At 34.4% G+C, this 144179-nt stretch overlaps 4 protein-coding genes and 1 pseudogene across 11 annotated transcripts; 2 read left to right on the top strand and 3 right to left on the bottom strand.

Annotated features, from left to right (window-relative positions):
* The first annotated feature begins 62832 nt into the window (after window positions 1–62832).
* On the top strand, window positions 62833–67111 carry LOC7475959 (mitochondrial thiamine diphosphate carrier 2). Its single transcript, XM_002314416.4, has 7 exons — window positions 62833–63344; window positions 63859–63975; window positions 64581–64692; window positions 65204–65331; window positions 65573–65725; window positions 66335–66484; window positions 66648–67111. Exons 1-7 carry the CDS (start codon window positions 63198–63200, stop codon window positions 66864–66866), a joined length of 1026 nt encoding a protein of 341 aa, XP_002314452.2. The 5' UTR covers window positions 62833–63197; the 3' UTR covers window positions 66867–67111.
* A 597-nt stretch (window positions 67112–67708) lies between these two features.
* Window positions 67709–73992, bottom strand: LOC18102302 (uncharacterized; annotated as a pseudogene).
* A 55-nt stretch (window positions 73993–74047) lies between these two features.
* Window positions 74048–79274, bottom strand: LOC7475960 (uncharacterized). 2 transcript variants are annotated; one of them, XM_024609353.2, is made up of 3 exons: window positions 79150–79274; window positions 77069–77905; window positions 74048–76360 (listed from the first exon to the last, which is right to left on the bottom strand). In XM_024609353.2, the coding sequence occupies exons 2-3, from the start codon at window positions 77903–77905 to the stop codon at window positions 74594–74596; spliced, it is 2604 nt and encodes an 867-aa protein (XP_024465121.2). In that variant the 5' UTR covers window positions 79150–79274; the 3' UTR covers window positions 74048–74593. The 2 variants fall into 2 exon arrangements, with proteins under 2 accessions (XP_024465121.2, XP_024465120.2); XM_024609352.2 differs by lacking the exon at window positions 79150–79274 and adding an exon at window positions 78893–79079.
* Window positions 79275–90861: 11587 nt separating this feature from the next.
* Window positions 90862–98696, top strand: LOC7475961 (cullin-1). Of its 3 annotated transcripts, none has more exons than XM_052456201.1 (20): window positions 90862–91119; window positions 91653–91840; window positions 91963–92062; window positions 93157–93342; window positions 93547–93594; window positions 93681–93884; window positions 93987–94064; window positions 94289–94378; window positions 94474–94554; window positions 94688–94750; window positions 96035–96070; window positions 96145–96231; window positions 96313–96462; window positions 96543–96598; window positions 96703–96823; window positions 96932–97093; window positions 97219–97362; window positions 97482–97700; window positions 97780–97947; window positions 98050–98696. In XM_052456201.1, exons 2-20 carry the CDS (start codon window positions 91701–91703, stop codon window positions 98149–98151), a joined length of 2235 nt encoding a protein of 744 aa, XP_052312161.1. In that variant the 5' UTR covers window positions 90862–91119; window positions 91653–91700; the 3' UTR covers window positions 98152–98696. The 3 variants fall into 3 exon arrangements, with proteins under 3 accessions (XP_052312161.1, XP_002314453.2, XP_024466201.1); XM_002314417.4 differs by having other exon boundaries at window positions 90863–91119; window positions 91662–91840; XM_024610433.2 differs by lacking the exons at window positions 90862–91119; window positions 91653–91840 and adding an exon at window positions 92564–92686.
* A 3513-nt stretch (window positions 98697–102209) lies between these two features.
* Window positions 102210–107908, bottom strand: LOC7475370 (protein SRG1). Of its 5 annotated transcripts, none has more exons than XM_052456205.1 (5): window positions 107863–107908; window positions 103497–103699; window positions 103151–103398; window positions 102731–103058; window positions 102210–102650 (listed from the first exon to the last, which is right to left on the bottom strand). In XM_052456205.1, exons 1-5 carry the CDS (start codon window positions 107891–107893, stop codon window positions 102390–102392), a joined length of 1071 nt encoding a protein of 356 aa, XP_052312165.1. In that variant the 5' UTR covers window positions 107894–107908; the 3' UTR covers window positions 102210–102389. The 5 variants fall into 5 exon arrangements, with proteins under 5 accessions (XP_052312165.1, XP_052312164.1, XP_052312162.1 ...); XM_052456204.1 differs by lacking the exon at window positions 107863–107908 and adding an exon at window positions 103814–103952; XM_052456202.1 differs by lacking the exons at window positions 103151–103398; window positions 103497–103699 and adding an exon at window positions 107201–107448 and having other exon boundaries at window positions 107547–107878.
* Between the last annotated feature and the right edge of the window lie 36271 nt (window positions 107909–144179).

The following is a 144179-nucleotide window of genomic DNA, read 5'->3' as shown; positions in this document are numbered from 1 at the left end:
ACAATACAGGAACCATAATGGAACCAGTTGACCGGTTTTTGGAACTCCAGAACCAGTCAAACAATTCTGCAATAATAATAAACATGTTATGCAAAACCCGAGCAATAGCTAAAGCAAAGAACCTCATGACCATGGAAGACGCCAAATGGACTTGAGATCAACTAGAATTTAATACCTGGGTTCTAAATTTACCATGAAAAATCGGACAAGCTCAAAAATCTCCTCACTAACATCTTGGGGAGGTCAATAAATTTGATGAAAGACTCGGTTATTACTTTCATACTAGATAAAATAAATCATGGATGAAAGGACAAACCAGACAAGCAGATGTAAGAACACATTCTTCTTTTTGAGGTGCAAGGATGCCAATTGAAGCAAAGGGAAGGGTCATGCTCGTAATAACACCTCATACCAAAATTGAGAAAGGACAATAGAAGAATAGATGGTCACGTGTCTCAACATGTGACCCGCAAAGGATACATACCAAGCAAGTGATGATTTGATAAGCATGAAGTCTATATATGGTATGAAGACGACCCAAAGTAGCAAGCCATAAAATAAATAAGTGTCTCTGGAAGTGACTTGGAAACTAGAGGTGATGATGCATAGAGTTTGTGGGTCTCAAATTTCTAATAACCTCTTAAACCGAGTCACTAGTAAATCTCCCTAATGAATGACCCTTCTAAACATAGTAATATAATAAGGCAATATTAGGGTGAAAAAGAATAGAGTCCCAAATAAGTTGAAGGTCTTGATTACCTAAAGGAAAAGCCTAAATACCCTCCTCAATGATGTTTGAGACCTTTGCATCCCAATGCAACCTCGTGGAAAAAAGAACCTTGAAAGGTCACAGATCCACTAGCCATCTGGCAGCCAATAATCCAACCAAAGAGAAGTAGTTGTCCCATCACCAATGCAAGAGACAAACATTCACTTGCATTGATCCCGACTAAGAAGAATCTTCCTTTGAGACCATAAACGAGATGGAGGAAGTAGCACTTGCTAGAAAGATCTACCTCTGAGTAAGACATTGTGCACCCATCCTGAACATACTAAAGATCTATCAAAAAGGAGTCTCCACACTTGTTTTATAATAGTCGCTTTATTCCATGTTTTGATCTGTTTAATCCCTAGACCAACCTTTTTAAAAGGATAACAACCTAAAGCCCAAGCTACCTTTGTCTTTGAGTGGGACAGGGATAAATCCTTCCAAAGGAATGTAGCTAAAATACCCTCAATCCTCCTGATGACTGAGCATGGTAGAATAAATATAGTAAACTAGTATACCTTAATGGATGCAAGAACACATTTGATTAACTAGAGATGCATGCTGTAACCCAATTCTCGACCCCTATTTTTATATATATTTTGAAAAAAATCAGAAAATTTTCAAAAAAATGTCTTTTCAATAATTTTAGCTATTTTAGTCATTTTGTTATTTTTCTTTAATTTTGGTGTTAAAAAAGCTTGAAAAATCATAAAACACATAAAATGCAAAAATTATAAAAAATACAAAAATAGTTGGGGTTTGAAATTAGACCAATGATTGAATATCACATACAAAAATTAAGTTTGAGAATTTTTTGGTCACAATTGAGGGTTTTAAATTGAAGAAGAAATTTATAAATGGGCTTAATTGGATTTAATTTGGCTGGGAGTGAAATAAATTTGAAGTTTAAGGATGATTTTGAAACAAATAGCCATGTTATAAATTAATAAAGGGTTTAATTGAAGAAAAAAAAATCAGAATTGGAAGATAGGCTGGTCAAAATTACACAATTTTTGGAACTAATGATGAATTTGCATTAAGGATTAAATTTAGACAAATAAATTGATTTTAATTAAGGACACAATCGAAAAGAAAGATGTGATTTAGGAATTTTGAAAAACTAAGGACTAAATTGAAATTGGAAGGATCAATTAATTCAATTTAGTATTTAAACGGAAAGAAATTTCAAGATTAAACCTCTTAATTGAATAATATTGAAAAGCTTAAAAACCAAGGGCTGTAATGAAAGGAATTAAAAATTAAAGGGACCAATCAACTATTCTTATAATTTCATTTTAGTCCCATTTGTTTTAGTCCAACCAATTTAATCCAATTAATCAATCCTAGCAAATTAATCCTAGATTTCAAATCTCCCAATTAAAGATTTTAACCCAAATTCTAATCCACCATTCCAGCCTTAAATCTCAAAATTCCAACAATCACAATTAAGACCCCAATTTCTAGCCTTCAAATCGCCAAAATTTCAACATTTCCTCTCAATAAAAAATAGAAAGAGCCTACAACAAAAAAAGAGGAGATCAACACAAAAAAAAAAAGACAGAAAGGGCATTCATCATACATAACAACCTCTCATTGAAACGTAAGGGGAACTTACAATCACCATAGCCATCAATATTGTATTTCCCAAACCAGTCTCTCATACACATCTCCCCTCTTCTTCACTCGTCTTTCTTTCATACAAATCATAGCTCAAAAATCAAAGCAATTACCATCCTCAACCTCCTCTCAACCCAGATACCACTCACCATAACCACCCTTCAAACCAACCCTATTAAAAACCAAATCAAACTGCTCATCTCTCATCCCTCATTGTTTCTCTCAAGATCATGACCTATAATCTCTCCAGTTCACCTTCTTCACCACAATCCCAACCAACCAACACTAGTAACCCACAACAACCACACTTCCTTCCTCATCACAGACCCATAAGTTCAAGACCAACCTTCATCAGCATTTTTTTCCCTTCCATTCTTAGTACAGAAATCGTCCATTCACCCTCAATCATTAAGCTAAACCCTTTACACACCAATTCACCACACATTGATAACCTCTTTTCCTTTTTTTTCTTCAGAATCAAACCATACACAATTTGTGACCTATAAACTAGATCTTTCTCCAACCTAAAAACTAAAAAGGAATTAGACCTCTCCTCCCAAAACACTACCGGCCATTACTGACCCCCCTGTACCCATTACCATAACCATCACCGTTGTCAACCCCACCTTTCCTCCATAAAATCCCATCACAACACCATCACCAGACCTCTAGAACAACTAAAATAAAAAAGGAAGGAGTTTCTAGAGAAGGACATCGAAAGTCACTTGCATAATAGATCAACCACTCACCGTTGTGCTCATTCCTTGTGTCGCACGTGAGAGTGTGGTATGGTGGGATGTCGAGATCAAGGAGTCACCACCTAGTTGTTTGGTTCAAGGTCACTAGGATACCCAAGTAAAATGGTCTTATATGAAATTCTAGGGTAAGGTACTACTTGTAGCTAGGGAAGATATTAGCACCCCTACGCACCTTACTTTAGGTAAGCTGCATTGTGTGGTCTAGATGTGGCTTAAATGTATTGATGGATTCTTAACCGATGGTACATTTATGGCTTAGAATAAAGATTTATTCTCATGAATAAATCTGGCATTTTGAATTTATTATGGGCTTGTATGCCCAAATAAATTCTTGTGAGAAGAATCCATGTAGGTGTCCTGACAAGGTTCACCTATCCTGAAAGGTGAAAGAATTTTTCATAACCCGTATGTTGTGGTGAAAAATACTCTTAATTAAAATTAGTGAATACCCAAAATAATTTTAGGAATTTTCAAGTCAACTTTTAGTATTTAGATGCCAGCCTACTTGTAGATTCAAAATTTTTACCAGAATATTGACTATTAATTCTTATGAATTAAAATTTTTAAGGGTTATTGAATAAACTGGTTATTAAATCCAAAAATACATGCAAAGATATTTTTTGTATATATAAAAAATGTTAAATCGTACCATATGTTTATATTTTTTTAAAAGCAAAATATGATTTTTATCTTTTGAGAGACTTGGCTGAATACACACCAAATAAAATACATTTTTATATTTTTTGACGTGAGAAAATATTTTCAAAATTTTTGGAAATTTTAGAGATTTTGATGAAAAGCGAGTATTTTAATATCAAGTCAACATCTTACAGTGTAAGTCTATAACCTCGATATTAAATAAATTTGCTAGAGTAAAATGGTCTTATATGAAATTCTAGGGTAAGGTACTACTTGTAGCTAGGGAAGGTATTAGCACCCCTACGCACATTACTTTAGGTAAGCTGCATTGTGTGGTCTAGATGTGGCTTAAATGTATTGATGGATTCTTAACCGATGGTACATTTATGGCTTAGAATAAAGATTTATTCTCATGAATAAATCTGGCATTTTGAATTTATTATGGGCTTGTATGCCCAAATAAATTCTTGTGAGAAGAATCCATGTAGGTGTCCTGACAAGGTTCACCTATCCTGAAAGGTGAAAGAATTTTTCATAACCCGTATGTTGTGGTGAAAAATACTCTTAATTAAAATTAGTGAATACCCAAAATAATTTTAGGAATTTTCAAGTCAACTTTTAGTATTTAGATGCCAGCCTACTTATAGATTCAAAATTTTTACCAGAATATTGACTATTAATTCTTATGAATTAAAATTTTTAAGGGTTATTGAATAAACTGGTTATTAAATCCAAAAATACATGCAAAGATATTTTTTGTATATATAAAAAATGTTAAATCGTACCATATGTTTATATTTTTTTAAAAGCAAAATATGATTTTTATCTTTTGAGAGACTTGGCTGAATACACACCAAATAAAATACATTTTTATATTTTTTGACGTGAGAAAATATTTTCAAAATTTTTGGAAATTTTAGAGATTTTGATGAAAAGCGAGTATTTTGATATCAAGTCAACATCTTACAGTGTAAGTCTATAACCTTGATATTAAATAAATTTGCTAGAAAAATATGTGAATGACCCACAGATAATGTTAAATTGGTCCTTGAAAGTTTCTAGAATTTTTAGGAATTTATTTGGGGTCTGTTTGGCAAAAAACTATTTTTATTCAAAATAAAACTGTCAAAATAGACCTAAGGGTGTGTTTGCCAAAAAATCCCCTTTAAACTGAAAATTCCTCAACAAAAATAGTAACCAACCAAACAAAGCCATAGCATTTGACTTAAAAAAAACCAATCAGGTTGACTCAAAAATATTAGTTCAACCCTAAACCGAACCGAAAACCATGGTTTGACCTGAAACTAAAGTAAAACAAACAATTAAAACAAAAACATATCAAAACTAAAAACGAATACAAAAACATAAAATACTTTTGACAAAAACAAATCAAATACCAAAAACATAAGAACATGATGAACATTCAAACCGAAACCTAGCAAATAGAAATTCCAAACCAGACAAGTTTTTATAAAATCAAGGGCAAGGTTTTGTTCGTAATCATGCATAGATCAAGAATCAAGCATTCATTTTCTTGAATTAACACTCAAAAGCCACGGTTTGATTAAAATGTGTTTGGCTATCGTAAGAAACCTAGTTATTGATCCGTTTTAACCCTAGATTGTTTGCTAAAGATGACAAGCTAACATGTTTGAGCCAAGAATTAACCTAAAACAACTACAAAACAAGAGGCTAATGCAAAGTTCATGCAAAAAACATGAACCCAGAATCAGGAAAATTTCTATAAATTAAAGAACTACTGCCAAAACCTGGATTTAGCCTTCTAGGCCTTTAACACACAACTTTTGGTCCTAACAAATCACATTACCAATACCAAGCATAGTTGAATCCAAAGAACTAACAAATAACATCAAATCATAAATAACATGCATGAAATCTCAATTCTTAAAACTGCCAAATCTGACCTAGCCTATATATCTATACAATTTGGATTAAAAAATAATTTCTTAAATATATTTTGGTCATGAACAAGCCTCGTAAATCCAAGATCAACAATATTGCTTCACAATGCATTAATCAAACAAAACAAAACAAAACAAAACAAACATTGTTTTTTTTTTTTATTATTATTAAAACTAGCCTAACTAGAAAGCTTTTGTCACATTAAAAACATCAAACACACCCTAAAAATAAACATCAAACCGTAGAATCAAAATCACAAAAAAAAAAAAACACAACCCTTACTCTTTAAGCATCACCTTATTTGCAAACATAAATGCAAACCAAATTACAAAAAAATCCCCTCAAACAACCCACATGGACTCCACTTTTAGATTAGAAAATATACTTTCAAAACCCTATAACAACTACTTTATTTGCTCTCCTTTGTAAAGGTTTGCTTCCACAAGCTTAGTGCCCTTTCAAAATTGAATAAACCTTTATGCTAGGCTCGTAAACCCTCACAACTAGAGTATTTTCTTAATATTTTTCTTCTTTTTCCTCCTTCTCAGCTTTGATTTTCAAGAGTTATTTATAGGGTTTTATTATGCCTTTTTCATTTGATTCAATAAAAGATTGACCATGATTAATCAATCTTGGCCCTTTGATTAAAATGGAAGGGTTTTGGACAAAAAAACAACAGTTGAAAGCTTTGTACTAGTGATGCGATCCAACCATCAAAGGATTCATTGGAGGTTCCAGTTGGTCCAGTTACTAGGTTTAGGGCTAAAAAGTTCAAAGAAGCCTTCAATAGACTTCTTCAAGATACATGGGTTAAGGTGGACTTCAAGAGGATTTGTAATAATAAAGAGCAAACCTTGATTAATCTGATTCATGTTCAAGAGGGGTTTGTTGGTGGAACCAAGACCATTACACAAGGATTGGGAGAAGAAGACTAGATTTAGACAGTTTGACCTTTCGTTACTCTTTTTGTCATAACTGAAGCTACATATCGAATTTTAATGTGATTCCAGTTGGGCTGGAAACTACACTTCCATACCTTTCCAACGATATATGAATCATCTGTTTTAAGTTGGGCTTTTGCTGCTACCAAATAGAATGCGGAAACAACAAACTTGTTTTATTTAATTAGTTGGGCTATCAAACTTTATTTATTTTGAGAGGAGACATTTTATTTGGGTCTCAGACTTGTTTATTTTGTTTGTTTTAATTAGTTTGGACTAGTTTTATCTTGGGTTGATTATTATTTAAATTGGGCTTATGTGAGACCCATTAGGGAAACTAGGGTTTTGACTTGGAGTTTAAAAACTCTTTAGGAATAATTTTAGTGCAAACTTTTGATGATATTTTCAGCATTGTAGCCAACTTTTTGGTTGCTCAATCTTGGTTCTTGATTGAACTTTCAACTCTTTAAAGAACTGACCATTCTTTGTTGTGAATTTATACTTTCTTTCCTCATCTCTGGGTGTAAGCGTTGTGATCGAGTTGGTTTATAGTCTTGTTGCCTTGGAGCAAGTCTTCCATTGTGATAAGCTCATTCAAATCTCAACAAACTTGGATTAGATTGATCTTGGGGTCGTGAATTTCATTAAATTTTGCTAGGTTCGCATCAACTAGGCTTGTTTTGCAGAGGTTTTGGTTTTGGGGATTTTAATGGTTTTGCCAAACTTAGAGACCAAAGAGTTGTTTTGCGGTCTTCTGATTTTGAGAGAAATGCGGCTAACCCTCGATAAAAACCTATTAAGAAAGTTTTTAATGTGAACACATGAAAAAATCAGTGGTTTTGCCAATGGGTGTCACAATCATGGTTGACTGGGTTGACCACTTTTGAGGCCTCATCGGAACAACTCTGGCGCCAACATTTCCTAAGAGCACCTAAAGTTGGTGGAAGAGGTGCACACCTTTTGCTTGGATCTAATCTTACTCAATTTGGAGGTCTGTAGCTTCATATTTACGCATCCAAAGGTACCAACTCGATCAGCCTATAATTTGAAAATTCAAGGAAAGCTGATCAGAGACAAGATGTTGAAGACTTTTATGGAAGAATTGAGGTGTAAACATCCAATTTCATGGGGATGGGGTTGTAGGTGGGGTGTTTCTTAGTTGAATAATGGTGGTTACAGCTCTCATGGTGGTCAAATGTCACCTTCATTCACCTGAAAATGCCTACTCAACTAGCCAAAATTGTCAAGGAAAGAGATGAGCAGTGGGTGAACGACATGTCGTCTAGGATAAACCCTAAAAATTAAGGTTTTTTAATTTGGGATTTGGCCAATTTCAATTTGGTCCCTGCTCTTCCAATTCATTTTAATTGCACTCATAATTGTCACTCACCTTTTAATTGCATGTAATTGCACCCCTGCCAAATTCAAATATCAGCTCCAAAGTTTAGCGCCTTTTATAAACAAGTCCTTACTTTTTAATTTGTTCAATTCCATCCTTAATTAACCACCAGAATTTCAATTCCTTTCAATTTGGCCCATGATTTCACCAATTTTTACCTCCAAAATTGCACGCTAATTACAGGTTGGTCCTTGGTCTTAGGAATTTGTAATTAAATCCTTAAATGGCCTTCAAACTTTAATCTTTTCACAATTATGACCCTGATTTAACCAATTAAACATTTTAAAGTCTAATTTAAATCTCCAAACCTCAGTTTCTTCCAATTAACACCCAAATTGACTCCAAAAACTTATTTTCATTGCAATTAAGTCCTTGATAAAATTAATTAAGCCTTCTAAAATTCTCATTTTGTCCTTACCCATCCAAATTTGTGTTCCTTTACCCCAAACAAAAATATTTTCACCAGTAGAGTCTTTTGTCAGTCAAAATTGGGCTGCTAATTTTATCAATCTTATACATTTTAGTCCTCTAACTTTTCCACTTGTCATCTTGTGGTCCTCCACCACTAATCATAGGCAATCTTCTAGGCTTTCATCATTTTTTTCCTCTTGTATTTTTTTATTTTTTATTTTTTTTATGTGTGGTAAAAAATGGATAACAACACCTTGTTCCACCACAAAGCCTCTTAAAGAGAAAAGAAGAAAATTAAGTTTGTATCTATTTTTTTTTTTTTGCAAGATTATAGCTAGTTCGTGAAAGACACGTGCACATAATTCCAAGTCAATCAACTGAAAAGCGTAATAATTGCATGTGTGACATGTGGTTATGTGGTATTTTCCAGTGATTCCTGGTGTTTTTCCACCTCGAAAGTCAATTCGAACCTATAATAAATATTTATGTCATTTTGTGTATATTGTTTAGTACCTTTTTTCATATTATAGAAAATCCAATTATTTTGTTTGGTATTAGCATTCTCATAAAAAATGAATAAAACAAGAAATATTTAAAAAATTAAAATAAAGTGATTCATTTATCATTTTGTAATATTTTTCAAGCATACGATTTAATAATTTGGCTGGATCGATGTGATCCCATAAAAAACCCATAGAATAATAATGGCGACCTTCAAGTTCATTTTCAAAACTTACCTAAATAAATGGGTCAAAACTCTATCTATTTTTATCATCCTTATGGTTCCAATGCCATTTTAGAAATAATTTAGATAACAAGTCTCACTACCAGAAATTCGCTAAATACCAACGGATTTACAGACGAAATATTTCTGTCGGTAATTTGAGGTCGAAATTACCGACGGAAACTTTTCGTCTGTAATTCAGTCGGTAACTACCGACGGACCATTTTCCGTCCGTAATTCAGTCGGTAACTACCGACGGAAATGTTCCGTCGGTAGTTACCGACTGAATTACGGACGGAAAATGGTCCGAATTAAAAAAAAAGGCGGGTCGCTGACGTGGAGGTTTTGGCGGGTTATTTTGTTCCGACGGAATCACCGACGGATTCAAAACGACAGCCCATACAGTGACGTGACCGGTTTGCCGTTTAAATTGCCGATGGACTCACCGAGGGATTTGAAATGGCAGATTCGTAGGGTGACGTGTCTATGTGTCCGTCAGAATCACCGACGGACTGTCCGTCGGTGAAACCGTCGAAAAAAGTTAATATATGTACATGTCAGCTCTGCTGACCCTCTCCTCCCCTATTTCTCCTTCTTCTTCCTAATCCCAACTCTCCCCATCTGCAAACAACCAGCCCCCCCTCCCCCCAAAAAAAAAAAAATCTTCCTCATATCAGCACAACAAATTATATTTCTTGAAGTTTTGTGGTTACAGCATCCGTGTTCTGATTTACCGACGGATTTTATCAATTTTTGTAAATAATTCTATCTTTTTAAATTTTAACATTTAATTAAATGTCAATTTTATTGTTTTTTTAGTATATGAATTACATGTGCTATTTTGAAATAATTAATAGCTTGCTTAATGGGTCCGTTTAAAGTTTTATCAATGGTATTGCGGAGTGGTAATTTCTGTAAATTTATATATTTTAATTCGTATGGACGTTGATAAATAATAATGAATATTTAATATTTATGAGAAGTTGTGATTGGTTTGTTGGATAATCTCGAGGTAAAGTAATATTTTTGCAAGTTTATTTACCTAACTTAGTTAATTAATACATGATGTCATCATAATTTTATAGAGGTTCGATATAAGTCATGGATGATCGTTCATGGATGTATCGAGATTCACCCCAAGGATTGCGGAGGATGGATTATTGTAACGGGGTTCAGAGTTTTATTAATTTCGCAACATCTATTCTCATAAATTTTACTAGAGGCGGTATTAGGTGTCCATGCAGGAAGTGTGAAAATAAAAAGTATATGCATCTAGATGTTGTAATGATGCATCTTCTACACAAAGGGTTTATGGAGAATTACCAGTGTTGGTATGCACATGGAGAAGTATTTGGTAGTAAGAGGAGAATGGAAAAAACGGTGGTTGGGTCTACTTCTAGTGCTAGCAACGTGCATGAAGCGGCAAATGACAACACTAATCCTTACAGAAATATGGTTATGGATGCAATGAGAATGAATCAAGGTAATGGCAGTCAATGTCCAATCATAGAAGAAGAACCTAATGCAGATGCAACTAGGTTTTTTGATTTGTTGAAAGATTCTGACGAACCATTATGGGATGGCTGCACGAACCACAGTAAATTATCGGCCGTAGCACAAGTGTTCACCATCAAGTCAGATCACGGGTTGAGTGAGGCCGGGTATGACAAGATTATTGAATGGGCGAGAAGCATTTTACCTGAATGGAACAGGCTGAAAGAGAACTTCTATGCTGCGAAGTCCATGATGAAACCCCTCGGTTTAGGATACCAAAAAATTGACATGTGCCCTAACTTCTGCATGTTATACTACCTTGAAAATGTTGAGATGACCGAGTGCATGACATGCGGGCATTCCCGTTACAAACCTAGAACTGGCAGGGGAAAGACTCTAGTGGCATATAAAAAACTTAGATACTTCCCGATCACACCTAGACTGCAGAGGTTATTCATGTCACCAAGGACTGCTGAGCACATGACATGGCACCAAGCACACCATGCGGTTGATGGAGTGATGGTTCATCGTTCTGACGGCGAAGCGTGGAAACGCTTTAACAATGTTCATCCTCACTTTTCAGTTGAATCAAGGAATGTGCGTCTTGGGTTGTGTACAGACGAATTCAACCTATTTGGGTCATTTGCTGCTCCTTATTCTTGTTGGTCGGTCATACTCACAGTTTATAACTTGCCACCGGGAATGTGTATGAGGCTGGAGTTCATGTTTTTATCTACTGTCATACCCGGTCCAAGAAGCCCGGGGCGGAATATAGATGTTTGTCTTCGACCGTTGATTGATGAGTTGGCGCAGTTGTGGTCCTCCGGAGCTCTGACTTATGATATATCGAGGAAACAAAATTTCCTTATGAGGGCGGCATTGATGTGGACTATCAATGATTTTCCAGCTTATGGAATGCTTTCTGGTTGGAGCACGCATGGGAAACTCGCATGTCCATACTGCATGGAAAACAACAAGGCATTCACGCTAGCAAATGGAGGTAAAGCTTCTTTTTTTGACTGTCACCGTCGTTTCTTGCCACTTCATCACAGGTACAGAATGAACAAAAAAGATTTCTTTGTTGGCAGAGTTGAAAAAGATATTGCATCCCCGCGTCTTTCTGGTGAAGAATTGCATGATGTTGTCTCAGAGTACGGTGACATTGTGTTTGGCCTTCAATCAGGTAAGCAAAAGTTTTCTGGTTTTGGTTTGACCCATAATTGGGTAAAGTGAAGTATCTTTTTGGAGCTTCCTTATTGGAAGACCAATCTGCTCTGCCATAACCTTGACGTCATGCACATCGAAAAGAACATGTTTGAGAACATTTTCAACACCGTCATGGATGTGAAGGGGAAGACAAAGGACAACATCAAGGCTAGATTGGATATAGCTTTATACTGTAACCGTAAAAATATGGAGTTGGTTTATGATGAGTCACGGGTCGCAAAACCAAGAGCAAGCTTCGTGTTAGAGAAAAACGCACAACTACTAGTCTACAAATGGCTTAAGAGTCTGCAGTTTTCCGGATGGACATGCATCGAACATATCAAGGCTGGTTAATATAGAGGACTGCAGATTGTATGGAATGAAGAATTATGACTGCCACGTGTTTATGCAAACACTCATCCCATTAGCTTTTCGTGATTTGTTGCCAAAGGGAATATGGGATACACTCACGGAGATCAGTCATTTCTTCAGAGATATATGCTCCAGCAAGTTGAATGTTGATCACATTGAGAGGCTTCAAACGAATATCGTCGAGACACTATGCAAACTTGAGATGATATTCCCTCCATCATTTTTTGACTCAATGGAGCATCTCCCTATACATCTACCATTCGAGGCAAAAGCTGGAGGACCGGTCCAATATAGATGGATGTACCCATTCGAACGGTTAGATATTACCGTTGCAATGTAATTCATATATAAAAGTATTTTATATGTTTTTCTTAATTGAAAATACTTGATTAATATTTCAATGCAGGTACTTATTTAATCTTAAGAAAAAGGTTAAGAACAAGGCGCATGTTGAGGCTTCGATATGTGAGGCCTATATTGTTGAGGAGATCTCAACATTTATCTCGTACTATTTCGAACCTAATCTGAGAACGAGAATCAATTGCGTTCCACGGTATGATGATGGCGGTGAAGTGCCTTCCAGTGGGAACTTGTCAATATTCTCCAATACTGGACAACCCACACCTAAAAATGCCGTAAGAGGAAGATATTTGACGGAAATAGAGTTCAAACAAGCACACAACTATGTTCTATTTAACTGTGATGAGCTGAGACCTTTTATTGAGTAAGTTTATACTAATTAAACTTTGTTAGTAATATACTGTTAATTATATATTGTAATATCATACACTCATTATCACTTGTAGACAACATCGTCAATATTTGCTCTCCAATAACTCACAGCTGACCGAATCCCAGATCTTTCAATTACAAGATGAGCAGTTTGCCACGTGGTTCAGAACACATGTAAACACTATCACAAACTCATTGTAACTTGCAAAATTACTGTACGTATGCATGTCATTAAGAGATTCTCGTTCATTTACTGTTTATTGATGTACATTACATACAAGGTTTATCAAATGGGAAGGAGTGCACCTAAGTCATTGTCTTCACTAAGCCTGGGGCCTGAAAGAAAATGTAAGTGCTACAACAGGGTATTTTGTCAATGGATATGTTTTCCATACTGAAGAATATGGGCAAGGAAGAAAGACATACAACAGCGGTGTTTGTGTTAAGGGATCCACTAGTAGTGAGTTAGAAGTTGACTACTATGGTAGATTAGAAGAGGTCGTCGAACTGCAATATCATAACGAGCAGAATATAGTGTTTTTATTCAAATGCTATTGGTATGACACGACTGACAGAGGAATCAGAGTTGATCCGCACTATGGTCTGGTCGAAATCAACTCAAAAGCTAGACTCCGCAACATAAACGATGTCTTTGTTTTCGCAAAGCAATGTCAACAAGTTTATTACACATACACCCCTTCATTTAGAAAGGATCGATCAAGAGTGGATTGGTTGTCCGTTTTAAAAACGAAACCCCGGGGTCGTGTCGAGGTTGTTCAGGATGAGAACGAAGACACAAGTCTGCGAGATGAAGTCTTTCAAGTTAGTGAGGTGGTTGAACCATATCGAGTTGCTCCTTCGATTGAATTGGAAGAAAATTCAAATTTTCGTGTTTTCAATGATAGTCTTGTTGATGTTGACGCAGAGGAGTTGAATTTTGTTTTGAGCTCTAGCGGACAAGCAAATGTCGATGAAGAATATGATATTCATATTGAAGATTGCGATGAAAGTGATGATAATTCAATTGATGACGAAGAAGAAGAAAAGTCTGACTAACTACCAAAATAAAGCCCTATGTAAAAACCTTTTTTTTCATGTAATTTAGATTATGGATGATATATTTTGAAACACAAAATATTTATTACTTGAAATAATTAGTTGAAATGCCACAATTATGAAATAATTACTTGAAATAATTATTGATCATGGATGATATATTTTGTGATTCGAAAATAATTACTGAAAATGCCACCAGGTCACCGACGGCCACACCGACGGACTTAAGTCCGTCGGCATTTCACAGAGAGTTCAAAAATAATTACTGGAAATGCCACCAGGTCACCGACGGCCTTAAGCCCGTCAGCATTTCACAGAGAGTTTGAAAATAATTACTGGAAATGCCACCATGGCACCGACGGCCTTAAGTCCGTCGGCATTTCACAGAGAGTTCGAAAATAATTACTGGAAATGCCACCAGGTCACCGACGGCCTTAAGTCTGTCTGCATTTCACAGAGAGTTTGAAAATAATTACTGGAAATGCCACCAGGTCACCGACAGCCACACCGACGGCCTTAAGTCCGTCAGCATTTCATAGAGAGTTCGAAAATAATTACTGGAAATGCCACCAGGTCACCGACGGCCACACCGACGGACTTAAGTCCGTCGGTACGTTGTCAATTGTACCGACAAAATTCCCGACGGACCGCGCGAATATCAAAGGGTTGTGCATTAAATGCATCTCTGACCGCGTCAGTTTACCGACGGACTGCGAAAAATATGGAGGGCAATTAAAAATTTTGGTGCGAAATTCAAAATTTACCGACGGATTTTTAACACCTCACCGATGGAATAAATTAAAATAATAATTAATTTTATATCCGTCGGTGAATCTGTCGGTAAAATTGGCTTTTAACCTCCCCCGACCGCCTCGCCAGTTCATTTTCTCTTCTCCTCAGTTTTTCACCATTCTTTTCCTCTCCGTTCTTCACTCCGTTCTTCAGGTGATCTCAAGCTTTTTTTTATCGTGAATCTCCATCAGTTTAAAAGGTTAGTGTTTCCTCTATTTCATTTTACTTTAATGGTTTTTTTTTGCTATTTTTTTGGTTTTTTTTTGGTGTATTTTTTGTAATTTAGATAAAGTCTATAGTTTTTTTTTTTGCATAATTCATTGCTAAAGTCTATAGTTTTTTTTTTTGAATTTATTGAATATTTTTTATTGTTGTATTGGCATAATTATTATTAGTTAATTTGTTGAATATTTATTGTTAATGTTTAATTTACCATAGAATTAGTAATTGAATATGTTGGAATAATTATTAATTTTACTTTATTATTGCATGATTTGTGTTTAATTTTTTCCATTTATTTTGATTGTTATTCTAGAGTTTTTTTTTAATTTATTGTTTTGTTGTATTGGCATAATTATTGAATAATTTGTTGAATTGTAATTCTTAATGTTGAATTTACTTTAGAATTAGTAATTGAATATGTTGGAATAATTATTAGTTTTACTCTATTATTGCATGCTTTGTGTTTAATTTTTTCCATTTATTTTGATTGTTATTCTAGAGTTTTTTTTTTAATTTATTGTTTTGTTGTATTGGCATAATTATTGAATAATTACTTGAATTGTAATTCTTAATGTTGAATTTACCTTAGGATTAGTAATTGAATATGTTGGAATAATTAGTATAGATTGGGTAAATTGGTTGTGGCTATTGTTAATATGTGCAGGTTTGTGGATTTGGGTAATATCCGGTATAGAGGAGGTGCTGTCGATTTTTTTTTTTACATTTGAATTTAATTATATAATTATTTGTATCAAATTGTGTAGATGCGTAGAATGAAAACCAGAGCTGGTCGCTCAAGTACGGTCGCAGCTAGTTCATCTAGCAGCGATGATGATATTTCCTTAGGTGCCTCTCAAGAAGAGGCACCTACACCACCTGCGCCGTCAACCGATGCTGCCTCTTCCAGCGGTACTTCACAGCGCAGAGGCGGCGTGCCTTCGCAGCGGAATCAATTTACCCGCAATGTACAAGGCACAGTGGAAGGACGACCTTTCAATGTAAGTTTGTTAAGGTTTTAGTTTTTTTTTTAAAAAATTACAACATAATTTATGAAGTAATCACTATTGAATTTATTTCATTTATTTTCAGGTTCACAAACATTGAAGCCACCCGAGTAATATCATCAGCGTTTAAATCATCGATGGAGATTTCATTGTTTCAATGGAGTCAGATATCCAAGCATCCTGAATGGATGCCTCAAATCAATGCATGGTTTAACAGGTTTGAGGTTGGTATTAATTTATAATTTTCAGCTTATTAATATAATTGTAAATAAATTATTATTTTTATTTAAGCTTGTTTATTTATACACAGCACAAACTCTGCTGGGACAGTGAGCATAACACTATTGTGAGGAGGGTGTGGGAAAATCACGCGGCAACTAGGTAAGATCGAAAACAATACAGGATTTTTTTTAGACAAAAATTTATGTTTCGAAATGTAATTTTTGGTTGCGTGAAGTAGGTTGTGTGATTTTTGGTATGAAGCACAAAAAAGGCAAAAAAAACCGCGAGGGATAGGGGATTCCAAGGCTGGAACGATGTTGCGGTTTGGAGGGATTTCAAACCGATATACATCCCGGAAGATATATGGCCGCACTATCTTGAGCACGTGACGTCTGAGCGGTTCACACGACGCTCACAGTCCGGTGCTGGCAACCGGAATCGGCCAATTCATGGCGGGGTGACAACGCACACTGGCGGCTCCGTTCCATTTGCTGCACATGCGAAACGGATGGTAAGATTAATTTAAATGAAATATATCGTTAAATTCAGTTGTTGTTAATATGTCTTTTTTCATTATAGGCTGCGTCTCTTGGACGTGAGCCGAGCCCGATGGAGCTGTTTGTGGAGACGCACGTGCGGAGTCAAGACCGCTAGAAGGGGGCGCAACAGTTCGTTAATAACCGTGCTTAGCATTTCGTGGTAAGTTTGTTCAACCATTTTATTTTGTAAGTTATTATATAAGTTATTATGTTTATTGTATTGAATATGATGATAATTTTTATTTTTATTTTCAGGAGACCTATAATAATCGGTTGAGGGAGAGATACGGGGACAATATTTTGACCCATCCGAAATTCGATCCGGATTTGTGGATGGAGGTTGGCTCGTCAGGTGGACCCGATAAAAATCGGGTTTACGGGCTCTCCAACACTACGGCCGACAACTTGCGGTCGACCCATAGTGTTTCAACCATTGGGAGCTCCCAATCAATATCGAGCTCCCAATCTAAGGAGTTCGTGGCCTTGCAGCAACACACGGCTCAGCTCACCGAGAAATACGATCACCAAAAAGCGGAGTACGCACAACTCAAAGCGTCTCATGCACAACAAGAGCGGAACAAAGAGCGGAGTCTGAGCAACTCAAAGCGTCTCAAGCACAACAAAAAGCGGAGTATGAAGCGGCTCATGAACAACAAAAAGCGGCTTATGAATAGCTTCGCGAAATGCTAATGAACATGACAAATAGTGGAACATGTGCACCTAATCTTTTTTGGCCGTATAACCACCAGCCTTGTAACAACCTCAAAAAATTTCAATCAATATATATTTGTTTAACTCTTACATAAAGGGCAAATGGAGTAATTTTTATTTTTTTTGTTAAATTCACCAAAATTTCTAACGAAATTTCGGCAGAGTCTCCCCTATACCGGGAGATCCCAAGTTATCGACAATTTATCCTGCACACAATTATAATCACATCCCACCCATAATCACATCCATGATTGGTACATTCAATCATTTTATTCATTCGAGAATATACTTAGGACAAATCTTCATTCTCAATCTCCATCTCATATCACATGCATAAATTATTAATTACGAGGACCATCCAAGCACTGAAATTTCATATATATAAGCACAACACAATTTAGCGTTCTGAACATAAGCTATTACGCTATAATTTTTCCAAGTATAGATTAATACATTAATATTCCAAAACATAATAATATAAGGAGTATACTATTCTATTCAGGTTACATGTTTGCTGCATAACAAAATTACATGAAAATCTCTAAGTTCCTAACTTATACAAAAGGGATAAGGAACCTAAATTCTACTCCTGACGTGAATGGGAGGGACCTGCAAAACATAAATTTTCCATATAATTAAAAATAACTAAAATACAAACAATTCACGGAAGAAATTTATACAACACATCTACCTACTTAAGTCATATGCAATTTCAATACACCACCACCATCCCTTTTGAGGATTATCCAGTTTATTTCCTTTAACTACTTCTCCCCACATTAGGAAGACTATACCGGCACTAACGACCTCCATTAGTGTCTTTAGTTTTCCATCCTGGGGTCAACTAATCAGATTCATGAAAATGCCGACGCTAACACGACCGTTGGTGTCATTAAATATATATATTAATCACTGTTCTATGCTACTTTGGGAGGTCCTCGGGTATGTCGATGTCAAGGATTCTTGACATCATTAGCTTTCACCTCGGAAAGCTAATCAAGTCTATAAGTTTTGCCGATATCGACGACACCCGCCGATATCATTAACTATTCTGAATTCGAATAGTTAATCAAGTTTACAAATTTTGCCGATATCGACGTCACCCACCGATATCATTAACTATTCTGAATTCGAATAGTTAATCAAGTTTATAAATTTTACCGATATCGACGTCACCCGCCGATATCATTAACTATTCTGAACCTGAATAGTTAATCAAGTTTTTATATTTCTCCTCCCACGTACCGGTAATGCCGATGTTAACCAGCTTGGTTAACATCATTAGCCTCCCATATCAGGGACACGCTAATCAAATTCGAGAAACAATCATTATTAAAATTCGTTGTTACTGTTCATCTCCTCTAAAAGGACCTATAATTTAAATTTAGTCCTCATTTCTATTTTCCCACCATTTCACCTTTCCTTTTCCCCTTTCTTTTCCTCATCAATATGCACCAAATTTTTATAGTTCAATAGTTAGTTAAAATAATTATTAACAAGAGGAGATATAGGTACCGAGTACCTACCTGCTGTAGACGCTCGACTTGCGTTCCCCTGTTGTTGTTGTACTCCTCCCGCGGTTCCTCCTGAAACCAAAAACACCCATCATTATTCCATATTAGTCCACATATCACAACACAACAACAACAATGGGAAATAATATTCACTTCTCTTTTACCAATCTTTTCTTTCTCAGCTTACATTCCTCATTATTATCCTTTCACATTTTCGGCTCATTTGTAGTCCAAGTGGACATCATAAATTCAATTTTGATTACCGTTTATTCTTTTTGAAGATCAAGACACACTTTGTGAAGGGCGAGAAAACAAATTCTACCCTTAATACGGCTAAATTTTGCCGTTTTATCGACTTGGCCGAAACTGCCAACAGGGGTGGCAGCTTGACCTCTCCTCAGATTTTCATTTGTATCCAGAGTTCTAGGACTCCAAATTAGGCGGGGTCAGATTCGTTGGAAAGCTAACACTTCCGGCTACAACTTCTATGAATGGACCCTCCCTAGATTCTATCATCTTCAGGTCCAAATTCTCTCAGGAACCAGGGCAACAAATCTGCCCTGTTTTGTCAATGGAGAAGGTACCTACAATTTTTATTTCCAATCCTTTTTTCCCCATCAATTTCAGCCAATTTCAGCCATGTTTTCACCTTACCTGGAACGTAGGTTCCTCTCCCTTATAAGTTACAATTTGTAACTACACTATAACAACACACCTAATTAATTAACAGGGGAGTCATACGTTCTCCTCTGTTTTTTTTTTTCTTCCCCTCCAGTGGCCGGTCCTTTAAAATCAGTTCCTTCTCTTTTTTTTTCTTTTTTTTTATATATATATACACACACTCAATCACCACATTTCCTTATCATTCACCTCCTAAAACCTGTTTCAATTTTGCAATAAGGAAAACAACGCAACTATCACAATTTCCTTTCTTTCCTAACAATCTCATGGCTGGCCACTATTTCCCCATGGTCTTTGGTTTTTGTTGAAATCTTCTTTGCATAATTCCATCCTTTTTAGGCAACCTATGCTGCTCAACTCATTTAGTTCCAATTAATTCCACATTTCCCCAAATTTTACTCAAAGACCCTAATTTTTCAAACTTCAAATTAATGCACAATTCTTGCATGAATTTAATTTGGCTTTCCCAATTGGTTTAGAACTTCATACCTGGAGGAAATTTAGGTTTGATTTCTGATTTGATTAAAGTTTCCTAACCCCTTTCTTCTCTACAAGCAGCCGGCCTCCCACTCCCTCTTCTCTTAGAAATTCTATGACTTTTTCTTCTTGCAAATCTCCTGCCCCGGTTTGTCTCCCCACGTAGAAAATCTAAGGTTTGTGTAGGTATAGAAATTTAGGTGTTTTCTCTTAAGCTTGGTGAAGGAAAATCTGAAAAATTTCCCTCCCCTTTTCTTTTTGTTACCTCCCCCGGTCATGAATGAGAGAAGGGATGGGTATTTATAGTCCCATCTCTTCTTAATTCATTTTGGTCCCATCTTTCTCCCTTTTTCTTATTTTAGCCCCTTCTATTTATATATATATATATATATATATATATATATAACAACATTTTTTTTTAATTATTATAAACTCCCCCCCCCCACTTTTTTTTTTTTTGCATACTTTATTCTCAGGCTTCACAAGCCTCCTCCAGGATCTCCTCCTCCTCCTCTAGCTCCACCTTTATATTAATTTGTAATCAACATTATTTACCTTTAAAACTTCATTTAATATTTTTCTTGAAACATATTCAGTTTGTAATGAATATTATTTAACTTTGTTTTTTTTTTTAATGTTTAATATAAATTGTATTTGCATAATTGGTTTGTATTACAATTAATTTAAATAGTTTTATATTATATATCCTAAATAATTTTTTAAAAACAAATTCAGAAAAAAGTATTACCAAGGATTTTACCGACGGATTAATTCGGTCGGTATTTTAAACATTCACCGACAGCCTTACCGACGGAATTAATCCGTTGGAATTTAACAGTAGCTTCCACCAGTACCGATGAATTTACAGACGGACATATTCGGTCGATATTTCATGCACTCACCGACGTATTTACCTACGGATATTTTCCGTCGGTCAATTACAATATCACCGACGGAATAAAAATCCGTCGGTATATTTCAAGCGGGAATCTTTTTTTTTTGGCGCGCAAATTCCGTCTGGAAAACCATCGGCAAATGGTTTTTTTGTTTTTCCGACCGATATAGCGACGGAAGGGGGAATCACCGACGAAGGTAAAGCCGATGGACTTAATCCGTCGGTGAGGACGTCGGTAAAAAAATCACCGACGAACTTCTAATCACACACCGACGGAATTGGTCCGTCGGTAAAACTGTGAAATCTTGTAGTGTCTCTTTTTCAAAGAGATCGTGGTCAATGTTTTTGTGAATAACCAAATCGACGAGTCTCCTATTTCTAGGGACTGAAATCAACCTTTACAAAAATGATTGGGAATTAAATAAAAAAGCACAAAAAGATAAGGATAATTAATCGCAATAAAAAAGATAAATTTAGAAGAAAACACATAGTAAAGGTAACCTTTCGTAAGAAAAGATACTGTAAAGGTGACATCATTCTTTCTTTAAGCATAACTAACCCCTTTCCTAAATCTTTAAAATCAGTGCACGTTTTAGGATCCCAAGTTTCATTTAATTACTAGGTGACGACACCTAATTTTTCATGATAAAATACATTTTTTAGCCCTCGTCATGATGTCCACCGAGATGCGACACAACCAATGATGTTGAGGTTCATAGCTTGATCTTGAACCAAAAGCAAACAGTCATTATGTTTCAAGTGAGTGGTGATCAAAGGAATGCCAAGATACCTGACTAGAAGGGACCCTAGTCTAAAACCCAAAAGAGTCTGTAGAGAAGTTTGCATCTCATCATCAACACCCAATAGGATAACATGGCTCTTTTTTTGAATTAGTGACCAATCCCAAGAATCTTGAAAAATCATCCAAGGCCCCTCTCAAAATAAATACTAAGTCCATATCCATCTAACAAAAAATCATAAGGTCATCAGTAAAGCAGATGTGAGTGATGGTGTTTTGCTAACACCTCTAGTGAAACTGAAATCTAGAATCCTGTGAGGCCTCCCTATGAATGCCATCAAGACCCTCCATAGCTAGGATAAAATGATAAGTGGATAATGGGTCACCCTACCAAATACCTTGGTAAGATAGGAAAAAACCATGTAATTCTTTATTCATCGCCACTGAGAAATACATTATAGATATATAGACCTCAATCCATTTAATCATGGAACTAGGAACCCCAATGGCTCTCAAACCCAAGAGGATATACTCCCAACTAATAGTATCAAAATCTTTCTTTATATATATCTTCAAGGCACATCTACGTATAGAACCCACTAAATGATAATTGTGTATAAGCTTTTGGGTTAAAAAATGGCATCTAATATCTCGTTAAAATGGGTCAGTAAATATTTTCTATTTGTTAAAAATACTTTATTGGAAGGGACCCTAGTCTAAAACCCAAAAGAGCCTGAAGAGAAGTCCTTATCTTATCATCAACACCAGATAGGAAAACATGGTTCTTTTCTAAATTAGGGACTAATCCTGACAATCTTGAAAAATCACCCAAGGCCCTTCTCATAATACAAGCTGAGTCCATATCCATCTAGCAGAAAATCATAAGGTCATCAGGAAAGCAATATGAGTGATGGTGTTTTGCTGACACCTCTAGTGGAACTGAAATCTAGAATTATGTAAGGCCTGCTTAAGAATGCCACCAAGAACCCCCATAGCCAAGATAAAAAGATAAAGGCATAAGGATTTAGTCTTTTTTCTTTTTTTTTCCTCTAAATAAACATGCATTGGACCCAAACAGCCACGAAATAGGCTTTAGTCTAACTCCTTTACCTTGTCAATGGCCTAGCCTAGTAAAAAGGTTTTGCTGGTAAAAAAGCTAGCAAACATGGTTGTCGTACCATATTGAAGCCATGAAAAATAAAATGTAATGAACCAGGAAGAGGATGTAGAAGAAGCTTAACTTTGCAAGAGGTGGTTGTTGATTGTCTAGTGGTGGCGTATTCGGGGCTATTGGTGGCTCAAAGTGGTCGCTAGAGGAGGAGAGTGGTAGCTGGTTGGGTAGCTAGAAAAAAACAATGGTTTTCAGCTGCTTTTTGCCTCCTTTCTCCTAATTCTCTTCTCTTTTTTGCATGAAATTCACTCCTATTTATAGGGGATAGAAAAGGAACATCTGGTCTTTATTAGGTATGAATCTTGACCCTTAATTCAAATGGGAAGGATCCCAACTGTTGGCTAAAAGTCACAATCACGGGTTGCGAAGGCTGGCCGGGTCAGCCTCTTTGGGTCAACTTTGCAATAGGTTTAGGGCTTTCAAAGAACAACTTTTTTCTTAGGTTTGGGTGCAATAACAGGTCACGAGGGTGGTATCTTTCTTTTTCCTTATATGGTGAAGATATGAAAGAGAATGAAGGCTTGAAACGTGGCATTAGAGCTGCCATTTTTCTTTTATTATTTTTTTGACTTGGTGTTGACCAAAACAATGCCGATTTGAACTAAAACATGTCGTTTTGATCAAGACATAGCCAAAACACACTGTTTCATTTAAATGAAACAGTGTTATTATGGTGTTTTAGCTTGAATTAGGTCATTAATCCCTTTTTTTTTTAATTTTAGACCCTAGTCTTCTAATTTATTTAATTAGGTTCTTCATTGCATTTTGATTTCAAAAATCAATTCAATTTCACCCCTACAAAGCTTTAAAAACACCCCCTGATTTAAGCGTGTTTTTCAACTTGGTCATTGATCTTAGGTATTTTCAATTTCATCCCTAATTGATCTCCAAACTTCTAATTTGTTCAATTTCACACATGTTTTCAATTGAATTGATTCCTTGAATTTGCGCGTTTTTGGTAGAAAGGTCCTTGGTTCCTAATTTCATTAATTTGGCCCTTAATTGACTCTTAAACTTTGATTTTCTTTTAATCTTATCCTTGATTTCACCCAATTGAGTTTGGAAAAATTAAATCTAGTCCTCTAAATTTGCATTCTTCTTAATTAAACCCAAATTAAGCTTTTAAACTTAATTTTCACCAATTAAGTCCCTAATAAAATTAACTTGACCTATTAAAAATATAATTAAGTCCTTGCACCTAATTAAATCTTTTAATTTGATCCAAATTAATTCTTAAACTTAATTAAACCTTTAATTGGGTCGATAATTAAGTCAATTGGTCTGTTAAAAATCTAATTAATTCCTTGGACGTAATTTTTATACAGATTCGCCCAATAATCATTTAATTTGACCTTGGATCTACATTATCTTTTCAGTCTTCGGTACAATGGGGTACAATTGAGCTCTCAATTTCATCAAAAACTCCAGCTTAGTTCCTTCATGCATTTGAAACCTTTCTCAGCCTGCTCTTACCAAGTTGTCAGTCTTTTTTATTTTTTATTAAATTTTAAAGAAAAGGATAATTTTGGGCAAAACTCAAAATTAGGTTATGAAAGTTGTCCCATCTTTACAATACCTACGACATAAAGTCTCGTAAAGGCCTTTAGATAGCAAGCTTGTAAAGAAAAAAGTTAAGATTGTGGATTTACCAGATCATGAAATGATCAATCCTTCTAGAAACATTAAAAGGGAGGGCTTAAAAGCGTACTCAAAAAGAAAATTGATAGGGCTAGAAAGTGCATTATCTAGTACGCGAGGGCTAGAAAACACATTCGAAAGAAAGAGATTGGGCTAGAAAACGCATTATCTAGTATTTGAGGGCTAGAAAGCGCACTTGAAACAAAAATTAATAGGGTTAGAAAGCGTTTTATCTTGTATGCGAGGGCTAGAAAACGCACTCAGAAGAAAAATTGATAGGGTTAGAAATCATATTATCCGGTATGTGAGGGCCAGAAAGCGCACTCGAAAAAAAAGAGATAGGGCTAGAAAATGCATTATCTAATGGATGAGGACTAGAAAGCGCACTCAAAATAAAAATAGATAGGGCTAGAAAGCGCACTATTTGGTTGTAAGGGCTAGAAAGTGCACTAAAAAAGTGTCAAAGATGTCTCTAAAAACTTTACTGTTTTTTAAATAACGGGAGCCTTGTTGGGCTCAACATCTTGTTGGGTCTTTTTTGTTGGAAAAGTTTGAGTCCATCAAGGATTCTTTCCTAGGATTTCCTACCAAGCTTAAATTACAATGCGTTGTGATCAATAAGCATGTATTATTCAATAAGCATGGACTTTTGTTTTTCAAAACTTTGATCCTCATAGCAAGCTTTCATAGCTTTTTTGCTTTCACTTACCCGAGCCACAACTTCTAATCTTAACCTCTGCGAGGGATGCTCATTTGATGATCTCAAATGATATCAGCATGCCCCATTGTCTGAAAACATTTATCCCAAAGATTGTTAGCTTTGTTTCCCATTCTTTGTTTTCCTAGAAGAGTAATCATGAAGCTAACTATATTGTGTTTCTTGAGTTACCCCTAGTCTGATCATGCCTCTAAGTATTTTATCTCATCCTTTTTTCTTTGATTTTCACAGGGATGGTGTCATATAAAAGAGTGTTTGGCTTTTTATAAAAGGTTGCTATAACAGGAAATCTTTGGAATTTCAAAGTCGTTTCCAAGCGCAAAATCCATTTTAATGTTATTTTAAAAAAAAATTGTTTCAAAAAAAATTCAAGCAATTCCCGTGAACAGGGTTTCATTGAGAATGTGAAATGACCTTCTATTTTCTATCTTTTTGGTTAGAAAGGTTCAATTTTTTACTTGAGAGTTTCAGAGGAAAGATATATTTTTTAAGTGTTCATTTTAATTGAGAGTTTCAGAGTTTCAGAGCATAATTGAAGTTTCTTGAAAAGCTTGTTTTGCATAGGAAAGCATTACTTACCAATTTAGATTGCTTACCTTTGATTAGAAAAGGCTTTATGAGCACGTAACGTAGGCTTTGGCTCTTAGCCATGAAAAAAACGATATTTGTAAGCTCAAAAGGTTTTTAAGAGATCTCAGGACCAAGGATCACTAGAGCTCGTCCTCAAACATTCTTTTGATCAAAGGATTCCTAAACCTTATGATTGATTTTGCAAAATGGTCTGGTCAGTCTCCCGATGTTGAGCTTGAATTTCTTGTCTTTGTTTTCTTCATTTTTCTTATAACATGCTCGACCTTTTTGAATTCTTTGAATTTCTTCATGCCCTTAGCTTTGTTTGGGCACTTTTATCATTAATGATTATTTTTTATATTTTTGCGGTCAAATTACTTTCCTAACCCTCGTTTTTGCCCCTAGTAGGGTGTGATCCTAATCAAGGTTGATTTTCAAGAAAAACTTACTAGACTCAAAGGGGACTACAAATGATATTTTTGAGTGTTGTGAAAGGATTATCAAATATGGTCTTTTCTCATTTCAAACGCATGCACTTAGATCGATAAGCTTTTCTTTCCTTGATTTTGACCATGCAAAATTATTTTTCATTGTGATTATGAATCATTATTCATTCAATTAAAACACAACTTTATTGTCATTTTGTGGTGTTTGCTTTATTTTATTTTTTATGGGTTTGTAAGCGTTTGATCACCTCATTAGGAGATCACTTGAATTCCCAAAACTGACTTGTTAAAACAAAACACTAATTTGACTTCTGCATTTGTACTAATAACTTTGATTTTCCAAACATTTTTGTGAAAACACAAAAAAGATGTATTTTTAAGTTTATGAGATCATGTAGAGTTTTTTTTAAAAAAAGAAAGATGCAATACACTAAAGAATTCTTGGCCAAACTTTGATTTTTATTAATTTAATAGGCAAAACACATCAGGCATAGTACTTCTTTACAATGTCAAAATTTCCAGCTTTAAGCAGATCTTCTTCATCCATCATAGTTAAAATTAGAGCTCCACTAGAAAAAGCCTTCTTCACCATGTAAAGTCCTTCATAGTTTGGTGCTCATTTACGTTGATCTTCTCCTAATGTTGACAAGATCTTTTTTAATATCAGGTCTCCTTCTTTAAATACTCTTGGCCTGATCTTTTTATTGTATGCTTTAGCCACTCTACTTTGGTACAACTAGTGGTGACAGATGGTTGTCAGTCTATTTTCAATAATTAGATCCAACTACCTAAATTTCAGTTTTGTCCATTCTTATTCTCTAACTCTACATCCATTAGAACCCTTAATGATGGAATCTGCACTTCTAAATATACCAGAGAGTAAGAGCTTTCACCTGTAGCGGTTCTGACTATAGTACGATACACTTGAAGTACGCATAGAAGCATCTCATGACAATTCTTATAGGTGACCCATCATTTTTTAAATGATCTTCTTGAGATTTTTGTTTGCTGCCTCAACTGCCCCATTCATCTTGGAATTGTAGGGAGAAGAGTTAAGATGCTTAATTTTTCACTCAGTATAGGCTCAGCAATTAGCTTCTTATTGAAATTCTAAGTATTATCAATTATCAATCTCCTTGGCAGGCCGTAATGACAAATCAGATCTTTCTTAATGAAACTCTTAACCATTTTTTATGTCTCATGTGCATAAGAGTTAGCCTCTACCTATTTTGTAAAGTAATTGATGGCCACTAAGATGAATTTATGCTCATTTTTTGCCTTCAGATTGATTGGTCCTATAACATTCAATCCCCACATATCAAAAGGCTAATGCGAGGTTATATTGAACAACAATATCGTAAGTGCATTTATCTTGTCTCCATGTATCTAACATTTATGGAATTTTTTGACATTGTCTATATAGTCCCTCTCTATAGTCAACCAGAAGTACCCAGATCTTTGCATTTGTCTTACCTCTTAGATTTCTTAGTGACACAAATCCCCTCCTAGATTTCTTGTAATGCTTGCATAACCTCTTTCTCATTCAGACACCTGAGTAAAGTTTTGTCAAATGACCTTTTATATAGGACATCTACATCCAAGTAATGATTCATGACCATTCTCCTTAAAGTCTTTTCATCTGTCTTGAAGGCTCATAAAGGATATTCTCGGTGCTGGATAAACCTCTTGATGTCATTTGGTGACTCATCTAGTGAACAGTAGTGAGCTTGAAGATTTCTGATTTCAATGCTTATTGGTTGGATCTTGCTTCCAATATTGATTTGTGTCATCGAAGCTACGGTTGCTAAAGCATCAACAAACTGATTCTTATCTCTGCTTATATGAGTGAATTTTATCTCCTCGAACTCATTAGCTAACTTTGAGAGATAATCCTTATAAAACTTCAACTTCTCATCTTTGGTTTGTCATTCTCCCTTCACTTGGTAGATAATTAGCTCTATAAGTGGCTCGTAATCTTCCACGGCATAATTTGTCAGATTGTCAGCAATCTCACTTTCTTTTACAACATTTCTTGTCATATAAACAATGTCGTATTCTGCTAACAACACTTTCCATCTTGCTATTCGGCTTGACAAGTAAAGATTTTCACAGATGTATTTAAATGGATCCAGTTTTGAGATCAATCAGGTTGTGCAGAACAACATATATTGCCTAAGCCTTTTCGTGCTCCAAACCAAGGCACAACATAGTCTTTTGATGGCACCATACTAGGATTCATAATAATTGAACTTCTTGCTCAAGTAGTTGATAGCTTGTTCATTCTCCCCAACTCATCGTGTTGGCCCAACATACATCCCATGGCTATTTTTGTCACCGTCAAATATAGGATTAGGGGCAAGGTTGTCAAAAATGCTTTTTTGACACGACGAAGAATATACAATATAAACTCGGATCGTAAACTCAAATCGTAAAATCGCAAGTAAAATATCTTAACTAATTATATATTGACAATTCCAATCAAGTAGTAAATAATAATATAACACAATTAAAATAAAAGTGAAATAAATAATACAAATGTCCAAACACCTTAAAATACATAATTGAAATAAAAATTCATACATGATTTAAATAACTTAAAAATACAATATAATACAATTATGTCCATAGAATTTTATTAACTAAAAATTAACAAACCTAAAACAAACAATCTGTTGGTGTGTCATGTAAACTAAACACAGCCTCAATGCTAGTTTTCTGAACTACGCATAAGTTGTTGCCTCTATACAATATAATTCAATTATCATTGTCTTGTTTTCTTCCTGAACTCGTCCACTAAACAAGATTTAAGTTGTTGCCTCTAGACAACTGCACATAGTTGGTATAAAGTGAAGCTACAGAACTCTGCCCCTTCTACAAGGTCCTTAGAGTACAATGTCCATAAACCTAAATTATAGGTAATATTCAGAAGTTATGTCACTGTGATAAAAAAATAAAAAAAAATCTGAAATAAAAGGCACAGACCTTAAACTTCATCTCAGCAGAGATCCCTAAAGCTTCTGGTTGTCTAAGTTGTCTTGATTTAACATGTACAACACAACTGATGCAACAACCTGCAAGTACATAGCATTTCATCTAGATCAACTCTAACCAGAAAAATAAAAAGGGCCATAGACAGCAGAGTAAACACTTAGGAAATCCTGTTTTCAGAAGAAAAAAAATTCATATAGAAATTATCATCAAATGGCCTACCAGAAAATAGTGGAGTGATTTTTTCTATTGATTTGGTAGTGTCAATAACACAGATGAAAGAGATCTAATAAAATTAGCACTTTCTTTCTTATAAAGTTAAGTTCTGGGTTTAATGCACATTAAAAATGCCATGACTGCAATGAGCTATAAGTTGCATAATACATTAAAAGGAAGCCACTCGAGCGGGTGGAAAAATTGATAGATTAACAAATAAATAAAAGAGAGCGAAAGAGGAAGTATTTATTGGGTTTCCTTTTCTTGTCTTCCCTCCCTACTCCCACTCCTTTTTAGCCTCATTGCAGCGTCATGGAAAGTGGAGACAATCATATTAGAGGCAAACAAAGTAAAGAAAAAAATGAAGATTAATCTTTGCGTTGCTGGTGAGTGGAGAGTGGAAGTGGGGTTGTTGGGCAAGAATTAAACCATTGTGGAGAGTGGAGAATGAAGATTAAACAAATGTGGAACCAGCTGCGCTACTGCCTGCTGGTGTTAGTCGTTAGGGTTGAGAATTGAGATTTGGGCAAAGGGAAAAGGGGATACTGGGGGTGGGGACTGTGGGTGGAGTGTCGGGGGCATCAGGGTCTAGGGACAAAGACTCAAGAAGTCAGCAATTTTTTTTTACTTTGGTCAAACTTGTGAAATGGGTCCGGTTTTACCGAGTTTGACCGATTTAGAACGAGTTTACCGATTTTGAGCAAGTTTGACCGATTTCGAGTTTTTAACTCGATTTCACACGTTATATACATGTTGACTCGTAAAATCATACGATTTTACGAGTCAACTCATGATTTTGACAACAATGATCAGGGGTATTCCTAGTATAAGAGGCACTATCAATGACAAGTCTTGCAAATACCTTTTGATCTTGTCAAGGTTTATTAGCAATCAATGTCCCATACCTTGAGATTGTTCTTTCTAAGTAAACGAAAAATCAACTCGCACATTACCGTGAGCTAAGATATAAACAGGGCTATGTAGGTCAAACGCCCAAGAAAACTTCTTTCTTCTTTCTCCATCTTAGGCGCCGGCATATCCCAAAACCCAACAGTTTTGTGGTCCTTACCCCGAATGAGCACTTTACAGGATTCAATCTTAATCGTAATTTCCGCAACCTTGCAAACAATTTCCTCAATAATTGCTCGTGTTCTTTTTTTAATCTGGCAAGTATATCATCCACATAGACTTTCATTTCTCGGTGCATTATGTCATGGAACAAAATGACCATTGCTCTTTGATACGTGGCGTCGGCATTCCTCAATCTTGATGACATCACTTTATAGCAAAAGGTTCCCCAAGGCATGACAAATGTAGTTTTCTCCTTGTCTTTCTTTGCCATTTTAATCTGGTTATATCCCAAGAACCCATCCATGAATGAGTATATGCACTCTTCGCAGCATTGTCAATTAAGATCTTTATGTGGGGTAGAGGAAAGTCATCCTTCGGACTTGCCCTGTCAAGTCTCTATAATCCACACACACCCTGATCCTGTCATCCTTCTTGGTAACGGCAACTACATTAGCCACCTATTGAGGATAATGGACCATATCCAGGAATCTTGCATCCCACTATTTCTGTATTTCCACCTTCACCTTAAGAAGCATATCTAGGCGTATTTGTCTAGTTTTCTGTTTAACTGGCGTACTTCTTTCTACTAAGGGAATTCTTTGTACCGCTATGTCGGTGTCTAAACCAGGCATATTTGTATATGTCCAGGCAACGATATTCGCATATTCATGTAACAGAGAGATTAGGGAGGAGTTTGTTTGATGGAAAGTGGTTTCCTGAAAACTACTTTCCAAACTTTCCTATGCTTGTTAGTCATTAGGAAAGTTGGTCAACAGAAAACACTTTCTAGTCAAAGGAAAATTTGGCTTAGTTTCCTGGAAAGTGTTTTCCTTTTATTTTGGGCGGAAAACACTTTCCGAAAATTGTGAAAAATTTAGAAATGTCATATTATTTGCTTATTATATCAAATTTGGTCCTCAAACTTTTGATTGCTATATATATTTTGTTTCGAATATTTTTTTTTCAATTTCATCTCTTAGAATTTAATTTTTATATAAACTTTAGTCCTTATTTTTATAATTGTTATTTGTTTTTTTCTTATAATTTTTTAATTGAAATTTTTTATCTGTCAAATTCAGTTTTCATTCTTTTAGTTGTTACTTATTTTATTTGAAATAATTTATGAAATGGTAATTATTATAATTGTAATTTCTTCATCTTTCAAATTTTTTATTTGTTAGATTTGATCTCTATTATTTTGATTATTATTTATTTTATTTGAGATAATTTATGAAATTATATTTTTTTCAATTTCATTCTCATTCAACTTTTTAATTTCTAAGATTTGTTCCTCATTATTTTAATAAACTTGAAAAAATAAAACATTAATAAGTTATTTTCCAGCTCATTTTCCATGATAAAACCAAACACTGGAAAGTGTTTTCCAACTTATTTTCCATTACACTACCAAACATCGAAAAATAATTCACTTTCTCGGAATTCACTTTCCAAAAAGAAACTATTTTCCAACAAATAAACGGGGCCTAGGTCATCTTTTTCCTCAGCTATAATAAGGGCACCAAATTTTCATTTCTTTCTTTTCTTGTTCAATACCCAAATTTATAGCTTATAACTCTTCACTAACAAGTTTTCAGGTTTTCTCATAATTTTTCACCAACCTAGTAAAATCTTTTATTTCCTTTTATTCTCATTCTTTGTCACCCATTGCAATTATATTATCAAAGTTTAGCCAATTATTCTTAATATAGTGGATTCATGAATTGATAAAACTTTCACGGTTCTTTTTTGACACAATAAGAGTAGGCTCCATCTTCCAATTCTAGAATGCCTCTCCCTTAGCCAACTTCTTCACAAAGGCTTTTGCAAAGACATCACTCTTCAAGCTCGTGTCCTTTAATCTTCACCATTCTAGCTTCCCTTTTGCGATTAACGACCCACTTATAGTCATCTCTCTTAGGCTTATACTTGAGACCAAATCTCTGGTCCACACATTCAAATTTCATCAAATTGACTCCCTCAGGCATCCTAGTTATAAGATCATACTAGAAAGAAACCTCATGCTTCAAAAAAAATGGAAGCCATCCTTGTAGCTTCCGAAACTTTTGGTTTTCTCAACACCGTACCCTTAAGAACCCATTCAATATTCATGATTTCAAAAGCATGAATGTTCCCTTATCTATAATCTTTCGCCTCAATGAACGGTATAATCACATTCTTGATCATGAAAACTATCTCCTCAACCTTAATAATTATTAGCATCTCATTCATAATATATTTCAAGCATTGGTATAATGAGGAGGCTATTATTCCAGCCGTATGGATCCATGGTCTTTCTAATAATATGTTGTAAGATGGATAGATATTCATCACCTGCAATGTTACTAGGAACATTTATGGCCCCACGTATAATTTCATTTTCAGGGTCCCAATTATCTATCTCGATGAGCCATCATATGCTCTCGTCATCATGGTATTGGGTCTCACGTGTGACTCATTGATGGGCATTCCTTTTAACATGTGTATGGGCAACACATTCAATGTGGAACCTTATCGACTAGTACTTTCTTGACAAGGATGTCTTTACATCTTATTATGATATATAGTGATTTATTATATCAATATCATCAGGATCCAACCCATCCTCGGTGAAGTATAGATAATTTAAAGCCTGGATCCTCCCCTATTAGGTGCTCTATAGTTTCTTGGTTGATATTCTTAAGACATATATGTTTCATTTAGCACCTTTTACAGAGCCTTTCTATGTGGTTCGGAGATCAAAATCAATTACAACAATAATATTCTGACAATTGACAGTAATGATATTCTAATAAGAGTCTTCTTAAGCTACTTGACAGCAATGATATTCTAACAAGAGTCTTCTTAAGCTACTTGACAACACTGTATTTGATATGTTTCATCAATTTTAGGAAATCATTGGTCTCTTCTTTAGAGATGGGTTTGTTCACCTCCTCGATTAGGTTAACTACCTATTTCCTCTTTGCTTTCTTTTATTTCTCAAGTTCTTATGGACTGAAGCATCTTTCGCTATGAGTTAGGCCTTTAACTTGATGTGATGCTCTTGATTATGTGGTCAAGTGACCCCCTAATAAAGTAAATAACAACCTGGAAAGCCAAAAATCAGGTTTGATAGAACATTGACCTAGAGGTAACCCTGTACCTAAGAACCAATGGTATTTAAAAAGTACTTGGACCCAAAGATAACCTTTTATCTAAGAAATCTAAGTATGCGAATGATACCACGAAGTCAGTTAATCTTTGATATGTCAGTGTACGATCTATACCCCTGTAAATAGAGGTTGTTTTGCCATAAACAAATAAAAGGAAAAATCATGTTCATCCTCCAACTTACTGCTGGAATTTATAGCTAAAAAAACATAATATAGTCTCATCTAACTTACCTTAATGGATCCCTTTTGGGTTGCAAGCTAATGGGCCTAAACTAGTAATCAACTAACATAAGTTCAATAATGAAATAAACCTTTAAACAATGTTTGGTAGGCCAGAAAAAACCCAAATTAAGAAATAAATACTCAATATTAAATCAATAAATAAAATAGGATAATAAAAAAAAATCTTCATGCCAAAATTCCTTTATCCAGCCTGAGTCTCTAATTTTCACACATTCTTGGCTGATTTTTAGTGCTGAATTCAAACATGTTGTTCTCTCTTGTCTGAATGAATTAATGGGTCTACTACATATCGTTGGAAACCTTAAGATGTCTAGTTTCCATAACAACTAGAATCAAAGCAAAATTCCACTTGTAGCTCCAGATATGTCGCAAACAATGCACAAAGGTCTAATATGATAAATTTGACAAGATTTGCTAATAACTTTGACCCTCTGAAATAATATGTTCTTGAACTTCATTTCACCTTAATAATTAAAAAAATATATTTACATGTGTCCAGTATCTTCTTGTAAAATTTCAGCTTGTTTTGATGTGCGACTTAAGAGATATGTCTGGTCTTGCAAAACTGGTCAGTTAACCTTTTAAAACCAAATTCGAACCTAACTTGTTGCATATCACAACTTCAACTTGGAAAATAGGCACTTGTTATATTTTTTTGAAAGGAGTACCTATAGTTATATGGTAAGGTATTGTAGTTTCCCTTACCTTCCATTGTAGGTTTTGACAAAATTAGTTTGGGTAATCCTTCTGCAGTGAATTGTACCTGACAGACCTCCTTTCATATACCATGGACACTTCTCTGTTTATTTCCCCCTCAAATCTAAAAGTTCAATGACTTAGCATTTATATCACCTCATTGCAAAAACCTTCGCATTGATTAATCGTATGGCTTTTTTCATAATGATACTTATAAAAATTCTTTCTTGTTAGTCCTTTTTCATAACTATCCTTCTTGTACCCGGTTTTCACCAACATCTTATAAACTCTACCCAATGACACCTTTAAGCTCATTAGGTCTTCTACCTCTAGTGCATTTATTAACCCACTACTCGATGCATGATTGGGTATAGGGTTTTTATTTACATTCGGGGTCTCCTCAAATATTATCCATCTGACTTTAATTAATTACAAGAGATTTTTCTTGAAGACATTGCAAGTATAAATGTTATGTCCTGTAACACCAGCATGGTACTCACAGGTAAGGTCTGACTTATACCAGTTATGAAATGGTAGCTGCAGAGGCGCAAGCGATACTGGAGCTACCTGTCTGATGCGTAGTAGCTTTTAGTGTAACAAGGTTAACTGTTCTTGGATTCTTTAGTATGTTTTTGGTTTGGTTATTGACTTGGTTGGTTTGAATCTCAGGTTTTTTGGTGGGAAATGAAGAGTTAAAATTGATGTTGGCAATCTAAGATGAAAAGGATGGGGGGGGTTGTAGTTTAGGAAGTGGTTTTTCTTATCCCTTACTCTATACACTTAGCCATGGTCACAACGTTAGTGAATTGATGTGTCAAACTACTCATCATATGATCACAGTATAGCACTTTAAGTGTATTTGCAAATAAGGTAACCAACTTCTAATCTAAAAGTGGAGGATGTACATGTGCAGACAAATCCCTCTATTTTTTAGCATACTCTCTCATACTTTCTTTGTCACCCTTCTCTAGATGAGACAAACTAGTTTTATCTTAGGTAAAAGTGTCCATTAGATCTTTTTATCTTTGAATCTTCATGTTATCTAGTCTCATATATCAGCTTAGCACTACTCCGCTCAAACTGTCCTGAAAAAAATACGTTAGAAATTTTTCATTATGCACTACTTCTGCTATTTTGTTAGAATAAGACTTGAGATAAGTGATAGGGCATTGGGTTTCGGTTTACTTGATGAAATTAGGAACACAAAACTTCTTTAGTACACCACGTTCAGGACTAGACATATTTATGTAGCCTGCACAGGATCATACAAATCTACTCCCTCATTAGCCCTTATTTTGGCTTCCAATATTACCATCTTATCCTTATCAATATCATTAGATAATTTTATTTTATGATATTAATTGGTGAATGCATCTACAATTGCAGGGGCTAGTGTCGGTATTGTCGTCTACATAAATGTTGCATTATATTAGGGTTCCTGACCTTGTTCGCCCATCCTTTCTTCAGGCTAAATTATTGCTTGAGTTTGAGCAAAAGTGACAGGCCGATTGGACGGGCCTTCACCAAAGGTATTCTAAGCATTTCCTCAAGCAAGCTAGCAATACGGACCATGCTAACCTTTAGGGAATTTAACGCTTCTTGGAAGTGGGCATCATAGTGAGTGTGTTCTTCATCTTCCATATTTATTTGTCAAACTCGGGTGCTGTAAACTCTACAGATTTGAGCTTTTTGGGGATATATATTTCAACCTATAATGCACTCATGATATTTAAACTCTAAGATATGAATATATGCATGCTTATGAATGCAAGTGTATGTATACGTGCATCAGATATGTATTAACTTGTTTGAAGAGCTAATCCATGACTTTCTTATTAGGCATGAGCGGAATCCGTAGTCTGATAGATTTGAAAAGATCTTTCTCGAGTCCTCGAATTGGTTGAATTTCATACATATTAGAAAGTACAATAAATTAGTGGGTATAAGCCTTTTTCATTCATTAAGAGCAAGTAGTTCATACAAAGAGTTTACATTATGGAATAAGACTTATATACATATCTACTCATTCTTAAATGCCACCTCTATATTGGCTACATTTCTGATAAAAGCTAAAACCTCACTTAAATACAATTCATACTTGCTAACATTATTGCATATCATAGAGGCCTTCACTCGCAACTCATTTGTCTTTCGGTCCATCATATCAATCAACTTGTTTATCTGTTCATTCTTGTAATGGAACAAAGTGTTGTCTTGAAGTGGCATACTATTGCTTGCAACCAACGACTCATTGTTCTTATTCAATATTTGAATTGTCCTCTCTAACTATTGAATCTAGTTCCTAGCCCTATAAAGTTCTTCTCATTTAGTGTTGATCTTAGTTATCTTCATTTTTAGTTGTATATTGAAGTGACGAATGTGATCATGTCACTCCTTGAATTTATATCTCAACTCCCTCATCTTTCCTTTAGACTCTAGCTTCTTCAATTCCTCCTCTCAGAACTCTAGCTTATACTAGACTATAGAGACTTGATCTCTCAAGGCATTTGCTCTATTTTGATACTCCCTCATATTTGACTTGGCTGTCTTTCTTGCTTCTCTTTCATAATCAGTTAGGCCTTGTATTGAGCTCTTAAGCTTCTTTCTTCCTCAATATTGAGATTGGTCAATCTATTTTTTATTTTTAGTCTCCAACCTCATTCTATTGTGATCCCTTTTTTTTTCTTCAAAGAAGCTATCAATCCCTTATCAACACGTCTCTTGTCCTCAAAACCCTTTTTCACAGTTACCAATTCTTTTTCCAACATCACATGCTTGTTTATTAGGTCATTATGCTTGGCCACTCTTTCCTTCAACTGTTCTTAGATCCCATGCACAATTTTCTTAGACTTCGTAGCCATCTTTTGATCATTCGTTTCCCGTTCTAAGTTTTTTATTAATGCAGCCACTCGTTCATCCTTCTCTATCAACTGCTGGTTTAGGAAGGACTTCATCTTTTCTTCTTTAAATAGATGGTTTTCTAAAAATTTATATTGATTGTTGCTATTACTTAGCTCAATTCTCAGCTTATCCAACTCATCTTGCAACTTTTATTCATTGTTGACCCTTTTTCTCAAGGGTTCTCTAGTGAAAAATGATCTTGCTTTTATAACTACCATTTAGCCTTACATTCCCATGCTTTAAATACCTCAGATGAACCACCTTTTCTCTATACTAAGTAATTAAGACTGACTTAGAATTCCCCTTCTCGTTCACCTTTATGGACTAATACAAGTTGCCCCTAATCATGTCTTATGGCTTTTAACTCAACTAAAAAAATTACAATCCTTAAACAACCCAGTATACTCTGCTAAACATAAGTCCTCAACACCTGTTGAATGCATCTCAATTGTCTGACAACTAGTGAAGGTAAGTAAATGGTGTAACTAATTAAACCAATCAGTGAGACCCATGCTTTATCTCCACAACTCATAAAATAAGATGAATTATCTACGCAAGGGGCTTTCCACCTAAAGTTACTCTAAAGGATTGCTTGGTATTTTTCTACCCATGCCTTCTCATTTAGGCTTTTCCAATCTTCACTCAAAATCAGCTTCAAGGGCCTCATGTTGAAGCACTATAAATTATTGAAAACCTTTCTCAGGGTTTTCAAGTAACTAACTATCCATATGAATAATAGAGGAATACAACATCACAATGCTCCCTTTCCATGCATCCTACAGTGATTTAGCGATAAGAAAGTTTCAGCTAAGACAACTGAAGAATGGTTACTCCTTATCCGTTCATATTCAACAAAGGCATTGGCAGCTTCGACACTAATGATCATAAAAGATTTCAAAGGAAACAATCTAACCCAAAGATAGAAAAAACAACCTCCCGATATCTCTCTTCTCCCAGCTTTCCTTTATTTTTATTTGCATTTAGCTTAGTCTCAATGATTTTCCACTTAAACACCCCTTTAGGTTGTCCTGTACTGATCGACTTGGTCTATGCGTAGCAATTTGACAACCTTGGCAATTGTGTCTTCGATCCTTTGTCTAAAGTACACCTTATCAGGGTCATTTGGAAAGTTCAGGATCTGAGCATACTCCTCAATGGTGGGGGTCATGTCAACATCCCCAATAGTGAAACATCTTTAACCTGGATCATAAAAATGCATCAAAACCTTGACTATAGAAATTTGTACTGAGAGCTTTACCAAATGGACAATTCTCTCAATATTTTCTCTTGAACAGGGTTTCATCCACATAACCCAAAACTAACACATACTTCTCTATTTTATCCACAAAGTAATGTACTTTGGTCATGCGCGGTAATTCCCCAACCTTGGTCCCTAGGCAATCCCCTTCAATTAATTGCATCATCTCATATTTTTATCAGTACTTAGAAAGAGTCATTAATGTTATGGTTTCAGCATAGAAAATCATGTAGAGTTCAAGATTTTTATTAGGTCTGTCTTTATGCAAAATGAATTATTAAAGAGTCCATATTCTAATGGCAAGTTCTAAGCCATTACATAAAGGATAGGTTTACTGTCTGGTCTCAAAAGGGTCCATGATCTGCCTAGTGACCACATTTTCTAAAGTCAATATGGGGGTTTATAAGGAATGGTTGGGGCACAGTGTGACCGCCATTACTGAGTAAATGCTCAGCTCATAGTTAGATGTTTTACAAATCTAAACTCTGACTGAAAGTCATGAGTTAGACCACTACTCTCCACCTAACCTAGAAACAGGGTTAATTGAAAATTAAAATGCATGAAAGCATTTATCCATACCTGATGTACTTATACATGAGCAGTATGTAAAACAAATACATGAACAATATGTAAAAATACATGCTAAAATTAAATTGCATAGACCAATAAAAATAAACAAGTAAACAAACAAAGCTCAATCCGACCAGACAAATCCCAAGTAGAGTCGCCATCCTGTTATAAAGTGCACGACATCGAATGGCAGAGCTACCTCATGGAATTGAAGGGTGTTTAGGTTTAATCATAAAGTTATGATTAGAGGGTTCAAGAGTTGTTACCAAATATTATGGTCACTAAAAAACCTAATGGTCTACGAGAGTCTAGGTAAAAGAACTAGTTGTGCAAGGAGAACGCATCACCACCATTACACTTTACCTATATTAAACTGCATCATTGATTGATATTTAATCTAAAGTGTGTTTTTATTTGTTGGTTTCATCTAAGGTTCAAGGCAGATTTCCCTTCATGAGAAAGTCTATACCTTATCGGGTTAAATTCGAACCATTCTAAAGCCTAATTTTTAGCAATGCATTTATTTTCTATTTTGTATCTTTAATACCTAGAGGTATACTTTATAGTATAATTTTATACCTCCGAATATTAAAGGCTATAGCTAAATCTTAATACTCTGAATATTAATGAAACAAATTAATTGTTGTGTGATTTTTGGTATTTTGATCAAATCCTAATTGATAATTATAAATTGGATACGATATCCATTTTGCATGATAAAATGCGATTTTGTTTTTAAAAAAATATGCATGAAAAACCTTTAGAATTTGGTCGTATGCACGAATACAAAACATATTTTTTGTGTTTTTGAAATGATGAAATTTTTTTAAAAAAAAATTGGATTTTGTTTTTTGAAATTTCAGAGAAAACAAAGTATTTTTCATATTGGGTCCATATCTTACGGTGTAATTCTAAAATATGATATTAAATGAAGTTCTAAAAATATATATTTTTATGTTTTCTGAAATAAAGAAATTAGTTTTTGAATTTTTTCTGAAATTCCGGAGAAAAATCAAGTATTTTTAATACTAAATTTGTATCTTACAGTGTAAGTTTATAGTTCGATATTAGGCAAAAACTGTTGGAAAAACACTCAAGGGACTTATAAATAATTTCAAAATGATCCCTGAATTTTTTCAGAATTTTTTGAATTTCTTAAGGATCGTTTGGCTAGACCCCAAAATAAAAACAAATTAATACTAAAGGAAAGGGTTGAGGGCGTGTTTGTCAAACACACCATTAGCCTAAAATTAGAGGTATAAAAAAATGCCTTAAAAGCGTGTTTGGCAAACTCACTCTAAGTAGCCAAACACACCCTTAAATCTGGGTTGGGCTTTGCCCAACCACATGGATTGGGCCTATTAGGCTAGAGGCCCAAACCCATGTGTATGGGTTAGGCTTAAGCCGAACCTAACCCGGTTTGTTGGGCCGACATAAGGCCCAATATGCTTTTTTTCTCTAAATAAACCTGGGCTGGACCCAGCCTAGACATGGGGTAGGCTTAAGTCCAGCTCATTTACCTTGTCGCTAGCCCAGCCATGTGACAAGGTTTTGTTGGAAAAAATGCCAGTAAACATGGTTGTCATACCTTGTTAAAGCCATGAAAAATACAAATATAATGGGCCAGGAGGAGGAAGAAGATTTTTTCTTGATTTTTTTAGGCATTTTTTTTTTTTTTGTAGTTTGAGTTGTCTTTGAACCTGCAAAGTCGACTACATCACATCGAGTCAACCGTCATATAGTTTAATTTTCTTTTGCTAGAAAACACGTTAACAACACCTGGATATTTTTTTACATTCAACAAAAATTTGATTCGACCCGCAAAATAGCACGATCAATTATCTAGTTTACAACTAATTATTATGATAAAAATCCAAACAAGTAGTGCAGTTCTCCTATAAAGAAGAAAGCATAAGCTTAAAATGCAAATTTTCATAGAGAAGTAATCAAACACTTTGAAAATGAGAGTGACAAAAAAAAAGATTACTTTCTAATATAACCTTTACAGCTTCCATAAATCATGTTTTAGTTCCCCTCACTCAATCATGAGAGAGATGCCTTTCCAAAGTCCTCATATTGGAGGAGAATCCAACAATAGAGCAAATAGATGAAATAAATTACATTACATTATAACATATACTAAAACATATAGGTAAAATGTTGTAGTAATTCACGATAACCTAATTTTTCATTTTCATACTCAATTATTTTTCAATTGCGGTCATCCATGTCCAAATTAATTACCAATTTCTTTTAATCTATTGAGAAAATAAAAAAAATTCACAAAAGACTATCAACGTATGAAATAAGAATAAATCCCTTGGCAATCTCACATTCACTGGAAAATGTACTTTTTAGTCCATTTAGCTTCCTTTCTCTTACACTAGAGTCCATTTGGTTTTTACAATTTTAATTGTAATTCCAAAGTTTATTTTTTTTACATTTCAGTCCTTCAGATTGAGAGAAAAGAAAAAAGAAAGTCACTTGAAAACGACAAACGAGAGAGAAAGTTGTTGATTTGACCATATTCCAAAGATAAAAAAAAAAAAAAAGATCTATCTTGGTGTCAATAGGTTTCATTCAACAAGGAGGGCATTAAGATTTTTCTAACCTTCATATTACCTAAAAAAGTAGATTGGGCAGAGAGAAAAAAGAAATCGGTTTGATTTAGTTTTTTGGACAATTTTGGGGGTCTTTTGGGTGGATATTTTTTCTAGGTTCCAAGGGTGTTTATTGTGTATTATTAGGTGAGAATTTGTTGAAAAATGAATTTTTAGGTTAAAAGAGCACTCCCCTAATTTTCAGCCACCTTTATGGTTGTTGTTACCCAATTTTTGACCCATGTTTTGATAAATTTTCAGAAAAAATCCAAAAATAGCGAAAAACAACAAAAATCCAAAAAAAATAAATTTTTTAATATATTTGCATTATTTTTAGCATTTTCAGCATCGTCTCAAAAGAATTTAAATTTTCAAAGATCTTTGGAACGCGTTCGACCTTTAACGCGTTATTTTTAAAAATCACCGATTTTCCTCATTCGAGGCAATGTTGATAAGAGAAATCCAAAAAAATAAGAAAATCAAATTTTACAAAAAAAAAATAAAGAAAGAAGTTGAGGGACCAAGTTTGGAAACCTAGCAATATTTTTACTTATAAATATAAGTCTCTACAACACACACAAGGGGGGGCAATTTTGCACATTTAGAGAAAAACACAAAAAAACCTAACCCTAAAAACTCATCTCCTTCAAACCAGCCGGCGGCGCCCCCCACTTGGCCAAACAAAAGAGCAGTCGCACCCCACTGATTTTTTATTTTTCTTCTTCCCTGGCCGCTCCCTTTCTCAAGCCGCAACCCCTCCTTTTGGGATTTTTGGCCTTCATCCCCTGCACCCGAAAACCCCTGACTCCTTTTCGTTTTCCCTTCAGCCCTCCACCAGACCTCCACTCCCATCGCCAGTTTCCTTCACTTGGCTTCTCCATAACCGACAAACAGCCTCTTTGCACACAAACAGCCCCTCTTTTTTTTGCAAAAAAATCGAAGACTAAAAAAAAAAACCAAAATCGGCCGCCGCTACCCATCTTCTTCTCGGCTGCTCCCGTCTCCCCTAAGCATTTCCCTCTACAAACAGCTAACCTCATCTTCAACCTACAACAAAGCAGCCCCATTTCCCTTCACAACCGCCCCATCTTCTTCTTCACCAGAGCCACCACCCATTGGACCTTCCATCTTTGTAAACCAGCCTCCACAGACCCACTCCCTTCTCCTCCAAAACCGAACAAGTTCCCCTCTCCATCGTCCATCTCCTCTCTCAGTTTTCCCTCAACCCTTCCACTGACGGTAATAGAGAAGCAACACCAGAACCACAAACCGGCCTTCCCCGGTGACATCTCCACAACAGCTCCAGCGATCGCGGGCGACAGCAAATCTCTTCTCCATCTCCGCCGGCCAGACCCGTCAAAAGCCTAGCAGCCGACGGCCCCCTTTGTCTTGCCACCACCTGAAACAGAGAAGAATGGGAAAGAAAAAGAAAAGAACTGATCTGTAGAGAGAAGAAGATCCGAAATGGAGAAGAAGAGAAAGAGAATCATATCTGAAAACAAAGGAAAGAAAAACTAAAATCAACTGCTTGTTGTGTTTTTGGGTGTTTTGCAGGTCACACCGGCGAGGACAGGAAGAGGGGAGGAAGTTGTGACTGACCCCTGCTTGCCTGGGTTTTCTGGTGGCGGCACGTGGAGAAGACGCGTTCCTGCTGTCCCTAAGGCTTCACTGAACCATTCCCGGCAATTCCAAGATTTTTTAGGGGCTGTTTTGTAATTTTTAAATTATTTAAAGTAATTTTTGTTTAGTTTTTGAATTTTTATAATTTGTAGTGTGTGTGTATATATATATATAATGTGAATGTGTGTGTTTGTATTTGTTTTATGGATGTTTTTATTTATTTATTTTATTTTATGATAAAATCACAAAGGCAAAAGAAGAATTTAATATTTTGATTTGCTCACGATAAAGGATTACAAACTTATACGTAAGTCGTATTTCTAATATTCGATGAAAAGACAAAAATTTTAAAACTTCTTTAACACATCAAAGCCACGAAGCAGCGTACCTCAGGTAGGGTGCGTTAGGGGTGTTAATACCTTTCCTAATTACAACCAGTCCCTTACCCGTGAATCTCTGACAAGACCAGTACATTTGGGTTTCCTAGTAACCCTCAATTAAATACTAGGTGGCGACTCCCAAGAACTCAAAGAACAATCAAACGAAAACAAAAATCGCCAAACGGACGCCGTACAGGTGACATGCGACAGAATGGCGACTCCACTAGAGAAGGTACTGTTTCTAACAATATTACTAAGCTTTGTGTATTTGTTTGTTTTATCCATGCATTTTGTAGAATTGTCTCATGCATCACATGTATTTATTTTTGAAAGCACACACAAGCTTCAAAGTTAGGTGGGGAATTAACGATCTGCCCTATGACTATTGGTCAGGGTTCAGATGCGTGAAACACCCAACTCATATCTGAATGTCTGCTTGGTAATGGTGGGTATACGTACTTAATCATTTCTTGCAACGCCCCTATACTGTCTTTACGAAGATCGTCACTGGACATATATGAGACCCTTTTGAGACCAGATAGAAAACCTACCCATGTTCACATAATGAATAGAACCTGTCCTTAGGTTGTATGTGCTATCGTTATTTGTATCAGGGCAAACCCTTCTTGAAGCATCTTGAACTCAAGACTTGTGGATGACACAATGGTCGTCACTCAGAAAATTTTCATTGTAGAGTTTGGGCAAGTATCAAGATTCTTGTTTCATCATACAAGAGTTATGACCATTGTCAAAACCCAATTCTAGGTTATTCCCAAAATTCACTTTTTCAAAATATAAATCAAAAATATAAAATAAAGGCTAACAACGTGGAGAAAGCAGGTCCGGAAATCAAGCTGCAATTTTAGAGGAAATTCAAGGCCTAATTGTACCCCATTATGGCCAAAAATGGAGAAACAAATGCAAATTCAAGGTCAAATTAAATGATTATCGAATGAATTTGCATAAAAATTAAGTCCAATGATATAATTAAATTTTTAATAGGCCAATTTGATTTAATCATGGGCCAAATTAAATTTTAATTATGTTTAAGAATTAATTTGGGTCCAATTGAAGGATTTAATTAAGTGCAAGGATTTAATTATACTTTAAATGGGTCAAATTAATTTTATTTAGGCTTCATTGGTGAAAAATTAAGTTTGAGAGCCTAATTTGGGCTTAATTGAGAAGATTGGAATTTTAGGAGACGAAATTTAATTTTTACCAAGTTAATTGATTGAAATTAGGGGCCAAATCGCAAGAAAATTGAAGTTTTGGGGTCAATTAGGGGTTAAATTGAAGAAATTGACAGCCAAGGACCAATTTGCAAAAGGCACCAAAATTTAGGGGCTTAATTGACAAAAAACGGGGGTGAAATTGAAGAAATTAAAAGTTTAAAGGTTAATTAGGGGTTAAATTGCATAAATCTGAGACTAAGGACCATATTGCAAAAGGCACATAAATACAGAACTGAAGTTGAAGTTCCGCAGGGGCCTAATTGCATTAAATCAAAAGTTTATGGTCAATTAGGGGGTTCAATTGAAGCAATTGAAAACTGGAGGACTAAATTGAAAATCAGTTAAAATCCCTAATTCAATCCAAAACGGCGTCGTTTTACATTAAAAAAAAAAAGGACCAGACGACGCGTTGTCTGGTCACTGTTCATTGTCTTCCCCGTTTTGCCCAAAAGAAACAGCGTGGGAGCCTTATTTGCAGGTGCATTTAATGCTTGATTTCTCCATCAAATCGAACAAAACTTGCACGAAACGGATCCCCTGCAGTTCCTCTACAACCCCATGTGAACATTTCAGGATGAATGACAGCACGGCGACACCAGCAATGGCGTGAAGAGGTCAACTCAGGCAGTCTTTTCCTGCAGATTTGACAACTCAGGGAGGCTAATTTGAACCAATAGTTGGGAACCTTACCAACCAAATCAAGGGCCGAAATTTTACCCCGGTGTAGACGAGATTATCCTCTTCCACCGCCTATAAATAGAGGCTCCATTGATGACCTGAGGCAGGAGAAAATTGTTGTGATGTCGCGGTCGCACAAATTAATTACCCTAGCTTAAAACACACAAGATAGTATAGAGCAAACAAGCGGTCGATCCCACAAGGAAGGTTTAGTTCAAATTTTTATGCTATACGTTATGCAATTGGGGAGGGTTTGATTTGTAATGATCTAAACTATGGCAGAAAGTAAACTTGCAAACAAAATCAATTAAAACTGAAATTTATCAAGAAAACAAACTTTGGTCGCAAGCACACATTCACCTACAGAAATCAGAACCAATCCTTGAAACGAAACTCCAGTTTATATTCTGAATTTTTATCTTTTCTTAACGTTGGTTAATTAATGGATCCGTCGTATAACTAACCCTAACCAACAAACAATCACAGTATCAGCACTAATGATTTAATCCAATTGCAGCCTTAAGATCTAGATAAATTCATTAATCTTAACAACCAAGCTGTCTGCAGCTTATGTTGCTTTGATCGAATGTTCTCCCTAAGTTTAATAATGTAGTTCCACCACAATTATCAAGCTTAGTTGCTTCACAAGTTTATATACCACAACTTCGGTTTTGATATCAAACTTAGCAATAGATTGTTCACAATAATAACTTAGAGTCCGCTCTAGCAATTAAGATAAACAATCATAGAAATATGCATAGGAAAACAAGCATACTCATTCATAATACAAACTGAAAATAAATGGAAGAATAAATCTCACAGTTCTTGAAATCTGAAGGTTTTTGCGTCCTTGCAACCAAGAAAACAAGTTTAGCTTTGCATATCTATTAAACAACTACTTCTAAAGATGGAAGAAAGCATGATTTCTGGTTTGTAGAGGGGAGAGTTTGTGTTTCTTCTCTTATGGCTGCCACCCCTCTTTCTTTTATTCTATTGGACTCTATTTCCTTCCCTCTTTGCTCTATTAATAGCATAAACTTAGCTGCCTATTTATATATAAATTGTAAGTAAGAAAAATCAAAGTTCAAGTGTGAAGGCGGTTGGCGGCTGGTGGCTTGCAGCTGGTTTGTGGTTGGTGGTTTGAGGTTGGTAATTTCCTTCCTTGACCTCCTGGATTGATTTACTAGAGGAGCTAAATTGTTGAAATAAAAACTTGGATGTCGGTTTGGATGCTTTGGGATGTAATTTGGATTCGTTTCTTCACGAAACCTATTTGCTGGCAGAATTCAGTTGTCATTTTTGAAAACTCATATCTCCCTCGTTTTTAGCTGAACTTTGGAGCATTTATAGACCTTTGAGTCAGGAATCCAACAAAATTGAGTTTGCATCAATTGGACTTCTGCAGCTCCAGATATTGAATTTTGAATGACCAAAGGTCAACACTAGCACAATGCGAGATTTGATTTTGAAGGATGTGATTTCCATGCTCTTTCTTATTTTATTTTTCTTGACTTAGATTTCCAGAAAGGTATGGATGTTAGCTTTCTAATGCCACTAGAATCACTTCTTTTTTACCATTAGAGCTCATGCTCTGCACAAAACATCGACTGAACGTCAAATCTGCTAATTATCTCCAATTTACTCCTTTTTGCGTCTTTCATCCAAAAGTGCCTTCAAAACATAAAACAAAGAATATCAAGGCACTTTATACATAAAACATAGGCAAAACACTAGTTAAATGTAGGTGAAACTATCAAATAATATGGTTGCATCAAAAATCAGGTCCAAAAATCTCAAAAAACCAGTCTTCCCCCTGTTTCCATTTTCCTTCTTTCCCCGTCCACCTCTTCCACAGCTGCCGTTCCAGCCTCCAACCAGAGCCACCACTAGCTTCACCACGGTAAGCCACCAATCGACCACCGAGAGCCACCGTGAACCTTTCTCTCTCCTCTGCAAACCGGTTTCTTCTTTCTCCCACAGCGACTCCGACGGCCAAAACTCTCCACCAATGCCGCCATCAGCCTCTCGTATTCTATGACCAGACCACCTCCAGCCTCACTTCAGGCCAGTGACAGCAGCTTCTTCTCCTTCGCAAGGTCGCCTCCCATTTCACTCCGTTGGCTGCAACTGCAAAGTTGCATGCCGAACGTGAATTTACTGTTCACATTCTGCAAATAATTCATTTCTTACTTAGGTCGGGCCAGTTCTGGCCCATACCAAATGTTTGGGTCGGGTCTGGCCTGGCCCCTAAAAAAGAGAGAAAGAAAATATGTTGGGCCGATATCGGCCCACTGTTTTCTGGGTTTATGCCTGGCCCAGTTATCTGGGCCGACCCGGCCCACGTGTTTTAATAATATTTAATTAATATATAATATTATATTATATATTTAATTAAAAAAAATTCCAAAAAAAATTCAAAAATCCTTTGAAAAAAATTGTGATTTTCTCACATATTTTTCTACCAATTTTGCATAATATCGGGTTGTATATTTACACTGTAAAATACAAATTCAGTATTAAAATACCTGGTTTTCTCTGAAACATTTCAAAAAATAAAATAAAAAAAAATTTCAAAACATTTTCAAAAAGAACAAATATTTTGTTGCATACGGCCAAATCTTAAAATTTTTCCAAGCATATTTTTCATAAAAAAAAAATTGCATCTTTTTCATGTTTAAAAAATCCAAAAATGGATATCGTAACCAGTTTATGATTATCCATTAGGATTTGACCAACATGTCAAAAATCTTTTTCCAATTTTATTTTTAGGATCCAGATATAGACTTTAATATTTGTGGGGTGTAAAACTACATGATAAAATACACCCTCAGGTATTCAAGATACAAGGTGTAGAAATGCGATGCTAAACTTCAGACTTTAGAACGGTTAGGATTTAACCCGATAAGGTAGAGACTCTCTCATGAAGAGAAATCTGCCTTAAGCCTTAGAAAAGACCAACGAATAGAAACCCGACTTAGAAAAAAAACAATCAAACAACAATGCAGCTTACCTTAGCTAGGGTGCACTGGGGGTGATGTGTCTTCCCCTTGCACAACCAGTCCCTTACCCAGACTCTCGCAGACCATAGGTTCCTAGTGACCACAATACTAGGTGGCGACTCCTAAACATTAATCATAATTTTATGATTAAATCCAAAACCCTTTTCCAACACACAACACCTCACACAGGAGGCACGACAAAAGCCTCCGTTGTCGTCAGACGACGTCGCGTCGACTTGCCACACCCATGACAACCATATGTCACCCCTCGAATGGCGAGTTCATCATATAGATTACATGCTCATATATTTTTCATGCATGCACCGGGATGAAAAGTTGGTTCCCTCACTCGAGGTCTACTATACTGGACTGAGAAAAGTTGGAAAATAAAGAATGGGGTTCGATAAGAGGGTTATTGTCTAAAGGAAATTGAGAGCATCAAATGTGAAGTAGCTAGACTCTTTGATCTGCTTGAACAAGTGTTGAACTTCAAGAGGGGAAAGAGAACGTCTGCATAGCCTCCTGTGGAAGCACTATCAGTCCATGTCCCACACAAGGAATACATCATTGACTTTTCTCCTCAGCACTCCACTAGTAGGGGCCATAAACACTGAAGTGGCACCACATCTCCTTCATTTCAGTCATAAACGGCAGCAACGCCTTCAATAATCAACAAAAGACAATCTCCTTTTTGGTTCACCTGCACTATTAATTGTTCACCGACTCCACATCTTTCAATGGCACCCAATAGCTGTCAACCTTTCACGCCATGAGCAGAGGCCTTCTTTCTAGCCACATCTGCTGTGAACTCCATTCCAGTCCAGCAACACAGGATGTTAGTATGAAAAACATGACTTTACATTGAACTTCAACGTAGCAGAACTCTCTCAACAGAGATCTGTTTGTGGCTCTGCCAGTGGGGAATACAAGAGGGGATATAGTAGTTCAGAAGCTATGAAAATGTACCCCACCAGTTTGAGCACCAAAACACAGTGGTAAGCAGAAGAACCAAACCTGGTCTGAAAAATAGAGCAGGCATTGAATTTTGATGTGGCAGAGCTCTCTCTACAGAGATCTATTTGTGGAGCTACCGATGGGGAATCCAAGAAGGAATGCAGTAGTTTCAGATCATCTACAATTTTCTCCTACCAGTTGTCGCACGTGTACGGCGTCGCGGCGAAAACATCCACCCTTATAATTTTCTTATTATCTAATGTGGCAAATGTGTGGAGACAAGGAATTCTTGTCTTTTATTAGTGGAAAAATGGAACGGGAGTCGCCACCTAATATTTTGGTCACTAGGAACCCTAACTGGTCTCAGAGATCGGGTACGGGGACTAGTTGTGTAAAGGAAAAGTATTAACACCCCAAATACGCCCTACCTAAGGTAAGCTGCATTGTTTTATTGTCTCATAAAATCTAAGGTCTTATCATGTTTTTCTAGTTGTTGGTCCGTCTATGGTTTAAGAAAAGTCCTCCTTGGTAAGGAGATCCTTATCTTATCGGGTAAAACCTAACTGTTCTAACGTCAACAAAAGAATTTAACATCCGGAATACGTATTACGTATAAGGTCGTAACCCCAGATATTAAAAGAAAACAAAATATTTTTTTTTAGAATTTTTGAAATATTGGCCCAGTTCTCGTGACTTTAATAAACTGGTTATTAAAGCCAAAATGCATGCTAATATAAATTTTTGAATCTTTGTTGTATGAAAATATGATATGATTTTTTTATTTTTGAAAGACTAGGCCGTATGCATGAAAATAAAATATTTTTTTATTTTTTTATTTTTTTAAATGTCTTGACGAAAACCAGGTATTTTAATACCGGATTTGTATCTTTACAGTATAAAAATACAAACCAGTATTGATTAAAATGCAGTAAAAAAATTTGCGGAAAATCACACATTTTTTTGAAATAATTTTTGAAGAATTTATTTATTTTTTTCTTTTTTTTTTGTGGATGGGTCGGACCCAACCCAAAAGGAAACTGGGCCAAAATCAGCCAAAAATGAAATCAGACCTACTTTCTACAAGGCAGGGCTATACAGCCCGAAGGAACAATTGGCTGGTTACTGTGCTCAGGTAATTATAATTAGCTGGTTACTGTGCGCAGCACAGTAACCAGCTAATTATATTTCCTTTGCTGCAGAACGTGAATTGTTCACGTTCTGCATGCAAAGGAAAACAACAGGGAAGAGGGGACAGAGAAGGGGAGAGGTACCTGGAATGAGTGATCATGGCTGCTGTCTCCGGTTATTGCTCACGGTGGCGCTGGGTGGCGACAGGCGGTGGCGTTGCGGTGGCTGTTTTTCTTTTTCTCCTCAGCTTCTCCCTGCTTCTTCTTCCTCTGGCTTTTCGCTTATTCTACTGCTCCTCTAGTTTCTTTCCTTTCTCTCCTCTGGTACTGGGGAAGGAGAAGCCGATGGTGATGCTGAGTTTCGTCTGCTGGTTTCTTGCTTCCTTGACCTTCTCTTCGTCTCTTTTCTTGTTACCGATTCCTTGTTCTGCTGCCTCTGGTTCTTGCGGATGGTGTTGTAGAAAGGTGAAGTTGATGGTGATGTTTTTTCTTCTTATTTTTCTCTGTTGGGTGGACGTTCTCACGCCGGGTTCTTCTTGCTTAGTTTGGCTCCTATGTGATTTTCCAGACTTTATTCCCTTATGTTGCCCATGTTCCTCCTTTTTCTTGTTTGTTCTTCCTCTGTTTTTTTTTTTTGTGTTTTCCTTTCCCTTCTGCCTCCTGTCTCTATCGTCTCCCCCTCTGTTTTTTTTTTTCGTTCGTTTGTCTCTCCCCTCTTCTATCTGTCTCTCCTCCTGTGTTTCCTCATTTTCACCTCTCCTCTCTCGTTTCTTTTCTCTCCCCCTGTTTCCTCCTGTTCTTTTTCTTTCCCTCTCTATCTCGTCTTTTCTCCTTTCTTCCCCCCACTGTTTTCTTTTTCTGTTGTCTCCTTCCTCCTTCTCGTTCTTTTTTTTCTGTGTTTCTCTCCCCTCTTTTCATCGTCTTTCTCTGGCTTTTATAAGCCAAAGAAATACCTTGCGGTGCAACGTTCGGCTTGGTAACGGCATGTAGAGGAATAGTAGCCGTGAAACATTCCCCATAATTAAAGCAATCTGCTGTTTTTGTTGCTGAAATGGCTCCACTGTCTACTGAAATGACTGTGAAGAAAAGTGATGAAATAGTGCTCTGAAACGGCGCCGTCTTCCTATCAAAATGGATATTTCTGATTTAGTCCTTGGATGTTCTTACAATTTTGTAATCAAGCCCTCCGGATAAATTGTAATTGGATCCCTTGATTTTAGTGCCTTTTCCGGTTTGGTCCTTCGTTTCAGATTGTTTCAATCAAGTCCCTAATTGACCACCAAACTTCAATAATTATGCATTTAAGCCCCTGATTTGACCAAATCAACTCTTTAAAATTATAATTACATACCAGAACTTTAATTTCTTCCAATAAAAGCCTAAATTGACTTAAAAATCAATTTTTTCTTGTAATCAAACCCTCTATAAATTCAATTAAACCTTACATAAAATTTAATTGAATCCATAAACATCTGATTTTAGACTTTTCTTTCTCAACTTGAATTTTCTTTGTCAACAGGGCTCTCACCAGTCAAAAATATACTGTCAAATTTCAATATTTTGCATTTTTTAACCTTCTCAACCAATTTTGTCCTTTTTTCAGCATTTCAGCATCCTTTTCTCGCTCCTATTATTTTTTGAATTTTTTTCGAATATTTTTTTGATATATTTTTTGTATTTTCTCATTTTCACTTTTTTTTTGTTTTGTGGGAACCCAAAAATGGGTAACAACACCAGTATCAGAATTAAAACGCAAAAATAGAGAGAAGATACATGCCTAGATTGAAAAACATGAAGAAGACTGAAACTTCAACAGAGCAGAACTCCCTCTATTGGTGCTTGTTTGTTGCACCACCAGTGAGGAATCGAAGAGGAGACATAAGAGTTTCAAATTCATCAGTTTCTCTTCTAGTAGAGACAATGCATGATTCCACGCATCGGCAGCAGCGGTGCTGCACCCTATCAAGATTACCTAGTTGTTGGGAGGTTCCAACAATCCTCAAACAACAATAACAACATTGGATGATTGATATAATGTTGTTGTGAGGATTGCTGAAGGAATTGAGCAAGCTATGAAGATGGGAAAGATTGAAGGTTATACCATGAGTGCTAGAACAATGATGAGAGATGAATCAGAAGATGATCATGAAGGTGAGAAACCTTAGTTATTTGGCCTAGTCAGAACTTGCTATGCTATTGCTCAAATGTCTTTGCCAGGATTGATATACCTTATCCACTCAAGTTTGTCTACTAGCATCTGTTACACTCCAGATTTGTCACCTCGACTCCGTTAAATCCCATACAACCACTGTTTCTAGGTGGTATAATCCTGACAAGAGATGTGAATATTATGGTGGGGTCTTGGGCCATTCAGTTGAATAGTTGCAAATTTTTCAAGAATCGAGACCGGATGATGGTGAGCAAGAAGCGAGTTGAGTTTGTGAAAGATGATGTCATCAACCATATTGTCACTAGAACATCCTCAGATTAAAAAAAGATCGAAAATGCTTGGAAAAGCATAAATATTGCCAGAAAAGCTAATCCAAGAATGGTGCTGAATTGTCAATCATTTTGTTGTGGATTTTTGCCATTTTGCATTTTGTTTTGGGGTCACATCTCATCCTTGAACGAAACATGTCTTTCTTTTGTCTTCCTGTTATTTTGAAATCAAGAGATGCTTCTTTCAAAGGGTATTTTGAAAAAATATTTTGATCAAACTCCAACATGCAAAATTAAGGCTAGTCAATACTAAAAGATTAAAAGTGTTTTGATTGCAGAAATGACTCGATATTTGTTAAAATGGCAAGATAAACAATATGGGGTGACCAAACAAATTTTGAGCTCACACATGAAACTGAATCACCCACCATGTAGCTAAGTTTTAGCAGTATGCATAATTACATGTAGTGGATTCAGTAGTTATGGACTTGCGAATCATGATTCTTACAAGTCCAAATCATTACACTGGATAAGGTCTAAATTTATTGGTTCTAACGACCTTGCTTGAAATGAGAAACGGCCATTTTTGTTATCCCTTCACTTTCTAAAGATTATATCCCTTGTGGTCCCCATTTGAGCCTGATAGAATATTTCTTTCAAGAAACCCTGACCAGGATCGCACCCCACACTGGGGGCAAATAAGATATTTTTGTTTGCAAAGATAAGACAATGTTAGAATCAATGGATAAGGGGAAGGCTAAGAACAAAAGTCCAACAATTAAGAGAGGGCTAAAAGAAAGAAACCATAGACTGGGGGCATGTGAGAAAACTTTGAGGAAGGCTATGAAAAAAAAAGAGTGGAAATTGCCAACACTTAAAGGCAAGTCAAAGATTAAGGAAGGAGAACGCCTATCAAGTCTAGAAAGAGCAAAAGAGGTTTTAATTAAGAAAAGACAAAGCATACGCCAAAAGTCAAAACCATAAAAAAAAATATTGAGTTACAAACATTGTCTTTTGGTATCAATGATAAAGCCTCTAATGATTAGATTGGTTATTCATCAAGGAAGAAGTTGGATTTGATTTATGATCTATGTTAAGAGAATTCTGATCTTTGAGGTTAACAAGGTTATATGTCACTTTCTCTACAAAGACAACAAGAGAAAGAGAATTGATGAATAGTTGATGTTGATCCTAATTCTTTGAAACCCTCAAACACCTTTTTGAGCTTGTGAATTTCCCTTTCTTTCATAGCCATGAACCATAGCCTGCATTACGTGTTTTTAAAATCCATTTTCGATCAAGTAAGCAATCTGAACTGATAAATGGCGCTCTCAAAACTGAAAGAGCTTTTCTATAAGGGTCGTGACTTCATGAATTAAGCTACTGGTTATTATGCATGTTGATAAAATTGGTACTAAAAAAAAGAAACAATCTTTCTTGATAAAGCCTCAAGTTTTGACTTGAACATCTTGTTTCTTGAAATCCACAGAAGGTCACCTCACCACATACCATCAAAAAGATATACCCAAAATCAGAGTTTAAAATGGATACAAAAAACCATGAAAAAAAAAGTCATTTTAATCTTGCAACGGGTCAATTTCAGTTTTCAAAATACAAGACAATCAAAGGATTATATATTTTGAATGACGTGTGTTGGATTTTTTATCAAAGAAGCTTGATTTTCAAAATCTTTTTCAAAATAGATATCTCTCTGATTTCATTTCAACAATTAGACTTAATAGACATGATCTTTGAAATATGAGATTTCATTCCAGAACAAGAAGGATTGTCAAATAAAAAAAAAACATTGATCGAGTTTGCGAAATCCGTGACAAAAATGACATCAACTCTTCTCAACACTCCTTGAAAAGTTGAGACAGCCATGGGCAATACAGTGGACCCTGAAAAGGAAAAACGAGCACATTCAGCTCAGCTGGGGGGCAAAGAAAGATGATTAAATGAAGAATCGGTGACGGGGGACAATGTGTTTTAAAGAAAGATAATCAATGAATGAGCACATTCAGATCACACCAGGGACACTATTATTCAAAGACAGTCCATGATCTAGTGAACTCCAATAGCAATTGAAAACAACACTGCACTTGAGGGACAACTTTTTATCTTCATCTTGGGGTTACCCTTTGAAACATGGCTATGATAGATGTTATCGCATAGTTGCATTTGAATGAATGTCAGAAAGATGTACACCACCAAGACTGACTGTGGGACCATCTGTTTTGGAGCTCAAAGGCGCACTTCATCGCATGAATACGGGTGATAAAATGAACATCATTGATGATGCCAATGCATTTCTTTTCACAATCTGATTCGACAAGATGAAAGAAATCAATGGAGAAGAACATTAAGCTTACAACGATGAGCCTTGTACTGCAAGCTATGAGATGCATATCTAGACAACTAGATAGTTTCCAAGAAGACTGGTGATAACATATACTTGAAGAGTATTATTTTAGCTTGAGGCAAGTTTATGACTGATTGACAGTCTTGATAGGTGTTGGCACGATGCGCACAATCAATGAGAGAACAATTCTCAAGATAATCCAGGAGATGAAGGATCGGTTAAGCTCATTCATGATGAATCAAACAACACCACACTTGGGGGCACACTCATGCTTGATAAACAATGAGAAGAGTAATCATCGCGGACAGCGCATTATAGGCACGACACTTACAGCTGAGTGGATGGCTAGCGCACGAATAAGCTGGAAAATCAGAAGGACAAAGAAGGCTTCGGAATGCAAACAAAGGCACCTTATGACGATGGAAGATCAAAGAAGGGGGACCTATATTCCAAATCAGGTAAGAATGCATGCATGTCATCTAACCTCAAAACATTGCACAATTGTTTTTGAATTGTTACAGGAAAAATCCTCAATGAGGTCCAGCAAGATTGTGGAAAAAGAAAGAAGCATTGCGTTGATGATAATAAAGAATCAGTTTTGATCATGGAATAAAAAGAAGATGAGATGAACCCTACCATTAGGAAAATCTCAAAGAAATGACAAGATCAACCTTGCAATCGAGAAGACCCGAGTTTTCAAACCCTGCGATCGGGAATTATCAAGAAGCACCAAGTTTTCCAGCCCTTCTCCTGTCATCCCTTCAAGACTTCGCCAAGTAAGTCCTATTTTTTTCACTTGACACTTCACATTCTTTCCATCTGGGTAGGTCACCCATTACAATGAGATCACACTTCATATTTTTTTCCATCTGGGTAGGTCACCCATTACAATGAGACCACACTTCACATTCTTCCATCTAGGTAAGTCACCCATTACAATGAGACCACACTTCATATTATTTTCACCTGTGTAGGTCACCCATTACAATGAGACCACTTTTTACATATTGTCTTTTATTTTGGTTAAAGGAGGTCGCCAGAAGGGATCTTAGGTAGCTTTGGTTAAAGGGAATCGCCAGATGGGATTTCAGGTTGATCGAGCTACACATATTCTTTGGTTTTGGTTAAAGGAGGTTGCCAGAAGGGATCTCATGCAGCTTTGGTTAAAGGGAATCGCTAGATGAGATTTCAGGTTGACCGAGCTACACACATTCTTTGGTTTTGGTTAAAGGAAATCACCAAAAGGGATCTCAGGTAGCTTTGGTTAAAGAAAATCGCCAGATGGGATTTTAGGTTGATCAAGCTACGCACATTCTTTGGTGTTGGTTAAAAGAGGTCGTCAGAAGGGATCTCAGGTAGCTTGGATTAAAGGGAATTACCAGATAGGATTTCAGGTTGACCGACCTACACATTTTCTTTGGTTTTGGTTAAAAGAGGTCCCTAGAAGGGATCTTAGGTAGCTTTGGTTAAAGGAAATCGCCAGATGGGATTTCAGGTTGACCAAGCTACACACATTCTTTGGTTTTGGTTAAAAGAGGTCGCTAGAAGGGATCTCAGGTGGCTTTGGTTAAATGGAATCGTCAAATGGGATTTCAGGTTGACCGAGCTACACACATTCTTTGGTTTTGGTTAAAAGAGGTCGCCAGATGGGATCTCAGGTGGCTTTGGTTAAAGGAAATCGCCAGATAGGATTTCAGGTTGACCGAGCTACACACATTCTTTGGTTTTGGTTAAAGGAGGTCGTTAGATGGGATCTCAAGTTAACAAAAAAGAAAAGGAGAGAGAAAGAAGAGAAAGAAAAGAGAAGGAAAAGAGAAAGAGTAAGGTCTTTAGATGAGTGGATATTCAGCAAGTTAGGAAGACAAGTTTTCTTTATAAAGCTTACTATGCAAAACATTGAGGAGTTTTGCTTCGTAAGCATGGTAAAGAGAGGGCATCTGTTGTTACCCAATTTTGACCCATGTTTTGATAATTTTTCAGAAAAAATCCAAAAATAGCGAAAAACAACAAAAATCCAAAAAAATACATTTTTTAATATATTTGCATTATTTTTAGCATTTTTAGCATCGTCTCAAAAGAATTTAAATTTTCAAAGATCTTTGGAACGCGTTCGACTTTTAACGCGTTATTTTTAAAAATCACCGATTTTCTTCATTCGAGGCGATGTTGATAAGACAATCCAAAATAATAAGAAATCAAATTTTACACAAAAGAAAAGAAAGAAGTTGAGGGACCAAGTTTGGAAACCTAGCAATATTTTTACCTATAAATACAAGTCTCTACAACACACACAAGGGGGGGCAATGTTGCACATTTAGAGAAAAACACAAAAAAAACCTAACCCTAAAAACCCATCTCCTTCAAACCAGCCAACAACGCCCCCCACTTAGCCAAACAAAAGAGCAGTCGTACCCCACTGATTTTTTATTTTTCTTCTTCCCTTGTCGCTCCCTTTCTCAAGCCGCAGCCTCCTTCTGGGATTTTTTGCCTTTATCCCCTGCACCCAAAAACCCCTGACTCCTTTTCGTTTTCCCCTCAGCTGACCGAAACCTTCAGCCCTCCACCAGACCTCCATTCCCATCGCCAGTTTCCTTCACTTGGCTTCTCCATAACTGACAAACAGCCTCTCTGCACACAAACAGCCCCTCTTTTTTTTGCAAAAAAACCGGAGACTAAAAAAAAAACCAAAGCCGGCCGCCGCTGCCCATCTTCTTCTCAACTGCTCTCATCTCCCCTCAGCATTTCCCTCTACAAACAGCCAACCTCATCTTCAACCTACAACAAAGCAGCCCCATTTCCCTCCACAACCGCCCCATCTTCTTCTTCACCAGAGCCAACAACCAGTGGACCTTCCATCTTTGTAAACCAGCCTCCACAGACCCACTCCCTTCTCCTCCAAAACTGAACAAGTTCCCCTCTCCATCGTCCATCTCCTCTCTCAGTTTTCCCTCAACCCTTCCACTGACGGTAATAGAGAAGCAACACCAGAACCACAAACCGGCCTTCCCCGGTGATATCTCCACAACAGCTCCAGCAGTCGCAGGCGACAGCAGATCTCTTCTCCATCTCCGCCGGCCAGACCCGTCAAAAGCCTAGCAGCCGGCGGCCCCCTTTGTCTTGCCGCCACCTGAAACAGAGAAGAATGGGAAAGAAAAAGAAAAGAACCGATTTGTAGAGAGAAGCAGATTCGAAGCGAAGAAGAAGAGAAAGAGAAGCAGATCTGAAAACAAAGGAAAGAAAAACTAAAATCAACTGCCTATTGTGTTTTTGGGTGTTTTGCAGGTCACACCGGCGAGGACAGGAAGAGGGGAGGAAGCTGTGACTGACCCCTACTTGCCTGGGTTTTCTAGCGGCGGCGCATAGAGAAGACGCGCCGCCACTATTCCTGCTGTTCTTGAGGCTTCACATAACCGTTCCCGGCAATTCCAGGATTTTTTAGGGGCTGTTTTGTAATTTTTAAATTGTTTAATGTAATTTTTGTTTAGTTTTTGAATTTTTATAATTTGTAGTGTGTGTGTGTAATATATATATAGTAAAAGTGAATGTGTGTGTTTGTATTTGTTTAATGGATGTTTTTATTTTTTTATTTATTTTATGATAAAATCGCAAAGGCAAAAGAAGAATTTAATATTTTGATTTGCTCACGATAAAGGATTACGAATTTATATGTAAGTCGTATTTTTAATATTCGATGAAAAGATAATTTTTTAAACTTCTTTAACACATCAAAGTCACGAAGCAGCTTACCTCAAGTAGGGTGCGTTAGGGGTGCTAATACCTTCCCTAACTACAACCAGTCCCTTACCCGTGAATCTCTTACAAGACTAGTACATTTGGGTTTCCTAGTAACCCTCAATTAAATACTAGGTGGCGACTCCCAAGAACTCAAAGAACAATCAAACGAAAACAAAAATCATCAAACGGACGCCGCGCAGGTGACGTGCGACAATGATGGTCAGATTTTGGGGAATATATAACGTGTCATCTGCCACAACAGACAACATGTCATTTTTTTTTCCAAACAAATACCCTTCAAAAATAAAATATTAAAGATGGGCCAAGAGCGTGGGCTTGCCTTAGACCCACACACTCGAGCTTTTTAAGGCCCAAACATGCTAGGGCACCTAGGCTTGTGCGTCTGGCCTAGCTTGCTTTTTTTCATCTTTTATTTCTTTCTTTTATCAATTTAGTCCTTCGACATTAGATTTTTGTTGACTTCTTATAAATTTTATCCTTCAGAATTTAGTTGATTTTGAATTAGAGTTCATAATTTATTTTGGTTTTTTTTATATAAATTTATTGTGGTTTCAGAAAATGTCTAGACATTTAATTATTGCTTAATTTTACGAACATCTATTTTTTTATTGTATAGTTAAATAAAAAATAGTTTCAGAAAAAAAATAACTATTAAACCCAGTGGAGTACATGACCCGAGTCACGAGTTCGGCTAGTTAACTTCGGTTGATTGAAAATTGAACTTCATAATTTATTTTAATTTGTTTTATATGGGGTCATCATGATTTCAAATAAATATCTTGATATTGGTTGATGTTCAATTTTACAAGTGTTTATTTTTTTTATCATATGATTAAGTAAAAAATAGTTTACAAAAAAAAGTTATTAAACACAGTAGAGTCAAATGTGTCACCGTCTCAATATATTTTTTTAAAATATCATCTTGGATTTTTTTAGGTCAAACCATGTCTTTACTAGTAGTCCTTATTGCTTTTAAACCCACCAAGTCAATTGAATCAACTCGAAGCAACTTTTACATAGTTTAGTTTAAAATCAAAAATAAAGTTTATATCGAGTCAACCATCATATGGTTTAATTTTCTTTTGTTAGAAAACACTTTAACAACACCTAGATATATTTTTACGTTCAACAAAAATTGCACAATCAATTATCTAATTTACAACTAATTATTATGATAAAAATCCAAACAAGTAGTGCAATTCTCTTATAAAGAGAAAAGCATAAGCTTAAAATGCAAATTTTCATAGAGGAGTAATCATACACTTTGAAAATGAGAGTGACAAAAGAAAGATTACTTTCAAGTATAACCCTCACCACTTTCATAAATCATGTTTGAGTTACCCCACTTAACCATATAAGAGATGCCCTTCCAAAGTCCTCATGTTGGAGGAGAATCCAATAATAGAGGAAATAAATTACATTACATCATAACATATACTAAGAACGTATTTGGAAGTGTGGTTGCAGTTGTTTTTCAAAATATTTTTCACTCGAAAATATATCAAAATAATATTTTTTTTATTTTTTAAAAATTATTTTTGACATCAGCGCATCAAAATAATATAAAAACATCAAAAAAATATTAATTTAAAATAAAAAAATAAAATAAAAAAATTAATTTTTTTATAAAGCTCTTTAAAACATAAAAACAAACAAATACTGGTAAAATGTTGTAGTATGACCGCAATATAGCCGAGCCAGTTAGAAAACTATATAAATTACAATGTTATCTTCGTTAATATTTTTTTTGTTAAACTCTTTTTTTTTTTAATATACTTGTGAATGGGCTCCCGTGTTGTTGTGAATCTGCTCACAAATCATGTTTTGATATTTGCACAACATAAATTTGACTAGGTTTTTTTTTTTTAGCAAAACATGAAATAATGATATTTTCAATAATAGCTTAAAAAAATTATATGTTATCTATTATATATTTCCTTTCAATATTTATACAAAATTAATATATTTTTTGAGTTACGAGTATTGTATTGATAAATCATCATCAACCAAACTATTATATTTTTTATATTATCACATTTAATTTAAGAGAACTAAATATTTCTTAAATTATAGATATCAAACCTTTTAAACAGAGAAGTGTTACTTCATAACCTAATAAAACTTGATTATTTATGTTTAAGATATTGTTAGACGTTTTTCTTTTAAATTTAACTTATTTTTTGTTTTTGTGTTTTAAAAGCATTTTAAAAAAAATTTGAATTTTTTTATTTTTTTATTTATTTTAAATTAATATTTTTTAATGTTTTCAAATTATTTTGATATGCTAATATCAAAAATAATTTTTAAAAAATAAAAAAAAATATTATTTTGATGTTTTTCTGAGTAGAAAGCACTTTAAAAAGCAACCGCAACCATATTTCTAAATAGGTTAGAAAATGCCTTCTCCTAAAGTTTAAATATGGGCTAGTTACAAATTAATTAATTCTATTGATGCATATTGCTATAAATATTTTGAGGTTTTTAAAGTAACACATATGAGGAAAATTCTATTGTGTTAGTTGAGTTTGATTTTAGTGTTTCAAGATATAAAAAATAGATATATAGAGGGAAAAATATATATTTTATTGAAAGAATAAAAATTAAGATATATATTAAAAAAATTGGTATTTAAAAAACATTTCTCAATAAATTCATAACATTTCAAAATAAAAATAAAATAAAATATTTTATGTTTCAACTATCTTCACCCCTCTGTTTTTTAGATGGAAATAAAAAGAATTAAGTAATGCATTTGATTCAGATCAGTGTATATTTGATAATATGATGCATTGTATTTTTTAAAATATTTTCTAATTAAAATAAATTTTTTATATTTTTTTATATTAATACATTAAAATCATTTAAAAACATTTAAAAAACTTTAATTTGATACATTTTGAAGTGAAAAACCATTTAAAATCGCTTTGACGTATTTGATATTATAATGTATGATATTTTTTAAAAGTATTTTTATCTAAAAAATATAAAAAAAAATTAAATTTTTTTTATTTTTAACATCAAGAAGTTAAAATTATAAAATAAAATATTAAAAAATATATTTTTTAATATTTTTAAAAAATAAATATACTTTTAAAAATAGATTTTACCGCCCTTTGAAAAGGATTTTTAAAAATAAGTGTTCTTGTAATAGACTTGACAGGACAAAAGTAAAGTAGAATGACTGTTGTAATTGTAACAAAAAAGAACCACGAAAGATTTTAGTCTCCTCCTCCTCTCTAACAACCACCCAGCAAAATCTCTCTCTCTCTCCCTCTCTGTCTCATCTAGCCGCTCAAAAATCCTCTAATAAGGTGGCATGCGTTTACCATTTAACTAAACCCCAAAAAAAGAAAAAAACAGAAATGGCTTCGCCTCTACCTCTCTTTCTTTCTCTTTCCAAGTATCACGAGATTCTTTTGAAAACCCTAACTAAATCTTTGCAGCATTTTCAGTTTTTTCTCCTCTTTTCCTTAAACTGACTGGTCTTTCTTTTTTGGGTTTATGTTATTGTTGGTATTGCTTGAGAAAGGGAAAGGGGGCGTTCGGTTCGGTTCAGGGATATTTAATCAGTGATAATGAGAATGGAGGGGGAGGAGCCAGCAACAGCAGATGGAGGAGGGCAGATAAAAAGGGCGTTAATAGATGCAACAGCAGGTGCTATTGCTGGTGGCATTTCACGTACTGTTACATCTCCTCTTGATGTCATCAAGATCAGATTCCAGGTCCTTTTTTTATTTTTATTTTTATTATTATTAATTGTTGAATTATGTGGGTTTGAAATTTGATTGTTTTGCTATGATGGGTTTTTGTTTTTCTCAATGAAACAATGCGATTTTTGTACTTCCTTGTTTGGGGTTTTCACTGTCTTGATAAATTGGTCTGTAAGGTTCTGTTTGTTTGATAAAAAGAAGTTGTCAATGTTTGTTTCTCTAATGGACACTTTTCAATAGAGTATATCTGTAAAGTTCTGTTGCTCATGTGAATGGAATTAATATGCAACTTGAATAAGAATTTAAAGTTCATGATGGAGGCCTGGAAATGGGGAGTATAGATCTTTAGTTGAAAAGGGGTTTCTGCTATTGTACACTAAGGAGATCTCCATGTTAATTTATATATTGTTGTTAGTTATTGTGTGTTTGTCTTTCAAATGCATGGTTGTATATAGGTTATTTTATGAGTCAAAAAGTGTCGAGAGGTGACACTAAGAAAAATATTGGGGTGTGTATTTGTTGACAGGTTCAACTGGAGCCAACGTCTTTGTGGGCTTTGGTTCGCAGTAATGTGACTGCACCATCAAAGTACACAGGAATGTTGCAAGCAACAAAGGATATATTTAGAGAGGAAGGTTTACCGGTATGATGCATTCTTTCTGTTTATTATTTTTGGATGGATGATTTATTTGAATAGTGTAAATCAAAATTGGTACACTGTTGCTGATTTAATGATACTTGTTGTAGATGAGTATTTAGAAATCTAAGCCAATGATTTGAACTTTACAGAAGCAGGGTTGCTGAACCCCAGGCGGTTTACTCCCAATTTACCAACTTTATGTTTTAGCTTCAGTCGAGGTGTGGTATAAATATTAAAGTGATGGAATGTCTTTCAAATGTAGGTTCCTTTTCTATTTTTCTGAGGATTGGATTTTTTTTTTTTTGGATAACTAGAGGGATCCGAGCCCAGAATTTGAGAATGTGATTTTTTAACTTATCTATCCATGCTCTTCAGGTAGTAAAGGTAAATGAAACTTGCTTTTCTTTTAGCTACTAATCTCAGCGGTAGATATTCTACACATTGCTACATACCACAGTTCCTTCACTCCATGCCATTGTGTATAGTGGATGGTTTATGATTTCCAAATATTGTTCTTGGGAGTTCCTTCTAGATATTTTCAAACACTAATTTTGTGAAGGCTATCTACCATTTTCCTGCTTTTTATCCAAGATGATTGCATGCTGTAGGGTTTTTGGCGTGGAAATGTCCCAGCTTTACTTATGGTTATGCCATACACTGCCATACAATTTGCGGTGTTGCACAAATTGAAAACATTTGCTGCCGGTTCTTCTAAGACAGGTATAATTATAAACAGATTAATATCATCTCTAAATTTGATTCTGGCAATGAATGTTCTATTACGTAGTTTAGCTGTTGTCAGTAAAGGTTTCTTTTGAACATAATGAAAATATTTTTGACTAGTGAATGGATGACATAGACATGTACAAATCAAATATGACCTCATTTTTTATTTTGTTTTCCCTTGCTTATAGATTGATTCAACATTCAGATTAACATAAAACTGATTCAAATTTTGTAATACATTAGCATGAAGTTATGTATGGTGACAGGTTTGGCACAATTTTACTGGAAAATCTACTTGTATTATGCTCTACTGTATGTTTAGAAACATATGGTCCAGATTCTGACTGTCAATTTATTATATTTTATACCTAATGCTGGTGAAGGTCATTGTATCAATGTTATTTGAAAATATGATGGCACTGGAGGTGATGAAATGTTTAATATCTGTCCTGTATACGTATCCTGAAGGTCTCTTTTATTGGCCTGTTTGCTTAATATGATGCAGAGGATCATATTCAGTTGAGTCCTTACCTCTCCTATGCCAGCGGAGCATTAGCAGGGTGTGCAGCTACAGTTGGGTCGTACCCATTTGATCTTCTAAGAACCATACTAGCTTCACAGGGTGAACCTAAGGTATAGAATATGATTATTTGTGTCATTCTTATGCTCTCTAAGAGACATGGGCGACTCTCTTGAATTTTCCCTGTGATGATTTTGATTAGTGGAAGTACTATGCAGAAATAAGTTGACTGCATAAAGGAGTGTATATAATTCACTTCACCCTATTCAGTTCATTTGTCTCTCAGACACTATTTCCAGACACCTTAGAATGATTTTATTACATTTTACTGCTTGACTGATTAGTGCCTTATAGGTGTATCCAACAATGAGGTCAGCATTTGTTGATATTGTCAGAACTCGTGGCTTCAGAGGCTTATATGCTGGATTATCCCCAACACTGGTTGAGATTGTTCCTTATGCTGGACTTCAGTTTGGCACCTACGATACATTTAAGCGCTGGACCATGGTAAGAATTCAGATCTCTTTTTGTAGTCAAGTGTCTAAGCACTGGACCACGGTAAGATTTTAAAGGGATAATAACTTTTATCTGGAATTGGAAGAACAAGAATGGTATTTGGTCAAAAAGTCAATCTAGTGTGCTGGTAAAACATTTGAAAAAAATAGCGTTCTTGGTCTTTTGGGATTATCCACCCGTTACACACTGAAATTTTAACCAACACTATTCAAATTATAGGTGGAAATATATTGAGAGTGAGACAATTGGAATTATCTGCTCTGCTGTATGAATAATTTTTCATTTTAAATAAAACATCACCTTGTTAAAGCTGGAGAGACACCTTGTCATTTCTATCAAAGCAGTCGCTAACTTAATGGCAATGGAGAAGCTATTCTGTCATGGATTTTGTTGGCCAGTCATCAAGGTCTAAATTTAGTTCTTTACAGCTGGTCAATTGGTTAAGAATTGCAATTTAGTTTTAAATTTTAACCAACACTATTCAAGAATTGAAAGAAGGTTATGTGTGTTGCATGCACTTGGTGGATATTTCATCCTGCTTTCTACACATACATACCAAGCTGTTTTGGACGGTAATACATTTTACAGGATTCATTGTAGGCCTGGAACCATCACAAATCGTCATCCACAAGCTCCATAAGCACAGATGATAACCTTTCAAGCTTTCAGCTTTTTATCTGCGGGTTAGCAGCTGGCACGTGTGCCAAACTTGTCTGTCATCCTCTTGATGTGGTCAAGAAAAGGTTTCAGGTAGATTATGCATTTTTAATGTTGATTGCTAAAAGCTTATCTTTGTTCCAAATCAATTTGCTAGTCAAAAAACTTGAGTTTTAACAAGTGCTGTTGCCATCTATTTCTGTCTTACAGCACTGTCAATGATATTTGATTTTTCTTTGTTTTTTGGCTGCTACAGATTGAAGGACTACAGAGGCACCCAAAGTATGGTGGTCGAGTCGAGCATCGTGCTTACAGAAACATGTTTGATGCTCTTCGCCGAATTTTGCAGACGGAGGGCTGGGCTGGTCTTTATAAAGGCATCGTCCCATCAACTGTCAAGGCTGCACCAGCTGGTGCTGTAACATTTGTGGCGTATGAATTCACATCAGACTGGCTGGAGTCTATTTTGACTTGAATCTAACAAAATATTTTCTGTTCTCTTTTTATGCATTTTGGTCGTCCCATTCTTCTTGCCCCCACAGAAGGAAGTGGGGGTGGTTATATTTTGATTAGTCATTTTTAGAGGCTGGATTTTATGCTTGTAGAGTAAACGAGGTAAAAATTAAAATTTAGAGGGTATGGTCATTTTTTGTAGGTAAACGTTTCAGGAGACAATGCTATTATTTATATGCCACTGGAGATCATGGACTGTTCATTAAATCTCTAAATTTGTTCACACATGGTGGAAGCTCTGTTGTTGCTGGTTTAGTTATATGTATTTTGATTGTTTAGTAGAAGCGGGATTTCAACGTTGAGATCTTCTTGGGAATCAAGGGGATTGGAGCACAATGGTTTGGCTATGGAGCATGAATTCTCGTCTTAATGTTACAGGGGACCTTGTTCGGGAATTTAATCCTCAAGTTTCTGGGTTTGCTCTTTTGTTACACTTTGGTCGCCAATTGCTGTTTTATTGATTTGGGCATCTGACCATTGTTTGATGAATTTGCAGCGGTTATAAACGTTGGGGATCTTAGCAATGTAATCCATGGAACCACTACCCGTCTAAGACCACCCTTCATGTATCACCGGAGAATAAGTTTGTGACCAGAAACATACTAGTTACGGGCAACAGGCCACAGGGTGGCAACGGCCAACTACTGCAGTGGCAAGTCCTGACCGTGCAGTCCATTGCGAAACCTCAACATCATTGAATGTAAATTGTCACCTTGCTATTTCTCTTTTTGGGAAAGGTTTAATTGTATTGAAGAAGAAGGAACTTACAAAGTGAATGAGAGGCATACTTCTCGGAGAACCAGGAAACAAGAAGAAAAACCAACTGAAATAACAGGCACAGGAACAGTACAAAAAGGGCAAAAAAAAAGAAGAAGAGAGGGAAGTCTAAAATAAAAATAGGCTAGGAGACTGGAATGTGCAACATTCCAAAACTACCTAGCCAATTCTAAAAAGAGAACAGAAAAAAGAAAACTACAAACTAGAAAACTAAAAAAGAAATGCAGCCATTGGAGCATTACTCTAAGGATCCAGGAGGCTCCAAACATCTCAGATCAGGGCTGGGATGGTGCATTTGTGCTCCATATTTGTTATGTGAGTTATGATAAGCTAGTAGATTTCCTCACTAGTTGTCTGAGAGGGCTGGTAGCAGTTGCTGAAGATTCTGTTGTTCCTTTCCTGCCATATGAAGTAGACCATGGTTGATAGAAGGAGGCGAGCAATCATGTGGGTGATGTTCTTCTTTTGGTAAGTTGTGGAAGCTCAGAGAAGCAGATGATTCCAAGAGCTAGCAGGCCATGGAAGAATCACTAGTTGCATGTTAGCTTTGTTGTTGATGGTTCCCCATACTGAGGAGCTAGAGTAGTGGCCATGGAAGAATAAGTGATCATGAGTCTCCGTATGCAGACCGCATTCTATTTGAGCCATGTGCAGCCTATTCATGGTGCACAGACGACCTAGAGAAGCAAGCCAGAGTATGAAAGAGTGGCGGGAAGTTCCCATGCAGAATCAATTGTAAAAGCACCTGAGGGGTGGCCTTTCCAGACGCAATGGTCATCCATGGAAGGGTTTGGATGGAAGTTTATGGAGTCCCAAGTTGCACGTAGGTCCTGGATGTCTTCCGGGAAGTTCCATTGCCACCTTGCTGTTTGCTAAAGCCTTGCATAACTCGGAGTTGATAAAACATACAAGACTGGCATTTTACATATCAGCACAAGAAACAAGGAGGGGAATAGTTCCCCAACTCTATGTACAAGCAAATAGTGTCAATTAGTGGTCAGAATCAGATTACCAACAAAATTTGCTGATGACATACTCAACAGGACAAATTGTTGTCCAAAATTCTGTTCGCAAGAACGGCAACTAAGAGTATATTTGTATCTTGCTGATTTGCTCTATAATGAAGGACATGGAATTCTGGCATTGACTGCTTTCTTATTCAACAGCATATCCTAAAAGCCCACAATCTTTCACCGATTGCTTCTCTGTTTATTGTTATCCTCTGGCGGCAGTGATAAGAACTGCAGGACCCCCTGAACTTGTGCAACTTCAAGTCAAAACTTCTCAGCGACTTGCTGGGCATTCATGGGTCCTTCATGATCATCAGCCTTCCCTTGATACAGGAGCATTATTTGGCGCAGCTGTGCTACATTCAGAGTTCCTGGAGAACCAGGCCTTTCTTCATATCTGCCAGAATCAGGTTTTGTGTTTCTCAGCTTTGGCATGGGCCTATCGTACCTTTCAACCACAGGTGCCTGTCAAGAAATCCAACTGGATTTTCAAATGACGATCTGAAGAGAGAGAAACATGTTGCAGCATATAATTTTCAGGTTGCCATTATCTCTAATTAATAAAGTTATATGATCTTTCTAAAAGAAATGGGAAGGAAAACAGTAAAAGGTGTTTAAGTGACAAGCAATAAATAATAGCATCTATGAATCAACAGTTGATTGAAAAATGTAAACAGCAAGAGTGAATCCCAATAACCCACCTCACCCGTTTCAAGCTTTCCTCCGGGCTTAGATTTAATTCTGCCCACCATTTGACTAAGCAACGCATCATAACGAGAATCTCGTTCTTCAAGGACATTGTCAGAACTAATTCTCCGAGCATCTTCTTCCGCGAGGAGTGGTAAGAAAAAAAAAGTGAAAGTAATATTAAGTTAGCAAGTTCCAGTCCTAAGAGTAGCATCCCACAAGCATGTAGAGAGTCACGAAAAAGAACATCCAAAAGACCTTATCAAATACTAGCTCAATATCTGAAGCACAAACATAGATCAATTATCAATACCAACCAATTAATACTATCAAACTACGGTCAAGGATATAGATGAATTGCAATCTGCTTGAGCACATTAAAGAGGGCCACATAATTGGTCAGTTCTAATACATTTCTTACAGAACATACATTGCACATATGCATGCATCCCTACTCTCATGTGAGGGAGCATAAGTAACCGCGGGGGGTATGCACTGAATTCGATCAAATTGACGAAATAGTTCAAGCAAATAGTGTCTAGCAAGCCACTATTAATAATTGGAAAGACAAAACCAAGAAGACACTACTCACATCACATCGCATACCCAGTTCATTCTCAGTTATTTCAATCGCAAAATCACAGACTGGTTTTTCTCTCACATTGTTCCGTGTTCTACAGCATAAAAAATACAAAAATTAAACATAAGAAAAGGACCAAAATGGAAACACTCCAAGAAAATGAATGCCAATACCGGGTTTTCATTTTCAACTTCAATTATGTTACGAACCAGAGGATATGATGAAGGCTAGGAGTGCAACAAGAAGCAACAGCAGCAAGTGCATTGATGGAATCACACTTGGAATGTTAGTTAGGAGGTTATAGTAACTGTTAGTTAATAGTTTTATCAGTTAGGATTAGTTAGTTGACGTAAAGAATGGGAATTCATTGTATATAAAGAGAGTTGTAAGAGACTTGGAAGGTAACAATGAGAATTGATAAATTTTGCAAACTATCTGCTATTCTCTCTCTCTCTCTATTCTCTCTTCCTCTTTGTTCTTTCTTAATCTACTATTCTTCTTTTCTCTCTGTTCTTTCTATTCTCTCTTCAGATTCTTCTTAATCAACAGTTTGTGCCTTACAAAATTATCCCAGAAACCAAACAGACCCTTCAAATCATACCAGGGTATTGGCATTTGCAAACTATCTGCTATTCTCTTCAAATTCTTCTTCTTAATCAACAGTTTGTTAAGGCAAGCCTTAACATTTGGTATCAGAGCCACAAATGATCCACTGTCATTTGATTGATTGTAACAATTATCTAGCAACTATGGTGGAGAGTAACAAGGTTAGAGCACTGGAGAAACAAGGCAAGAAGTTGGAAGAGCAAATGCAACAGATGCACGAGGAGTTCTTGCAGTGGAAAGCAGCAAATCACAGACATTGAGAAAAACAAAACAAGAAGAATGATCAATTCAATTCAAAATTGGATTCAATAAGGGCCTATATTGCAAACGATAGTGAACAATCAGGAAGTTGTAAAAAAAGGAAGAAATGGTCTACTAACAGGTGAAAAGAATGACCCAACAACTGATGGAACTGTACCACATCCAAGGATCAACACAAAAATGGAAGAAAGTTGCAAGTTTGTTCTTGGGGGTGAAAATAAAGTTGAAGACTAATGGTGGTCGTGTTCTTTTGAGTTCATCAATGAAAATAGAGGAACAACAAGATGAGATGACGGAGAAGGAGATTAGTGATGATGAATCCAATACAACATCTTCTTTCTCAACAAGGCCTAGAGGATACTTGGATCTTGTTTATTCTTCTAAGTTGACCAAGAACAAGTTTGTGAGTAGTGAGTTTGACACCAGGCTTGATGCCCATTTCAAAGATCCAAATGATCACCATTTTTTTTTAGATATCGATAGCCTTAATTCAATCAAAATTGTTGAACCAATCTTACAGGGTATTGAATTAAAGAGTGGAGATTTTGATCACTGCTGGGATTGATTACAAGAATGATTTGAGTGTCTTGAAAGTTTATATGAGTTGTTCAAGTTCTACAGAAGGAAGCACCGAGCTTCACTTGATTGCGAATTGGAACTTTAGTAGAACCTTTGGCTTCCTTCCTTTGAATCCAAATCCAAATCCTACTGTTATTCCTATATCAAATACTGCAAATAAACATCACAAGATCCTTGTTTTCGATCCAGGAATCGTTGGTCCCGTTATCTTGTGTGCGTTCCTAATGTTTTTGGTCATATTTCTTTCAAGAAATGACAGAAGATTCTCAAACCTACAATGTTGGTGCAAGTTTTTGAAAAACCTATGTGGCAAGAGGAATCCAATAATGTCATGGTCAAGAAGAATTATCAAGGCAGTTTCCAGATTTCAATATAAATTCTCGAGGACAAGAATCTCTTGATGGGGAGGGTGTTGTTATGAACCAGAGGATATGATGAAGGCGAAGGAGTGCAACAAGAAGCAGCAGCAGCAAGTGCATTGATGGAATCACACTTGGAATGTTAGTTAGGAGGTTATAATAACTGTTAGTTAATAGTTTTATCAGTTAGGATTAGTTAGTTGACGTAAAGAATGGGAATCCATTGTATATAAAGAGAATTGTAAGAGACTTGGAAGGTAACAATGAGAATTGATAAATTTTGCAGACTATCTGCTATTCTCTCTCCCTCTCTATTTTCTCTTCCTCTCTGTTCTTTCTTAATCTGCTATTCTTCTTTTATCTCTATTCTTTCTATTCTCTCTTCAGATTCTTCTTAATCAACAGTTTGTGCCTTACAAAATTATCCCAGAAACCAAACAGCCCTTCAAATCATACCAGGGTAACAGGGTTAGATTCTATATACAATTTCGATAGCCCAAAAACTCCTCCATGTGCTTTTGCTTCTGGGTTCAGGAAAAAAATCCCCAAAATAGAGCTCAATTTGTGCTATTTTCTCATGGAATGAACCAATACTCATCATTTACCAAAAAAAAAAGAAACTCTTAAGAGAAGCAGTAACATGAATTGATAAACTAACCAGAGCCAAGACCGTTCTCATTGTGAAATTGATTGGCAGTGGAGCTCCTCGAGATCTCAACCTTTTCGGTGGGGGTAAACGGCGGCCTCACGCCGTGTGGAGGTGGGTCTGGTGGTGCTCGGATTCTTCCAGATGCTCGACGAAATGCCTGACCCTTTATTGTTTTCTTTATTATAGCAATTAAATGTCAATGCCAATAACACCACAGCCACCTTTAATTTTGTCTTTTTAATGGCGGGGAAATATGATAGAGCGTGCTTTTGGGCAGCGTAGTAGGAAATAGAGAAACGGAGTAGAAGAAGATGGGAGTGGATAACACGCGCTGGTTTTCTTTATAATATTTTTCAGGAGAAATAAGGGTGACACGTTGGTGGCTTCTCTGAATGCCACGTGGATTACATCCTCCTTTGTCTTTCTCTGCTGTGACTCTGATTAGAAAGAACCAAAAAGGTGGCTTCTTGCACTGCATGGTTTCACGTTTCACCCTTTTTGCCCCCTCCCCTCCCCTCCCCTCCCCTCCCCTCGCCTCCATTTATTTATTTATTTATTTTTAATTGAAACCCTTCTTACTTAATTAATTAGCTTATGGGATCAGTGAATTTTATTTTCCTTGCTGTTTCTATTATTATTTTCAGGGTTTAATACAAGGGGAGGTGTGAAATAGAAAATTAAGAAATTTTGGTTAAAATAATTCTCTTTGATAAAACATAAGAAAACAACTTAATTTACAAAAATATTCAAAAATGAATAACACTATGTATTACTAATGAAGGGAAAATAGCAGTTAAGCTTTATGACTTTTAACCATCGTTATCAAATCTGGTTTGGAGATTAACCCGGTTAAAAGACTGGGTCTCAAGTTTTATAAGTCAATTCGGGTCAATTCAGAATAATTAAAAATAAATATTTAAAGTTTTAATATTTTATATGAAAAAATTCATGTGAATATATATTATACATGTTATAAATAATGAAGTTTAAAAAAAAATTAAAATTTTTTTTTATTCCACATTAAAAAAATAACTTCTTTCTTGCGAACATAGAGTATATATACTAAAGGGTTTCAAATCCCATATTGAAAAAATATAACTTTTTTCTTGTGAACATAGAATATATATACAAAAGGGTTTCAACTCACACATTGAAAAAATAACTTTTTTTCTTGGAAACGTAATATTAAAGGTTTCAAATCTCATATTGAAAAAATAAAATATTTTTCTAATATTTATATAGTGAACTTTAAAAACTGTTAATAACCAACTAAAAAAATATAAAAAAAAAATAGGTATCAGAGAAAAACCACATTTGAAAAAAAAACACCGAGTTTCGTCCAGATTCGCCCGGGTCATGGGTCGACCGAATTATTGCACCGGCCGGTCTGATGGGTCGACTGGGTTATTGCACCGGCCGGTCTTTTAACAAACCTGGACCGGTCCAGCCACCTGATCAACCTGCTGAGCCGATCCGGGTTTAATAACTGTGCTTTTAACGCTATAATGGCTTGCAAGATTATGTCTCGACACAGTTTTTGTGGAGGAGGACGAAGAAGAACGAGGAGACTCAGATGTCATTGTGTTCAACGTTCCAAGTCCCACAATAGTAGATTCAACTCAAGAACAGCAAATATTGAAAAACGAAATGATAAAACCCCATTAGAACAGGAGAATCCATCTGCTTACCAATACTTCGATTCATTATGGATGAATTCAAAAGAAAACAAACACACATTGAGAGGGAGGATTAGACCATACTGGACTTTAGGTTGGATCATGGGGCAATGATTGCCTCAATTAGGCAAAAGGTCATACGGGAGTTCAGATTAAGAAGTATCTGTACTGTCAAATGCTGTTGAAAAACAACACTTTGACTTCTAAGCAACCTTTTCCCCATCTTGTTTTCTGATGTTAGACATCTCGCAAGGTTCTTTGTCCAGTGTAGACGTTGTCTTGGAAAGTTTATAATTCTAGTCTGATCATTGTGAAGTTAGCATGAAGCCGTGCATGTTGCAGTTCGAAGCAAGACAAAGGAGCGCTGCCTCATTCAAGTCTTGAGTACTTCAGCTGCTGAGAAGAGCTGAACCTTCCAGAGTCTTAACGACTCATTCCTATGGTACAGATTGGCAGACCAGCACCGAAAAAACTCGGAGCCCAAGGTTGGAACACCACCCGTGATTTAAATCTGAACCTCGCTGAGCATGTCTCCGTTACTCTTGCACCCACCATTTCTTCTTCTTTCATCTCCTTTAAAATTTGTCATATCAACACTGAAGCTTTCAGTGATTCTCATCTTACTGCGAGCACGTCGTAAAGGCCTCGACATCCGGTTATCTAGTGAAAAATCATCTCTACTCTTCCGCTTCTGCTTTATGTTTAAGAAGCCACAAGCAAGAGCTTCTAGTGCTTTAGTGGTCGGCGGCCGGTTTCTTGTGCTGTGTCTTCGGGTATTCATATTAGGTGGCTGCTGAGGAATAGAATCACATACTACCGGTGCAGTGATTTTTTGCCGCCAAAAATCCTCTGTTTGCCTGCTTGCTTGATCATCTTGTACTTCTATCACTTCCATCATTGAAGGTTCCATTTCAGCATCTTGAGCTACAGGTATGTTCAGGTCAATCAATGCCCGGGATTGAAGTTTCTCATGAGGATGTTCAGCAACAGAGGAATTACTGCTGAGAGCGCATTCATCACTAATATTTGGACTGCCTCTGGGAGAACTGGTAGCTGATAATTTCTCCACAGGTGGATCCACTCGAGAGAGAAATTCATCTCTAAAATTAGGACCTTCTCCAGCACAACCAAGCTCATCTTGTTTTAACCCATGACTACTAATTACACCACAGCTTGTCTTTGTCTGGTCACAAGCAATTAATCTATGTAGATGTTTTGCCACTGGGGCCAAAAGTTTTCTGTCTCCATGTCTTACTCTTCGGGTTGTTTGGCGCTTGATAGCCCTTTTCATCTGCATATCAGCTTTCTGGTCCACAGGAATTTCTTCAAGAGCTTTGGTGAAACCTGAACCATTTATAGGGAAACTCTGCTTTAAAGCATTATTTTCAACGCCTTCACTGTCAGAAAATACTCCCTTGTCCAAATCATTCTTTATGGTTTCTATCATGGCACTCTTATTCTTATCACAAGAATCAGATTCATCAGTTGACTCCTTCGAAGAATCATCATCACCATCTTCAGAATCACTTCTGGAGTTGGATATGCTCATCAATCCAACTGGTAAGCTCCTCAGTTCTCTCACCTTTTTTGTTTCCTCATTGGCAAGACTTGTATCAACCACGGTAAACATCATGGCATTTGAAGTACGGCTTGGAGTTCTAGGTTTGAGGTAACAATGGCGTTGTTGACCAGGAAAATCTCCTTGGTCCAAATTTGTCTTGTTGTTCCATGTGGTTTCTTCCTTGCTACCATCACCCTTATCTTCTCCAATGTCAAGCTCAAGAAGTGTTGGATCCAAAGCAACTTTATTCAGGACATCACTAACAGAATCAAAATAGTGGTCTCCTTTCACTAGTTTCCTTCTTGAAAACTTCTTGATGCCAGGGATCAGAAAGACCAGAGAATGCCTGGAGGCAGCAGCAAAACCATGATCATTAGGCTGTTCAGAATGCCAATCTCTTGCAAGTAATCGAGGCCAAACAGCTTCCCAGAACAGATCATTTGATCGGGCTTTGCTTAAGCGATAGCCACCAGTTAGGTAGTTGATAATTTCAACAGGTGTAAGGGTTGAGCATGCTTTTCCGGTTGGTATTTCTGGACGGACATGAGCAACTTGATTAGACTTCAGAGACTCCATGGCAAAGCCTGTGAGGTCTTGTTTTCCTTTACCAATTCCCACTGCCTCTACGAGGGCATGCAATCCAACTGTCAACTTTAAAGTGAATACATATTCTTCCAGCAACATTTTTCCCTCTCCAAATGCCTTGGCAGCCTGTCAATTGATGAAATTAATATTCAAAGGATAGTGCATTATGGACTACTAATAAACTAGATAATATCAAAACAAAACAGCCAAGCACTGCAAAATTTCTTTTCAAGAAAGAAAGAAAGAGCCTCAAACATAGGACAGGTTTATCAGCAGTGAAACTATGAAGTTTGCATCTCAAACCAATGCTCACACCGCCCTTTTCATGCTGTCATCTAACAATCATTCTCAGTGGAAAAAAAAAATTAACTGCAATTTTAGACTTTCACGTAACCAATCATGAATCATTAGCAAACCGGCTTTCCCAATTATGTTATCACATCTGCTATCCTAAAAAGACGATTAAAGGATGAAAGGAGTACTGTAATAGCATATCATTTGAAGAAGCTCCATCTGTCGATTCATGGATAGAGTGCAAACACCTATTCTGTCTGTAGTAATGAAAGTTGAAATATTCTCAAATTTTGTACAAATAATGTGATACTCTAAAAAGCCAGTAGAATAATATTTGCAAATAGTTCAACAGAAGTACTTAAAACATATTTCTTGATAGAAATTAACTAATCTGGAACATACTTTGTGACTTTCTGATATGTGTGTGCATGTGCTTGTCTTTTATGCATAGTTGCCCATGTGCTTTATAAATAATCAAAACTCAATGATGCATCTTGGCATTAAAGATTGTGCTACATTCAGAAATACTTCATAAAATACCTCAAGCAAAATATCTTTGCATTCCTCTGACAATTGCGGAAGCAAACGAGATAACATCTCATGTTGCCTCGATCCTGTAAAAATCCTTTGCCCATATACACATTTTCTGCTTCTTATTTTACGGCACTCTGACCATTTACGGTGTCTGTCAGACCTATAAAACTTACCATAATAAAATGAAAGTATGTCAAGCATCGTCTTGCTCTCAACAAAGTTCTTCACTTGAACAAGATTTTTTCCAAAGATATATAAACCAAGAAGAAAACTGTCCTCCTCTGCTTCACTCCAAGGGTTGTTCACAGAACCAGGAACTAAGGAGTAAACTTTGCTTCCAAGCTTACAAGGCATTTCATTACTTAATTCTGGTTGAAAACATAACTTTGCAGATTCTCCTACTTCCATGCCACCATTCGTTGTAATATCCATATGCTCAACCTTAGCTTTCAAGTCAACTCCTGGAACAATCTTTGCCTCTCTAATGCTTTCAGGTTTTACAGACTCGTTTCTATTGGATGTATCAGTCAAATCACAAGGATAACCTTGTGGTTCATGTTTAATGCTCTCAACTTCCTCACTGATCCACATTAATGATACAGGCAATCCAACCAAAAACTCATCGCAAGTAGCAGATGAGATTTTTGCATCAGCTGGATTCTCCACAAGCAACCGGTTGGAACATTCTGTCATAAGAGCTGGAATTTGAGCTTGGTACTCATCTCCAATGCGAGGAAGCAGCTCAGGATCTCTGTAGGCATCACAAATACCTGGAGAAAGTGATTGCTCAGCAGATTCATCTTCAGTGCAATTCCACTCGGAATTCCCTTCGATAGCATCCATCTGCAAAAGGAGTTCAAACAAACAAAGATGGATAATTAAAATTTAAAAGGAAAAAAAAAACAACATAAAAGGCACAAACCTGCCTTGCATTGTCAGAAAAAAATAAATTAAACATAGGCTTGATGAATATTATGAAGATAACACTTACTCCTACATCACTGATCATGTTTTCCAACCAAAATAGAAACAAAAAAGAAAAAAACGTTCTCTAGTTTTCTCAAACATCTATCCTTCTTCACTAATCAAACACAATTTTTTAGCTTTTTTTTAAACAGGTTCCTAGGAATTAAAAAAAAATCCATACTTTTAGCTAGAATTAAATTATTTTCCATATCAGCCAAAATATGCAAAATATTTATTTATTCATTTATTTATCAAAATTAATATTTCCCAAATTAAAGTAGTGTAAAATAAAAGAAAATCCCTCGTAAGAAAATTTAATAAGCTGCAAATGCAAAAATTACATGTATCAATACTCATAAAAACAATCATAACCACAGTTTTACACAAAATCACCAGACCCCAAAAAAATGCATGCATAAAACCCGGCAGCTATTAGTAAAAACAAAGTAACCAAGTCAGAAGTCCCCAGCCCCAGATCTCTTTTCCAACCCATATAATAAAGACTCCAACTTTTCAAAGCAAAAAATAAATAAATAAATAAATGAAGAACCCATTACGAACATTTAATCGTTTTATCTCCATAACGAATCCCAAACCCCAGAACACAACAAACACTCAAAAGCTTAACGTCCCAAAAACATACTAATACACATCGAGAGAGCACGAAAATATTTACTAGTAACAAAAACAAGAATCCCAAAATGATCCACAACAAAATTCTACTCCTAGCCCTACTTCATAATACTACAAGAAACCGTAAACAAGTCCCAAGAGGACTAACAACATTAAATCCAAAACTAGATACTCTAGAACAATTAAAAAGAACAACAACCAAAAACATTCAAGATAGAATTTTTACTATACCTCCATTGATAAAACACAAAACCCGTCAAAACCCAAGTGTGATGTACAAAGTGAGAGAGCAATATGAAGGCTGAGAGAAGAGATGGGTGTACTTTGTTACGCACCGACTGACAGGTTGTAGATTAAAAGAAAGCAAAACGTGACCTTATATACCCACTTAAAAAAAAACACACACTACACAGCAGCAGCAGCAGCAGCAGCAGCAACATGTATGTATATAAATATATAGTTATAGAGAGAGAAAGAGGGGTGCTTGCCTCAAGGAAGCTAGGCGTTCATGTAGGAGAAAGCTTTTACTTCTTGGCAGAGGAAAAAATAAATAGAAATGAGAGCAAAGGTCGTTTTTTTTTTTTTTTCTTCCTCTCTCTCTCTCGTCGACAAAAATGATATCTCAACTCGCAGATTACGTTTAGTTATTTTACTCTCTTTAAGAAGTCGACACTATATTATCTTGCAATGAAATCATTAAAGATTAATATTTTATGCCATTTCGTCGAAAGATGACAATATTTTTTTACAATTTCATGATTAATGACCAAGTTACACAACAAGTTAGAGCTTATTCTTAAGAGGTTAATAAAAAATATATATTATATTTTGATATATTTTTAAATAAATAATACTTTAAAAATCATTCTTTATTACATTTAAAATAAAAATATATTTTTTAAACCATCTAGTAGATGGTTCAGTGATAAAAGTTTGGAACCAACATATTTACTTACTTGTGAATTCAAGTTCGAGTCTTGTGGTTACTAATATGATTGATATTAGTGGCTTACATGGTCATTAACTTCAGGATCTGTAGGATTAGTTGAGGTGCATGTAAGATATATTGGACATCAAACAATTATTTTTTTAAATGCTTAACATTTTATCATCAAACAATTATTTTCTTAATTAAATAAAGAGAGTGTCTTCGAACCAATTAAGTGGTGGCCTCAAGATTTGAACTCAAGAAATAAGACAAACCTTCTTAACTATCATGCCTCGTGATATTATTTCTATTCTTTAACACTCAACTGGATAATACAAAACATGCGCAGTGTAATATATTATGTACCTCAGGTACTTAATTGCACATATTCATAGTACGAGGTTCAATGTGACAAAACAACATAGTAAAGGGACGAAAAGTGCCATACAACTAGATTCCCTTTCGTGACTAGCGTGGTTGAAATGTTCTTCGAATAGAGACTTGCCACATCATCAAATGATAAATTATAGGGGGTGTTGATTAGTTGGCAAGAGAGGAGAATACAAGGGGTTGTAGAAGAGTGCTGCTACTAGGAGAAGACTCAAGACAATTGGGATTGTTGAAGATGGGTGCGTCCACGCGCTAGATATGAGCGTGGGGATGGAAGATCTTGTCATCTACTGGAATGACAGATATACCCTCTATAGATGCGTGAGGGTGGTGGGATTTTGGTTTTTTCAGGAGAGAGAGGTGCGCGCATGCCATGCTATAAATTATAAACAAAACTAAAAGAGAAGATGTTATCCAAGACACAATGCACCTAGGAGTGCAACAGTTAATTTCTCATCTTTTTTATTCAAAAAAAAAAAAAAACTCTATTTATAGAATGAGAGTATGATTGTCTTTTTAATTGAGAATATTTTAGTATTTTTAAATTAATTTAGAACAAAAAAGATATTTATTTTTAAAATTAAACTGTAAATTATTATAATTACACTTAAAATTAGTGCATTGTTTGGTGTCATTTAGAAGTAAATTTGTATTTTTACTTATAGAATGCTCAATAAAATTATCAATCTAGCGTTTGCATAGTAAAAATATTTCCTTGCTTTTGGGTTTTAGTTTTTTATGTCTTAGATCTAAGGGTATTTTTGTTGTTGTACTATTGAGTTTTTTTTTTTTTTATTGACTAAAGTGATGGCTAGTTTTGTCTTTTAATAAATTAAAGAGATTTAAAAAAACTTGGTCTATATTGGGCACGCGTCAGCATCTCAACCGCTACATCATCTTTGGATGGCGTGTGCGATTGATTCTAGCAACTAAAAATGTTATTTTTGGACATCATTTAATTCATCTCGGTGTCTCCTCTATGTTGAGGAGACACATGTAGAAAATGGAGATCCAATTTGGCTTCGACGAACATTTCTTTGTTTCTTTTCTTTTCCTCTCCCCCCCTCGATTCTTGCGACATGCCCTACAATTTTTGAAATCAGCCCCTTACCTTTCTTTTGTTTTTTATTGTCTTTAATTGTTGATATTTGTTTTATTTCAAATAACTTATGAAAATTGAAATTTGCCTCAATTTCATCATCATTTGATTTTTATTACTTCTCTTTATTTTTTATTTAGTCCTTGATTTTTTGGTTAATACTTCTTTTATTTGAAGTAACTTATGAAACAAGAAATTTGTTTCAATTTCATTCTTGTTTGATTTTTTAAATTGATTTTATTTAGTCCTTGTTCTTTTAATTGTTATTTATGTCATCTGGGATAATTTTTATAGTGTAATGTTTTTGGCGATTTCACCCCGATCATTTTTTTTCCTATCAGATTTTTTTATTTCTTCTCTTTACATATATGATATCGATAGCTCATTTTTATTTATTTATTACTAATAGGTTTTTTTTACGGTTCGTATTGTGTTGTTGCTTTCAATTTAAGTTGGAATATTAATTAACCGATCTTATTGAATATAGTCAGGTTAATAACTCGAATATCAGGTTCTTCTTGCTTCTTTCAAAACACAATCACCCCGTGGTGCAGTGCGAGTTCCCAATCTAGTATTAAAATGGAAAGGACTTTCACATAAACACAACAAGAACATTGCTTTTTATTGTCTCTGCCAATAATGTCTAGTAAAGAAGAGGAGGTCACTTTCCATGTCTTCTTCTTCTTCTTTCATCTTTCAATGTATAGTTTAGAGTTTATCCATTCTTCCCTGCCTCAATTTTTGTTACGGTGACTTGTTAGACATGGAATCCATATAACACACACGCACATGCTAATTTTCTAACGTGAAAAGCCTCAATATTAGTGATTTGAATAAAATAAATTTTTTTTAAAAAAAAACTGTAAGTGTATTAATTGAATTATGTGTCATTTACACCCTTATCATTTTTCAATTACAAAATTTTTAAATGAAATTATTAAATCATATATTATATTTTCAGTATTTCTTTTAAAATTTAAGAAAAATCAAACGATTAAATTGAATATGTATTGAAAATGCAAAATAGATTAAGGAAGCGTTTGGGAACGCAGTTCCACCCGCGTTCCCAAAAAATTTGAATTTTTTTTTTCTAAAATTTAATATGGTTTGTACGTTTTGGATCGTTTTGATGTGCTGATGTCAAAAATAATTTTTAAAAAATAAAAAAACATCATTGACATGCATTTTGGCACGAAAAGTTATTTAAAAAGCACCCGCAATCACACTGTCAAACATGCTCTTAGATGAAAAAATATCATTGGCATGAAAAAACTAAATGTAAGCATATTGTTTGTTTTTTTGTTGTTTTACTTTTATTTTTGATGGTATGAATATTTAAAAATCTATTTAAATTGATAAAAAAAAATACTAAAATATTTAATTTGATTTAATAAGGATTTTTTACTTTGATCGATGTGATGTAAAATAAATAGCTTTGTATATAAGTTTAGAATTTAGTTCTTAAATAAATAGATTTTTTTGTTGTTGTTTGTCTATTTCTGATGGTATGTTTGCTTAGAAAATATTATTATAATTTTTTAGTCATTTGTGTGTGATTCATATATTAGAGTTTCGTAAATCCATCACAAATTAATATAAGCATCACACTAAAAAAAACATTCTTTCTATATACATTCATGTATATTTAACATAGTTTTTAGATCCAGGTTTCGAGTTTTGACCGGATCATCGGGTTGCTATGGTCAATTCTTTTTTAAAAAAAAATCAAAATGACGTCGTTTTAGTAAAAAAAATAAAAGTCAACGAGTTGCAACCGGATTTTTGACCTGGTTTTGCCGGGTCACACCGGGTTTTTTCTTTCCCTGTTTTTTCTTTAACTCGGCCCGGTTCCAGTCCTGGATCGGCCGGGTTTTAAAACTATGATATTTAATATATTGTACTATGCACAAGAATTATGATAAGATAGAAGAGTTTAATTAAATACCATGTATTTATGATATCATTTTATTTTATTATTTAAATAGATTATATATCTATATTTTTATACCATATAAAATGAATACTATAGTTTTTTTTTTTTGCTGTTTAAGATGTTTGTCTTCTTGAGCAATCCTTCATAATTACAAGGAAAACATACTCCGCTTTTGACTTGAAAATAAATATGCTTACAATTTCTCATTGGTTAAAAAAACAATTCCAAAGAGCTTCTGTCAATCCAAGTGCATCCGCTTGTAAAAAAAAAAAATGATTTTTTTTGTTTAAATTAATATTTTTTATATTTTTAAATCATTTTGATATATTAATATCAAAAATAATTTAAAAAAATAAAAAATATATTATTTTGATACATTTCTAAATAAAAAGTATTTTGAAAAACAACCGCTGCTATATTTTCAAACACCCCTTAATAGTGTAATAGCGGTTGCTTTTTAAAGTACATTTCATTTACAAATATATTGAAATAATATTTTTTTTAAAAATTATTTTCGATATCAGCATATAAAAATGATATAAAAATATTAAAAAAATTATTTAAAGTAAAAAAATCATTTTTAAAAAAAAATGTTTTGAAACACATATTTTAAATACGTTACTTGACTTCAAAAAAAAGTGGGATATTTCATAATCTTCTCCCGATATGCTCACACGCTAGGACACAAACGGACCATTTGATGACATCAAGAGCTAGAGTGGGAAATGCAAGATCAGTAAAGGATGATTTCATGAAAGTCAAACTGCTAGCAGAATTAAAGCATGTCTGATCAGTGCTTAAAACTAGTGATTTGAACACAAACGTCCAACTTCTTCTTGCTGAACTTTCCTTCTATTAATTTCTAGGTCCTATTAACAGGTATCAAGTGACCAAGCTACAGACACTTGCCATTCTAGATTGCTCCCACAGGCAGGGATATCATCTGGTGCCACAGCAGCTGCTGCAATGAGGCTAGCAAAGAGACTTTTTGGTTAAACGAGCAACCTCAGAGGCTTTCCTACAGACCCACTTTACTAGACACCCAATACAATGGTTGTTTCTGAATGATTTGAGCAAATTAGACATGCGTTTTTGGAAGTTTGTGAAGCATTCCATTCCAAGTTCTTGAACACAAGAATGGACCTCAAATCATGACTTTTTTTTTTTTCTTCTTATTCGGGTATAGGAATATGGACTCTTCAGGATCTTAGTTTTATCTCCTTGACTGCTAAATATCAATGAATGCCTCGCTGACCGATTCTGTGAGAATTGTTCATAATCTGTCTTTGTAAAAAAAAGCTGGGATATTGCTTAATGTTCATCCTCCCTTTGGAACTTGATTTCACTCAAACGATGGACGTTGTTCACATTATAGAAAGCAGCTGCGTTTTCTTCACATCAGTTTTAGTCATTTTTAGCTCGATAGAAAGATAAGATCAGAGCATGGCTGTCGATTTGAAAGAGTCAAGAGCCTGGTTAGAAGCTCAGACGCTCTTTCGTTTGATAAAAAATTATTGCGTGTGAGAAGAATGTCACATATTGTTTAGGAACTAGAATTGGAAAGGGGCCGCGACTTGTGCAGTGCATTTCTCCTTCTTCTTTTTTTTGTATTTTTTTCTATTTTTCCCATTTTTTTCTTTTTTTTGTTTTTTTTGCAGGCATATCATCTCGTATATATATATATATAAAGTCGGTATAAAATCACTTACAAAATAAGGCTTAGGCACATCCATTCTAGCTGTCCTCTGAGATGTTAGATTCCACAACTTCCAAGACCCACTCCTAAGTTTCATTGAGTCTAGCCTCTGCAATGGTCCAATATCTTTTGACTGCTATCCAAACCTTACCATATCCCTCAAAGATAAAAATAGCCTTTCTGACCATATTTGTAATAGGTAATGTTTTTGAGATCAAATTTTGATTTGGATTTTGAAGGGGAAGGTTTATGGGTTCTGGTAAACTTTCTGTAAGGCTTTTTGTAATAGGACTGATCAGGTTTGGAGTGAAACTGTTTTCAGTACTTGTGGACTGATCTTTTGTAAGGAGGTTTATTGTGAGTTGGATAGGTTTTGGGCTTTGAGCAGTTACCACTGCAAGAGGGTTTTTTGGTAGAAAGATCAAATTGGTGACAAATATATATATTAATATTGATGGAAATATGATAAATCCTTAGTAGACTTTTATACACCTAAGGGTGTAGGTAGATGATTATTCTTGAATTTTAACATTTTATGTTAAGAGCCATAAGAATAAACAAACAAAGTCTTGTGACACAACATAGAGCTTATAACGATTTCCAGTTCCATACTTGAACTTGGAATGATGTCAAACCCACATATACTTGAGTTCAGCACGTGGTTGAACCTAAGGATATTGGGTCTGGTAGCTTGTCAGACACATATGTATTTGGGCTTGATATATAGCTGAACACAAGGATGTAGGGTCTGACAGCTCGCCAAACTCATATGTACTTGGGCTTTACACGTAGCGGAACCTAAAGATATTGAGTCTAACAGTTTGCTAGAGACATATGTACTTCGACTTAATGTGTAGCTGAACACAAGGATGTTAGGTATAGCTGTTCGCCAGACCCACATGTATTTGAGCTCCATGCATAGTGGAACCTAGGGGTGTGGGTCTAGCAGCTCGCCAGATCTACATGTACTTGAGCTCGACGCGTAGTTAAACATTAGAATGTTGGGTCTTGCAACTCTTCAGACTCATAAAACTCAAGAATATTGGGTTGGAAGCAAACTAGATTCATGTCATCCGAGCTTGTCGTTATACTCATTCTATGTATGTTGGGTTATCAGGTAGCTTTGACCCTTTTAAAAAATGGATTTTAGACACAAAAAAAAGTGTGTGTATATATATATAATATTTTAATTCATCAAGACGGGTTTAGGGATTTCTTTTAAAAAAATATAATATATTATTATAAATTAACATTTACACGTATTAATTATGAATTACGAGAATTACATAAAATATATACTCGTAATCACAGTGATTTATACTCAAAACTTCATAGATAACTTTTCTTATAATAATATTTGCATCACTTTTTATTTCTTAACAATTTGATTTTAAAATAAAAACCTTGAAGTACAAAAGCTTTTCTGTCAAACTTTCTCGCGTGGAACAAACACATTGCACATACATTATCGTTGTCGTAGTATGAAAATTCTCACATGAGAATAATAATAATAATAATAATAATAATAATAATAATGCAAAATAGTTCTTATATATATATATATATATATATATATATATATATTAAGGTCAAACAACGACTGTATTAGGAACACGTTCATAAGCAAACCACCAAGACAGAACGACTAAAAATGCAAAAGTAGCTTGACCAATGTACAACAATAATAGGAGAACACAAACTGTAATAAATAAAGTTTTGAGATGTTCTTTGCTCTATTAGAACATCATAAGAGGGGAAATTTTGATTGTCATGTTTTTTTTTACCGATTAAAATGGGGCGGGGAAGGAAAAATTAAAAAAATTCTAGCCTGATTTTTAATATAATTTATACACTCGTCAAACCCGTGACTAGATCACAGACTCCACTAGATCGAATTAATTTTCATATATTATTATATGATAAAAATACAAAAAAAATAGGATTTAGTGTTCAAGTATATAATTTATTCCATTTGGAGAATTAAAAAAACATGCCTTTTCAATTTTAGTTTTGGAAAACAACTTTTTTATGTTTTCCAAGTTTTTATTTTCATATTTTATATAGAAAACACATATTTTCATATTTTTTAATCAACAATAATATTCTTTATTATTTATAAAAATTTCTATACACATTCTATAAGTGGTTTTTATTAATACAAGGGCTTATTTCCCTTTTTATTTAGAATGTTTAAGAGATTTATCAATTTTATTAATTTGATATGAACTTAGTGATCATGTGATTACATAACTCACATGTAAAAAAGACAAATTCCAAAACGTCAATGAATCAGGTTTGATAGAAGAGTATGACACAATGAAATTAACTGAATTAAAACACCAACACTATTGGAATGAACTCCTACCCAATAAATATCAATTCACGAACAAGAAGTATAAGGAAAACGTTACAAGGTCAGTTATATCTTGATAAATCAAATTTATTTTTTGTCCCAACAAAGAAAACAATGTTACATCATGCAAAACACAAGTTTATTCAAAACATCATGGCTGCTGAATCAAACCTAGATACAAGCTAAATAATCTATTATACCACGTAAAAAAATATCATAAACAATTCTAAAAAATAATAATAAAAGAGTTATAAATAAAATAGAAAAAATAACCTAATTCAACTAGGAAAATAATGCAATTATCTCACAGTAGCTTCTAAACCTTATCACAAGTCCTTCATGATTTCTAATTCATCTAAATTTTTAATCCAATATAAACAAAAAGACCTTTGAGAACTTTTGGTAAAATTCCATCCCGATTCAACAGTCAGATAAAAATTATGTTTGTTAGTGTAAAACTATACAATAGAAAAAATTAGCCTAAAACATATAATTTTTCTAAAAAACCACTAAAATGATGAATAATACAATATTGTTTTATACAATATTTTTAGATTTCTAACAATATAGAATATTAAAATTATTTTATTTTACATTATATATATTCGAGTTAACAAATATGATTTTTTCATGATAATTTTAATTTTGAATAAAATAAAAATAATCTTTATAATTAAAGTTTCATGAATATAAAAAATTATAATGACTATAAGAAATTATAATTATATAAAAATAGTTAAATACAAAATATTTTCAAATATTAAAAAAATCAAGCCTGCTCAGCCTTTCATTGTGGAGCAAGACTCAGTACACCATGGATTGCTACAATGCACTCACAATTTTGTTCTCCACAATTGTAAGGGAAGAGCTAAAGGTTTGTTTGAGATTGTAGTAGCAGTTGCGGTTCAAAGAGTTTTTTGCTTAGAAATACATCAAAATAATGTTTTTTTATTTTTTAAAAATTATTTTTGATATCAGCACATCAAAACGATTTGAAAACATAAAAAAAAATTAACAAAAAAAAAAATTTTAAATTTGAGGGAACACGCTTTGCATTGCATTTACAAACACGCTCTAAGTCTTAGGGAGGCAAATTGACATTTTCACGAGGTTGAAATGTCATTACCAATTTGTTTGAAGGTGGGTGAGTCTCTTCATATTTTTATTGCACAATGAAATTACTAATCTACCTTAAAAAAAAATAACATGGGGTAAGGGGTGTTTTTGGTTTTTAGTTTTTATTGAACAATGTAATTACTTAGTTACCTTTGCTTTTTTATTTTTCTTTTATCATCTCACTTTATCTTTTTTTGTAATTGTCGAGTAGAGTTAGGAGTAATTGGGTCTTTTGATATATATATATATATATATATATATATATATATATATATATATATATATATATATATATATATATAAACATTGTTGGGTATGCAATGCACACGTCACGTCAATAAGGGGGAGAAGCCAACGCCTTTCGGGAGGCGCGTATTGGCTCCTCTGGCCATAAAACATTGCTTTCCACAGTGGCGTTTGAAGCAGTGTACCGAGAGCTTCCCAGTGGTGGCGTGCGAGGTGGCAAAAGACGGGTGGTGTGGTTCTAGACTTCTTTCTCCTCCTTCCACTTTTCTCTTTCTTCTCTTTGGCAAAGTACACAAACTTCATTTCATTTGTTTTTTTAATATAATATGACCCTCATTCTTTTGATTTTCACATTTTTTTTAAAAAAAAATCTTTTGTAGGTTTATTTTTTAATTTTGTTTATATCATTTGCTTTCATTTAGTTTTTATTTTAAATTCAGTCATCATTCTTTTGATTTTCCATCCTTTTTTTTTCTTTTGTTGGTTATTTTTTTTTCAATTTCATCCATATTATTTGATTTCATTTAGTTTTTATTTCAAATTTGATCCCCATTCTTTTGATTTCCCATCTATTTTGTTTTTTTAATCTTTTGTAGATTAGTTTTTTTTTTCAATTTTGGTTCTTATTCTTTTAATTGCTATTTATTTTATTTTTATCTTTTTTTCTAATTCAATTTTGTCTTGTCGGATGTCGACTCGATCTGCCTTACCTTGAACGGGTTAGTGTTTTTTGAATAGTTACTTTACCTGATGAGTAATGAGTAGAGTATAAATATTATTAAAACATACTTGAAATCCACCTGAGCCTAACCTAAAATGTATATTTATATTATACGAATATATTTATTGACTATTTATATTTTTCTTAATACAATGTGTTACACATACATACACACACTTGTTAAACATTTACATTTTTTTAGTGCAATATGATATATACATATCCTAATATTGACATAAAATTATAATTTTATAATTTAATATATTAATTATTTTAATTTTTATTGAATAGCAAAAAATAGTTAGATGATTGATGCCCATATACCTAAATTTGATTGATAGTTTATGAATATCTAAATTGTTTATCTAGTGGGTAATAGGTAGGATATGAATATCAAGAAATTTGACATGTAGGAAATCATTGCTACCCATACTCAAAATTTGATTTTAATTTATTTTTGTGTTAAATTTTATCAACTTTTTTTTGTGCTCTTTGTTTTTTATGCTTCCTTTTTTTATTGTCTTTTTTCTTTCTTTTAAATTTCATCCCTCCTTGTTTTGTGATTGAGAAAAATGCATATTTATATTATACAAATATATTTATTGAATATTTAGATTTTTTTAATACAATATTATATATATAATATTTATTATTTTATATTTTAATAATTTCACACACACACACACACACTTCAAATTTATATACTAGTTAATTTGTTTTCTATTCAATAATAAATAATTGTTAAATAATAAATATTCATATGAATAAATAATTTTATCTCTTAATATCAGAGATGATAATTTAATTCGAACTTGATGGATACCGACACAAACATGTCAATATTTCTTTTATGGTTATCTTATCTAATAGATAATGGATAAGGTATAGATATAATTAAAACCGAGCCGGAACCTACCCAAACTTAACATGAAATGTGTGTATTAACTTGGATGGATTCATATTGGCTTTTCTAACCTTTTTTTGTTTGCATTTGTTTTACTTTTACATATTATTGAAATTATACGGACTTATTAACTCGGGTCAAGTCAATAACCCGAGTTTCAACTTTTTTAAAAATATTTGCATTGCCTCGACTTTTATATACAATAAAAAAAATATGTAAACCCGTCATGTAGTGCGGGCCACCCATATAATAAACTTTCATGAAATTGATTTGATTATATGAAAATGAGGTGGCTTTTGTCTTAAAAAGCCAATGAAAAATTGGAGAGATTGTAGGAAAAAGTGAATCTTTTAATGAGATTTCTCCCTGTTACAGTTAGATTGTAGATTTTACATACTAACCTGGATGAATTCAAGTTGGTTTTATTAATTTTTTTTCTTTATATTTTGATTTTATTTTTTAATATTGTTAAAATTATATATATTTATTAATTTCACTTAAGAGGGTGCTTGGTAGTGTGGTAGCGATTACTTTTCAAATAACTTTTTGTGCCGAAATGCATGCCAATGATTTTTTTTATTTTTTAAAAATCATTTTTGACATCAGCACATCAAAACGATCCAAAACGTACAAACCATATTAAATTTTAGCAAAAAAAAAATTTTGAATTTTTTAGAAACACGGTACAATAAACATGTTCTAAGTTAATAACCCGGGTTTTATTATTTTTTATTTATAATAAAAAAATTTATGTTGGCCCGCATCCATGTAGTAAGCTTTCAGAAATTGATTCGATTACATAAAAATCACAACACTAGTCGTGGTTTTTGTCTTGAAAAAAAAAAAACAAATAAAATAATTAGAGATGGAAAATAGGAGGGATGGAAAGAAGAGGTGAATGAAACAAAACTCTTCCTCTTCAACACAATCTCTCTCCCACCAACCTATCCTTAATTCAAATTCCTTAATTCAAATCAATGGTCTCTCCCAATCCCACCTCTTCTTCTTCTATCCACTATTTCTATATCTTCTAGGGTTTCGATTTCTTTCAAAACCCAGAAGTAAAAATCAGGTATTTCTCTTCTCTCGCTCTCTATCGATCGATTTGAATTTGGTCCTCTCGATCTCTTTTTTCTTTTGATCGTTACTGTATGCATGTTAAATTGATTTCCCTTTTAATTTCTCTGATTATTTTATTTTTGTTGATAATTTATTTTTCAAGCCTCCGATTTTCGTAATTCGTTTGGAAATATTATGACTTTTAGTGTTAGGATACCTCCTCTGATCGTAAATTTAAACTGGGTTTTTTTTGGGAAAATTAGGGTTTTGGCTCTAAAAGAGGGATTTTTTTCAGTAACATTATTGTAAATAAATTAGGGTTTCATTTATTTATTCCTGGTGAGATTAACTTCCAGCTCGTTGTAGCTTGATATTGACTATTTGGTTACAAATTTGCCTTTCTTTTTAAGTAGAATTTTAAGTGAATGTTGTTTAGATTGTGAATTTTGTTGGTTTGTTAACCGTTTGATGTTTCGTTGCTGTTCATAAAATAAATTGTGGTTTTGTGTTAGGATGTGTAGTGAGATATATGATTTGTGTGTTGAGATTTTGCAGATATTGGTATTGGGAATTTGGAATTAAGTTTTTGGAAATATGACGATGAATGAGCGGAAGACTATTGATCTTGAACAAGGATGGGAGTTTATGCAGAAGGGAATTACTAAGCTGAAGAACATCCTAGAAGGGTTGTCTGAGCCCCAGTTCAGCTCCGAGGACTACATGATGCTATACACGTAAACACTTCTATGCCACATTTTGTCTATGATGATTTTTACATGTGTTTGAATTAGCATATGCTTGACTTGATTTGTTGTTGTTTTTGATGATGATGTTTTTATTTCCTTTTTTTTTGTAGAACCATTTACAACATGTGTACGCAGAAGCCTCCTCATGATTATTCCCAACAGCTATATGACAAGTACCGGGAGTCTTTTGAAGAATACATTACTTCAACGGTGAGGAACATATAAATCAAGTTTGCATAATCATGACTGGTACATACATTTTTTCGTCATGTTTAGAGTCACATGTACTCTCACCAACAAGAAATGTCAACTCGTTTCCATTATCTGCATCTTGACCAAGAAATTATATGTTTAGTTTCTACTGCATTGACAAATTTGTCCTTGTAATGGATGGTTATACTTTCAAGTCAAGGATCTGTAGCTTGGGGGTTGAGAAATTGCTATTTATGGTTTTTAATGGATGGTTTTGAAGGAAACATTTATTTTTAAATGCTAGTGTTGTCTACCAATTAGTGATAGCATCCCCTATCACTGGAGTAGAAAGCCTAAGGTAAGGCTATTGTTTAACTTCTTGTAATTGTTTGATACATCTTGGTGAATGAATGGTGTATTTTATGTCATGTCAATCCATTCCAAGTGATGTGATTGGAAAACATACCTGCTTCTTGAAACCTGGCTGTTTTTCATGATCATGGAACTGGAAAAATGCAGGTGAGGCAGTGGCTCAGAAATGAGGCATCTTATATTCAATCCCCCTGGTTACTTGTACATTTGGGTTGAGTGATCGCATGCATTCATGTGAATCAGTTTTGGATTGGATTCAAAGTGATTCAGGTTAATGTATACCCTTACTTTGACAAGGTCTTCTCAACTTTCTATCCTTTTTCCAATAAACACATGTTATGCACTGCCATCTCATTGATACTTGGAACAAAATAACCTTGTCAGCTCCTTTTCAAAGGAGATGGAGGGAGATAGGTTGGGCGAGGGAGACATCTTATGCACATGTTGAACATCATGGTGCTGCTCCCCTTCTATTTGTTCGCTTTACGCTCTGTTTCAAATATAAGATTCCTTCATATGAGTTTACTGGAAGTTGATGGAACTTTGTTTACAAGAAGAAAAAACCCTCTTAAACCTCTGTTAACATCATTGTTTCTTTTTACTTCAACCCAATATATGTAGATATGTTTCTGATTGGTCTCAGTTTTCATTTGTCTCCATTAAAAATGCAATGTTCTGCTGTTTTTTTTTTCTATCGAGCACTTCTCAATTTGTTGCCAATTTTCTGTTTTCTGATGCAGGTATTGCCATCCTTAAGGGAGAAGCATGATGAGTTTATGTTACGAGAGCTAGTTAAAAGGTGGGCAAACCATAAAGTCATGGTTAGGTGGCTTTCTCGTTTCTTCCATTACCTTGATCGCTATTTTATTGCCCGAAGGTCACTTCCACCCCTTAATGAAGTTGGACTTGCTTGTTTCCGCAATCAGGTATGTCATGGCTGATTACCTGACTCATGTGCTGTCTTATATTCTGTCTGTGTTCTGTGTTTGTGATGGATTTTTTTTTCCTTCCATTGCTTCTTGAACCATTGTCCCAATTGAAACTCCACTATATTCTGTTTGCTAACACAACTATTCCCTTGCAAGAAGATACATCATAATGTAATATAATGGAACGTCTTTTGATTCCAGGTGTACCAAGAGCTGAATGGGAAAGTGAGGGATGCTGTAATTTCTCTGGTAGGGTCATATTCTTTCTCCTTAATGGATGGTTTTCTGTTTCTTAACACATGGACAAAATAGTTAACATGATTGTCCTTAAACAGATTGATCAAGAGCGTGAAGGAGAGCAGATTGACCGAGCTTTATTGAAGAATGTCTTGGATATATTTGTTGAAATCGGAATGGGGCAGATGGATTATTATGAAAATGACTTTGAAGCAGCGATGCTTAAAGATACAGCTGCTTATTATTCTCGGAAAGCAGCAAACTGGATCCTAGATGATTCATGTCCAGATTACATGTTAAAGGTAAACTGGATATGTTCTGTTAATGAGTCAAAAAGAATTTTTGCCCTCATGAAATGGTTTTTAATGCAAATAGTTTCTAATGCATCTTGTTGGTGATTCCAGGCTGAGGAGTGTCTAATGAGGGAGAAAGATAGGGTTTCTCATTACTTGCATTCCAGTAGTGAGCCAAAATTGCTGGAGGTTTGTGGCTGATTCTATGCTGTAACTCTTTGTTTTAGTTGCTCATTAGTGGTGGTTATTCACACAAAATACTAGAAAACCTTGTAAAATGGGATATCCCAGTTCAGGTACTGGTTCAAACAGCTGCATTGCCTGGTTTGAGGCCTAACTTAAAGTTTTACCCTTGTTTTTATTCTCTCTGTTATTTTGTTGTTGTGTCAGAAGTCATGTGTTCTTCTCTGCAGAAAGTTCAACATGAGGAGTTGTCTGTATATGCCAACCAGCTGCTTGAAAAAGAGCACTCTGGATGTCATGCACTGCTTAGAGATGACAAGGTTTTTATCATATATTCATTAGTTAACCATTTTTTCTGCTCATTGCAAATTAACTAACAGTCGTCGTGTTCTTGCTTTGTTTCATGCTGTTTTAGGTGGAGGATTTATCAAGAATGTTCAGGCTCTTTTCTAAAATACCTCGAGGCTTAGATCCTGTTTCTAGTATATTTAAGCAGGTTGGTAGGCTTAATAATTTATTGGCCATGGGGAATCTGAGATAAGCATTTTGTTGGTTCTATCTTTTCTTCTTCTTGTTTTTTTCACCTTCATTTTTCTATGTTCTGAGATAGTTTCTGTTCCATAACACAGCATGTCACTGCTGAAGGTACAGCTTTGGTCAAACAGGCTGAAGATGCAGCAAGCAGCAAGAAGGTCGGTCCTATGGCTATTCTAAACTTTGCAATTTATGTAATTTAACTCCTGGGAAAATTCTCTTTCCTCATATTTGCATTTTATTGCCCCTCCCATCAAGCAAAAAGTAGAGTTTTTCTCTTAGATCTGTTCAATTTTTGTGCAATTTTCTGTGTAAGATTGTTTGGTTATGCACTCCTTAGTAATCTTTGAAACCGCTTTCATAAATCCCTTCCACTAAAAGTATTGTGATTGTGTATGAACTTTTAGATTTCATTTGTTGAGCAGTTTTCTCTATAATAATGATGATAATGAGGATGGTAAGATATACTTGGTGTGCAGGTTACGTGAAATGTTGTTGTCAATAATTTGGCGTCCCTGTTTTGCTTAACTTTGCTTTGAAATTGATTTTAATTCACCACCGTCCTGCTTACCTTATGGGGTATATGACCCTTTTCTGTTGCATTCACGAATAAAGCAAATTCAATTTCCAAAAATCAGCGAAAGCCTTGTTTAATATCAGAATCCAATTCCATCATCTATCCAACCCAGCAATCCACTGGCCCTAACTCATCAGCTCCCAAGACAAAATGGTGCTTGCTTTTGCACCAGTTCTAGTTTGCTAAGAACACTTTAGCAACTTTATTATTTTTGAAATATTTTATTCTCTATCCATGACAATGATAAACGCCATTCTTTAAAAGAAGAGCAAGGGTAGTCAAATATCCTAGCAAGCTTGAGGTTCTAAAGCTCTTGTGCACAGCATCCATAAATTACGTACCCTAGTCATAGATCCTTAGATGCTTGTTGAGTATCAGATTTATCCTGGCATATCATCCTTGGAAGATTGCTTGCTAATCTTGGGTCTTTACTGGTTCTTCTTGTCTTTACAATTTGTGAGAAAGTAGGATACAGACCATAAAAAACTGAAATGAATGACCTATCAGAACTATATTGGTATCTCTGCCACTGAGTATTGCTGAATAGTCCTGATGGTAGCCCAAAGCTTATCATAGATAAATTTTTCAGTCCCCACTACTTGAGGAGTTGAAGGGTATTTATGAGATGATTTTAGGCTAATAAATCAGTCAAACACATGTGGTTGTGGTCTGCTCCTAAGTTGAGATTTTTCCGATGATTGGTACAGCAGAGCTCTATTTTTGCATTAATAACGAGCTCTTCATAAAATTGGTTGCATGATACATTACTCTCACCAACATGCATGGTATATTTGTGAATGCTCTTTTTTTTATTCATGTTATTCTAATGCCAGCTTTTTTGTTACTTTTTTTTTATAAAAAAAAGGCAGATAAAAAGGACGTGGTTGGCTTGCAGGAACAGGCAAGTCTCCATTTTTAAATCCATATATTGACTGACTGTTGAAATAAGTGGAAGCTGATTTTGGTGGCCTTCAGGTTTTTGTCAGGAAGGTGATTGAGCTGCACGACAAATATCTGGCATATGTCAACAATTGTTTTCAGAACCACACTCTTTTCCACAAGGTTTGTGTGGTTTATTTATACCTGACATTCAAAGGTTAAATCCTTCTTGATCTGTTGTGTCTAAAACTTGTTCTTCTCCAGGCCCTCAAGGAAGCTTTTGAGGTCTTTTGCAACAAGGGTGTTGCTGGAAGTTCAAGTGCAGAATTACTAGCAACCTTTTGTGATAACATTCTTAAGAAAGGTGGGAGTGAGAAACTGAGTGACGAGGCCATTGAGGAAACACTGGAGAAGGTCTGTTGTGCTGCCTTTGCATGGTTCTGTTGCTCATGTTATTATTTAACTTCATAATTGAATTTGTCGTTGATTTATAGGTTGTGAAGCTGCTTGCTTATATTAGCGACAAAGACTTGTTTGCTGAATTTTATAGGTGAATTATGTCATCTTCTGATGAATAGATGCTTTAATCGAACATTATATGGTGAACTTTTTAACTAAAAGAGGATTATTTTTTTGTTGCATGGTTTCTGGCAGGAAAAAGCTTGCTCGACGTCTACTTTTTGATAAGAGTGCCAATGATGACCATGAGAGAAGCATTTTGACAAAGCTGAAGCAGCAATGTGGTGGGCAGTTCACCTCAAAGATGGAGGGAATGGTCAGTCGCCTTGAACCATCATTTTCTAATTCAGAAGTTTAGATTGCTATGCACATGTAAGATTGGGATGCAAATTGCGATTCTTTCTTGAATTTGATTGTCGTCTAGGTTACGGACTTGACATTAGCTCGGGAAAACCAAACCAGTTTTGAGGAGTATCTAAGCAACAACCCAAATGCAAATCCAGGAATTGACTTGACGGTTACGGTTTTGACAACTGGCTTCTGGCCTAGTTACAAGTCTTTTGATTTGAACCTTCCAGCGGAGATGGTATGCTTATTAATTTGTCTTAGTTAAAATGTTCGTTGCTTTCTGGTTGATATGTGTGGTTTTTCTTTAGGTCACGTGTCACTAACGCATACCTTTCTCTGATTGTCTGATTGCCTCCGCTTTAGGTCAAGTGTGTTGAAGTTTTTAGAGAATTTTATCAAATAAAAACAAAGCACAGGAAACTTACCTGGATATACTCATTGGGTACCTGTAATCTTATTGGGAAATTTGAACCAAAAACCATGGAGTTGATTGTGACAACCTATCAGGTGTTATGTTAATGAATTTAATTGCATATGTTTTTATTTATTAATTCTGATTAGTGTAGAAGTGCAGGTTGTCCATAAGTTTCTTTATTTCTAATGTTGATTTTTCCCGTGTTTAATAGGCTTCTGCACTGTTGCTTTTTAACTCTTCAGATAGATTGAGTTATTCAGAGATCATGACTCAATTGAACTTGACTGATGATGATGTTGTTAGACTGCTCCACTCTTTGTCATGCGCAAAGTATAAGATTCTAAACAAAGAGCCAAATACAAAAACAATATCTCCTACCGATCACTTTGAATTCAACTCCAAATTTACTGACAAAATGAGGAGGATCAAGGTGCTGAGAGCTTCTACAATGTCCTGTCGCTGTTCTGTATCATGTGAAAGCTAATGAGCCTTCTTTGTTCAACTTGCAGATTCCTCTGCCTCCTGTAGATGAAAAGAAGAAAGTAATTGAAGATGTTGATAAGGACAGAAGGTATGCAATTGATGCATCAATTGTGCGCATCATGAAGAGCCGCAAAGTTTTGGGTCACCAGCAATTGGTTATGGAGTGTGTTGAGCAGTTGGGTCGCATGTTCAAGGTTTATATTGACATTTAGTTTCCTCTTGATGCCTTGATGGTATGCGTTCCTTTTCTTCCCTCTATCTTAAATCACTGTTTTAATTGAAATGTGGATTTGCAGCCTGATTTCAAGGCAATTAAAAAACGGATTGAAGATCTGATTACTCGAGACTATCTTGAAAGGGACAAAGAAAACCCCAATTTGTTCAGATACTTGGCATAAAACAGCATGCTTGATCGTCCATGAATAATGACTTGGTGACCATTGTTGCTGCAAATCACACCAAAGAGCGACTGTATACAGTTGAAATAGCACGGGTGTGTATAAATGCTGCTAGTGAGTGCCTCTTTGGTGATTGATTGGAAGCAGGAGCTGGAACCCTCGCATATTTTTCCTCCAGAGCCAGGTATGAACAACTTCTATAGATTGTGTACCCACGATGGAGAAATCTAATTGCTTCCCTAATGTGATCTAATGCGCCAAGGGGACTATCATGTATCATTTACCTTGCTACATTGAGTCTACCACATGACTTAGTTGTTTGTTTGTTAATAATTGTGCTTGCTATTCCAGTAGAAGGGGGGGAAATGTAATTTAGTTCTCTTCACTTTACATTTTGTTTGTCGGATCCAGAAACTACCAGGTGAATGGTATGCCTTTGAATGCGAGCATCATTACCTGTGCTATTTTATGTTTTTCATTGTATCACCTATAAGAGTAACTCCGAGTTTGCATTATTTAATTAGATGGATGTGCTGGTTATCAAATATTATTTGATTGTTCATACTTGTAAAAACTTGGAACTGCTTTAACTTGCATCATTTCACTGTCTCCAAAAAAGTTGAGATCAATTTTTGTATTTCAAGTCCATCCGTTTTCAAGGAGAGCTAAAAGTTGAACATCTCTCATTACATTGTCCCAGTTGTTTTATTGAGGGTTTTCTTTAAAAAATGGTTCAACTTTGAATATTTTGTCATCCATAATGTTTTCCCATTTGGTGGTATGGTACAAGTGTCATCCGGCCATGATGCATATAACGAATAGCTCCCCGATTGTTTTTGTGATGCGGTCCTTGCACTGCAACTCTGCATGAGTTCTGCTAAAAACTCTCGTGAAACTGTAATCTATAGCCTTTCTTCCATATGTTCTTATAAACTGCAACCACACGCCACATCTCTTTGGGGACCCGAGTTCTAGATGATACGACACCTCCATGGCATCATATGTTAGGTGATTCCCAAAATTTTTTTTTGTAATAAGAATGTCCGCTTGCACTCACTTTTGATTCCTAACTTTTAAGTACTTTTGATTCCTTAACTCCCTTTGAAAATAGTTATGAGCGCATGTTAATTGGTCGACTTCTTTCACTTGATAGCACCTATTTAACACGATCCTAACTTTTCAAATTTAGAAAATCAACTGCGTTCTCTGGTGGAATGAGTTCGTTTTCAAACTGTTTCATTGGAACGTGTTTTACCAACATTCAGCAGCACCAAACCTCAAAAGCTAGGGATGACATGACCGGTCCCCATAGCTTAATCCACCCCCTTGATTTTATTAAATAGAAATAACTCAAGAATTTATTTTTTCGGCCTTTCCTATATAAACAACGGAAGCTAATTATGTTTTATAATCAGTTTTTGGACCGAGCCTGCTGGAAATGGCATTGTTTTTGTCTAACATGAGCATGGCAATCCGGTTAAACCATTACAGCTCGTGTAAAAATGGGCAAGTCGATCGTTGCGGGGTTGCAATTGTTCTGTCCTAGAAATAGTTTATTTTAATGGAAGCAGCGTGGTAGGCTCTTCAGAGCAGCGTGCAGCTGTATTTGCTCGAGTCTAGATTCTTAACAATAATTTCTAGTTCATAGAATCTGAAGCTGTGCATCTTGCATGCTCTAATGGGAAGTTGTTTTCAACAAGATTCGTCCCCATAACGTGAAAGGTGGAAATATTTGTGGTTTTGAAGTCATGCTGAGAAATGAAATGACGCTTGCAGTAGTTTGATTTGAAATGACAAGACCTATTATTCTATTCGATCAGACGTCAGACAAATATCTTCCGACTTTTGGCTTGCAAACACGGAACCTAGCCAAGTAAATCCCAGAAAAGTGGTTGACTCACTGCTTGGGATCATGGGATGATTGTTCGATCCTTTATGATGGAAATCAAAGCCGCCAAAGGAGTGCAGGAAGGAGCTTGCTGTTACTGCTAACGTGAGCGTTAAGCTTGGAGCCGGAGACTGAAAGATGGTATGGAGATTTTTCTCAGTTGAAGTCAGCTTGCAGGACAAGAGAATTCACGCGGTTCAGTCACAAATGATGTGCGACAATGAGAGTCGATGAATGTGCGTGAAGCAAACATAGATTTTGCAATTTGGACAAAACAGGGTCCTAAAATGGACAAGTGAAAGGAGCAAAACCGACGGTTCTCTTTACTCTCCCAAACCAGGAAGCAAACACTAGGAAGCAATTGCGTCCTTCCATGAATTGTCTGCCTGTCCCCAACTTTAGTCCTTTTGCCATTAGTCTTAAGTTCCTATTCCTCGCCATTCTACTTATTATATTATTTTAATGACATTGACTTGCAACCTGTGGATTTCCTCATGCATTTTGGACCCCATTTTGCTGAGATCACTCCGCAAAAACCCCCACTCCTAAAGAAAAAGAGTATCTTGAAAGAGGGAGGGAGGGATGATTCCAACAATCGAAAATGGTGATAGCAAGTTGTGGAATGCAATAAACTTGCACGTTTGGTTGTCCATCGTGGGTTGTCGAACGTCATCATCGAAAGCTTCTTCTCTCTTTTTTCTGAAGCAGATGATTTCTTCTGGCAAAGAGAATTTCTACGCGGTCCTTCTTGCTCAACTATGAAATCTTGCTGTTTAATACATCCTCTCCAGTTCTATCTGATGTGATCAAAGCTGGAGTCATCTGCTGCCCAGAAACTCTCAGCTAAATGATGTATTTTTTTTAATTGCTGGCTGGAAGAGAAATTTTATTTCCATTTTAGAGTTACAAGAGGCTTCACTTGATTGTCTTGCTTCATTCCTGAATAAGAGGAACAAGGAACATTTGCTATAGACAGAGGGCTCAATAAGATTTAGCTTTCCATGACCATGAAAGTTTTGCAGGTTCTTTGAACCAATGTTTGCTTTCCATTGCCTGTGATAGGTCGAAGTAACTAGGATTTTTGGTGTGAAAACTGAGAATAAAAGCTGGCAAGGTTCGTGTTATGATCCCAATCCAAACTTATGAGCGGTGCAGTGTATTTTGGATTTGCATTTTCAGCTTCAATCATAGTTCTTAAGAATACAATGAGATACTGATTTTATTCCCATGGCCTGGGGGATTGATGGAAGTGGAGATAATCATTCCATCACTTATTTGTTAACATGGTCAGAATTTCTCACCTTTCTTTCTTCTTTCTCTCCTTTTCTCCCCACTGAATTGATCGCGTCATCTTTCCTTTGCTAGCTGTTCTCCTTGATTAAGTTCAAACAAGACATAATTTGTTGTTTAAGCTTGTAACGGTGGATAGTTAATATATATTATTCCACTTTGCTGATTGCACCAGCAATTTTTCCAGGCTGTCTTTCCTGCAGAATTGATTGCATCAGCATCCCTTTGTTTGTTATGCTTTATGATTGAGTTCAACACAAGACATGATTCACTTCAAAAAGCTCATTTATAATGGGCTTAGGGGAAGCGATTTGTTTAAATATTCTACTCTGCAGGTTCCACCATCATTTTCCTTGGAAATGCGGTTCTAAATCTGCTGAACGTTTTCTTCTTTTTAGTTTTATTATGAATCTTGAGATTTCTGCCAATTATTTTTGTTTTACCTCACACCTTATGTCATGCATGCTGGGAATTTCTCTTGTGATCTGCTTGTTGTCACTTCAGCTTAGAATCACCAGAAGCCCAATTACTAGTTGGTTGCTTAGTGCTACCGTCACACCAATAATATATTAACAACTTAACAGTATGCATTACATGATACATGTGGGCTCTCCTCTTTCCTACCACTAAGAAAATGCTTTCCTCCCCTTAAACAATTGAAGACCAAAGATTTTGTCCCTTTTGTGTTTTGATTCTTGCAGAAATATGTAGTGGCAGTGTGGTTAGGTTCTCCCCACATGATTGCTGGTTTCTTTCCCTATCAGGAATCTGATACGGGGAATAGTAAAAGTGACATCTTTTTTGTCCCTTTTGTGTTTTGATTCTTGTTTTCATTCCTACTTGCTGCTGCTGCTTACTAAACGCACTGGACAAGAAATGCTTTGGAAACACAAGACCCCACCGCCTTGTATTAATTGATGAGCTAATACAAATGAGTTTGCATAAGAATAGTGCATCCCATCAACTTGTAATTTGACCTTACCATTCTAAATAGAAACATAAACGACATTTTATACAAAATCTAAATATTGAGCACCCCAAGGTGGGTGTGTGTGTGTGGCTAAGTAGGTTTCTTGCTTTCAACTTTGGCAAATTCCAGGGTTTTCTTGCCTTGCAACTTGCTAGTTACATAGTGTTTACTGTACTCTCCATGATTGTATGTCCTATACTTGCATGGGTTGTTCTCATCCACCAGTTCTGGAATTGGTCCAAGCTCCATTTCATAGCTAGGGGCATAAAATGTGACAATAGAGAGCCTGTCTTTTTCCTTGTGAGTCACTGCTCTGTGTTCCACACTCTTGTATTTTCCATTTGTTAAAACCTGTGCATGCAGAAAATTAGTGAATTCTACAACATCGATTCATGGTAAGATGGAGAAAGGAAAGCCCATGATTTCCTTACTTCTAAAGTGTCGCCAATGTTGATGACAAATGCATTTGGAACAGGCTGAATAGGCATCCATTTGTTGTCTTTAAGGATTTGGAGTCCTACTGAACCACCCTTCCCTTGCTGCAACACTGTAAGGGCACTTCCATCTGAATGCGGACTAAGACCTAACACAAGGTCCGGTCTTGCACATGGTGGGTAGTAGTTCATCCTTATGGCTTGCACAGCCACCCCAAACATCTCTTCAAAAAAATCTGTTCTCAGGTTTAGTGTCATGGCTATATATTCCAGTAGATGCTGACACAGCTTCCTCACTTCTCCTGAATAGACCTCTACAGTTTCACTGATGCAAGAATTGCACGACGCATTATAAGTAAATTGAAGACTGTCCGCTTTAAATTCTGGAGGAAATAGAAATTGTGTTTATACTGTTACCTGAACTTGAGTGGCTTTGCTGGCCATAGTTTTGGGACCCTTATAAAGTGGGGCTCAAGCCCAAGAGCAAACATGTTGCACCAGTCCAGCTTTTGGTCCTCAGAGAACACAAAGGCCTGTCCATATCCCTGAACAGTCCCTGGCAACATGGGATACTTCTGCTTCTCCTCTAAAGGCAGCACGAAGAAATCCCTGGCAACCTTCTCTATACTCTCCAGCAAACTCAGATCAATCCCGTGGTTAATCACCTGATAAAAACAAGAAAGCAATATAAACTTAGCCTTCGTGCTCATTTTATCCTGCACTAACAAAGAAAGAAGGGGGAAAAGGAAATATCAACTTGTACCTGAAAAAAACCCCACTCCTCGCAAGCTCTTGTCAGCTGCAACATTTCACTCTTGTATTCATCTTTATTGCCTTTAACAAGCCTTGAGAAATCAATGATGGGAACGGTATCAGGAGGCTGTAGAGCTGTGGCTAGTGTTGGTCTTTCTGTCATGTCCCTAACAAATCTTTCAGGGATTGTTGCTGGCCTAGCCTTTCTCAGTTCTTGAACATCATCAATATGACCAACGTTAATTGGAGAAATGGGAACAGGAGCCATGGAAAATAGAATTTGGAAATGTGTCAAAAAATTAGTGAAAGCTAAGGAAGAAGTTTTACCTGATAGCTTCAAGCTTACACGACTCTGCATTTATAGAAGGAGAAAGTGCAGTTTGCATTGTTAAATGCCCAGTGGTCTTCTGTGCGTGGACCCGTGTCATGCACTTTATAATATTACCTTTCACGGCACAGCTAAATTCTTGTGCGAATCCAGAGTCTGTCAAAATTATTATTTGCTAGTCCTCCTCGAAACTCTTCTTCTCCAAATAAAGTCAGAGAAACTTTCAAGTTAAATGCCCAAATTAAGCCATTGGCAAGGATGAGATTCCCTTCTAATTAAAGACCGGACAGCCTCTTCTTTTTAGAGACTTAACGTACATGCTCTTTATGGAAAGTGCAAGGACATTCATCATCTCAATGTCTTCATCAAAATTATGGATAAATTAGAAAATTAGCATGTAAAATAAAAACAAATGTTGAATTAACATGTCAACAAAAAGTTTTTGGTGAAATACCATATATTTGGATGTCGCGGTTCTAAACTATGATATTTAGTTAGATATCACGGTTTTAAATCGCGACATCAATTAAACGTCGTGGTTGGGAACAATGAATGATTTGTAATGATCAGTTAAACCGATCAACCGATTCATAAGAAAAATCACAAAACTGCTAAAATCAAGCTCTCGAGTAGAGATTTTTGAAATCTAAAGATCCAACACCTCTCCATCAGCCATAAAATTTTGCTGGTGCAACATCTCTGCTGTCCAACCTTTGTCACATGTTTCGACCACCAAAAATTCTTGACATGTTAACCCAAAAAAAGCATATACCATTCTGCTTCCATCACCATGAACCATCTGTCGTCACAATGTATAGAATAATCACCCATGCTGCCTTCCCTCCAAGACAGTGTACCAAATCATCATCGTCAATGATTTTAACATAAAAATTCATAAAATTATGATTTTTATATGAAACGGTTGATCGGTTCTTATAATTGGATCAACCGCCCTAACAATTGAGCCACAAGATTGACAGTAAAGTTACATGTTAAGTTGTCACTATTTTAAAGCACGACAAGGTAAAAGTATGCTATTTCTCCAAATCTTTTTCAAATGGTATTATTATACCAAAACTTTTAACCTATTGTGCTAATTTTTTTTTTTAAATCCCAAAATTATAGTCTGTAGCTATACAAGGCACTTACCTGCCTTGAGCCATCTCAAATAATTTCACTTCTATTGAGCTGTTACTAGCACCTAGCTTCCCCGTAGTATAAGGTTGTAGTAACTCATAAACTCCTGTCCACTTCACTGCTTGTCTTGTAAGAGAGGAAGTTATCCTAATGAAAAAGCACAACAGTCCAATTCCTTGGTGTGTTTTATTTTGTGAAGCATTTAACGGACATGAATCGGTGTATACCTAGACAGGAGGAAAGATCCTTTCACGTGAAGCTTGCTAAAAGCTCCTGTATTCCTTCCTTTGACAGTTTGTTTTATTATGCGATGAGGGGATTTTTGTCACGATACCAAAGAAATTGCGTGAGTTTCATGTGATTATTTAGCAGTTATGGCCATTAAAACTAACAGAGTGGTAAAGATGGAGATAAAAAAATAATATCAAAAATAGATTGGAGACCTAATTTATATGCTGAGGAGCTGATGCAGCGGGGGGCCTCCTCCTAAATCATGCCTGGTGTTATTGTCATCATGCATTTGTCCTCCACTTCTTCTTCCCTTCCTCTTCGTCCCTGTGTTTTAAGCCTCTGATCTAGCCACCTCCCGGGCCCTTGAGGGTTATACTATTCAGCCATGGCTACCATGGAAGGTTACCACTGGACCACTAGCTAGTGCTTGTCTACAATCCTGAAGCCTTTTCTTGAGGTCTTGTTAGCCCACTCCTTCACTTTCGAACAAGTTATTTCGCTCCTTACTGCTATATAATTCGTCTCGAACAACAATGGACCAAAATCCTCTCATTCTACTTCGAACCTTGCACAATTTGATGAGGATTTGTCTTCCAAAAAAAGGGGTAGAGATATTAGTGTACTGAGAATCTTAGAAGGAACGTCCTAAAAAGTCTTGGAATTTGAAAAATAGTAATGAATAGTAAAATATCAGGAGCTTTTACATTTTGATACTTAATTTTTTTGAGAATTTTTTTTTCTATTTCAAACTCATTTTTTTATATAATTTCATCATTCAACATTGGATTTACTGGTTACTAGATTTCATAATTTATTTTCTATAAAATTATCTCATCTCATAACCTGAATTACGAGTTTTATGTGTTAGTTATGTTAACTCAGGTTTTTTTTTTTTAATCATTATCATAAATGGTCATGATATAATAATGCATTATTGCTGATTATAAATAAATATATATAATATATAGGCATACATGGATGATTATAAATACACATTTTAGGTCAGCTACTAATGTAATTTTATATTAGCATACCTACGAGTTCAATTAAACTATTTCCAAGATTTTGTCCATTTAAAAGTCTTGACATAGCTGGTCAGAAGCCGTGCAGAGTTTAGTTCTGATTGCCTAAACAGATTCATTCACATCCTAGTATTTGTGAAGAATTGTTTTATTTTATTTCTAAGTATTTTACATGATCATGGATCAACCCGACACTGTTTTTCCACGACAAAAAGAAAAGGGAGAAAGATACCATAAGACTTGAGGGTACATTACCAAAGGCAAATTTGGTTTTTTCAAGGGAAAAAACAAAAATCATCATCACCTATCTAGCATGGCCAAGGACCTCAGAATCTTAAGCCTTTCATTTTCAGATTCATTATTTTTGAACCCGATATAATCACCAGAAGCAAGATTCTTTTCACCATAAACGATATATATATATATTTTTTAGATTTGTTATAAATTTAAAGGGAAAAAAATATTAAACTCGGTTGAATTTATAATCTAAATTCACCTTAAATAAACTAAAATATATAGGGTGAATACTGTGCAAGTCCATAATATTTTTCTTATTTTTTCTTTATATATATATATATATATTACTTATTACTTATAATCTAAAGCGTGTGGGGTGAATAATATGCAGCCGCACTGTTCACCTCTCCATGTTTTATTGTGGACGCATTGTTAACTTTTTTTTTTTAAGTTTGCTATAAATTTAAGAGGGAAAAAAATATTAAACCCAGTTGAGATCATGGTCCGGGTTCACCATAAATAAACTAAAGCGTGTGGGGTGAATACTGTGTAGATACACTATTCATCCCCGCATGTTTTACTGTGGATGACATTGGTCATTGGTTTTTTTTTTTTTTTTTTGAAGGTTTTGCTATAATTTTAAAGGAGAATTTATGAGGTGAACAATATTCCTTATGTTTTATCGACGCATTATAAGTAAATTGAAGACTTGTCCGCTTAAAATTCTGGAGGAAATAGAAATTGTGTTTATACTGTTACCTGAACTTGAGTGGCTTTGCTGGCCATAGTTTTGGGACCCTTATAAAGTGGGGCTCAAGCCCAAGAGCAAACATGTTGCACCAGTCCAGCTTTTGGTCCTCAGAGAACACAAAGGCCTGTCCATATCCCTGAACAGTCCCTGGCAACATGGGATACTTCTGCTTCTCCTCTAAAGGCAGCACGAAGAAATCCCTGGCAACCTTCTCTATACTCTCCAGCAAACTCAGATCAATCCCGTGGTTAATCACCTGATAAAAACAAGAAAGCAATACAAACTTAGCCTTCGTGCTCATTTTATCCTGCACTAACAAAGAAAGAAGGCGGAAAAAGAAATATCAACTTGTACCTGAAAAAAACCCCACTCCTCGCAAGCTCTTGTCAGCTGCAACATTTCACTCTTGTATTCATCTTTATTGCCTTTAACAAGCCTTGAGAAATCAATGATGGGAACGGTATCAGGAGGCTGTAGAGCTGTGGCTAGTGTTGGTCTTTCTGTCATGTCCCTAACAAATCTTTCAGGGATTGTTGCTGGCCTAGCCTTTCTCAGTTCTTGAACATCATCAATATGACCAACGTTAATTGGAGAAATGGGAACAGGAGCCATGGAAACAGAATTTGGAAATGTGTCAAAAAATTAGTGAAAGCTAAGGAAGAAGTTTTACCTGATAGCTTCAAGCTTACACAACTCTGCATTTATAGAAGGAGAAAGTGCAGTCTGCATTGTTAAAAGCCCAGTGGTCTTCTGTGCGTGGGCCCGTGTCACGGCACAGCTAAATTCTTGTGCGAATCCAGAGTCTGTCAAAATTATTATTTGCTAGTCCTCCTCGAAACTCTTCTTCTCCAAATAAAGTCAGAGAAACTTTTCAAGTTAAATGCCCAAATTAAGCTAATTCCCTTCTAATTGAAGACCGGACAGCCTACTATTATCAGAGATAGTTTGTTTCGCAGCGTGGTTGCGGTTGCTTTTCAAATAGCTTTTTATACTAAAATACATGTTAATGATGTTTTTTTATTTTAAAAGAATTATTTTTAACATTAGCACATCAAAATGATTTGAAAACACTAAAAATATATTAATTTGAAGTTAATAAAAAATTAAAAAATTTTCTAATTTTGTTAAAAGTGCTTTTGAAACGCAGAAACAAACAAGTATTCAATTTATCCATAATTTTGATGAAGACATTGAGATGGTGAATGTCCTTGCACTTTCCATAAAGAGCATGTACGTAATATTAGCTAGCTCATAAACTCCTGTCCACTTCACTGCTTGTCTTGTAAGAGAGGAAGTTATCCTAATGACAAAGCACAACAGTCCAATTCCTTGGTGTGTTTTATTTTGTGAAGCATTTAACGGACATGAATCGGTGTATACCTAGACAGGAGGAAAGATCCTTTCACGTGAAGCTTGCTAAAAGCTCCTGTATTCCTTCCTTTGACAGTTTGTTTTATTATGCGATGAGGGGATTTTTGTCACGATACCAAAGAAATTGCGTGAGTTTCATGTGATTATTTAGCAGTTATGGCCATTAAAACTAACAGAGTGGTAAAGATGGAGATAAAAAAATAATATCAAAAATAGATTGGAGACCTAATTTATATGCTGAGGAGCTGATGCAGCGGGGGGCCTCCTCCTAAATCATGCCTGGTGTTATTGTCATCATGCATTTGTCCTCCACTTCTTCTTCCCTTCCTCTTCGTCCCTGTGTTTTAAGCCTCTGATCTAGCCACCTCCCGGGCCCTTGAGGGTTATACTATTCAGCCATGGCTACCATGGAAGGTTACCACTGGACCACTAGCTAGTGCTTGTCTACAATCCTGAAGCCTTTTCTTGAGGTCTTGTTAGCCCACTCCTTCACTTTCGAACAAGTTATTTCGCTCCTTACTGCTATATAATTCGTCTCGAACAACAATGGACCAAAATCCTCTCATTCTACTTCGAACCTTGCACAATTTGATGAGGATTTGTCTTCCAAAAAAAGGGGTAGAAATATTAGTGTACTGAGAATCTTAGAGGGAACGTCCTAAAAAGTCTTGGAATTTGAAAAATAGTAATGAATAGTAAAATATCAAGAGCTTTTTTACATTTGGATCCTTCATTTTTTTGAGGATTTTTTTTATTTCATCATTCAACATTAAATATGTTACTAGATTTCATAATTTATTTCAATTTATTTTCTATAAAGTTATTCATCTCATAACCCGAATCACGAGTTTATAGATTAATTATGTTAACTCAATTTTTTTTTTTTGTTTCATCATGATCACAAATGGTCATGATATAATAATGCATTATTGCTGATTATAAATAAATATATATAATATATATAGGCATACATGGATGATTATAATATACACATCTTAGGTCAGCCTACTAATGTAATTTTATATTAGCATCCTTGTCAGGACTATTTCAACAAATTAATTTGGTTTTTTTTTGTTCTATATAATAGCGGCTGTGTTCGTTTACGCGACAGCGGTTATGTTTTTAAAAAAACCACAATTTTATGCTATTTGGTTAAAGTGGAAAGCAATGTTTTTAGTTCATGGGACCCACCAAAATTCACACAAAAACACAGGTCCGGGAGAAGCAAGTTATACCGCAGACACTGTTTACTTAACAAAAGTGAACAGTGTGCAGAGTGAATTAATTCACTCTACACATTTGTTTGTTAATACGTTGACAGTGCAGTGATTTTCACTTGCACTATTCGTGTGAACAGTAAAAAATTTAATTTTTTTTAAAATATGTTTTATTAAAAAAATATTAGTGTTTAATATTATTCAATGATACTGCATAAATTAGAAGAAGATCGCATGTTGGCGTAACATTTTCAGAATTTGATCGTAATTCCAATTTTATTCCTAATGATATTTTATTATTGTCGAATGAATTTCGTACGTGATGAAATTATAGATAGTTTAATGAAATAATAATTTTTTTTATATATAAAGCATTATTTATTTCATGATATAACAGTAGTAGTTAAATCTACAATATTTAAATTAAAAATCATCAATATTAATATATATCACCAAACACATTATTAAATTACTTTTTGTTTAACCTCAATCTCAACCGCAGTTTTAACCAAATATATATAAATACCAAATCAATCTCAATCAAAAATGCTTTTTATAAAATAATTTTTTTCAAACCACAACCACAAAATCTACCACGATACTTACCAAGTTCAATTAAGCTATTTCCAAGATTTTGTCCATTTCAAAGTCTTGACATAGCTGGTCATAAGCCGTGCAGAGTTTAGTTCTGATTGCCTAAACAGATTCATTCACATCCTAGTATTTGTAAAGTATTGTTTAATTTTATTTCTAAGTATTTTACATGATCATGAATCAACCCGACACTGTTTTTCCACGACAAAAAGAAAAGGGAGAAAGATACCATAAGACTTGAGGGTACATTACCAAAGGCAAATTTGGCTTTTTCATGGGAAAAAACAAAAAACATCATCACCTATCTAGCATGGCCCAGGATCTCAGAATCTTAAGCCTGACATGATTTTTATTTTTAGATTCGATATTTTTTAACTCAATATGATCACAATATCCAAGACTTTTTTTTATCATAAACAATATTGTTTATTTTTTTAAAATTTATTATAAATTTTGTTTAAAAAAATATTAAACTCGATTGAGTTGATGATTTAGATTCACTTTAAATAAACTAAAATATATGGGATGAACATTGTGCAAGTCCATAATGTTTTTCTCAATTTCCCTATATATATTACCCATTACTTATTACTTATAATCTAAAGCGTGTGGGGTGAATACTATGTAGCTGCACTGTTCATCCCTTCATGTTTTATTGTGAACGCATTGTTAATTTTTTTTTTTAAGTTTGCTATAAATTTAAGAGGAAAAAAATATTAAACCCGGTTGAGATCATGATCCGGGTTCACCCTAAATAAATTAAAGCTTGTGGGGTGAATACTGTGTAGATACACCGTTCACCTTCGCATGTTTTACTGTGGACGATATAGGTCATTGGTTTTTTTTTTAAGGTTTTGCTATAATTTTAAGGGGAAAATTTATGAGGTGAACAATATGCAACCGCATTGTTCATTTCCTTATGTTTTATCGTTGATGATATCATTTACTTTTTTAGGTTTGCTATAAATTTAAGGAGAAAACAATATTAAACCTGATTGAGTTCATGGTCCAGATTCATCTCACAAATTTTACTATGGATGATACTATTCACTTTTTTTTGTTTAAGAAAAGATTTTTTTTTGTTTCTATTTTTTTAAAATTAATCTTAATCTTATTTTGTTTTTATATTTAGATTAATATCCTTTCTCTCTTTTATGTTATTTAGAAAGCCTATATTAAATGATGATTGTTTTTTTAATTATGCATTTAATTTTTGAGGAGATTTTTCTGATTAATCTATATTTTTTTAATTTTTTGTATAGATAAACTTTATTTTTGAAAATAAAATGAAATTTATTTTCAAATAATATTTCTAATATATGTAGTAGTATTGCATATTATTTTTTCCCTTTTATTTTATACACTCAATTTAATGTGTGTGTTTATTTTTATTATCATTTGATTGAATAAAAAAATTATTTTAATTAAAAAATTTAGTAAACAACCGCATAAATATCACGTCTTTCAAAATTAAATATCTTGATCTATACTTGTCTCTTGATTTTTTCAGTTTTTATTTTTGGTCATCGTTTATGATGTTTTTTCACTTATTGACACACACAGTTCTCAATTTTTTTGATTACATGTATGTATAAAATTTTTAATTTTACTTAGAATTTTTTTAAATACAAAAACATGTTGGAAAAGTTTATATATAAATTTTTTTGTTGAGAAAAGAAATATCTAATCTGCGGTGAAATATGAGTAAAATATCTAGTATACACTAGATGAATTAAAAGGATTTAACATATGAAAAGAAAAAAAATGTTAATAAAAGACACGGGCCAACACCGTGTTTCTTTCAAAAATCTAAGGAAAACATGCATAGATGTATTAAAATTTTGAGAATGGAACTTTGTGAAACTAGACCAAATTTTTTTAATGAATATATTTACTAGACTTTATTTTTTATTGTCTTTTTTTAATTAATTTTTTTTCTCAATTTTATCCTATAACATTGAGTTGATTGAGAATTGAGCTTCATTTTTTTTTTCTAGTTTGTTTTTTATGGGATTATTATAGTCTCATGATTCGAGTTGAGAGTCTTGCTGGTTCGTTAGGTTGACTCGAGTTTTTTTTGTTTGTTTTTTAATTGAATATTTTTTTTTCAATTTTATTTTTTAATATTAAGTTGATTGAGAATTGAAATGTATATTTTTTTACTTACTTTCTATGGAGCTATCCTGGTCTCTTGACTCGGGTTTGATAGGTTAACTCATGATGATTTGGGTTGTTTTTTTTTTTAATTTTATCCTTCAACATTGGACTGATTGGAAATTGACCTTTATATGTTTTTTTTTTATTTTCTTTCTATAAGGTTATCATGGTCTTATGACCCCAGTCGCTAGTTAGGTCAGTTGACTATGATTTTTGTTTTGTCATTTTTTAGTTTAAATTTTTTCAATTTCATCATTCAATATTGGGTTGATTGAAAATTATGATTCATAATTTATTTTGGTTTGTGTTCTATAAGGCTATCTCGATCTCATGACTTGGATTGTTTGATTGATTTACTTAGGTGGTTTTTTAATCTTTTGTCTTCATTTTGTTTTTAGTCTCATCCTTCAACATTGAGTTGATTGAGAATTGAGTTTCATAATTTGTTTCAATTTATTTTCTATGGGATTACCATAGTCTCATGACTTAGGTTTGACAGGTTAACCTAGGTTGACTCAACTTATTTTTTTAGTTGAATTTTATTTTTAATTTCATCATTCAACAATGAGTTGATTAAGAATTGAGTTTAATAACTTTATTTTTATTTTCTTTCTATAGGGTTATTAGGGTCTTATAACCTAGATAGTGGATTTAACAAGTTAACTCAAGTTGATCTAATATGTTATCATTGTAATATTTTTTAAAAAGATATCGTCTTAATTTTTTTTAATCAAACTGTATTTTTATTGGCCGTTCAAGTTGTCTTTGAACTTGCAATGTCAATCTCCATGTAGTTTAAATGTTATTTTTTTTTTTTGCTAAAAACCACATTAACAACATTTGCATATTTGTTTTATGTAAAAAAAATATGATTTGACCCAAAGCGTACTGCAAACAATGATTCAATGATATACTTAAAAAGTTGTTAAAATTTTCAAATATTAATCTTAAATTTAGAATTTAATAAATAAGAGTGTGTGTGTGTGTTATCTTTGTTTAACCATTGTACCTATTTATGCAATATAGTATAAACTAGTTAGTTGCTTGGGTGTTGTCGTGGGGAACTTTTCAACAATGCTATCAAATCTAGTCAAGCCCAATGAGTCATTGTGGTGACACGTCGATCCATTCACTAGGCCCGATCTAGTTTTAAAGAAAACTATGGGAGCTGACCAAGTGTAGCCAAACCGACTTGGTGGGTGCTCCCATAAATAATTCATCTTGGTAAAAACCTAACTTGATTTTGTTTAAAGAAAAGATTATTTTAAAAACAATGTTGATTTAATATTTTTTTATTATTAAAACGATGGTGGAATAATGATTTTTTTAAGTTACCTAGTTGAAATGTGTAAATCTGCTTAATGATTGATGTAAACAATTTAATAATCTTGCATTTTATAAACTTTTTTAATCAAATAAATAATTATAAATATATATATTTACGAGAAAGACAACAAAACCCAAGAAAAAAAAGTTTTTGTCATGTGCAGTGCATGCACCAACATGTAAGGAAGGTTGCCACTTTGAAAAAGCAAGTCCAACTTCTTTCGAGCTCTAATAACAACCTTTCTTGGTGTTGTTTGAATTGTCTTGGTGGAGGCTTCATTTTAAGGCAATGCATGGTAACTATATAGATCCAGTGTTGTTTTCGGTGACCCATTCTTATCTCTCTTTCTTTTTTTCACTCCTCTAATTGGTTCTTTGAAAAAGAAAAGGGATGCATTTCCCCCTCAATTTCAATTCTAGCCCCTTTACTTTCAATCATTTAAAAGATAGAAAATCCCAACTATTTTTTACAAAATCAAGCATCATTTAATATCGAGATTTTTTTATACTACAAGAACTTTATACTAAGTAAATCAAATTAAACCACCAATCTCAATCTCAATTTATCTTATTTTGAAAGAATCAAACCAAAAAACAAAATACTAAGGTGATACGATCCAACCTGTTAACACAAAGGATGGTGAGAATCAACAATCATTACCACATAATCCTCTAGAGTTACTAATTAGGCCATAGCAAGGTCAAGGACCAATAAAATTAAAAAGGCATTGATTGGGCTGATTCAAGATGATTAGGCCAAAAAAAGTGTGCAGACTTTAACAAGGAATGAACATACTTTAATTAATATAATCAAGGATGGAGATGATAATGAGAATTAAATAAAATCTGAAATAAAAAAAGGGAGTCAATAAAAAATAGATTTTATTGAGCTGTGGAGTCTTTATAAAGCCAAAACACAAGGCTGACACAAGGCTGACAACCTCCTTTCTAAAGGACACTTTTGGCTGCAGGCTTGCTTTGAATTTTAGGCTTCATTAATTTAATTATTATAAAACTTAATTTATTCTATTTATGATCCTATGTTCAGACCATTAAGTTTTAGTTCTTTGGCACTATAAATATCCTTTTGAAATGGAGTGTAAGGGTTTTAGACTTTGATGAATGAAATATATATGTGTTTGAGGGTATTATCCTACTTTGGTTTTCTAACGACATGCATCAACTTATTGAAAAAAAACTGTCTTTGTGGTGTCATCCTACACTTCTCGTTCACAAATTGCTATTTGTTGAGTAGGGATTTTATAGTCTAATAATGTTGATGCTTAAGTTTAAGGTAATCTCTGTGTTAAACTTTCAAACTTGATTTCTTGGCTTCTAGGAGTTGTGTCTTTTGCATGTGGGTTATGAGACCGCGTGATTTGATATCAGAGCTTGGCTCTATTAATTATGTTATATCCTTCTGTTAATTATGTTTTTTTTTGTTGTTTCGTGTCAAACTACTTCTTCTAATCTTTTACCCTTTAATTTAGTAACAACATCTTCTTAGTAAAAAGAAAAGTATTATTTTTATTTGTTACTATCTCTCAATATATCAATAACATAAAAGTAAAAAACAAAAAAAAAGAAAGAAAAAAAAAACCAGTTTCAGATTTTGCCATAAAAAAACTAAATAAGGAGAAAATGGATCAAATCAACTTGGAATTAGCTCAAACTTGATATTCTGGTTACTGGAGTCCTAATCGCATTATATATTAAATCTAGATTCATTTAGACATTGTTTTCTTTAGGTTCTAAATTTGGGTATTAAAAGGGCTATTTTGCGTCAATTTTTATTCCATATATTAAAATGACTCAGAATTAACTCAAACTTTATGTTCTATTTACTAGGGTCCTAATCGCATTATATATTAATTTTAGGTTCATTTTGACATTGTTTGTTGTTGCGATGTCGCGGTCGCACAAATTAATTACCCTAGCTTCAAACACAACACACAAGATAGTATAGAGCAAGCAAGGGGTCGATCCCACGAGGAAGATTCAAGTCAGATTTTTATGCTAGATGATATGCAATTTAGGGGGGTTTGGACGTTATCTAGGCTAAAGCAAAAGAAAACAGAAAACTATCAAACGAAATTTAATAAAATCAGAAAATTATCAAGAGAACAAACCTTGGTCACAAGCACACATCCACCTACAGAAATCAGAACTGATCATGGAAACGAAACATCAATTTATATTCTGAATATTCATCTTTTCTTAACATTGGTTAGTTAACGGATCCGTCGTATAACTAACCCTAACCATCAAACAAGCATAGTGTCCGCACTAGTAATTTAATTCAATGGCAGCCTTAAGAACTAGATAAGTTGATTAATCAAGAAAACATAACTATCTGCAGTCTATGTTTGATTTGATTGAATGTTCTCCCTAAGATTAATAACGTAGATCCACCACAATTATTAAACTCAGTTGCTTCACAAGTTCATATACCACAACTCCGGTTTTGATATCAAACTTAGCAATAGATTGTCTACAATAATAACTTAGAGTCCGCTCTAGCAATTAAAATAAACAATCATAGGAAAAATAAGCATAGAAGAACAAACATATTCATCATATACACTGAAAAGAAAATGTAAAATAAATCTCACAGTTCTTGAAATCTGAAGGTTTCCGTGTCCTTGCAACCAAGAAAAAAGTGTTTAGCCTTGCATGTTTGTTGAACAACTAATCAAAAAGAAGGAAGAATGCATAATTTAGGGTTTCTTAGAGGAAGGGGGCATTTTTCTCTTCTTGGCTGGCTGACCCCTTCTCTTCTCTCATTTTTTTTATATCCTAGGAAACCCTAGTCTCTATTTTACAAAATAGTCCTCCATTAAGTAGACTGTTTACATTTAAGTACTTCAATAACTATTTTCCTAAAAAAGGAGAAATAGTCTTCCATGAAATCTTCAAGATTTGACTTAGAGGAGCTAAATTGCTTAAATAAAAACTTGGATATCGGTTTAGATGCTTCGGAACATAATTTGGACTCGTTTCTTCACGAAACCTGTTTGCTGGCAGAATTCAGATGTCATCTTTGAAAAATCATATCTCCCTCATATGACATCTTTGTTTTCTGAAAGTTGGAGAGTTTATATATATTTGAGTCATGAATCTAAAAAAATTAAGTTTGCATCAATTGGACTTCTGTAGCTCCAGATATTTAAGTTGTAATTGCCGAAGGTCAACACTGGCAGATTGCGAGATTTGACTTTGAAGGCTGCGATTTCTATGCTCTTCCTTGTTTTATTTTCTTTCCTTAGATGTCCAGAAAGGTATGGATGTTAGCTTTTTAATTCCACTAGAATCACTTCATTTCAACCTCTAGATCTTACGCTCTGCACAAAACATCAACTGAAGGTCAAATCTGCCAATTATCTCCAATTATCTCCTTTTTGCATCTTTCATCCAAAAATACCTTTAAAACATAAAACAAAGAATATCAAGGCATTATATATATAAAACATAGGAAAACACTAGTTAAATGTGGGTGAAACTATCGAATAATATGGTTGCATCATTTGCTCTAGGGTCCAAATTCGTGTTCCAGCTTGTCGTAACGAGTCTATTTTGCGTAAGCTTTTAAAACTTGTTTTGTTTCTATTGATTTTATATATATTAATATTCTATCATCATACTTGGCATATTTAGGTGTTATTCACATCGTTTTCATATATTTCACCTCTGTTTTTTTATTTGTCTTTAAGTCTTTTATATTTCATACAGATTCACTTACTACTCGTGAGACTGTAATCACAGTTTTGTTTTTGCTTGTTTTCATTATTTTGTTGCTTCTAAATTCATATTTATTCATTTGGATTATGATACTAAGTGGTTCTATTTGGTGTTGATTTTAGTTTAGTAAGAGCTAAAAAAAATTGAGACGAGAGGAAAAAGGTGTAGCAAGCATATTAGAGTGAAAAAATTTGATATGTCAAATCAGAGCAGTACACCAACCCCTTCTGAGGGTTACGTAAAACTTCAAATTAAAGGCATAACACTTATGTTAAGAAATATACAAATGATGTTAGGAGACATGAGTGACAAACTTAAGAAGGTTGAGAACATGAGGATGACTCTAATTCTAATAATCATGATATACGTAGAGGAGGGGTTGAAAGGAGAGTGAACCATAACAGTAGAGCTAAAAGGCATATAGAGGCTGATTCCTAATCATGACTTTGGGGATGCAGGTTTTGAGGATGAGACTTTAGGATAGAGGGGAGGTTTTCAGCAGCCTAGAAACTAAAGAGATTTTGGGTTTAGACAAAGAGGCCAATTCAGTCAGAGGGGAAATTTCCGTAATGTGGAGAACATGATGATGTGGATGGGGACCTAGACTCTATTAAATTGAAAAATCCCTAATTTCCAAGGTAAAAATGATCTCGAGGCTTATTTAGAGTGGCAGAAAAAAGGTTGATTGGGTTTTTTATTGTATAGGTATTATGACCAAAAAAACATGAAGTTGGTGGTCATTGAATGTATGGATTATGCATTGTTATGGTAGGATTAAACTTTAATCAGTATGAGAAGGGATGAGGAGCGACCTGTAGAGACATGAGGGGAGATAAAAGTCTTGATGAGAAGGAGTTTTATTCCTAATCACTATTATAGGGATGTATATATAAAGTTACAAGGTTTGACTCATGGTTATAAGATAGTAGATGAATATCACAAGGAGATAGAGATAATAATGATTTGGGCTAATGTTGTTGATGATAAAGAAGCCACCATGACTAGATTTCTTAATGGGCTGAATAAGAACATTGTTAATGGTGTGGAGTTACAACATTATATAGAGTTGAAAGACATGGTACATATGACAACAAAAGTAGAGAGATAAATAAAGAGAAAGAGGTAGCGTAAGACCACATATCAACTTGAAGGCCAAATCTGAAAAAAGAAGGGGCTACCCAATCGAAGTCCTTTGTGCATGTTAAAGTCGAACCACCTAAGGCTAAGAAGGAGACGCCATCTGATGGGAAAGGTAAAATCAATTCACAACCAATATGTAATTGTGATATAAAATGCTTTAGATGTTTGGGGAGTGGACACATTGCTTCTCAGTTTCTAAATAAGAGAAAAATGATTATGAAGTATGGTGAGACCGGGTTTGAAAGTGACAAATCTAATATTGATGAGATGCCACTCTTGGAGTATTGTAGTGATGTGGAGATTGTATATTTAGTTGAGAGGGAGGCGTTGGTTATAACATGTGTTTTGAATGCACAAGTTAAAGAGGATGATGTAAATCAATAAAGGGAGAACATCTTTCACACTAGGTGTTATATCCAAAATAAGATATGTAGTATGATAATTGATGGAGGCAGTTATACCAATATCGTTAGTACTACTTTTGTTAGAAAATTGAATTTGAATACTATGAAGCATCCTAAGCCTTATAAATTGCAGTGGTTGAATAAATATGATGAGGTGAAGGTCACTAAACAGGTGTTGATTTCCTTTTTTATTGGTAGATATTCTGATAATGTTATGTGTGATATGGTCCCTATGCACACTAGTTACTTACTTTTTAGTCATTTACTTTTAAGGTGTCCATGATAATTTGATAGGAGAGTTATTCATAATAGATTTAGAAATAAATACACTATTGTAAAATATGGTAAAATCATCACTCTTATAACTCTATGTCCAAAACAAGTCGAAAAGGGAATATGAGGTTGAAGAGAATGAAAAATCTTGTAAGGACAAGGATGAGAAAAAACCATCAGATTCGACCAATTCTAAATCAATGATTAAATTATTTAAGAGTGGAGGTAAGACTAGAGGAGTGAATAAAGTAAATGTGAGTGATGATCATTGTGTGGAAAAATTAAAGAAACAACAAAATTTATATGCAATAGAGGATGAGATCAAATTTGTGTTTTATACTAACAAGCCAGTGATTTTACTTATGTAAAAGGAGACTTACTTTAATGGTAACAGTTTTGATCATGTTGTTCCTAGTGTGGTTGTTTCTTTATTGTAGGAGTTTGAATATGTATTTCCTGAAGACATTCCTAGCACATTACCATCATTAAGGGAATAGAATATCAGATTGACCTTGTACCTAAAGCTGTGATTCCTACCTGACCAGCTTATAAAAGTAATCCTGAGAGACGGATGAGCTTTAAAGGTAAGTTGATAAGCTGATGATGAAGAGGTACATTCGTGAGACTATGAGCCCTTGTGTTATGCTAGTGTTACTTATACCTAAGAAGGATGGAATATAAAGGATGTGTGTTGATTGTCGAGCCATCAACAAAATAACAGTAAAGTATAAACATCATATACCTAGCTTGATGATATACTAGATGAGTTACACAGATCATGTATTTTCTCTAAATTTGATTTGAAAAGTGGGTACCATCATATTAGAATGAAAGAACACGATGGATAGAAAACTGCATTTAAAACTAATCATGGTTTGTATAAATGGTTAGACATGTTGTTTGGATTTACAAATGCACCTAATATGTTCATGAGGCTAATGAATTATGTGTTATATGTATTTATAAGTAAATTTATGGTTGTGTATTTATAGGCAAGTTGATAAGCTGATGATGAAGGAGGTGCATTCATGAGAGTGTGAGCCCTAGTGTTGTCCTAATGTTACTTGTTCCTAAAAAGGATGGAACACAAAGGATGTGTGTTGATTGCCGAGCCATCAACAAAATAACAGTAAAGTATAGACATCTTATCCCTAGGTTTGGTGACATGTTAGATGAGTTATATGGATCATGTATTTTCTCTAAAATTGATTTGAAAAGTCGGTACCATCAGATTAGGATGATAGAAGGGGATGAATGGAAAATTGCATTTAAGACTAAACATGGTTTATATGAATGGTTAGTCATGTTGTTTGGACTTATAAATGCCCCTAGTATATTTATGAGGCTAATGAATCTTGTGTTGCATGCATTTATAGGTAATTATGGTTGTGTATTTTGATGACATTCTGATCTATAGCAAAAACTTAAATGAGCATCTTGATCATTTATTTAATGTACTTAATGTATTCTGTAGTGAAAAAGTGTACGTTAATATTAATAAATGTACCTTTTTGCATGGAGAAAATTGTGTTTCTTAGATATGTTATAATTGTAGAAGGTATTGAGATGGATCAAAACAAGGTTAAGGCCATTCGAGATTGACCTACACCTAAATATGTAATTGAGGTGCAAAGTTTCCATGGTTTGGCTTGTTTTTATAGGAGGTTTGTTAAGGGATTTAGCACATTAGTTGCACCACTCACTAAGATCATCAAAAAGTTAGTTGGTTTTAAATTAGGGTATTGACCAAGATAATGCATTTAACTTGTTGAAAGAAAAACTTTATTCAACATCTTTATTAACTTTACTTGACTTTATAAAAGCTTTTGAGATTAAATGTGATGTCTCAGGAATAGGTATTGAAGCTATTTTAATGCAGGATAAATGATCTATTGCTTATTTCAGTGAAAAGCTCAATGATGTAGCGTTGAACTACCCTACTTATGATAATGAGCTTTATACTTTGATGAGAACTTTAGATACGTGGCAGCATTATTTGTGGCCAAAAGAATTCATGATTTATTTAGATCATGAATCATTAAAGCATTTGAAATGACAAGGTAAGTTGAATTAGCAACATATAAAATGGGTGGAATTCATTGAAACATTCCCATATGTGATCAAATATAAGGCGAGAAAAATATAATGGTTGATGTGCTTTCATGAAGGTATGCTCTTTTATCTACCTTGAATGCTAAGTTGTTAGGATTTGAGTATGTGAAGAAATTGTATGTGAATAATGATGATTTTTCTAATGTATTTCATGTATATGAGAATTAAGCTTTTGAGAAGTTCTATAAGCTTGATGGATACGTGTTTAAAGAAAATAAACTTTGTGTGCCTAATAGTTCAATGTGTGAATTATTTGTTCGTGAAGCTCATGGGGGCGATTTAATGTCGCTAAGACTTTGGATGTATTAAATGAATACTTTTACTGGCCTAAAATGAATTGTGATGTGCAAGGAGTGTGTGATAGATGCATTACATGTAAAAAAGCTAAGTCTAAGGTCTTACCACATGGTTTGTATACTACTTTACTTGTACCTAAAACATCTCGGGTAGATATTTTCATGGACTTTGTTTTAGGTTTACGTAGGTCGAAGAGAGGAAGGGACCTTATCTTTATGGTTGTTGATAGGTTTTCTAAGATGACGCATTTCATAACATGTCATAAAATTGATGATAGAACCAATATTGCTTTTTTACTCCTTAAAGAGATAATATGACTTTATAGGTTTCTAGGAACATAGTTTTAGATCATGATGTAAATTGTTTTAGCTATTTTTGGAAAGTTTTATGAGGAAAGTTGGGAATTAAGTTGTTATTTTTTACTACTTGTCATACACAAACTGATGGTCGAACAAAAATAGTAATAGAATTTTAACTATACTTTTATAATTGGGCAGCTGGAAAAAAATGGTGTGTAAAGGTTGGTTTTAAGGCTCCTTTCCACCCTATTTTCTCCTCTTCAACTACACAAAATTCACCCTTATTTATAGGGGATGAAAGAGGGGTATGAGGTGTTTATCCGGTATGAATCTTGGCCCTTAATTCAAACGGGAAGGATCTCAACCATTGATTAAAAGTCACCATCACGGGTTGTAAAGGCTGGTTGAGTTAGCTTTTTTGGGTCAACTTTGTAACAGGTTTAGGGCTTTCAAGAGACAACTTTTTTTCTTAGGCTCGGATGCAATGGCAGGTCATGAGAGTGACATCTTTTTTTTTTTTCTTATATGGTGAAGGTATGAGAGAGAAGGAAGGCTTGAAAGGTGGCATCAAAACTGCCATTTTTGTTGATATCCATTGAAAAAAATAAACAGTGCCAAATGACATATTGTCTGGAACTATTTGTTTTACCTTTATTGATCAAAACGATATCGTTTTAATTCAAAACACGTTGTTTTGGTCAAAACATAACAAAAACACGTTGTTTCATTTAAATGAAATGGTGTCATTTTGGGGTTTTTTATTTCAACCCCTACTATTTTAATTTATTCAATTAAATCCTCAATTGAATTTTGATTCTAAATTCAATTCAATTTCTCCCCTGCCGAGTTTTAAAATGATCCCCTGAATTCAACGTCCTTTTCAACTTGGTTCTTGATCTTAAATATTTTCAATTTTCCCCTAATTGACTTCTAAACTTCTAATTTATTTGATTTCACCCTTGTTTTCAATTGAATTTGGCCCATGAATTCACGCCCCTTTTGCGAAAAGGTCCTTGGTTCTGAATTTCTTTAATATGGCCATTAATTGACCCATAAACTTTGATTTTCTTGTAATTTTATCCATGATTTCACTCAATTTGAGTTTGGGGAAATTAAATTTAATCCTTTAAAATTCTAATCTTCTCAATTAAGTCCAAATTAAGCTTTCAAACTTAATTTTCACCAATAAAATCCTTAATAAAGTTAATTTGACCCATTAATCTAATTAAGTCCTTGCATTTAATTGAATCTTTTAATCTGTTCTAAATTAATTCTTTAACTTAATTAAACCTTTAATTGGTACAATGATTAATTTAAATTGACCTATTAAAAGTCTAATTAAAACCCCAGATTTAAGTTTTATACAAATTTGTCCAATAATCATTTAATTTGACCTTGAATATGCATTATCTTTTTAAGTTTTGAGGTATAACGGGGTACAATTGGGCTTTTAATTTTGTCCAAAACTCCAGTTTACTTCCATCATGCATTTGAAACTCTTCTTAGCCTTTTTTTTTTTTTTTGCTAAGTTTCCACTTTTTTTTCATTGCTTTTCAATTATTTTGTTTTTCAATTTTAAAAGAAAAGGGATAATTTTAGGGGGAACTCAAAATTACAATGTTTACGACAGAAAGTCTCGTAAGGAACTTTAGATAGTAAGTTTGTAAAGAAAAAAAGATGGGAGATTGTGAATATACTAGATCAAGAAATGGTTATTCATTCCAAAAGTGCTAAAAGTAAGAGCTTGAAAACGCACTCAAAAAAGAAATGGATAGGGTTAAAAAGTGTATTATCTAGTATGCGATAACCAGAAAGCACACTTGAAAGGAAATAGATAGGGCTAGAAAGCATAATATCTTATGGGTAAGGGCTAGAAAGCGTATTATGCGGTACGCGAGGGCTAGAAAGCACATTCAAAAGGAAAAAGATAGGGCCAGAAAGCATATTATCCAGTATGTGAGGACTAGAAAGTGCACTCAAAAGGAAAGATATAGGACTAGAAAGCACACTATCTAGTTGTGAAGGCTAGAAAACACAATAAAAAGTGTCAAAGATGTTGTCTCTAAAAACTTCACTGATTTTAAATAGCGGGAGCCTTGCCGGGCTCTGTATCTTGTTGGGTTTTTTTTTTTTTTACTGGAAAAGTTTGAGTCCATCAAGGATTCTTTCCTTGGACTCCCTTCAAAGGTAAAAATATAATAGGTTGTGATTAATATGCATGTATTCTTACATGAGAAATATATATCCCCTTTCTTCATGGACTTTTCTTTTTCAAAGCTTTGATCCTCATAGCAAACTTTCATGGCTTTTTCACTCTCCTACCTGAGCCACAACTTGTGATATTGAGCTCTAGGAAGGGATGCTCATTGGATGATCTCAGATGATATTGGCAAACCCCATTATCTAAAAACCTTTATCTCAAAGATTATTAGCTTTGCCTCCCATTCTTTGTTTTCTTAGAAGAGGAATCGTGAAGCCAGCCCTATTGTGTTTCTTGAGTTACCCCCAGCCTGATCATGCCCCTAGGTATTTTATCTTGTTTTGTTTGCTTGGATTTTCATAGGGATGATGTCATGCAGAGGAGTGTTTGGTTTTTTACAAGAGGTTGCTTTCACATGAAATCTTCAAAATTTCAAATCCATTTTCAAACACAAAAACCATTTTCCATGAGTTTTTCTACTGGTGACAATGTGAAGTGACCTTCTATTTTCCATCTTATTGGTCAGAAAGGTTCAAGTTTTGACATGATAGTTTCAAAGAAAGGAAAGATTTTTAAAACATTCATTTTATTTGTATGAATAATGAAGCATAACTGAAGGTTCTTGAAAATCTCATTTTGCATGGGAAAGCATTGCTTACCAATCCAAATTGCTTCCTTTTAATTAGAAATGGCTTTATTGAGCACGTAACATGGATTTTAGCTCTTGACCATGAAAGAAAAGGATATTTGTAACCTCGAAAGGTGTTTAAGGGATCTCAAGATTAAGGATTACTAGTGCTCGTTCCTAGACCTTCTTTTAGTCAAGGGGACTTAGACCCTAGGATTGACTTTTTATCTTTGTATTTGTAAAATTATCTGATATGCCTCTAGTGTCGGGATTTGGACTTTTTATCTTTGTTTTTTTCATTTAGTTTTCAGTATCATCATCATCATCATATCAACAACCGAATCTTGGAATTCCTTTGTGCCTCTAGCTTTGTTTGGGCATCTTTGATCATTAAAGATTATTTTATATATTCTTGCAGTCAAATTGCTTTTTTAATCATGTACTTGCTCCTAGTGTGGGGTGTGATCTTAGTCAGGATTGATTTATAAGAAAAACTTATCAGGCTCAAATGGAGACCATAAAGGATATTTTTTTGTATTGTGAAAGGATTAACAAAGATGGCTTTTCCTTATTTCAAATGCATGCGTTTAAGATTAATAAGCTTTTTCTTTCTCTCATTTTGTCCATGCAAAATTGTTTTTCATTGTGATTACGAATCATTAGTCATTCAATTCAAACTTAGCTTCAATGTTATTTTATGATGTTTGATTTTTTTTTAGGTTTGTAAGCATTTGGTTACCTCATTAGGAGATCACTTGAATTCCCAAAACTCATTTGTTAAAAAATCACCAATTTAACTTCTGCATTTGTACTAATAACTTTGATTTCCCAAAAACCTTTGTGAAAACACAAAAACAAGGTCTTTTAAGTTTATGAGATCATACAAAGTTTTTTTTAGAAAGAGAAAATACACCAAAGAATTATTGGCCAAACTTTAGTTTTTATTGATTTAATAGGCAAAGTACTTCTTTACAATGTTAGAGTTAGGTTTATGCAGATCATCTCCATTAATCTTGTTAAAATTAGAGCTCCTTTAAAAAAAACTTTTTTTTTCTGATCTTCTCTCGATGTCGGCAAGGTCTTTTTCAATATCAGGTCTCCCTCTTTAAATACTCTTGGCTTAACCTTCTTGTTGTATACCTTATCCACTCTACTTTGGTATAACTGGTGGTGACAAATGGTTGTTAGTCTATTTTCACTTATCAGATTCAACTATTTGAATTTTAGCTTTTCCCATTCTAATTCTTCTAGCTCTACATCCATTAGAACCCTTAATGATATAATCTCCACTTTTAAATGCATCATTGCTTCCATCCTGTATATCAGAAAATAAGAGTTACATTCATAGAAGTTCTAACTGTTATGTGGTATGCATGAAGTGTGTATGGAAGCACCTCATGTCAATCCTTATAAGTGACCATCATCTTCCGGATGATCTTCTTGAGATTTTTATTGGCTGCCTCGACTGCCCATTCATTTTAGGTTTGTAAGGAGAAGAATTGAGATGATTAATTTTCCACTTAGTGCAAAGCTCAACAATTAGCTTACTGTTAAAATTATAAGTGTTATTAGTTATCATTCTTGTTGGCATGTTATAGCTAAAAATCATATTTTTCTTAATGAACCTTTTGACCATATTTTGTGCCACATGCACGTAAGAGCTGGCCTCTACCCATTTAGTAAAGTAGTCGATGGCTACCAAGATGAACCTATGCCCATTGATAGCCTTTGATTTAATCGCTCCTATAACATCAAATCCCCACATATCAAAAGGCCACGGCAAGGTCATATTGAACAACAATGCTAGAGGTGCATTTATCCTATCACCGTGTCTAAAACTTGTGACATTTTCTGACATAGTCTACACAGTCCTCTCTATAATCAACCAAAAATACCCAGATCTCTGTATTTTCCTTGCCATTGTATGCTCGTTAGCATGAGTGGCATAAGTTCCCTCATGGATTTCCTATAATGCTTATACAACCTCTTTCTTATTCAGACTCCTAAGAAAATTCCCACCAAATAACCTCTTATACAAGACATCTACATCCAAGTAATAATCCATGGTCATTCTCCTCAAAGTCCTTTTATTTGCCTTTAATGCTCCTGAAGGATATTCTCGGAGCTAGATAAACCTCTTGATGTCATTATACCATGGTTTTCCATCTAGTGACTCTTCAAGTGAACACAATGAGCTTAAAGATTTCTAGTTTTGATGCTTATTAATTGCTAGGGTTGCCAAAGCATCAGCAAACTGATTTTTATCTCTACTCATGTGAGTGAATTTTATCTCTTTGAACTCATTATCTAACTTCAAAAGATAATCCTGATACGACTTCTAGATTAATGATACAGGCTTTATACTTGGCCGTATTATTGGTGCATTCAAACTATAATCTTATTGAAATATGGTATTGGTTATTTTCTGGGGAAATTATCACTCGACCTCATTTCTTAATACATTAATTACTCCATCAAAGTGCATGGTTCGCTAGTCATTCATCTCACCACCATCTTCAACTATTAGCATATCCACATCGGGAAGGTCAAAATTCAATGGCTCATAATCTTCCACAATATGATCTGTTAGATGGTCAGTAATCACGATTCCTTTTACAGCCTTCCTTGTCATATTAATAATGTTGTATTCTGCTAACAACACTTGTCATCTCGCTATACAGATTGACAAGTAAGGCTTTTCACAGATGTATTTGAGCGAATTCAGTTTTGAAATTAACCAGGTCGTGTAGTACAACATATATCATTGAGCCTTTTTGTGCCCCAAACCAAGGCATAACATAGCTTTTCGATGGCAATATACCAGGATTTATAATCATTGAACTTCTCACTCAAGTAGTAGATATCTTGTCCTTTCATCCCCAACTCACTGTGATGGCCTAACACACATCCCATAACCGTTTCTTTCACTATCAAATATAGGATCAAAGGTTTTCCTAGTTTAGAATGCACTATCAATGATGAGTTTTAAAAATACCTTTTAATCGTGTCAAAAGCTTCTTGGCAATCACTTTCCCATACCTCGACATTTTTCTTTCTAAATAAATGGAAAATCAACTCGCATGTTACCATGAGATGAGATATGAACCAGGCTATGTAGTTCAAATGCTCAAGAAAACTTTTTACTTCTTTCTATGTCTTAGGTGCCGACATATCCTGGATTGCCTTTACTTTGTTCGGATCAACTTTTATTCCTCGACTACTTACGATAAAACCTAATAGTTTTCTATTCCTTACCTCGAATGAGAATTTTGCAAGATTTAATCTTAATTGGAATTTTTACAGCCTTTCGAACAATTTCCTCAATACTTGTTTGTGATCTTCTTCTTACTTTGATTTGGCAAGTATATTGTCCACATAGACTTCCACTTCTCGATGCATCATGTCGTGGAACAAAGTGACCATTTTTCTTTGATAAATGGCACCGACATTCCTCAATCAGAATGACATCACTTTAAAGCAAAAGGTTCCCTAAGGCGTGATAAAGGTTATTTTGTCCTTGTCTTCCTGCCTCATTCTAATGTGATTATATCCCAATAACTCATCCATGAATAAGGACAGGGCACTCTTCACAACATTATCGACTAACACATCTATATGGTGTAAAGGAAAGTCATCATTTAGGCTTCCTTGTTCAAATCTATGTAATCCACACACCCTGATATTGTCATCCTTCTTGGGAACTACAACTATATTAGCCACCCATTGAGGATAATGGACCAGCTCTAGGAATCATGCATCCTACTGTTTCTATATTTCCGCTCTCACCTTAAACAGCATATTTAGGTGCATTCGTCTAGTCTTTTTAACTAGAGTATTTTCTTCCACTAAGGGAATCCCGCGTACCACTATGTTGGTGCCTAAACCAGGTATATCTGTATAAATCTAAGCAAAAAAATTTATATATTCATGTAATAAAGAGGTTAGGCAATCTCTTACCTCGACCATAATAAGGGTACCAATTTTCAATTTTTTCTTTTCTTATTCAATACCCTAATTTATAACTTCTAGCTCTTCATTAGCAGGTTTCTAAGTTTTCTCATAATTTTCCACTAACCTAGTAAACTTTTTATTTCCTCTTTTTCCCAGTCTTCATTACCTGTTGCAATTATATTATCAAAGTATGGTCAATTATTCTTAATACAGTGGATTCGTAAATTGATGAAACTTTTAGGGTTCCTAAAAGTGTAAGGTGTGCTCGTGTAAGTGTGTTATTTGCATAGAAGATAAAAGAAAAAAAGATATATTTTGGACACAAGAAAATGCATGAACTCATTAAAAAAAAAAAAAGCTCATTTGACAAAGAAGATTTTATGGCATTATGAGCCAAACTGCCATTAAAACTAAAAATAGGTAGAAACAACAAAACAAAATAAGACATCCAGAGAGAGGTAAAACATCAAAACAAGACAAAACATTTCAATAGATATGGTCAAACAAGAATAATTACTTTTTGAACACAATAAGAGCAAGCTCCTTTTCTAATTCTGGTATGCCTCTCCCTCAGCTAGCTTTTTTACAAAGGCTTGTGTTGGGAAGTCATTGATGGTGTGAACAAACAGATGCGGTAGCACCTCATCTTTTTTTTTTTACCTTCACTTCCTCAATTTGTTCCTTATATTAACATTCTAAAGCACTAATATAGAGGTCTATCGTGTCAGATCCGCTCACCTCCCCACAAATGTTAGAAAGGTCATTCAGAGTGGCAAGATGGCAAGCCCTTTCTTTTCTGGTTCTCGTCCCTCTGTCATTCTAGCTTCCTTTTTGCCCCTGACGACCCGCTTACAATTTGGTTCCCAAATATCTGGTTCGCACATTTCAATTTCATCAAAATAACTCACTCAGGCATTCCAGTTTCAAAATCATACTGGAAAGGAACCTCATGCTTCAAAAAGTAATTAGTAGTCATCCTTGCAGCTTCCAAAACTTTCGGGTTTCTCAATACCGCACCCTCAGGATCCCATTCAACATTCATGATTTTAAAAGCATGAATGTTCTCATATCTACAATCTTAAGTCTCAATGAATGGTATAACCATATTCTTAATCATAGAAACTGTCTTCTCAACATTGATAGTTATCAGCATCTCATTCATAATATATTTCAGGCATTGGTGTAATGAGAAGGCTACTGCTCCAGCCGCATGGATCCATGGTTTTCCTAAAAATATGTTGTAAAATGGATGAATATCTATCACCTGTAGTTTTATTAAAAACATTTGTGGCCCTACGTACAATTCCACTTTCAAGGTCCCAATTATCTACCTCGATGAGCCATCATATGCTCTTGTCATCATAGTATTGGGTCTCATGTGTGACTCATTGATGGACATTCCTTTCAACATGTGCTTGGGCAGCACATTCAATGCATAACCATTGTTGACCAGTACTTTCCCGATCAGGATGTCTTTGCATCGCACTATGATGTACAATGACTTGTTATGCCCAGTACCAACAGGATCCAACTTATCCTCGGTGAAGTATAAATAATTCCAAGCATTGATCCTCCTTTCTAGGTGCTCCATAGTTTCCTAGTTGATATCCCGAGGTACATACACTCTATTCAACACCTTTTATAGAGCTTTCCTATATAGCTCAGAACTCAAAATCAATGACAACAATGATATTCTAGTAGGAGTCTTTTTAATCTGCTCAATAACATTATATTCATTGTGTTTCATCAGCTTTAAAAACTCATTGGTCTCTTCTTTAGTGATAGGTTTATTCACCTTTTTGGTCAGGTCAACTACCTCTTTTTTCTTTGCTTTCTTTTGTTTCTCAAGTTTTTCTAAAGTGAAACATCTTCGGTTATGGGTTAGGCCTTAAACTTCTGCTTAGAAAACATGCATTGGTTGCATGCTCTGAAAGGAGTAACCTTAGTTATACGATAAAGCATTGTAGTTTCCTTTACTTGTCATTGTAGGTTTTGACAGAATTAGTTTGGGCAATCCTCATTGTTTCTGCTAGGTTCATCTACCATTGACACTTCTTTTTCTGTTGCCCTCTTAATTATAAGAGTTACTCGAGTTAGCATTTGTATCACCTTAATACGAAAGCCTTCATACTGATTGATCATATGGCCTTTTTCACAATGATAAATTCCTGCTTGTTAGTCATTTTTCATAACTACCCTTCTTGTACCCAACTTTCACCAACATTTCATAAAACCTATCCAGCGACATCCTTAAGCTCATTGGGCCTTCTACCTCTAATGCATTTTTCGACCTACTACTTGAGGCATGATTGGATAGAGGGTTTGTATTTACATTCAGGGTCTCCTTAAATGTTATCCACTTGACTTTAATTAACTATATGAGTGTTTTCTTGAACGTATTTCAAGTATGGATATTATGTCCTACAACACCAGCATAGGTAAGGTCTGGCTTATACTAGTTGGGAAATGGTGGCTGTAGAGGCACGAGTGGTACCAGAGCTACCTGTTCGATGCTTAGTAGCTTTTAATACATCTCATTCAAGGGTAATGATAATAAGGGTAATGGTAATTCTTTCTTTGTATGTTTTCGGTTTGGTTATTGACTTCGTTGGTTTGGGTCTTAGTTTTTCTAGTAGGGAATGGAGAGTTAAAGTTGATGTTGACAATCTAGGATGAGGAGATAAGGTACTATAGTTTTATGAGTGGTTTTTATTGCCTCTATAGCCATCCTTGATGTGATCGACATCCTTATTCTTCCCTCCAAAGTCCTTTTTCACAATAGGTATGAAAATTCTACCACTTATTATCCATTGCTCTTTACACTCAGTCACTATTACAGCGTTAGTGAATTGTTATGCCAAACTACCCACCATGTGCTTGTAATATGATGCCTTGAGATGGGTGACAGGACACTGGGTTCCAATGTACTTAATGAGATTAGGAACACAAAACTTTTTTGGTACAACCATATTCGGGACTAGACATATTTATGCGGCTTGTACGAGATCATACAAATCCACTCCCTCGATAGCCTTTATTATGGCTTCCAATATTGTCATCTTATTCTAATCAATACCATCAAATGATTTTCTCTTATGAGATTCATTTACGAATGCATCTACAGGTGTAGAGGCTAGTGCTGATATTTTTTACAACACAAATGTTGCATTATATTAGGGTTCCTAACCCTTTTTCCCATCTTTTCTTTTGGTTGGATTTTTGCTTAAGTCTGAGAGAAAACTATGGGTCAATTAGTTGGGCCTTTACCATAGGTATTTCTGAGCGTTTTCTCAAGTAAACTAAGGGTGTGACTCATGCTAACCTTCAGGGAATGCAACTCTTCTTGGAAGTGGGCATCACAGTGAGCACGTTCTTCATCTTCCATATTTCTCTGTCGGAGTTAGGTATTGTAAACTCTACGGATTTGAGCTGTTTGGGGACCTATATTTCAATATGGAATGCACTCATGACATTTAAACTTTATAACATGAATGTATGCATGCTTATAAACCCATTAAAAGAGATAATCCATGACTTCCTTGTTGAACACAGGAAAAATCTGTAGTCTGGTAGATTTGAAGAGATCTTTCCTAGGTCCTCGAATTGGTTGAATTATATAAACATTATAAAGTACCATAAAAAAGTAGGTTTATGCCCTTTTTATTCATCAAGAGCAAGTAGTTCATACAAAGAGTTTGCATTATGGAATAAAACTCCTATACATCTCTACTCATTCTAAAATGTCACCCCTCTATTGGCTACATGTATGATAAAGGTTGAAACCTCACTTAAATACTCTTTATACTTGCCAACATTACTATAGATCATGGAGGCCTTCACTCGCAACTTATTTTCCTTTCAAGCCATCATATCAATCAACTTGTTTATTAGCTCATTCTTTTAATAGAGCAATGTGTTATCTTAAAGCAGTGCACCGTTGCTTACATCCAGTGACTTGTTATTCTTATTCAATATATGAACTATCCTTTCTAGTTGTTGAATTGGTTCTTAGCCCTCTGAAGTTCTTCTCGTTCAATGTCGAGCTCATATATCTTCATGTTCAGATGTACATGAAAGTTACCAATGTGATCTTATCACTCCTTGAATTTCTATTTTAACTCACTCAGCTCTTTTTCAAACTCTAGATATTGCTCTTTTAGCTTCTTCAGCTCCTCATCTCAGAACTCTAGCTTAGATTGGACTATGGAGACCTAATCTCTCAAGGCATTTTCTCTATTTTGATACTTTCTTATATTTGACTCGAATTCCCTTCTTGCTTCTTTCTCATCATTATCTTGGGCCTTATATTGAGCCCTTAAGCTTCTTTCTTCCTTAATATTAAGAGTAGCCAATCTATTCTTCTTCTTCTTCTTTTTTGTCTCCAACCTTATTTTATTATGATCCCTTTTTTTCTTCAAAAAAGTTATCAATCCCTTGTCAGCATGTCTCCTATCATTAAAACCTTTTTTCACAATTACTAGTTCATTTTTCAACATCACATGTTTGTTTACTAAGTCATCATACTTGGCCACTCTTTTCTTCAACTGCTCTTGGATCCCATGCACAATTTCCTTCATATGTTTTTCCAATAGTTTTTGCCTACTATTAGACTGTAGATTTACATTATAAGATATGCCGGTATTAAAAATACTTAATATTTCTTCGGAATTTCAAAAAAAATTCAAAAATTCAAAAACATTTCCTTTATTTTAGAAAACACAAAATATGCTTTTTTTTCTTCAAGAATTTCATTTATTATTGGACTGTGGACTCATATTGTAAGATACAAACCTGATATTAAAAATACATATTTTTCTCTGAAATTTCAAAAAATCCAAAAACATTTAAAAAATTTCCTCATTTAAAAAACACAAAAAATATGTTTTTTTCAATACATACGACTAAATTCTAAAGGTTTTTCATGCATATTTTCTAATAAACAACATCGTATTTTTATCACGTTTTAAAAATACAAAATGAATATCATAACCAGTTTATGATTATCCATTAGAAATTGGTTAAAATACCAAAAATCTCAAAACAATTATTTTTTAAATTAATATTCAGAGTATTAGAATTTAACTGTAGACTTTAATATTTGGGGGTATAAAATTATATTGTAAAGTATACATTCGGGTATTAACGATACAAGATAGAAAATAAAAGTGATACTAAAATTAGAAGTTAATTTGATAAGGTAGAGACTTCCTTACAAATGAAGATCTTCCTTGAACCTTGGATGAAACCAACAAATAGAAACATGACTTAGATTAACAATTAATCAACAATGCAGTTTATCAGAGGTAAGGTATACTGAGGTGATGCGTCTTTTCCTTACACAACTAGTCTCTTTACCTAAACTCTCGCAAACCATAGGTTTCCTTGTGATCATGATACTAGGTGGCAACTCCCTCAAATCACAACTTTATGATTAAACCCAAAATCCTTTCACTCCAGGAGGTAGCTCTTGTTGACTTCCTGAATATCATACACGTAGCGAAAATAGTAAAACAAAATTATTTCAGAGTCTCTAAGATCCCATTAGACAGATCTAAATTTGTCGAGGGATTTATTACCTAAAGATTTAATCTTCTTCGGCTTTGAATAATTCTTTAAAGGTTTGGGTTGTCGCAAATCACAAATCGTTTTAATTCTTTAAAACTATTGATCAGCCCTTTCTTCTATCACTGGCTTAACCTCGTGATAGAATTTTCTTAGCAAGAAAATTTGCCAAAAAAAATGAGTTGCACTCTCACTTTAATCCATGAAAAAAAATCATGTAATGAACCATGAGGAAGAAAAAGCTTACCTGGGCGAGAGGTGGTTGTTGATTGTTCGATAATGGCGCCTTCAAGGCTGTTGGAGAGGGATAAAGGTTGCTAATTGGACAGTTGAAAAAAATTGGTGTGTAAATGTTGGTTTTTTGGCTCCCTTTCCCACCTGATTTTCTCCTCTTCTACTCTATGAAATTCACTTTTATTTATAGAGCATGAAAGAAGGATATGTGGTGTTTTAGAAAGTGAGGGATGCTGTAATTTCTGGGTCATATTGTTTCTCCTAAATGTTTGGTTCCCTTTTTCTCAACTCATGGACAAGTTAGTCAACACGATTGTCCTAAATCAGATTGATCAAAAGCGTGAAGGAGGGTTAAGATCAAGATACAGCAGCTGCTTATCATTCTCAGAAGGCATCAAACTGGATAATTCCTGTCCAGATTACATGTTAAGATCAAGCAGGATTTGTTTCCGTTTACGAGTCAATGAACTTTTTCCATCTTGTTGGTGATTCCAGGCTTGCTGACTATGATATCCATGCGCAAACACTGTTGAAAGGATGCAATTTTCAATGCTTGAGTTTTGCGACGTTGGATTCTGAGCTCCAAAACTAGCATTGGCATGGATGGCTTGACCATAGAAGATATCAAGCTTCGAATGGGCTACCAATGATCCACAGATGGATGACAAAACAGGATAGAAAAATATTTATAGTTAATTATGGCTTTATTAACTAACAGAACAGAACAAAAATGGTTCTCTGTAATCAAATCATCTTTGTCTCAAGCATTTGTTTTGCTAAGTTATCTCTCCATTCTCTTCATTCATTACTCAGCTCCACAATTGAAACAGTCTTCTCTGATGGGCATATGCTCAAGTGACATTGGAGTGAATTCCTCTGGGTTTGCTTTGCTTTGCAAGCTTGTATATTCTAATGAAATTATGGAGCAAATGATGGGCCGTTTAAGATACCCATGGCTTTATGAGAAAGCCGAAACATCTTTCAATAACATTTTGAGCTTGTGAGTGCTTTATATTGAAGTACTCTCTTCATGATTTTTAGGTGCTCACTGGTTCATATCCTAAAGAAACCGAGTCAATGACAGAAAAAGCTAGAACTTTCTATTTGGTTCCAAGAAAATGAAAAAAGAAAAAGTCAAAGAAAGAAAATAAGAAAGAAAATGAAGAAAAGTCAAAGATAGAAAGTCAAACTTGGCACCTCTTTCAAAGTAAAAGAGGGCTTTTTTAAAGTCCTGCTAAGGCTATGGCTTACTATATGATACAATTTTAAATAGTATCGTGTTCTTTTATATGATTTAATAAAACCTTTTCTATTTGTGTATTTAGCATCAGCTTTTGCTAATTGGTTCTCTTTTTAAATTCATTCTTCTGATTGAATTGAATTTTATGATTTATTTTAATTTATTTTTTATAGGATTATTCAAATTTTATGATCAAGGTTGCAGATTTGACAGGGTAATATAGTTGACTCAATTTTATTTTTTTTAATTGATTTTTTTTTCTAATTTTATCTTTCAATATTTTATTGATTGTGAATTAGACTTCTTGATTTGTTTTGGTTTGTTTTTCATGAGGTTATTATGATCTTATGACCCGAGTCATGAGTTTGATGGGTTAACTCGAGATATTTTTTAGTATTTTTTAAAATTGATTTTTTTTTCAATTTCATTCATCAACATTGAGTTGATTGAAAATTGTGCTTCATAATTTATTTTGATTTTCTTTATATGGGGTTATTCAAGCCTTATGACCCAAGTCACGAGTTTGGTAGGTTAACATGGGTTAACTCGAGTCATTTTTTATTTACTTTCTATAAGGTTATCTTAGCCTTATGACTCGAGTCATGAGTTTGACATGTTTACTTGAATTATTTTTTTGTGTCTTTTTTTAATTGATTTTATTTTCGACTTCATCCTTTAATATTGGGTTGATTGAGAATTGAGTTTCATAATTTATTTTGATTTGCATTATATGAGGTTATCACCATCTCATTACTTGTATCGCGAGTTTGGTAGGTTAACCTGGATTGACTATGATTTTTTTTTTATTTTTTTAATTGATTTTTTTTTTCAATTTTATCTGTCAACATTGTATTGATTGAAAATTAGAATTCACAATTTATTTTGATTTTCTTATTATAGAGTTATCATAGTCTTATGACAATGGTTGTAGATTTAGCAAGTTAACATTGGTTGACCAGGATCTATCTAAGAAGTTGTCTTCTCAATATTTAAAAAATAAAGATGTCTTCTTGAATTTTATTTTTTTTTAATCACTATATTTTTACAGGTCATCTAAGTTGTTTTTATACTCACTAAGCTTACTGGTCATATTATTCCAAACCTACATGGTTTTTCTTACTAAAAAAAGTTAGAAACATCTGAAAAAAATTTATGTGCAAAAAAATTCGATCTATCCGCAACATTGTATGGGCCAATGATATAGTTCACTTGCTATTTTAAAATTTGTTGAGGTAAAAAAACCTTAGCTATACACATTAACATATACTAAAAAGTCATGGCATTTCATTGTAGCAGTAAACAGTGAAATGCCAAGGCCTTTTTAACTTTTGTCCTCAAATTTTTTAGGTTTTTTTTTAATTTTATCCTCCAACATTGAGTTTATTGGATATTATACTTTATATTTTATTTAATTTGTTTTCTATGAAGTTATCTGAGTCTCATGACCCGAGTCGTGAGTTTTGTAAGTTAATCGTGTTGACTCGGGTCTTTTTTTATCCTTTTTAATTAATTTATTTCTCAACTTCATCCTTAAACATTGGGTTGATCAGGAATTAGACTTCATAATTATTTTTTATTTGCTTTTTATGGATTTATCACGATCTCATGACTCAGATCGCAAGTTTTGTGAGTTAGCTATGTTGACTCAAGTTTTTTTTATCCTTTTTTAGTTAAATATTTCTTTTCAGTTTCATCCTTCAACATTGAGTAGATTGAGAATTGGACTTAATAATTTATTTTTTTAATTTGTTTTATATGGAATTATCTTGTCTCCTAGCCCTTTTTTGGCAAGTTGTTATTTTTTGTCCCTTTTTTATTTTTTTTTATGTAATCCTTCAATATTGTGTTAATTGAAGATTGAGCTTTATAAGTTTTTTTTATTTATTTTCTATGGGGTTAACACAGTCTTACGACTCGGGTGGCGGGTTAGGTTAGTTGACTCGAGTTTTTTTATCCTTTTTTTAGCTGAATCTTTTTTCAATTTCATCCTTCAATATTGGGTTGATTGAAGATTGGGCTTCATAAGTTTTTTTTATTTGTTTTCTATGGAGTTATCACAATCTTATAACTCAGGTCGCGAGTTAGGTCAGCTGACTCAAGTTTTTTATTCTTTTTTTAGCTGAATATTTTTTCAATTTCATCCTTCAACACTGAATTGATTGAAGATTAGGCTTCATAAGTTTTTTTTATTTGCTTTCTATGGAGTTATCACAGTCTTATAACTCAGGTCGCGAGTTAGGTCAGTTGACTCGAGTTTTTTTATTCTTTTTTTAGTTGAATTGTTTTTCAATGTTCTCCTTTAATATTGAGTTGATTGGGAATTAGGCTTCATAATTTGTTTTGGTTTGTGTTCTATAAGGTTATTTCAATCTTATGATCAGAGCCACGAGTTTGGTTGATTGACTCGAGTTGACTCATGTGGTTTTTAGTTTTTTTTAATTGATTTTTTTTAATTTTATCCTTCAATATTTGGTTGACTCGGCTTATTTTTTAGTTGAGTTTTGTTTTCAATTTCATCATTCAACATTTGATTGATTAAGAATTGGGTTTAATAGAAAAAATAATTAATTTGCTTTCTATAGGGTTATCAGGGTCTCATGACCTAGGTAACAGATTTAATAGATTAACCTGAGTCGATCTAATATGTTGTCATTTAAATATTTTAAAAAAAGAGGTCATCTTGATTTTTTTTAGTCAATTTATATTTTAACTAGACATCCAGATTAATTTTAGACATGTGGAGTCGACCAAATCACATCAGGTTAATCCCTATATAGTTTAAATTTTTTATACTAGAAAACACATTAACGATACTTGGATTTTTTTGTATGTCCAAATTTTTTTTATCCAACCCATAAGATAACATGGTTAATGATCTAGTGTGTGTGTATTGTAATGACCCAATTTTAACTCCTTTTCTTTTTTATTTATTTTTTAAAATTTTGAAGTTTTAAAGATCAAGGACTATTTTTTTTTATTGAGGGTGCAATTTGATAACTTACAAAAGAATTAGGGATTATGGTGTGTTTTTATTTCATCATTCCATGCACCGTCGTCAATGGCGACGCGTGACAAACACGCAACACGAGAAACCTACTATTACTACAGCATATGGTTTTATTTATGCAGTCTCATCCTTTTTAGCAATAGTGATACTAGAGTTGATTTTCTAGGATAAAAGAGAGAGAAAAAAAAAAGAATTACCGGCGACAAACCGACTACTTATAGATACCATACATCACTAATAAGAAAAAGATACGAAGAAGAATCAAATGAGATGACAAAATCTTATTTTCCACCATTGAAAAATACCGCACACGCCCGCACAAAGTTATTCTAAATGACTAAACAAATTCCATGGTTTAAGAATTTTAAGAAACATACTGATTTTTTATTCTAAACGACACCAAACCTTTCTTAAAATACACTATTATCGTACTTGTTATAATTTTTTGAGCGTCTGAGATTTAATATGAGAAATGTGTCTTTAAAAACATTTAATAAACAAACCAATCTCGATTTTGCATAAAATTATTTAAAAAATATTGTTATTGAAAAAATAAATCATATTTGTTATACATATATTGCAGAATTTTGTGAGTGTGTGTGGAGTGATCAAGGAAACAAGACGGGGACAATTGTTTAACAATTTTCTCAAGAACAAATGGTATTTTGTCGAGCAACGGAAACAAGGAATCAAACTCTCATAGTGAAGCGGAAAGAACACCAAAAAAGTTTTTTCCACGGGGGGGTCCCTTGCTTTTTTGTAGTTGTCAAATGGCACCAGCCGCTCGAGTTAAAGATTCCAAAAAAAGCTAGCCCCCACCCCCCAAAGATTCCAAAAAAAGTTAACCCACCCGCGACAAAGGAGGTTTTTTTTCCCTTTGCTACTCGTTCTTTTCATATATAATATTAGGATGCTTCTGCTTTTTAGTAATTTTAATTATTACAATATTAATAAGTTGATATAAAAGGCCGACACGTGTGTTATGTACGTGTAAGCATGTCATCATTCCTTGCTACATGGACGGCGCGTGGGATGTGTTATAAACTTATAATGACCAAAATCCATTAACCACCATTTCATTCAACATGTTAAGTGGCGGCGCAGTAGCTGGTATGGCGGATTTGGTTTAGTTAGCGACGGTTTGACGAGGATGAAAATTTTTCCTCCTCCACTTTTTTTTTCTCTCATTTGCATTGATTTTCATGTTTAGCTTTTAAAAATTCAAAAGTGTCCTTCCATTTGTATTTGTTTTAAAGTTAGTCCTTATTTTTTTTATTTACTTTTATTTTAACGCTTCTTGAAATTTTTTTGTTTCAATTTCTCCCCTCTGCGTTTTATTTTATAGAATTTTTTTTTATCCAGTTTGATTCTAATTCTTTTTATTGCTATTTTTTATCCTTTGCATTAATTTTTTTATTTCATCATTTAGAATTTAATTTAATTTTGTTTTGTTTCCAATTTTGGTCCTCATTTTTTCTATTTCTCATTTTTTATCATGTTCTTCATTTATTTTGTTTTTCAATTTAATCCCTAATTATTTTCTTTCAATTATTATTTTTGTGCATGATTTAGTCCTCATTGTTTTTTTTTTTTCAATTTCTTATCATTGAGAATTTTGCTTCATTATTTTGTTGTGTTTGTGTTCTACAATCATGACCCGGTCCACCAGTTTCGATAATTAGCTCGATTTAAGTTTGGTCTTTTTTTTAATCCTTTTTAAAAATTAATTTTTTTTTTATTTTCATCATTTGAGATTGACTTATTGGGCATTGAGTTTCGTGATTTGTTTTGATTTTTTTTTTTGTGAGGTTATCCTTACCTCATATCTCGGGTCATGGGATATTAAAGTTAAGCTGGGTTAACTCAGGTCTTTTTTGTTTGATCATCCGGTATTTTTTTCCACTTTCGAGGGGACTTTTCTAACTTTTTAAGACTAATACGGGTTGTCTTGAGTTTTTTTTTTTTTTTGTCTTTGCTGGATTTACCTCTTTTAAAATATTTTTTTATTAGATTAAATTAATTTATTTCATCCTTCAATATTAAATTGGTATGGTATTAACTCGGTTTTTTTGGTGCTCTATGTTAGATCTTACTCTTTTAACAAAAAAATCTTTTTTAATTAAATTAATTTTCTCACCATTCAACATTGAATTTGTTTTATATTGAGTTTCTTAGTTGAGCCTAAATTTAAAATTTAACAATTTATGACTTTAGAAAATTAACTTGGGCTTAGAAGGTTCATCGAGATTTGCATGGATTTCCCCTCTTCCTTTTTGGTTTCATCCTCATAAGTTTTCTTACCTTTTTTTTTTTCAATTCCTATGAGATTTTCCATTAGTTTTGAAAAAAATATGTGTTACCTAGAACTTTTTTTTGTGGGTTTTGTTCAATTTAGTTTTTTATGAGGATTTTTTGTTTAATTAAATATAAGCATTACATGTTTTCCATCCTATGTTCCAATTATTTTTAAGACCCAGGGCGACCTGGGTCATGAGTCAACCCGTCGGGTCAAGCGTTTTGAGCATCGAATGGTGTATTTTGATTTTGATTTTTTTAATTTTTCTTTTTTCCCAATATGGTCTTCACTCGCTTGATTTTTATTTTTGTTTTGGATTCTTTTGTGAATTTGTGGACTTGGAAATTTTCAATTTGGCCCATTTTAATATTTGATGGTATTTTAGGTTTTGGCCCTCGATGTTTCGGTTTTAAATTTTTATTCTTGGCATATTTATCAAATTTTAATTTGTTTTTTATTTTATTATTGGATCTATAATCTTGGTTTTTTTCAATTTCATCCCCCTGGCTTGCTGATATTTTTTTTTTTACTTTTTTTGGTTTATTGATTTTTTTCCTCATTTTATGTTTCATCATTTGGATTTTTAAGGATTGACAACCAATTTTGTTTTTTCATTTTCTCTTTTTATGATGCGAAGCTGTTATTTTGTGTATCTTTTTAAAATACATTTACAATACTTTGTAATTTTTTATTTACGCTTCAAAAAAATTAGACCAACCCACAACAAAACGAGTATAAGCTATTTAGTTTACACTCTATCTTGTGGCTCACCAAATTATTTTTCATGATTTTCCTTTATATTTCCGAGTCAGGATGCACACACTTATGTTGGTGATGTTAATAATTACCATTTTATTTAGTTGATCTCAAGTTTTGAAATTTTTTTTAAAAAAAAACCAAACTTAATCATCCCACTTCTTAGTTACGACCTCAATATTCAATAAGATTTGCATATATTTTTCCTCGGCCTACTTTTCAATATTGGAGGAGAAATTCACTTTTCTCCGACTAGAGACTAGCAACAACAGTTATATATTTTTTTCCTGATTGGACAATAAGAATGTTTTTGAATTAATTTATATTGATTAGAATTAATTTCTTTTTTAAGAAATACACTTTGACATAAATTTAATATATTTAAAAAAAATGAATAAGTTTCTCTATATATTAATCTCAAAATTTAAATAAAAAATCTTTAACCATTTATAAATCTCTTGGAATTTAATGACATAACAAAAAAGTTAGAACAGAAGGCAAATTTATTGTTATTGTATATATATTTTCTATTCACCTTTATAGTGTAATTACTATTTTACCATTCATAAAAAAATAAAATATCCACATGTTGGGGGCATTAAAGGTCTTTTCACATGGCCATTAATTATTAAAGGATTGACAGGGCATATGTGTCTTTTTCAAATTTTTAAGCATGGTAAAATAGTAAAATTATTTAATTACCCTCCAATTCAATTTTTTTAAAACTAGAACATAAAGGTATTTATGACTTTTTTCATTTTTTTAAACACAGTAAAATTACAAGTTTACATTTTCAATTGAAAAAACCAAACCATGCGTCAAAGGCTTTTTGTTCCTTTAGCTCTGTTTTTTTTTTTTTTGTTATTACCAGGTTCATTGAAGGCATTTTGATCTTTTAACAATGATTAATTTATATTTAAATAAAAAAAGTTGTTGGCGTATGGGAGGTACCTACACATTTTGAGCGGCACGTGCAACGCTTCTTAGTGGCAAAAAATACCGTTTCGCCATGTAGTTAGAAGCTTCGTTGCGCTCTCTTCATGTTGGTATGACGCATGTTGGTTGCAGAGGAGTGGTTTATGGCCGATGGGTCTTTTTTTTCCTTTTCTCTCTCCTCCCTAAAAAATTATAACTCGACACTCTTTGTTATTGATATTTCAACTCCAGTCATTATTCTTTTGATTTTTGATTTTTTTTCTCTTTTATAAAATTTTAATTTGTTTTTAATTTTACCTTTCAACCTTAATTTGTCATATATTTTCTTTCGATTTGGTCCTTATTCTTTTGATTTCTAATTTTTTTCCTTGGTCATTTTGTAAAAGTTTTATTGGTTTTTAATTTCATCATTTAATCCAATTTTATGGTATATTATTTTTCTAATTTAGTCTTCATTCTTTTGATTTTTTGTCCTTTTGTTAAAGTTATTTTTCTTTTCAATTTCACTCTCCAATTAAAAATTTGTAGTTTCCCTTTAATTTATTTTTTATTTTGATTTTTATTCTTATTTTTTTAATTGCTATTTTTTTGGATCATTTTGTGTGATTGTTTTTTTTCTCTTCACGATTCCATCCTCTAGTGTTTGATTTATTGGGGTTTGGATTTTTTTTTTCCTCCATGTATGGTGCTTTAGGTCTAATGACCTAGATTATGAGTTTTGTTAACAGGGTTTTATATCTTTTTTTTGGCTTATTTTATTGTTTGGTTTCATCATTCAACATTAGTTTATATATATAAAAATCAATTTTATGGTTTTATTTATTTATTTTCCATTGGATTTTCTCGACCTCATGATTGGAACACGAGTTTAGCCGAGTTGGCTGGTTTTTTATTGTCTAAGTTACATGACTTTCATGCTAACTTAGGTTAACTCGCATTAGTATTTTTATAATTTATTTTTTGTTTACTATCATCATCTATTTTATTTTTATCTTATTAAAATAAAACCAATTTATTTAAAAAGCCAGGGTTATAAAATGAGTTGTAAAGTTTTTTGTTTTATTTCTTTAAAACATTCATACAAAACCTAAACATTATTAATTTGTTTTTTTAAATAATCTCGTATAGTTTACTCTATATAATACACCACACCAAATAACAATAACACCAGCTACTTTTTACACCAATTTCAAACAGCAATAAAATTTATTTATTTTTTTTAAAATTTTTTTTATCTTTTTGTTTTTTT

This window comes from Populus trichocarpa, chromosome 10 (genome assembly GCF_000002775.5).
Source record: "Populus trichocarpa isolate Nisqually-1 chromosome 10, P.trichocarpa_v4.1, whole genome shotgun sequence".
NCBI lineage: Eukaryota > Viridiplantae > Streptophyta > Magnoliopsida > Malpighiales > Salicaceae > Populus > Populus trichocarpa.
This window is presented reverse-complemented; position numbering and strand designations above follow the sequence as displayed.

Coding starts and splice junctions, on each gene's coding strand:
- LOC7475959 (XM_002314416.4), top strand. CDS start 63,198: ATGAGAATGGAGGGGGAGGAGCCAGCAACAGCAGATGGAGGAGGGCAG. Junction 64,693..65,203: donor TGCCGGTTCTTCTAAGACAG/GTATAATTATAA, acceptor AATATGATGCAG/AGGATCATATTCAGTTGAGT. Junction 65,332..65,572: donor CTTCACAGGGTGAACCTAAG/GTATAGAATATG, acceptor AGTGCCTTATAG/GTGTATCCAACAATGAGGTC.
- LOC7475960 (XM_024609352.2), bottom strand. Junction 76,361..77,068: donor GCAAAGATATTTTGCTTGAG/GTATTTTATGAA, acceptor ATCAATTGACAG/GCTGCCAAGGCATTTGGAGA.
- LOC7475961 (XM_052456201.1), top strand. CDS start 91,701: ATGACGATGAATGAGCGGAAGACTATTGATCTTGAACAAGGATGGGAG. Junction 96,463..96,542: donor TTGAGGAAACACTGGAGAAG/GTCTGTTGTGCT, acceptor GTTGATTTATAG/GTTGTGAAGCTGCTTGCTTA. Junction 96,824..96,931: donor CCTCAAAGATGGAGGGAATG/GTCAGTCGCCTT, acceptor ATTGTCGTCTAG/GTTACGGACTTGACATTAGC.
- LOC7475370 (XM_052456202.1), bottom strand. CDS start 107,804: ATGGCTCCTGTTCCCATTTCTCCAATTAACGTTGGTCATATTGATGAT. Junction 107,449..107,546: donor AGGAGTGGGGTTTTTTTCAG/GTACAAGTTGAT, acceptor TGTTTTTATCAG/GTGATTAACCACGGGATTGA. Junction 103,059..107,200: donor GCAAAGCCACTCAAGTTCAG/GTAACAGTATAA, acceptor TTCTTGCATCAG/TGAAACTGTAGAGGTCTATT.